General features: G+C 38.6%; 8 protein-coding genes across 11 annotated transcripts; 2 read left to right on the top strand and 6 right to left on the bottom strand.

Moving 5' to 3' along the window:
• Positions 1–5,120: 5,120 nt before the first annotated feature.
• Positions 5,121–14,900, top strand: LOC128357389 (proteasomal ubiquitin receptor ADRM1-like). 2 transcript variants are annotated; one of them, XM_053317729.1, is made up of 10 exons: positions 5,121–5,151; positions 6,903–7,139; positions 7,227–7,343; positions 9,249–9,372; positions 9,484–9,570; positions 9,674–9,770; positions 10,839–11,080; positions 12,632–12,789; positions 13,208–13,310; positions 14,544–14,900. In XM_053317729.1, exons 2-10 carry the CDS (start codon positions 6,930–6,932, stop codon positions 14,645–14,647), a joined length of 1,242 nt encoding a protein of 413 aa, XP_053173704.1. In that variant the 5' UTR covers positions 5,121–5,151; positions 6,903–6,929; the 3' UTR covers positions 14,648–14,900. The 2 variants fall into 2 exon arrangements, with proteins under 2 accessions (XP_053173704.1, XP_053173703.1); XM_053317728.1 differs by having other exon boundaries at positions 5,126–5,151; positions 6,906–7,139.
• A 2,265-nt stretch (positions 14,901–17,165) lies between these two features.
• On the bottom strand, positions 17,166–25,264 carry cables2a (Cdk5 and Abl enzyme substrate 2a). 2 transcript variants are annotated; one of them, XM_053317717.1, is made up of 10 exons: positions 24,690–25,264; positions 23,428–23,520; positions 21,042–21,119; positions 20,767–20,866; positions 19,658–19,826; positions 19,454–19,551; positions 19,021–19,127; positions 18,685–18,889; positions 17,592–17,821; positions 17,166–17,521 (listed from the first exon to the last, which is right to left on the bottom strand). In XM_053317717.1, the coding sequence occupies exons 1-9, from the start codon at positions 25,262–25,264 to the stop codon at positions 17,681–17,683; spliced, it is 1,566 nt and encodes a 521-aa protein (XP_053173692.1). In that variant the 3' UTR covers positions 17,166–17,521; positions 17,592–17,680. The 2 variants fall into 2 exon arrangements, with proteins under 2 accessions (XP_053173692.1, XP_053173693.1); XM_053317718.1 differs by lacking the exon at positions 21,042–21,119.
• Positions 25,265–30,625: 5,361 nt separating this feature from the next.
• On the bottom strand, positions 30,626–35,010 carry xkr7a (XK related 7a). The gene is made up of 3 exons (XM_053317715.1): positions 34,472–35,010; positions 31,814–32,013; positions 30,626–31,581 (listed from the first exon to the last, which is right to left on the bottom strand). Exons 1-3 carry the CDS (start codon positions 35,008–35,010, stop codon positions 30,626–30,628), a joined length of 1,695 nt encoding a protein of 564 aa, XP_053173690.1.
• A 2,380-nt stretch (positions 35,011–37,390) lies between these two features.
• Positions 37,391–48,693, bottom strand: rap1aa (RAP1A, member of RAS oncogene family a). Its single transcript, XM_053317746.1, has 9 exons — positions 48,663–48,693; positions 46,007–46,173; positions 43,882–43,969; positions 43,330–43,398; positions 43,164–43,220; positions 42,929–43,069; positions 40,812–40,955; positions 40,468–40,600; positions 37,391–38,201 (listed from the first exon to the last, which is right to left on the bottom strand). The coding sequence occupies exons 3-8, from the start codon at positions 43,936–43,938 to the stop codon at positions 40,511–40,513; spliced, it is 558 nt and encodes a 185-aa protein (XP_053173721.1). The 5' UTR covers positions 43,939–43,969; positions 46,007–46,173; positions 48,663–48,693; the 3' UTR covers positions 37,391–38,201; positions 40,468–40,510.
• Positions 48,694–62,425: 13,732 nt separating this feature from the next.
• Positions 62,426–78,063, bottom strand: kdm5bb (lysine (K)-specific demethylase 5Bb). 2 transcript variants are annotated; one of them, XM_053317705.1, is made up of 28 exons: positions 77,721–78,063; positions 76,200–76,277; positions 75,541–75,663; positions 75,280–75,450; positions 74,640–74,696; positions 73,429–73,578; positions 73,192–73,285; positions 72,962–73,089; positions 72,280–72,438; positions 71,976–72,095; positions 71,728–71,886; positions 71,374–71,555; positions 71,023–71,185; positions 70,784–70,903; positions 69,906–70,100; positions 69,467–69,648; positions 69,175–69,299; positions 68,866–69,016; positions 68,661–68,775; positions 67,843–68,198; positions 66,823–66,961; positions 66,565–66,744; positions 66,317–66,478; positions 65,208–65,693; positions 65,026–65,110; positions 64,700–64,905; positions 64,351–64,605; positions 62,426–62,660 (listed from the first exon to the last, which is right to left on the bottom strand). In XM_053317705.1, the coding sequence occupies exons 1-28, from the start codon at positions 77,892–77,894 to the stop codon at positions 62,523–62,525; spliced, it is 4,653 nt and encodes a 1,550-aa protein (XP_053173680.1). In that variant the 5' UTR covers positions 77,895–78,063; the 3' UTR covers positions 62,426–62,522. The 2 variants fall into 2 exon arrangements, with proteins under 2 accessions (XP_053173680.1, XP_053173681.1); XM_053317706.1 differs by lacking the exon at positions 74,640–74,696.
• Positions 78,064–81,548: 3,485 nt separating this feature from the next.
• Positions 81,549–86,857, bottom strand: tuba5 (tubulin alpha 5). The gene is made up of 5 exons (XM_053318006.1): positions 86,849–86,857; positions 86,399–86,624; positions 83,987–84,135; positions 82,037–82,717; positions 81,549–81,961 (listed from the first exon to the last, which is right to left on the bottom strand). Exons 1-5 carry the CDS (start codon positions 86,855–86,857, stop codon positions 81,668–81,670), a joined length of 1,359 nt encoding a protein of 452 aa, XP_053173981.1. The 3' UTR covers positions 81,549–81,667.
• Positions 86,858–91,981: 5,124 nt separating this feature from the next.
• On the bottom strand, positions 91,982–102,149 carry LOC128357376 (kelch-like protein 12). Its single transcript, XM_053317714.1, has 12 exons — positions 101,684–102,149; positions 98,935–99,161; positions 98,466–98,619; positions 98,008–98,225; positions 96,805–96,954; positions 96,572–96,686; positions 96,366–96,472; positions 96,080–96,275; positions 95,810–95,968; positions 95,606–95,704; positions 95,324–95,510; positions 91,982–93,020 (listed from the first exon to the last, which is right to left on the bottom strand). Exons 1-12 carry the CDS (start codon positions 101,739–101,741, stop codon positions 92,894–92,896), a joined length of 1,797 nt encoding a protein of 598 aa, XP_053173689.1. The 5' UTR covers positions 101,742–102,149; the 3' UTR covers positions 91,982–92,893.
• A 2,116-nt stretch (positions 102,150–104,265) lies between these two features.
• On the top strand, positions 104,266–115,595 carry LOC128357385 (tyrosine-protein phosphatase non-receptor type 1-like). Its single transcript, XM_053317725.1, has 9 exons — positions 104,266–104,535; positions 105,961–106,051; positions 107,623–107,723; positions 109,175–109,273; positions 109,415–109,552; positions 109,697–109,906; positions 110,111–110,272; positions 110,433–110,593; positions 113,022–115,595. Exons 1-9 carry the CDS (start codon positions 104,479–104,481, stop codon positions 113,329–113,331), a joined length of 1,329 nt encoding a protein of 442 aa, XP_053173700.1. The 5' UTR covers positions 104,266–104,478; the 3' UTR covers positions 113,332–115,595.
• Positions 115,596–121,896: the final 6,301 nt, after the last annotated feature.

Genomic DNA, 121,896 nt, shown 5'->3' with positions numbered 1-121,896 from the left:
ATACAATACATTTTTTTTTTTTTTAGAAAAACATACAATATAAAATACAATAAATACAATATGTGCATATTGAAATACAAAACTTTTTTTTTTTTTTTTTTAGAAAAACAATATAAAATACAATACATTTTTTTTTTTTTTAGAAAAACATACAATATAAAATACAATAGATACAATATGTGCATATTGAAATACAAAACTTTTTTTTTTTTTTTTTTAGAAAAACAATATAAAATACAATACATTTTTTTTTTTTTTAGAAAAACATACAATATAAAATACAATAAATACAATATGTGCATATTGAAATACAAAACTTTTTTTTTTTTTTTTTTAGAAAAACAATATAAAATACAATACATTTTTTTTTTTTTTAGAAAAACATACAATATAAAATACAATAAATACAATATGTGCATATTGAAATACAAAACTTTTTTTTTTTTTTTTTTAGAAAAACATACAATATAAAATACAATACATTTTTTTTTTTTTTAGAAAAACAAACAATATAAAATACAATAAATACAATATGTGCATATTGAAATACAAAACTTTTTTTTTTTTTAGAAAAACATACAAATTAAAAATACAATAAATACAATAATATGTGCATATTGAAATACAAAAATGAATATAAGACTTTTACAGTTGATGATGAAGATGGAGGAAGAAGAAGACTTGGCTCATTTCAGCCAAGGGTGGCGCTGTAGCTGCCGCAGGTTGCCGCGCTCTGAAGGGTTTTTTTGGAGGCACAGCTGTAAGAAGTCGAGGCAGTCTGGAACAAAGATAAAAGATGCTGTTGAAGTGATCCACAGATAACTAAACATTACACTGTCTGTCTGTCAGCTTTCTTTAGGTTTGTTAAATTGTAATATATGATCATGCCAAACTAGTTGATCATGTTTTATTGAGAATTTAGCATTTTTAAGTTGAATTATTTGGTACAATGGTTATATCACGTAGACATTTTTACCATAATCCTCTAATATATTCTCTCAAAATGGACACAAATAAACATCATTGACCCAGCAGCATTAGTGTTGCTGCTCTCATAAAGAAACTGTGTCTCACCTTGGGACAGTGGTGTAGCTGTGTCCTCGCTGAGCTGCATTTTGCCACTTAGTATACCAAAGGTGCTGTTATTAAATCCATGCAGCCAGCGGTACAGCATGGCTCCCAGCTGCCATGCTGTAGTGGGTCCAGCATGGTACTCTCCGTAGACGTACCACTCTGGAGGGGCACATGCCAGGGTACCTGAATACACAGAGAGAGTTTATAATAACATACAGCAACATAATTATATCAGACACTGGCCAATGAGTGAATAAGAAAAGCAAAATCCAGGTACCCGAAAACATATGTTGAGATGTTCTCTGAACATAGCTACTACATGCGAAGTTTGCTATGCGGCATCGTGGGACTGGAGGATCCGTTTCTATGAATATGTTCTCTGACCTAATGTCTCGGTGAAATACACCCTTACAGAACATCTCAATGGATGCCTCCACCAACTGTGTCATGAAGAGCTGAGAGAGAAACAGATGAGCTGGTGAGTGTATGTGTGTGTGTGTGTGTGTGTGTGTGTGTGTGTGTGTGTGTGTGTGTGTGTGTGTGTGTGTGTGTGTGTTATTCTATCATGACCCAGTAATATAAATTACTACAGTGATAAGCCAGTTGTTTACTTTTGAATCCATGTGTCCTCTATATTGAGTGAGGACACTGAAGACATGTCCTCAGTATTATTTCAAGAAATTTGGGATTTAAAAAACATTGTGGACTTTAAAACAGCATGTAGGGGATTTAAATTTACAAAACACATATTTCAGCAGGTAAGTTAATAAAGAAAATAACATTTTAAAGATTATTTTTGTGGCTGGTCAACCATTTTTTACAATCCTGCACACACACAACTTCAGTACCTTAGCCTCCTGCTCCTGAAAAGTGCCTCCTCTGAAATCGAGGTACTCCTTTAATCCCAAGCAAGGAGCTGGTCTCTCAATAACCAAGATAACATCATGTTCTATGTAGTACCAGTCCAAAAGGGTTAGAGAGGCAAACTTCCCAGCACACTCCGGTCCACCTGCAGCTCTCTTCATAATGGCCACTTCTATTGGGATATTAAACATCTGAAAAAACAAAATAAATTCAACTCATTGTTTGTTGTTCACATCCGTGATGAGAGAAGTTCAATATTAAGATGATGTCAGTTTACTTACCTTCATTTGGCTTACTACATGTGCTCCCTGAACGTATTTAATCGTGACCTGTAAGACAAAAGCACAAGTACTTAGATTTACACTCTCTGAAGATGTGGGGAATGATTGATTGTGTGTGCATGAGAGAGGGAACATGTATGTGATACTTACTGGTAAAAAATCCCTTGTTCGGCAGCCATCATATGCAAATCCATAATCATCATTTCTTACGTTTCCGAGCCGCAGGTACTTGGACTCAAAATCAGCTGCACAAAGAAACACAGGTATTGGTCTCTGTAACAAATATGCATTGCTAAAACTACAACTAATGACATTTCTTTAAAGAAGAGCCTACACTGACTGGTCACTGTAACCTTTGACCTTCCTGGGCGTCAATTTGTCTAACTCACTCACCTTTGCTAGTGTTCACAGCGGAGAGTGTTGCTGTCTCCTCTTGTGAAGATGAAGAGCTGCTGGAGCTTTGGTTGCGCTCAGAGCTCTTCTGCCTCTTTCTGGGCTTCTCCTCACCAGCGCTGGACTCCCTCTTCCTCTTTGGGGTCTCGCTGCTGCTGGAACTGGTCTCACTGGTGCTACTGCTGGTGCACCTCTGCCTCTTTCTGGGCATTTCATCATGAGGGCTGGCCTTTCTCTTCCTCAATTCTTGGACATCTGCAGATGCTTTGCTGCTGCAGGCACTGGTGTCACTGGTTTTCAGACTGGTGTCAGTGGAGTTGCAGCTATGCAAACCACTGCCTGACTCAGTGATGCTGGTTTTGTTTTCTAGAAATAAGAAATGTAAGTGTAAATCATCTCATTCTTTATTGCATGTAGGGCTGGAATCAGTACTCAATACTTTTAAGGTATCGAAATAAATCAATAAAAAAAGTAAAGTGCCTTTAATTTACACACACCCACTGGGCAGAAGTTGGTGAATCATAATTTGCTCATCAGTATCTCACTCTTGATTAACTTGATTAACTATTAACTGACTGTATTACAATTATACTGATATAATTTCAACACATATAATATGCAAAAAAGCCCCAGAACCCCCCCCCCCCAAAAAAAAACAAAAACAAAAAAGGGTGAACACTTATTGGACATTTTAAGCAATTAAAATAATTGTTCATTTTCAACATTTGCAGGGACCGAAATGCTGTCACATTTAAATTGTCATCAACTCACAACCCAAAGATAACACATTAGAAAACTAAGATCTTTTAAAGTTTAAAAACAGAGAAAAAAGGAGATTTGAGCCACAACTCAAGGTACAAACTCAAACTAAGTGCACATTTTTCCAGGTAGGTAAATCATGGATTATCCATGAAATGAGTCCTGTGTAATTTAGTGTGGGCTTCGTACTCACTGTGATATTTCTCACGGCTCAGAGGCTCGTGGGAATACTTAGACGCCATCTCGTGGTCGTTGTAGGTTTAAAAAGGATGCTTCAACAAACAAGTGTTTATCTAATGCAGTGATAGCTAGAGCTGGTGAAGATCTAGTGAAGGTTCTCAGTGAAAGTCTCTTGGTTCAGAATGTGAAGACCTGGGTTCAACTGTTACATCACAAAATGGAATGTGTGACATCATGTGGAATCAGTGTGGAATATGACATTATATGACATCATTTAAATCCAATGTGGAGCTGGATAGATAGATAGATAGATAGATAGATAGATAGATAGATAGATAGATAGATAGATAGATAGATAGATAGATAGATAGATAGATAGATAGATAGATAGATAGATAGATAGTGGATAGATAGATTGATAGATAGTGGATAGATAGATGGATAGATAGATAGATAGATAGATAGATAGATAGATAGATAGATAGATAGATAGATAGATAGATAGATAGATAGTGGATAGATAGATAGATAGATAGATAGATAGATAGATAGATAGATAGATAGATACACATTATTATATATGCAAATGTGCAAATTTGGCCTGTGTTTATTTTTAAATAAAAGTCAAAAATCACCATTCAAACATGTATTCATCATATTGTATAAAATGCTCTCATAGACCATGAAATAATGATAGTGAATGTCTGTTTTTCTATACGATTAATCAAACATTTATTAATGACTAGTCGATCATTTGTTCATGTGAATTGATGTAGAGACTAATTGCGAGGCAGAATATGAACAGTAAGGGTTAAAGAGTATATGGTCTAGACCTGCTCTATGTGAAAAGTGCTTTGAAAATGACCTTTCTTGCTAATAAATAAAGATTGATGATGGTTGTTAATTAAAATAGTTTATACTTGGTATGTTAAACATGTTGGTGTGATGAGAGTTAAATATTTTATATTAGTATTGCAGGGTAACTCCCCCCAAAATTGACACAACATTATTCTTTAAAAGTGATTATTGATTGATTGAACTTCATCTTTTCATGTTTCATGTTTGATATTTTGATGTTTTCTGTTGTTTTGTTTTTCTATTTAGTTTCTTTTTCTCTGCATTGCTTCTATTGATTGTGTTTTTCATTTATTCTGTTTGGTTTTATTGTTTTAATTGTCTTTGATTGTGTAAAGTGTCTTTGAGTATTGGTAAAAGTGCTCTATAAATAAAATGTATTATTATTGTTATTATTATTATTCAATTCAATTTAATGAGATACCAGGCTATATACAATAAAAACAATCTCCAAGTACTATATACTTCTGTTCTCTCGAGAAAATTAATAATTATGTCGGTGTTTTGTTTTGTTTTTTAGACATAACTGCATTAAAATTAATTGCAGTTTCTGTCCCTCTCGGTTTCCGTAGCGTCTCTATTTAACAGCAGGTTTTGTCACCTCAACCGAACATGCGCATTAAAGACTTAACAACTGACACACGGCTCGACCAATCACATCGAGGCACAAGCACCAGTCAGCCAATCACTGCCATCATCTGTCAGTGTGTCTGCTCTGCGACTGAACGCCGTACCAAAGAGAAATGTATGTACAATTATTTTTATTTATTTTTATTTATTTTATGTGTGTTCAGGTTGTTAAAGAGGCGGACAGCTGCGCCTTTTATCTGCTGGTATAAAATGTAGAAAGTGTCGCTGTGTTGCGGCCTAAGAGAGCTGACAACAAGCTGCAGAGTCATCTGTGGGGCTGCAGGCTGCAGGCTGCACCAGTATCTGGTTTATTATGGGAGCACTGGGATCAGACTGGTTTCAGGCGTTTTCTTTCTCTAATCAACTCCTGTTTCTTATTCTCTGCTCAATATGATGCTTATCTCAGTCAAAAAGAGCATTATTATATTTTTAGTATAATATTATAAAAATAACTAACATGTTGAAGGTTATAAAAATCAATAAAATATATTTTCAAATAATAATTACTGTTTATAATATACAGAAATTAATATATCAATACATATATAGTCAATATGGTCATAGGCAGAGTGGAGTGACTCAGCAGGAAGAAGAAATCAACCTGCAGCAGTCTGATATCTGATGCCAGGGACCAGAGCTGCTCTCATTTCTCTCTCAGGATCATACTAATATAGAAATAGCACTTTATTCATTAAAAAGGTAAAATAACAATGTTACAGCCACATGACACATATCACAAAATACTAAAACAATGAGTAAAATACTTAATTATACAATAACTAAACAGACTAACATGAATATAATAGAATAAATACAAATATAATAGACATTATTGATATAACCATGTGTAGAATATACTATTTACTGAGTATAATAGTATTATTATTAATATTATTGATAACGCCAGACCCATATATCGGTCAGCTGATATTATCAGCTGAGTTTGACCACAACCATATTGGTATTGGTGAATATGTTGTTCCATATGTGCTGATATATATTTATTATAAGTTAAATAGGCTGCATTTAATGTATATCTGACCCTTTTTCTTAATTGAAGTTTAAATAAACGTACATGGTTTTTTATGCCATTTTGTTATTAAGTTAGTTTTAGTGATTTATAATTATTACATTGCCAGTGTAGTTTACTGTTTCATTTATGTTTATTGTCCAATGGTAAAATATCACAGCTTTATTAAACAAACAGAAGTGGTTTTAAGGGCTCATTGCAACACATAAAGATGTAGGTTTATGTGTATATTCTGTATATATAAAATTATCAGCTGATATATCTATTGGATGTTTTTTACTCCTTAATGTCAGTATCAGCCCCAAAAATCCAGTATCAGTCAGAACCTAGTTGATATGCTATAATATACTATACATTAGTAGGCCTATAAGTCAGGTGGATATAGCTGTGATGAGGTGCAGGATTATCCATGTATGTTAGAATTAGGTGAACAATTCAGCTGCAACTATAGATTCCTTTTATTATTGATTATTCTGTTCAATTCATCATTACATCAGAAATTAGTGGGAAATACCCTTTATAATTTCCCATAGCCCACAACCCAAATAAAGCCAGTTTATTACACAGAACATAAAGAACATAAAAAACTCACTGACCAGACAATGTTTGGCATTTTTAATGAAAGAATGATTACGATGATTATCCTGTTACCAAAATAGTTCAGATATACTTTTTTGTCCCCTCATATAAATTGTTCTTGGGCTCAGTGTTGCTGCATCACAAAACATTTATCTTCCAAACATATAGACATAAATGACATCATTTAGACAAATAAAATCACAATAAAACCACTGCAGCTTTCGGTGTATAACAGGCCTTCCTCCTCTTTGTCCCAGCAGCAGTTACTCCTCCTCATCCTCATCATGGCCTCTGGAGCGTTGTTCCCCAGCATGGTGTCTGGGTCCCGCGGCTCCTCCAGCAAGTATCTGGTGGAGTTTCGTGCCGGTAAGATGACCATGAAGGGCAGCACGGTGACCCCCGACAAGCGTAAAGGTCAGGTCTACATCCAGCAGACCGACGACTCCCTCATCCACTTCTGCTGGAAAGATCGGACCACCGGGAATGTTGATGATGTAGGTGACGCTGTCTACATGTGACACTGTCTGCTCTGTGATTGATTTTGTTTAATCTTAAACCTCTAAATTCATGTCTGGTTTTAGGATCTGATCATCTTCCCTGACGACTGCGAGTTCAAGCGGGTGAACCAGTGCACCACCGGACGCGTCTATGTGCTGAAGTTCAAAGCTGGCTCCAAAAGGCTTTTCTTCTGGATGCAGGTATGCAGCTGATGACCGTCTGCTTCACACACTTAACTGTAATACACTCATAATGGGAAATTTACAAGCGAAAAACCACACAAGCAATGACTTTATTATTTCATTACTACTTTTCCAACATATTTCTGTCATACTGTGATACACAATATTTTTCTTAATGTCAAGAAATCTCATTAAAGGACCAAAGCTAACAATGAATTACACCCGCTGTTAGAGACCAAGAAGTGAGGCAACAAGGAGACAGGAATGTAGATTGGAAATTGATTTTATTTACCAAAAAAACCCAACATAATAACAAAGCCTGTAAAAGAGGTCAACAAAAGATAATTATACTCAAACTAACTAAACCCAAATACGCACCATGACACAGCAGCACGTGGTTCGGTCTGATGAGACTGCTCCTAGATTCCTGGATTTAGAGTCCTCAGCCCTTTGCCCCGCCTTTTGCTTGACCAGGAAGTCCTCCCACAACCATATTAACTCAAAGACAAAGAAAGAAATGATTAATATAACAGAAAATTGTGCAGAACCCAACATTGTTAAAAAGGCTCAAAAACAAGCTGTGTAATGTTAGTTGTTTGGTTGCTTGCAAAGAAAATTAAGCTTTGTAGATAATCAAGTTAAATTTAAGAGTGAGTTGGGTAGATATTACACTGAGTGGTTGTGGCCATCACACCTACGAACAAGTATTGTGTGTGTCTGTGTGTATGTGTGTGTGTGTGGGTGTGTATCTAAATCTCGATAGAAGTAATTTCTCTGTGCTGCAGAGCTCCATTGTTTTCTTAAAACAATAAAACAATAAAAAAAACTCCACAATGAGTCACACCATCATAGCGTTGGTGACATGTTCCTTTATTATAACGAGCACACAAACACACACTGTAGGTTATTTTGAGGCTGCTCCACATTCACTGTCAAGCTTCTGTAAATACTCAGCAGGGCAAAGAACAGTGTGTTAATTCACCACTGAAAATAGTCCCCCAGTAAATGCATTATTTACTCTTGTTTGAGTATCGTTTCTTTGAGTCCAGCTGCTTTAGGATATTACTCAGCCTTTTTTTTTTACAATAGAATTATATATTTGTGAAGGTTTTTAAGGAATTGGATCTTAAGTAGCAACAAATGAGCTGTGAAGTCAGAGATTACTAAGAGACTTTGGTCTTTTCACAGGATTTGTTGAAAATAATCAGTTTGCAAACACACACACACACACACACATCTTTTTTTAAATCCTGATGTTGAGCTTTCTTTGTACCTGACAAAGAGCCAAGATAGTTAAATCAGTGTATTTATAGACCACATTAAAAAACAACAAATGTTCAATTCAATTAAAGTCAATATACTTATTATTTGTCCCTTCCAAGGAGTAATTCTAGGCTAGTGAGAGTGCAAACAGAAGTACACACACATAAAAACTAATCTGAAAACACAAATATGACAATATTAAAAAGAGTTGAAACTCATGAGGATTAATAAAGATGCATTTATCAGTCTGTCTGTGGCTACTCACAATAATGATTTTGAAAGTTAAAGTAGGCATAGAGGATGCGTGCAGGGTCGTTGATCAAAGTGCTTTACAAAGATATGATAATTACAATCAGATAACAGGGTTAGTCATTTTCTAATGTAATGAAATAAAACTTTTACCAGCGTTGTGAGGAAGACATTAGAAAAAAATAGAGAATAACACCAGTTTTATTATTAAACATTTAAAAATTAAACTGTAACTCTTTTGTATTTTCATAACTTTAAATTAACATGCAGAAGGAAGACAGTACAATGCCTCATGTTATCATGGATCAATAAAGTTAAACTACTAAAGAAACATTAAACTATTTATTTTTCATCACAGAAGTCGGTTACTGTGACCTGGAAGTCAAGTTTTCTCTTTTTTTCTGATTTTAGGAGCCTAAGACTGACAAGGACGAGGAGCATTGCCGTAAAGTGAACGAGTACCTCAACAACCCCCCCATGCCCGGCGCTCTGGGCAGCGGCGGCAGTGGAGGACATGATCTGTCTGCTCTGGGAGGTAACACATGCTCACATCCTCAAACCTGGAATACTCTGTCAGTGATCACATTAAAACTGAATTTCAGTGTCATGGTGGGAGTCACATGATGTCATCTGTTTTCATGTAAAGGCGAAGGCGGCCTGCAAAGCCTTCTGGGTAACATGAGCCACAACCAGCTCATGCAGCTCATTGGACCGACTGGACTCGGAGGGATCGGTGTGTAACTTTTTACTTTACATGTTGCACCAGTGTGTCAAAGATTCATTATCCAAAGAGAGGAGCATCCTAATAAATTCTGTGTCATTGTTTTGGATGACAGGTGGTCTCGGAGCGCTGGCTGGTCCAGGTTTAGCCAACCTTTTGGGGAGCAGCAGCAGCAGCAGCAGTGTTCCTGCGGCCAGCAACTCTTCCACCAGGTATCTTAATGCTGCTGGGTGTGTTTGGTGCCATTTTCCTTATTATTTCACATCATGTCAAGAAATATTTGAGGAGCAGCTGTGATAATAAATGACGGTCAGAGACGACTTTTTAAAAACATGATCAGTTTGTCAGAGTGGAAGTGGTGTTTATAGACTCAACATTTTTCACCAGTGTTCAAACTGGGGGGAAACTGATCGTTGACCTTTAGAAATAGCAGATTAAAAAAGTAAGGAAATCTTGGCTGGAGCTTTCAGTCGAGAGCTTTCTTCCAGAGATTAAAGTTCCCCAAAATGCCAGTAAAAGTTGAGTTTGTACTGCTTTTTTAAAAAAAGGTGGAAATCAGATATCAGTTTTCTCATTCACTTTTACATTTAGAGCTGTAGCTAGTGATTGTTTTCATCATCAATTCATCTGATTGTTATTTTCTCAAAACTCTAAATTCCTTGAAGCTCAAGGTGACGTATTCAGACTTTCATTTGTCCGACCGAAAGATGATCTTTAAAAATCACGGAAGACGAAGGCAGAAAAACAATTTCTATCATTTGATTCAATTAATTAATTGGATTTTTGGCTCTTGTTACATCAATAGATCCGAACACAAAGGAGCCATAACTGTGAAACCGGCTGCTGTCATTCACTGTTGTTCTTTATGAACACATCAAGTCCATCCTTCATTTTCTAAGGCTGTCGAAATGCTTTCTAGGTCAGTTTTATCATCTGCCAAAGTAGAAAATTGTCTGGTATGAAGGGAACTGCTACAACAAAAAAACAACAACAACAAAAAAAACACGATGGATTAAGATAAAAAAATATATAAACAAGCAAGTTAATACAAAAAAACATTATCTCAAAAAAAACTAAAACTACAAAGTTGTGAGGCAAACAAAAGTCTGCAAGCACAAATCTGACTTCACAAGCTCACAAATGTAGAAAAATACTGCTGCAGAAGTTTATAAGGAAGGTAAAAGAAAAACTGAATATAACAAGAAAATAAACTTATCACACAGTAGCTTCATATTTGACAGGCTGATGATGTTAAATGGAGCTTCATTCTCTCCTCTCAGCCCCTCCACAGCCGTCACCCCCACCTCCACCTCCGCCACCAGTCGGCTCGGATCCTCCCAGGTGCCCACCACGCCCATCACCCCCTCCGCCACCACAGCGGCCTCCCCGACAGCCACCACACCCTCCACCCCCGCCGTGACGTCTCTGGCGGCGGGGGCGGCCAATCCTACACAGCCCATCCAGCTGAGAGACCTGCAGAGCATCCTGGCGACCATGAACGTGCCGGCCAGCGGACAGGGGGGTAAGCCACCGAAAACTTGCATAATTAAACCTAATTTAAACTAATTATACAGCAAATAATTAGCACTATAAACACCACCGTCTCCTTTAATTCTGACATAATAAATTCAGTTTGTGGCAGAAGCAGAAAGCCCCCTCACTAACACTGCAGTCTGACGCTGTTTTGATTTACTTTTACCAAACTGTTCATCGTTCCTGCTCCCAGAATAATATTTATCGCCCTCACACAGCTCACACATTCACATATAAGACCAGAGGATGCATTTCCTGAAGAGAACATGGTGTGATTGCTTTCTATGAGAGCTATAAATTAAATAACGCCTGAAATATGAAAAGTAGGAAGAGTGGAAAATAAAATATATGAATGTATAATCAGCACCAAATGGCAGAAAGATAAAGTTAGTATCTAGCCGGTGAATAAAGTGCATTAGTGACATAAATACAGTGTTTTATAAATGTTTCTCTGGAGTCTATCTTAAATATTATAATTCATAGGTATAATTAAGGCATAATTAATAGGTATTTTAACCTATTTTCTCATATTTTATGGATTAAAATGATAAAATGATCGATTAGGTGAAATAATAATTAAAAATAATAGTTGGCCTGGTGCTTGTGTGTGAATATTGGCACTATATATGATGACATGACAGTCAAAGAGAAGCATCACCAGTACTGAAAGTGGACATATTAAGTGATGAACACTCTACATTTTTATTCTTTTTTTAGGAGGATTTATTTTATGTGGGAGTTTTAAATGGTGAGCCACGTCTAGAATGATTTTCTGTCATGACAGACTATAAAGTTTCTGACTTAAATTAAAGAGAGAATTGTGTTTTTTCTGACCTCCCTGTGGTTTAATTTCTCATTTCTTTGCTGGAGTGACGTTCAGGCGTACCAGGACCCTGTGACATCACTGTTATTCCACTTTCTACCAGAGAGGGCGATAACACACTGCTGCTCAGCCTAGTGTTGAGTCATTGTTTGAAACAGTTGGTGCTGAAAGATAAAATGAGAGTGGATTTCTTACTCTAGTTCACTAATTACTTATAGCACCTTAGTTTTTTATGTTTTTGTTTATATTTGTCTGTATTTCTTTACTCTTTAAGTTTTTATGTTGTATGTCTCACTGTAGGAAGGCTGCCTGGCGAGCCCTTGTGGGTTTAATTGGCTCCTAGTTAGTTATTGTTTTCTTTTCCTAATCTCTTTTTTTTTCTTTTATGTGCAATAAATTCAAAAATAGATAAATAAATTACATGAGCATTTGGATTCCCAATACATTTAAATGCACCAGTGGGCGCTAACTGCTGAGTCACTTTTGGTTCAGACCGGTTAGTTGAGATGGAATAAAACTCCTGCTCATCATTGAAAGGGCCCAATTTATATGATCTGGATTAAGATTAAGTCCTAGAAAAAAATACACAATCTAATTAAACTGAAGTCAGTGAAAACGAAGCTGTTAATCCTGAGAGAGAAATAAAAAGTAGTGATTTTATATTGAGTAGCTATAATGAGAGTGAACTAACCAGTCGGTGATGTTTGTTACCTGCAGTGGACCTGGCCAGCGTCCTGACCCCTGAGGTCATGGCTCCCATCCTGGCCAACCCCGAGGTGCAGCAGAGGCTGATGCCCTACCTGCCCACTGGAGAGTCGCTGCTTCAGAGCACAGAGGAGCTCCACAACACGCTCAGCTCGCCTCAGTTTCAGCAGGTAGAAAGTTCGCTAGATGCCCTCTGTGGTTTTTTACTTAGTTGTATTTGTTTGTAACTCGATATCATTATAGTATTGAGTATTGAATTCAATATGAAAAAGTTGCTTTTCTGTTACTTGACTTGCTATTTAGCAGTAGTATGAAAATAATGACTGTTTAGTAAAGAAGTATCACTTTAATGTCATGAAACAACTTAAATTAGCCTCTTATTCATTGATTGTGTTGCAAGTTTCAGGCGGTACGTCTTGGCTCTTACTTCCAGCTTGAGACTGAATTTGACATTCAACATTTCTACATCCTCGGGCTCAGAAATGGCTCGAGAGGAGTGTTTTCTCCTTTTGGCAGCACTCTGGTCACCGTGAGACTCATTTTGTTGGTATTTAGCTTCTTGTTCTGGTATTTATTGTGTCTCCGCAGGCTATGAGCATGTTCAGCAGCGCTCTGGCGTCCGGGCAGTTAGGACCTCTAATGAACCAGTTTGGTTTGCCTGCAGAGGCCGTCGACGCTGCTAACAAAGGAGGTCTGTGTTTTTGTCCACTTGATGCAGACGCTCGCTGTATGTCTCACTGCTGGAAAACTCTAATTAGTTTGCAAATGAAAAGACAAGACTGAAACAGTCAGACGCCCAAATGAGCACTGACATGTTTTTCTTGCTGTAGTCATCGTCACTCCTGCTTATGCTATTAGAAAGGGGAAAATCTGACCAAAAAGATATATAAAAGGTGATCTGAAGATAATCTGAAGCTTCAGCCATGTTAATATCTTCTATAGTTGTTTTTAATACAAATTTCCCTCTTCAACAATATTTTCCTGTTCAGCTGTAGTAGTAGGTTTGTAACAAAAAGAGGATTTTTGGCACTAAAAAGATTAATTTTGAAAGCTATCCATTTATTGTGGCTAATTTGAACCGCTGACGCCTCATGTTATGTCATTTTATAAATATTCGCAAAAATGGTGGACTGTAGATTTTGTCCAAAGATGGAAAATAACTCTTCTTTATGACTTTAGTGGAATTAGAGTTGACCCATTGAGGGTTAAAAATAGTGTAATGACAATATAACACTATACCCATTAAATTTGGGTTTAACTGACATGAATGACAGACTTTAGCTGATGTGAGTCCCTATGTGCTACATTTTAAAGTATTGTGTCCAGTCAGACACATCAGTGCTTTCAGAAAAATCTGAGTTTCCTAGCCGCAATTATGATTTGGAAATTGGTGTGAAATTAAAGTACTTAACTGTATAAATTGATGAGATTGAGCTCCTTCTCCAGTCTATTACAGCATTAAAATGCTTACACACTGCATCAGTAATAAGTATTTCAGTATTATTATCATTATTATGTATAATAATCCAACACTGACAGGAGCCATGCAGCTGAGTACAAATACTTTCACTGTTAATACTTGAAGTGCATTTTTCTGATGGTACTTCTGGACTTGTATCAGTACATTTGGATGCAGGACTTTTAGTGAAGTTCATATTCTGACTTTGAGGGTTTACTTTTACTTTGATGTGAGAAACAGAAAGTTCGGAGACACTGAGATTTTTGTCAAAGAATGAAAAAAGATCAATAAATGTAATAAAGTACAAAGAGCGATAACTTGTTAAAAGTTTGACATTTGTGGATTAAAGTATGAAGTATGTCCCAAAGAGACCGAACTACAGTCTGGGATTTGAGCCTTTTGTTTAATTCTGAATGTCTTTTCATCATTTTTTAAACATTTCTGAACATTTTTTCATCTTCACAGACGTTGAGGCTTTTGCTAAAGCCATGGAGACCGAGACAAAGTCCACCCCAGACGGAGAGTCTAAAGAGAAGAAAGACGACGATGAAGACATGAGTTTGGACTAATAACTCTTTCTGGAGGGGGGGGGGGGGTAACTAATTATTATTTAATGTATTTATTTAGCTGCTTCTGCTGTTTTGTAACACATTAAGGATATAGATTATGGGTAACGTAGTAGAAACTGTGACTCCCTCTCAGCTGATAGTGCCGTGTTCATCTTCCATCAGCGTTGAATTAATATTTACTGATAGAACATGTTTGACCTGCATGTCAGCTATAAGCCCGTCCTGTCCTAACACAAGGGAACAGTAAAATAATGACAACTACACTTCTTTGTCTTGTTTCTGTTTATTTACCAGTCAGTATTTTCAGTTTTTTTTTTAATCTTTTCTTTTTTGAACAATCGCTTCACTTTCTGTAGCACTTACCCTGAAGAGAAAACTGCTACATTCACACTGTAAATTATTAATTGCGGACATGAAAAAAAAAAAAAAAAAACTCAAACTGCAACATTTCAGAGTCTGAAAATATATTTCAAAAAAATTCATTTCACAGTATGAAAAAACAAACAAACACCATAACACCATATTTCACACCAAACATTCAGTTCATTTCTATTTGGACGTTTTTCTTGTAACACAGTTTTCATTTCACCACTGCAGACACCAAAATAAACTGAACCACCATCATGTAACGACTGTCCCCCAAAGTGTTGGCGATTATCTCTCCCAGACAAGAACAACCTTGACATTTAAAGATCTCTACAGCAAAGACAGAAATGTCAACACTAAATATCACTTATGATAAGATGTTTAACCATTTCACTCCCGTTGTAGTTTCAGGCACTTTTTTTTATTTTTTAAACATACTCGTACATCCATTGGCATCTAAATTTGAGGATTTACTTTTCAATTCAGTTCTGCATTCAGGTTAATACAGTCTGCTACGTGTAGAAGAAACACTCAAAGGTTTTAAATTCCCCTTTCTTGATTAAAAGCACCACAATCACTTACCTTCCATTGACTTATAATGGAGAAAAAGTGATTTTGCTGATGAAAGCTACAGTAATAACTTTTAAACTTCTCTTTGGGTTTAGATTTTATGAACCATTTGAAGATATGAAAAAGTAAAATTCCTGAGAAATGAAAAAATGTGATGACTAGCCAGACTATTGAGAGGGGAAAAAATCAATTGCAGTTTACAAAACATCCCTGGAACATGATATGAAATATATATTTAAAAAAAAACCATTTACTATAAATAATGAGTCCATAATCCTGTTTTCTTCAACAGCAGTTATTCTGATTAACGGTTTTCAACGTCTGAATACGGAGCTGCTGCAAGAGTCTGAACTGATGTCCCCATTTTCCTTCTCTTCAGTAACACGCTGAATTATTGGAGGACAAACTGTATAAATACCGCCTTAAATATCACATGAACATGAAAAAAATAGAAGGAGATATAACATACTGTTTCATATTTATACTGTTACGATGTCAGACTTTCAAAGCTTACGATGAAGATATGTTAAAAATGCTCAAAAGTCAGGTCATCATTAGATGTTCTGAACTGAGAGGACGTATTAAGATAAATGGATACGGAGCTGCTGCTCAGCCTTGCTGCTAATGTCCCCCCAATGGCCACTCGTGGTATTGCAACGAAATTTGGCTCAAAAAAGCTTTTTCCTATAAAATCGCCACTATAAAGAAGACCTCTGTAAAATTATTGACAGGACACCTCAAACTGCAGATAAGGTCAGCTATTACTCTTTTATAATGAAGGTTTTATATTTGTAAAAATGCCCCAGAGCAGAGTGGGATCTCGTAAGTGGGACCAGAGGGTCGCACAACGCAGAACCAAACCTGGAGGGTAGAACCTTTTTTTTTGGCTCGTGCCAGATGAGTAATTTTCATCGGACGGAATAGGTGCCATCTTTAAGTCTGGTGTGCAGTTCTTATAATTCATCCATGACCTGAACGCTCCTTTTGCAAAGTTTTCCGCTACTTCACGATCAAACGGACGTCAGATTGTCAAGCACGTCTTATCTGTGGTGTCCGTTGCCATGGTTCTTCTACGTCTTTTTACTCACCTACTTTGGATCAGATTTTGTATTGAATGTGTACGGATATCCGTGACAACCAACAGACGTAATTTGACCAACCAGAACAGAGCGGGCTCATCAGGAGGAGGGTCTTAAAGAGACAGGAGCTAAAACGGCCTGTTTGAGACATATGCTTGAACTGAGGAGAGCATGAAGAGAAAAATAAATAAGGAATTATTTCTAGCTGTAAATCAAGCTTATTATTATTATATTTCAGTAGAGCCTCGGAGTAAAAAACAGACCTGTAACTGTGCGTGATATGTTCCCTTTAAAAAGGCTGCTTCCTTTTTCTTTGATGATCCACAATCTACAGTATTAATGTTTCGGTCTGATGGCTAAAAAATGCTTCAATGTCACAGTGGGTTTAAAAGGCATTTACAAAAACCAACAGTATGAATCTTTGTCATTACTGCTCATAATAAATACTATACAGGCTGTATAGTAACAAGAAAGGTGCAGGAGAGGAGTATTTTTTTACACAAACACAAACATCACAGTACATTTCATTTAAATAGGAGGTTAAAGAATACTAGGACGTACCAGTTTAAAATTTTAAAAATGGGGTCACGAGGAACCAAAAATGAAAGCACAATTAACGTGCTTATTGGACATCTCTAACATAGAGCTCATGACTGGATCAACACCAGAAACGCCACACACACGTACAAAGACATTCAGATAGACATATAGACACACACACACATTTTCTAGTCTAAAAACGAGTGTAAACTAATTATTTTTCATTTTACAGTGAGAGACTCAACCTCAGACTGACGGAAAATAAATAGTACAAGAATTGTTTGATTTAAACACCACAGCTTATAAACTGGTCGATCCTCTGCACACACACACACACACACACACACACACACACACACACACACACACACACACACACACACACACACACACACACACACACACACACACACACACACACACACACACTGGCCGATGTTATAAAAACAGAGCCAGCGGACAGTCGGACGACACCAGTCTAACCCTGCTGCACCAGTCTGCGGTAGTGTGGCATGACCTTGCTCTCGGGGAGGTAAAGTCCCATCTCCAAGGCAACCAGCACCGGGAACTCCAGGGGAATCAACTCCCGACTGTTTATACGGAAACGCTCCTCCAGCTTCTGCTCGTCCATGGGTGGTTGGGTGGGGGGTGGTAGAGGGGGGGGGGGGGGTAGAAGGGGGTTTTAAAGGAAAACACGTTATAATGTGGTTTGAATCTTAAAAATGTCAAAAACATGCAGATGATTGTACGAAATGTGTGAAATATTGAATTAATTTTGTTTCAATCATGCAGAATAAAAACAGATGGATGTACTCTCTGTTTTATATTCTGCTGTCACCGATGAGCTTGTTTTTATATATTTTATTATATATATATATATATATATATATATAATTGTGGCCTTTCTTTGCTTTCATACACTACTTATGATCAATATTTAATGGAAATATGGTTAAAACTTAAATGGTTCGAATCTAAAAATGTCATAAATATGCAGATGATTGTATAAAATGTGTGAAATATTGAATTCATTTTGTTTTAATCATGTGGGATGCTTGTTTTTAAATATTTATTATATAATTAATGTATTTATGTTTTATGTTGAATCTTCACATTATTATGGGCTTTCTGTGCTTTCACACCCTTGTAATAAACACTACATATGATCAATATTTAATGGAAACATTGTTAGAAGTTAAATGTCTGGATAAATCTTCGGTTCAGCTGAATTAGAGGAGCTGTCAGTGAGCAGTAATATAACTTTATTCTTCAGTATTAACCAGTTTAAATAATTAAACTTTAATCTTTGCAGGCGTTTAAGGTCCTAACATTGTGAACATATTTCCAAGTGACAATGTTTAGTAAATAAACCTGAGCAGGTTTTTCCACTTTTAAATATGAGGATGGTTACTGTCTCCTTCTGTTTAATGTTTATATTCTCTTTAGAACAGCAAGGTTTGTTTCTGTGGAAACTTTACTCACATCAATAAGTTGTCTGACTTCTGGCTTCCGCAAATCGCTGCTGATCTTTGCAGCCAGCAGCACGCAAGCAGCCGCCACCAGCTTCCTGTTTTGCTTGTTGAGGCGACCCTGCAGCACCAGTTTCTCAAAGTAAACAAACGCCATCGCTATGGTGACTGGCTGGAGACCGCACTCCTCGCTCACGGCCCGCATATCTCTCTTCAGGCTGATAAAGAGGAAGAAAAAGTCATGTTTACTGATCAGTTTTCTGAGAAACAGTGCACTGGGTGACTTAAACACAAACAGTTTGGCCTTCAAAGGCGTCTCAGAAGTTTTCTTAGAAGGAAGTTTCAGCACCTTCTGATCTTGCTCAGTGTCAGTTTGATGTGAGGAAACTTCTCTCTGAAGGTCTCGTTCATGTCCTTCTTCAGGTCGGACGGTTTCACGTACTCAACAACAGTTGTCTGCAGAAACAGAAAAAAACACAAGCATGTCGATACAGAAGAGCCTCATGTGAGCGTGAATTATAGCTTCAATAAAACTTTACAGTTTTTCTTGTAAACAGTGTCAATGAGGTTCATTTAACGCACTAAGAATTACAGTCTTGTGATGTGGTCTAGTAAGAGGCAATAAAATCACGTGAACGGGACATAATGGATGTATTTTACAGTGTTAGAGGGCTGGAGGTTGATTTACAGGCTGCACTAGAACAACTTACTAGTCACATTAAACCATTTCTAAGATGAATAAAGACAGAGAGCTGAGATATGAGATAAGATAAGAAACTCACCACATATGATGCAAATATAAGAACCCTCTTGTGTCTCCCACAGGGCCACTGAGGGTCACTGAGTAGGTTTGGATCGTACTCTGCGACTTCCTCTACACCTAAAAAAACAACAGCAGCAGCAGTGTTAAAAGTGTTTGAGGTCAGTCGGGCTGCAAGTGTGCGTCTGAGGTGTCTGTTAGCCTAAAAAACCTGTGAGAGCCTTACATGGGTCCTGTGGCGCGGCGTTGTTAGGACGAGCAGGGGTGAAGTTCCTCTGCCCGTTGCCACGGAAACGCGACTGAGGGGTCTGAGCCACGCTGTTCTCCGGTGCGCCGCCGCTCTTTTGTCTTACCAAGGCGTTGGTCGGGTAGAGGAACTGAGCGTAGGACACCGTCTGAGGAGGGAAAGAGGAGAACGTCAAAAACTTTCAAAATAAGAAAATGTACAGCACTTAGGCCGCTACTAGCTTTGTTGTTTTAATGACCATCCATATTTATTTTTAGGTCTCTTTATTAAGACCACCAAATACACAGGAAATATGTACACAACATTTTTTTAAGAAACGCACAATTGGCTCCAACAGGCAAAAGTCAGTATTTAGTATGACCTCTTGTGGCAGTAAGCACATCTCAAACTCTTTTGGGGAGACTGTCCTTAAGTTTTCTGAAGTAATCTTCTGGTTTAATATCCCAGGCTTCTTTTATCACTTCCTGGGATTCTTCTTCAGATTTAGGCTGTCTGTTATTTATTTCTCTGTCCATGTGACTCCATACTGCTTCTATAATATTCAGGTCTAGAGGCCAGTCCATGACTGTCAGTGTTTTATCAGCTATATCTCCAAATATGATTTCACTGCATTAGATTTGATTAGTTATTTATTATTTAATACTGCATACACATTTCCTGTATGTTCTTATATTCTAATCAAGAGACTGAGAAATGATTAAATATGGTCATTATAGCATTGCTAAAACAACAAATCTAATGGTGGCCTAAGACTTTAGCACAGTACTGTATCTGAGTGATATGAGTGTTTCTGCTTCATTCAAAAACCTTCAAATTAACTAAATGTAGCTGAACTCCTGGGGCATCCTGTTTAGCAGCGACATTTGCACTCAGCTCATGCACTTTTTATTTTTCTTGCAACCTGTATGGTGCCATTTATTCATTTATTTAGTATTCAAAATTTCTCAACTTTGATGCTGTACTGTCTCATTGTTCTTGTAACAATGACGAATAGAGAACTTTGACTTTTTTTTGACTTGACAGTGATGTGTATGTTTCTGCTTCGTTCACACGTCACAGAGACATGTGTAAATGTCAGAAATACTTACTTTACCGGACGTGGCCAGCTCCACACCTTCCAGACAGGGGAGGTGGTCTGCAGGCACCACAGTAGACAGCCTTTGTCTCTGAGGCTCCAGCTTCGGATCACTGTTCAGAAAGAGTCACATGTATGTCATTGTCACCACATGCTTCACACTCGCTGCCCTTTTCCCTGAGAATGAAACTGATCAAACAAGTAGAGCTTGATGTAACATAAAAGCGGGGCGTGGGGTTGGTGGTGGGGATGAGGATGGGGGTGGGTGGGACGGTGCTGTCTTTGTACCTGAGGTGAGCACTCTGTCCATATGGCAGCACTGAGAAAGTAGCGTATAGCGACCGCTTGGCACAAATCAGCATGATCCTGCAGGACACAGCAAGTACAGGCAGACAAAACAGATGGTGTGTCAGTCTACAAGCAACGAGCACAGTCACTCTCTGCCACTCAGCAGTCACTGTACACACAGCATTCATCAACAGGACTCGAGCTGCGGTCACAGAGACACGTCTATGTTGATCTGCGTCAGTACCGAAGCTCAGCGGCTATCGATGACGATCTACAGCACAGGGGAGTCCAACAGTGGGACGAGCCCCAGTTTGTTCCTCTGGTGTTTTAACTGGTAATCAGATCACTTAGATAAGCAACAGGCTTTCCTAAAAATACATTACTGGAAATCTTTGAATAGCAGAGTTGATTAATAAATACTTCTAGGATACTAAAATACTCCTCTAGACATTAAAATGGAAAAATAACATGTGTGCTGCACAACAAATAAAATTTAAAAAAGAGTTATAAGACTGTATTTACTCTACAAGTAGGTTCAAATGATTGAAATGAACTAACTATTATTTTCATTATTAAATTTTTTTTTAATATAAAATATTAACATTAACATTAGGGCAGCAACTACAAAGCTCAATCTATAAAATGTCAGTAAATAGTCATCATGTGTTTTGTTTTGTTCGACCATCCGTCCACAAGCCAAAAATATTTAATTATTGTCGTGTTTGACACAGAAAAGTATTTAAGTCCCACATGTGAGAAGCTGGAGGCGTCAAATATCTCACCTATTTGCTTTTATAATAGACTAATCAAAATAGTTAATTTGCTGCTCATCGATTACTCTTTAATCAACATATGTCAATATACTTTAACTGATCATATTATTACAGTTTAGTTTATGTTGTACAAATTGAGCATGGAGATACCAACTTGAAAAAAATGGTTAAAAACCTGATAACAGGCAGAATATATTTTTTAAGATGGCTAAAAAAGTCTTTAATTGAAAATATTGGAAATATCCTCAAAACATTGAAATGAAATCTAATATATCTGTTTTGTTCTCGTTTCTTCAGGTTTACAGAAGCTCATCTCTGTGATTTGAATATAATAATATTAGAAACACTAGAGGAACAAACTGAGAGCTGAACTAGTTAAAAAAACAGGGAACAAATAACCACAAAAATCAAGGCTACACATTCTCTATTAAATCTCAACCTTCCTTGTAAAAAATGTGAACAAACCGATTGATCACAGCTCCACAGCCAGCCAACACAACACTGCTTTATTGAAACTATGTAAGAAAACTGCACAAACATCGGGGGGGGGGGGGGGGGGGGGGTATGAGCAGGGACGAGACAGGGGGAGCTTCATCTCCTCACAAAACAACAATAACATACAGTCAGCGGTCTCTGTGGTGACGCTCAGCAGTAAACAGCCTGGTCGGACCTTCAGGGGGAAGACACATGAACCTCTTTACAGCCGACAACATTGCAACACAGACGTCTGCTACTGTGTTAATTAGCTTAGTTATATAATCTAGAGAGCTTTCAACTCAGTCAGTAGCACGCGCTCCCTGTGTGACTGCCTCAAAACAGAAAGAGAAAGTCAGACCTGAAGGGGGGCAGGTTTGGGTTTGGGTTTTTTGGTGGGGGGTTGGGGGCGGGGGTTGCAGCATCATCATGTTTAAGCTCACACATGATACATTAATGATATATGTATGTGAGTATGAATATGAAGGCTGATGTTAGAGAAATGGAGGATAAATGGGGGGAAAAAGGTGGGAAAACGTGATGATATGGTGAGTAAGGACACAAAAATGAAAGTAAAACTACATGCCTTGTTTTTGTCAGTGTCTGCAGACTACATTAAAAAAATAAAACCTTGCAAAAAAAAAAAGTGATTACACTACTCTTTGTTTTCTAACTTTCTAAAACAGGTCAACCAGCTTCACAAACAGACAGTCAACAGTGTGATATTTCAGTACTGTCGAGCTTCAGGAGGAGGTAACCTTACTGTTGAAATAGGGGTGTAGCATTTCCTCACTGTGACTTGCACCTCTTTTGGCTTTTGCCGAGCTTCCAAGGGTGATTAAATTCACTGTGGCAATCACCACTCAGCAGCTGCACCACTGTTATTCCTCTGTGGGCCAAAACTAAGTCGCTATGCCAGAGATAAGCAGCTTATTACAATACTAGCGGGGAGGAGAGTAACACCACTGCTACTGAAGGCCTGTTTCAGAGTCCAACATGAAAAAAGTCTTTGTTTCTTTTTTTTAATATATTTCTCTGGACATGAAACTTGGTGTAGGAAGCCAGGATTCCTTGTAAATTCCTCTACTGTGAAACTCTGTGTAAATGTGTTAATGTGAACACCCCCGTTAGAAACTCACCTACATCCCCTGGTATCATACTGCCTCATACTCTTGATAAAGTGGACTTTCTTTGGCGCTTTGGGTCCAGGGGAGCCGGAGACATTCCTCAACCTCGGAAGAGATGAAGAAAGTTAGACGTGGAGTGACTCTCACATGCTCTGTAATCTGCATTTCTGCTGTGATGTAAACATGCTTACATCACAGGTTTTAACGTCCAAAGCAAGGGGGGGAATGCAAACCTCCTTATCAATAAATCAATCCATCACCATTAAACTGTATTTATATAGCACCTTTCATACAGGTTTGTGTAGTTCAAAGTGCTTTACAGTAGATTAACAAGCTGAAAAAGTGTCAACATAAAGAAAAAGGAATAAAGACAATGAGGACAAAAGCAAAAAGAACAAATTAAAAGACAAAAAACTAAATAAGAAAATTAAAATAAAAAACAAATAAAAATGAGAGTAAGAAAAAGTTAGAATAGTAAAAAACTAGGTTAAAATAGATAAAAAACACAAAAGTAAAAAGTAAAATAAAGTTAAATAGATGAAGTTCAATACAAGCTAGACTAAAACTAGATTTAAAAAGAGATTAAAAAGCCTATAGATATAGAATAACATAACATGAAGTAGAACAAAGACGAAGAAGAAAAAACAGACAAGATAAAGGACTATAAACAATTCTTCAAATCAATCAAAAGCCAGACTCAACAGGAAGTTTTGAGTTTACTTTTTAAAGAATTTCAACAATTAAACAAGAGGGGAAAGATTTAATAGGCATTTTCTTTCCCACATCATATATTTACAAACTAAAACATGAGCTATAACTTATTTTTAGGCAGGTAAGTGACTGATTCATGTCTAAGAAACTAACAACAAGGAGCAGCAGAGCAACCCTACTGTAAACACAGTGTAAATTGTATTTTCTATCTCTATGTATACTTCAAATATCATAATATATTACAGAAAAGGGTTATAACCATACAGTCTATGGTTATAACACGTAAAATGCACATTAAATGCTGAGTACAACTGATAATTAAAGTGAATTCCTCTGTTGATACCTGCAAGTCAAGTCAATGTGTCTTTGTAAAACACATTTAAAACAACCTCAGTTGACCAAAGTGCTGTACAGTTATTAAAATACAATATAATCATCCACAAATATAATAATAGTAAATAAAAACATTAAATGCTGCTTTCGTTTAATGCGGAAGTCCTGTTTAAAGGCCCATGGGGGGGGAGGAAAGGGGGGCAGACACCTACCACCACCACCATGCTCACCTCTGCCGTGAATCCACAGTATTCCCCGTCGGCACCGGGCTCAGTGTTGACGGCGCTGACTTGACCCGGGGGCCGCAGGGTTGCTGTCCGGCGGCGGGCACCGGAGACAGAGGGGTGTCGGGGGGCTGCTGCGTCTCGGCCGCACAGACACCCTCCAAAAATACCTCGTTGGCACCCACAGCAGCACTTGCCCCAGCAGGACCCGGAGACATTACCAAAGAAGGTCGGGTAGGAGTGGGGCTGACTACTCCTGGAAAGCTGGAGGACGAGCCGCTGGAGGCCGCGGAGGGCTCCGTCACCGGGGCGACCGGTGCTTGGCTGTCTGCCGGTGGGGGCTCCACCGCCGCTCCAACGTCTCTCTCCCCGGGTCGCTGCTGCTCCTCGGCGGCTTTTTGGTCGTTGTTTCCATCGTTAAACTGACACTGGGGCCGTCCGTCGAGCGAGATATTATTGAGGAACAACAAAGCCGCCTGCCTCCGCTTAGAGTCCCTCGCTTTCCTCCGGTGCTCCCGGTGTGTCTTGACCGGTTTACTGCTGCTGCCGGTTGACTGTAGACCGCAGAGAGCGGTCGCCATTCTAGTTTGAAATGTGGCCGTTTAACGCATAGGCAACAGTGACCGGTTCTAAGACTGACGCCCCGCCCCTACTGCATCCTGATTGGCTGTGATGCTCATTATGCAACGACTACTCTACACATAGTCGTAGCTGATTGGATTATAGATATGATATGCAAATTTAGTTTAGTTTATTAGTTTACACCAGGGGTGTCAACCATGCGGCACGCGGTCCAAAACCGGCCCGCCGAGGGCTCCAATCCTGTGTTCTTTCCTTCCTCCCTTTCTTCTTTCTGTCCTTCCTTCCATCTGTCTTTCCTCCCTTCCTTCCTTCTGTTCTTCCTTCCTTCCTTCCTCCCTCCCTGCCTTCCTTCCTTCCTCTCTTTCTTCCGTCTGTCCTTCCTTCTGTCTGTCTGTCCTTCCTACCTTTCTTCCCTCCTTCCTTTTGTCTGTCTTACCTTCCTTCCTTTCTTATTTCCTTCCTTCCCTCCATCTTTTTAATGGTTCAGCCCACATGAGATCAAGTTGGGCTGTATGTGGCCCTTGAAAGAAAATGAGTTTGACCCTCCTGGTTTACATGTATACAAATGATACAAATTATACACATAGACAACATGAAATGTGTTGGAGATTATTCAAGGCACTCTCCACTTTGAGAGTTACATTAATCAAAAAATAGAAAACTAAGATTGTTAAAAGGAACATCAAAAGAGAAATTAAGTTTTCATCAAGAGATACAGATACATTACATATATACTGTACATTTACAGCTTTCTTAAAATGTGCAGGTGCTAAATTAAAAAATTGTAATGGCAATGCATTCCATATCACTGAACCTCTGTAGATTATAGCAAATTGTAACAATGAGGAACTTGTTTCTCGTGGTTGATTTGTTGTGTGGGGGATAGTGGGCGGTACCCTGAAAACGCTTCAATTTGATGCCTTTTCTGACAAAAATTTACATTTAGTCACCAGCCACTTCATTAGGTACATGTGCTATCTAATTTAGTACATACATGAACTAATTGAGCCACTCAGTTCATTATTATCCTAAACCTAATCATGAATATTTAAAATAAAATCCTACTAATTCTCACAAAATCAAATTAAGGTCTAACGCTGCTGAATGACACACAAGCAACAAACTGTGTTATCAAAAGCCATTTGATCCACAGAAAACACAAAGGTGAAATAATGCATTGCAGATTGGACTTGTGTTTCCATTAATTTGTCCTCCCTCTGACTAAGTTTCCATCAGTATAATAGGTGACGCTGTTTCTATCTCTTGTGAAAGCGGCTCTTATTTTATATGTTGCCTTGTGAATGAGCTGTTGTCGTTTATTAGAAAAAAGCCAAATAAGCAACCACATCAGCCTCCAGCTCTGCGGCTTTCACATCACAACATTTTTGCTTTTGATAAAAATGGCAGCAGCTTGTATCTCGTCTTATCTATTTAGCATTTGCGAACAAGTCAGAGCAATGTGAAACTGTGATTGTGAGATCAAAGATGAGCTCTCTGGCAACCGACTCGACTGCTCGTTCTCTCATTTCACTACAACAACAGGAGTTAATGGGACAGTTTGCGCTGAATTTTCATTCTGGTTTCACATCCCATTGACTTGCAAACACGAGGCCTGAGTCTATTTCTTTGAGACTGGAGTGTGAAAGCTTTTCCATCTCCTCTGTGAGAGTGATCAATACAATTAACTAAATCCTCCCTTCACAGTTCAGGAGTAACACAATGATAAAAGCATGCCAAGCAGCGCTGTTCATGTTGAAGAATAGGTTCATGTGTTGAGAGGTCACTGACCTCAGTGGATATACAGTTCAGTAGGTATTGGTGGCAAGTTCATTGCTGCTGCTAATCCACTGATCCACGGTTACACAGAGATGGGATTTAGTTTCAATCTAATCAGAGCAATCTGTCAAGATCCCCATCTCCTTATACGTATCTGTTTCTACAGTATCTTTGGTTAGATAAACATACCTGTAGCTATCGATTGTAGTGACCATGAAGCACCGGACTTGATCATTTTCTGACAATTTGGAGCATTATGACATGCAGAGGAGTTTACATTCTACAATTACACACATACATGTTAGATCTTTAAGGCTAATATATTTGATCAATTTATAAATAGATTTTTAGACAAAACTTGATTATGTTTGGATGAAAAACGGAATAAATTGAATGCTTTATGCTGCTATAGGCTTATAGACTGCTGGGGGACTTCCCATGGTGCACTGACTGAGCTCCTCTCTCCTCCTCCCTCCCTTCCTTTCTCTCTATCCATTTACATTCATGTACTATTAATGCCTTTGCTAACTTAAACTTCTTCCCCAGAATTCTCTGTGCTCTCTTGTCTCACCGGTAACCTTACCGGTTTGTAGATGTCAGGTTGACAGATTCCTGTCCTGGACCTAGTATTTTTTCTCTCAACCCCAACCGGGCGAGGCAGATGGCCGCCCACTTAGAGTCCGGTTCTGCTTGAGGTTTGTTCCCATTATATGGGAGTTTTTCCTTGTTACTGTTGCCAAGTGCTTGCTCATTTGGGAATATTGGGTTAACAGAAAGAGTACGGTCTAGACCTGCTCTATGTGTAAAGTGCCTTGAGATGACCTTTGCTGTGATTTGGCGTTACATAAATAAAGATTAATTGATTGATTAATCAAATTATGATGAAAGGAATATGATACTCTCCACCAGAACCAGTAAATCAAAGGTTTGGACATGCCTTCTCATCCTGAATGAGACATCAGGCCATTATGTAGAGATACAATGTACAGGAAATAATATATTATATATAATATGGCCGGTCCACCACTTTGGTCCAGACTGAAGTATCTGAAACTATCTAATGGATTTCCTTTCAATTACTTTAATATATTTATGGTCTCCAGAGGATGACTCCTACTGGTTTTGGTGATCCTTTGAGTTAACCTTTAGTGTCACAATGAGGTTGATATTTTTGGTTTTTAGTGAAAATTCCAGAAATATTGGATGGATTGCCAGGAAATTTGGCAAAGCTACAATCTCCTGTAGAGCCACAAGCAACAAGGAGAAAAACTTCACTTATCCAGATGATTATCTCAACATCTACTAGATGGATTAGTAAAAAGTTATGTCTGTCATTCATATTTCTCAGATGATGAATCCTGCTGACTTTGGAGATCTCCTGACTTTCCCCCAGTGCAACTTTGAGGTTGAAATTTGTAGTTTTTGACTGTTCCATAAAATTTGGTACAGACATTCATGTTACTAAAATATATTTCAATAACTTTTAATCTAGTGCTACCATCAGGTCAAATTTGATTTAACTAACTTCTGCAAAATTAATGTCATCAGCATCAACACAAATTCAACACTCAAATCAAGGTATAAAGTTAATGAATGATACAAAAGCAATAACATTATCTAATAGAACCACTAACATGGCTGGAGAACCTTATTTTTTCTTTATATACTCAGAAAAACTCTCTCTATCTGTCTATCTCTTATGGTCTGTAAGTGTGTGTAAAAAGGCAGCAGCTCAGCACAAGTCAGGTAAACACATTGCTCTTTATTTTAGCAACAACAACATAATGAAATTGTCTTCACCTTCTTGTTAATCTTCTTCTTTTTTTATTTTGCTCTGAACAGCAACAGTCTGGCATGACCAGTTTAAGGCTTTTTGATTCTAGCTTTGTGTTTGAGGTACAGCCCCACCCATCTCCTGCCACGATAAGCTCATATTATGGTACACCGTGTGGTTGTTACTTGATGGACTCAAACCGTTAGCACCATAATCAAAGCCTCTCTTGGCTTTTTTGTTACTGCAACAGGGGTGTTTAAGGTGATCTGTGGGCTCTTAAATTTATTTTTGTGTCATCTGGAGAAAAAAAGAAAAAGGAGCTGACTGGACAGTGTTTACAACAAAACTGTCGTATCTCAGTGACACAATTTCAAATTAATGTAAATGCACATGGCAGGAGTCTTTTTCATCACACACACACACACACACACCCATACACATGCTGGTATGTGAGCTCAAACACACACACACACGCACACACACAGACAGACACACACACACACACACACACACACACACACACGCAAACACACTTACACTCACGGTTCAGAAACTTTCCCTTTTGTGACTATTCTATAGAAAAAAACAACCCTGATAAAAAGAAAGTACCACATGCCTGTACCATCGATAATATCAAAGCTATTCTGTTAGGAGTCTGGAGTCGGCAGCTAATATCTTTTTTTCTTCTTTTTTTTGTGTTTTTTTGTTTACATTTTTCACACAACAAAGTATGGATACAGTACGATTACAGACAGTGCTGTCCCTCTAAAACTTCATCTTCATTGTACAGTTTAATTTACATGAAAATTAGTGTCTAACCTGTTGCCTTCACTGTGTAATGGATGCAGTATGAAAATACATGTCAGTAGAATACATCCTGCAAATGTAAAAGAAATCATAATGAAGCTATAGTTCAGTACATACACATTCTTGAAGAAGGTGTATCCTATTGTAATAAGAGTGATGGCATGGCCCAAAACAACAGATTTGCTTTGTAAACACACACTTATCTCTTTTATTTTCTAGCTTACCTCAAAAAACAAACAAAAAAACAAATATATTACCACAGGAATGTCATATATCCCACTTACAGCATGAAAATGCTCAAAGCCTTGTCACAAATAATCACATTTTCAACTGTTTTTTTTTACATTCAACTCAAATGTTGCTTTTGAACTGTTCCTCAACTTCGAAGCAGCATTTTTAGAGACTCCTTCAACATGAGTGAATACCTACGGAAAGTTTGTGAAGATCAGTACCTGTGTTGTTGTTTTTTATTTTATTGTAGACTGTGTTTAAAAATTACAGTGCGAGTTTCCTGTCTTTAAATGCCTCACCCACTCACTCCTGTACGTCTAGCTGCCATAAATAATCATGCATGTTGAAGGCTTGTCTCTGTTGTTGTGAGATGTGCTGAATGAAGCACCTTCACTGAGGAGGACTTTCTGCCTCTGATTGATAACATACATCTCCACCTCTCTTCCTGCCTGTGCTTCTCTAAGTTCATGTGACAGCGAGCTTTGCTGCTGACTCTTTAACCTTTCTTTGACCACTTCCTGTACCACACCCTGACCTGAGAAATGATACAGAAACCTAAATATGCACCATCATTAGACACCAACACCACAGCACTTTGCCTTTGTACACTCCTTCCTTCTCTTTGCCTGTTTGTCTCCACTGCTTGACAGTACAGAGAGCAAGCAAGTAGGCGTGGAGCTGAAACAGACTGCTCGGTGAGAGTCATCCACCTGCCATTTTTAAGACAGGACATCCACACGGCAGCGAGCTGAGTCTCAGCACCTTCAGCGCATCACACAGTGGTCTCGTACTCCATCACTTCTTTGGGTGTGCCCAGACAGCGGTACTGTATCCTTGGCGTGACCGGAGCAGCACTTTCGAGCACCAGGATGGTTTTACGCAGCCGGCGGTCGATGAAGTGAGCGTCCCAGGCCGGGTACTTCTTCCTGGGCAGGTCTATTCGGATGACGGGCCCCTCTGTCCTGGGTGTGAGGGGTCGCACTGGGGCTTGAGCTCCCCGAGGCGGCCGCACCTGAAACACATCTCCATCTACCCCAGGACCCTGCTCTCTGTCTGACCCTTTAGTTCTCTGGAGGGTCCTGGGGGGGCTGCTCACCAGGTCAGGGGGGAGGCTAGAAGCTGGAGAGGCCAGCGACTCCACAGCCACCTCCTTCTCCACCATATAGCCCCATCCTGAGACCGGGCCATCAGGGTGCAGCAGACAGTAATACACAAACATGAAGAAGGTGCCCAGAGCGTAGCTGCTGGCCACCACGCACACCATGATGACGGCGTAGAAGTCTGAGGTACGGGAGCCGCGGTACAGGTACCAGGCAGTGGTGAGCGCCACATTCTCAACAAACACAGTCAGGCTGTAGATGAGCATCCTGCAACGAGTGCGCCCCTCTCTCACACTGAACCAGCAGAAAACATACACGATGCCCACCATCATGTTATAGATGATCTCCTCCCACTTGGACATACAGAAGTCTGTTTCGCCTTGAATTATCCAAAATGTCATGATGCACCAGTGCGCCACGATGAAGATGCCGAAGTAAAGCTGGAACACTGAGGCGAACAGGGCGAAGGCCAGTGTGCGGGCCCCGATGGTGAACAGGTGCCACAGAATCTGAACTATGACGGCTTTGTAGGTCATGGGCAGCTTATCGTCTCGAGAGTCCCTCAGCACTTTCTGATAGGAGGAGATCATCCAGGCGAGTGATATGAGGGAGGCCGAGGCTGAAAGCCCTGTGAGACGGATCGAGAGAGAGAAGTTAGCCAGGATGGAAATGGCTCTAACTGTCTTCACATTTAGCACAGCGAGATATACAATCCCCTGCTCTGTGGGGGCCTTACTGAGGTGAGCACAAGTGAGTCATCATGCACAGTGTGGGCTGTAGGCGTGTGATTGACGGACATCATGATTCATTTTTGACATGTTGATGATAGCTGTGTTGATTGGTCATTTTGTGGCACTTACCCTGAAGGGGTAGCACCTGACTGGCCTGGATCATGATGGAGAGCTGCAGAACCAGCTGAGGGGCGCTCTTCAGGAAAGACTCAAGCAGACGCAGCATGCTGATATCAGCAGTCTCGAACATCATGCGCCAGTAGTAGTGGCGCCGCTCGGGATCTCCATGCCAGCGACTCTGCACACCCAAGTACAGGGCGTGGACATACCTGAGAATACAAACCGGAAACATACGTCAATGCATTACTGAGAAAAGTGAGATTCGTCTGAATTTTAGGTCTAAATACTGTGCTTCAAAAACTTTTGGACATCAAACATAGACTCTCAGAAGTCACAACTCATTATTCCAAACTCTGGGAGCTGTCAGTAGTTCTTGCCAAAAAGCTGGTTACTCGCTCCTCCGGGATTTAGATTAGACTGAAACTGAACTAAGCAGCTCTGTGGTTTTAATTTTAGTACAGGCATCAGAGGGGGAGAATGTGGAGCTTGTCTGCGATCTCTCTTCAAATAAAATAAGTCAGAAGGCTGCAGAAAAGCAAAATATGAGAGACTCAGGAGAGAAAAGAAATCCAAATAAATGCTCTCAATCCAGTCGTCAGATTGAGGGTTGCGGGGGAAAAAAGAGCTCGCTGTAAATCCCTTGTTAAAGTCCTGAGCTTTGCTGCCATGATGTCCCACCACAGTATCAACTTATTCTAATGATGACCTTCTATAGTCAACACATATCATCTGTAAACATACATGTGTGCACTGTGCAAACATATTCCTCCACTAATGTGTTTTTCTTATGATAGTAGGTGACATAGAATCTGTTTGGACAAATATACAATGTGTAAATCATTTCCTTTATCACCACGCAGCACTTAACTGTACATGTTTGAAAAAGACTGGTGGTTGCCACGGAGGACTGAAGCTATAAATGTCTCAGTAATTGCCTCGGGGAGAAGGGTCAGAAGAGCCCTGTGTCAACAAGCCCAGTGAACCACAAGTGAATTTGTGTAACCCTTTTTTTTTGTGTTGTGCTTCCTGCTACACACAGTGTGCCTTGGGACGTAACACACAGAGAAAATAGAGCATACGTGTAGTAATGAGGGTCAAAGACCCAGCCGCACAGCAGGACACACACACACACATACACACACAGACACACACCCAGATTCATCCTGCACACTCTCTCTGTCTGTAACACAACTCGTATCACATCTCGCCTGTGCTGACATTTAATTCTGGTTGCTGGCCCAAATTGATCCCGGTTCACCTGACTAACCGTGTATCAGTGACGGATCATTCCTGAGTTAACAGCTGAGGGTAAAACACACAGCGGTAATCCTCTTAATGTGCAGACACGCTGGTCTGAGAGCAGCAGCGATGAACGGAGCACACACACACACACACACGCACGCACACACACACAGCTTTAATGGCATTACCGGTAATTCTGTGCCGCCACAACGTTTTAATGTGCTCTCAAACACACACACTTTCTCCCTCTCTCTTTCTTTCTCTCTCTCTCTCTCACACACACACACACACATTGAAGTCTCCAGGAGGAAGTAGGGAATCAATATATATGGCCCACTGGGCTGTCTAAAGCGGCAGGAAGAGGGAGAGACCACAAAGATAGAAACACACAAAGATTATGCAGGCTCACAGATGAAATAAACAATTGATTTGCATCTGATTTTTAACATACAAATACATAAATTCTGCTTCTGTTTACCTCCCATCATCTCAATAAAACATGACATGTCTTTGGATAATCATCACGTTTGTTCTAGCCCTCCTCCTCCCACCACTCCTCAGCTGAATGCCTCCTCTTGGCTGGCAGCAGTTCAAGCCTGTCAAAACCGATCAGGGCACTCTGAGCCTGAGCACTGCCTCACCATCACTGACTGAGTAGCTGACCTACAGACCTACTACCATCCATGTGAGAGTAATGCCAAAGTGTACACCGGTTTGTTTTTAGTCTCACGGCGTGCCTGGTAATTAAACATGTTTGTGCTCAGCTGATAGAAACACTTGGGGGAGATTTGAGAAGAGGGATTTTTTACAGATATAAGAGCAGGAGCCTGGAGCATTGAACTGAGAACTGAACTGAAAATATACTAAACAGTGACAGTGAGGGAGAGCAGACTTCACATATCACTGCAAATAGGAAGCAACTCTCTTGACATTTATGAGTATTCATTTTCTTCAGCAGTCTGCCTCCTTCTCGCCCAAACCCCCAAAAGACAAAGGATTTTATTTTTTATTTTTCTATATATATAAGGCGATTGATGTGGATGAGTTGATGATTTTCCCGGGAGATGATTGACCTAAAAGCGCGTCAGGGGGGTGGTGGTGGTGGTGGTGGTGTAGTGAGGGGTAGTGGAGGGGGGTGGGTGGGTGGGTGGAGTCTAATAATTCTCTTTGCAAGCCGAGAAGAGAAACGTCAAACAATACAATAAGACATTCTGGCATTTTGGGAACAGTCCTCTCTGAATGATTTCATAAGCGTTTTTGGCTACAAGGGGAGTGATGCTGGGCTTTTGGGAGGATGCATGTGCACACACACACGCGCCCACACGCACACGCACACACACACACACAAAGGCAGAGATATCTGAATGTGTAGTCCCCCCCCCCTCCCCTCACATCACGTTTTTGAGTGTCCACACTTACACTTACCTCCAGACCTGTGCCAGTTGAAATATGTGAATGATGCTCTGGAAGAGCCACATGAACACTCTGCAGCAGCCCCGGGCTCCTCCCCCGGTGCCCGGCCTGGGCAGCACCCCGGCCCCGGCAGCACGGCCAGCGCCCCGCTCGTCGCTGTCCTTGGTGCTGAAGTCTGTCTCCTCCGGTCCCGACGCTGCAACCACGGCGGCTGCAGCAGCTGTGCCGCTCTCGGCCGCGTCCGAGAAATCGTAGGCGAACCATCGGAAGCTGAGCACCTGAACCACCACGGACGGGACTATCACAAAGACCAGAGTCAGCGCAAAGCACCAGTATTGGCTCCTTAGGTAGTAGTCCGCGGCCAGCCACAGGTCTGAGGCCCCGTCCGAGAAGAAGACCAAAAGGGCGCAGAGTGTCCAGCAGCAGTCCGGGAGGGAGTAGCGCTGCTCGGCGGGACGGCGCTGGGGAGGGCCCGGGTCCGACCTGGCAGGACACTCGGGTGGGATTTCGTTTCGTAGGGAGACGGGTGCACCATCAGATTTCGCGGCCATGTTTGTTGTAGGGAAGAGAGTGAGTAAGAGATGGGAAAATGATGGAAAGGGGGAGGGGGAGGGGGGGTCGCGTAGCCTGTCGGTCTGTATGCATGCGTGTGGGAGAGAGAGAGAGAGAGAGATAGAGAGAGAGGGAGAGAGAGAGGGAGAGAGAGAGAGAGGGAGAGAGGGAGGGGAAAGGAGGCGTGGAAGAGGGCCAGGGTAGGTGAGGGAGATGGGAGTCACCGCTGCTCATCCATCAGCGGTGATCGTATATAAACATGAATTTAGTAGAGATGAAATAAAAGCTGCATGTATGATCTGGTCCGGTTAGATAGAAGAAGATTTAAGGGGAGGGGGGGGGGGGGGGGGGGGGGGGGGGGGCGTGAATCTGGATCACATCTGGAACATGAAGTTTTATCCCTGTTCACTGTTCACATAGGCCCTTTAAGAAATAAAGAATCAGAAATCCTCTTCCTTGTAGACATGATATAAATAAACATACTCCATTACTGGTCAAATCTGCACAATATCATTTACTTAGGCTGAATACTTAATAACAGTAAAAGTCCTGCATGGAAATCCTACCTAAATATTTAAAGTAGTAGTAGAGTAGCAGTAAAAGTACATAAGTATTATGAATGGTGTAGTATGTATTATAGTATATACAGTCAGCTAGTTTAGTCCAGTGGTTCCCAACCTAGGGGTCAGGTGGCTCAGGCCCCTCCAAAGGGTCATCAGATAAATGTGAGGGGTCGTGAGATAATTAATTGGAGAGGAAAGAATAAAAAACAAAGTTCTGATATACAAAATCTATTTTCAGATTAGGTTTTTCTCTAATCTTTGATTTTTGGTGAAATATTGCATCATTTTGAACATTGTGAGAACATGTGAGAAGTTTAGAGGGAAAAATCACTATTTAGTGGAGCTGTTAACAACTCATAGACATCTGAAATGTGAGCCTGACTACATACTGCTTTTCATCTTTAACAAAATGTTGTATTTTAACTTATATTATCCATTGTGTCAAATCTTTATCTGAATAGTAACTAAAGCTGTCAAATAAATGTAAATGGAATAGAAAGTTTAATATTTCACTCTGAAACGTAGTGGAGTGAAAGTATAAAGCAGCATCGAATTCAAAACTACACTTGAGTACTTGAGTAAATCTACTAGTTACTTTCCACCACTTAAAATTACATCACTTCATTTTTTTAACGATATATCAAATATATGAAAACCTTCTAATTGCAGCTAGTTGAGATGCTGCCATTTTATGCCATTTTTTTAATTTTATTTATCTGTTGGTTTCCAACCTAGGGGTCAGACGCCCTTAAAAAAGGTCACAAGATGAATCTGAGGGTTCCTGAGCTGATTAAAGGGAGAGGAGAGAGTTCAGTTTCATTAAATATTAGATAGACTCAATCAATTATTTAAATGCAGCTTTTAAACTTTTGGTGAAACCACAAACTCACATCTGAAACAACACAAAAGTCACAAGTCAAAAGATGAATGAACCACTATTTTAATATTTAATGCTTTGAATTTTTTTCTAAATGAAAAACCTTAAAGGAGAAGTTCACAGTTTTTCTAAATCTGTTTTAAAACAACTTTCCCCCCAAATCAGGTGTACATAGGAACATTGAAACTCCTCCTTTTCATACGGGCCATTAGAAGCTTTCTTCATAATGCATTTATAACATAAGTGATGGAGGACAAAACCCACAGTCCTCCTTCTGTGCACATTCTTTCATTTTAACTTTATCTAAAGCTAATGAGAAACCTCAACTGTCCAAATGCATACCTAATAACTTCCTCCTTAATGTGGAGTCAAACTATCAAATAACATAAAATGGAAATACTCAAAGCACTTTATGACATCTGAAGTTCTGGAGAAACATTTACTTAGTGAAATGCTTAAAAATTCAATAAATGTACTTCCATGTTATTTCCATTAATGCTTACATCATGTTTAAAAGGCACACGATCCTATCAGAAGCCTCTTTCCCTTCGCTAACGTGTGTAGATATTATCATAGCTGAATGTTCTGGTGTATCTCTTTTTATAATCAGGAAGTTATATTCATAGTTATGTGTGATGACACTGAGGCCTTTGTGTCTCACCGTCACTCTGAGGCGCAGCAGCTGACTGAACCCTTTCCGCCTCCACTTCCTCGAGTCATCATCTGATCGGTTTCTATTCCGCTTTCGGCCTCGTTTTCTTCACTTCACTTCACAAACTGTGTCAACCTTTGACTTTCTTTTCACTCCAGGAAACATTTAGAGCTGCTTATAAAACACTAAACTCAACTTCAGTTACCTGCTGAGGAGAAACATTTCATCATTATTTAAAAAAACAATAAATAAAAAAAACACACAAAAAAACCCCACACCAAAAATAATGAAAATGTACTAAAATTTAATCATTCATAAAAGCTGGAAAATCATCTGTGACAGGGTAACACAAGAAGCAATATTAGAGTTGGTTTAGTACAATATATTTTCAGCCTCAAGACACAAATCAGAACGCACCATATTCCCCCCATCAGTCTATAAAATACTAATTTCCTTAGCTTTATTATGCAAAAAATGGAAGTAGAATATATTATGGGAAATATGGAAGGCTTGCGCAGCTCTCAATATAAAACAAAGTCACTTAGGAAAGATGTTATCTCGTCAATACACATCCTTTTTTTTGTAAGTAGGAGCGAGTAACTTATGGACAATGATGCATCTTCGTTGACACTGTTAGTGCAGAGATGTAAGAGAAAGGCCAACATTTTCACATGGTTTTCATTTGCAAACGTATCGTCACAATATGCCAAAAGATTGATGTTATTTTTTTTTAAGTAATAATAAAAAACATGTTTAAGCTCCCGTACAGTATTATGGATTTAAACCCATGGCCTCTTCTTTAAACATTGATATTGATCCAAAAGACACCTTGGAGAAGAAGAAGAAAAAAAAAAAAAAAAAAAAAAAAAAGCTGTCATCAGGCTGACGATATAAGGAAAAAATTAAAATAAAGGTGGATTTCTTTGCCATTTAAAAAAAAGCACAGAAGAGTATTTTGAGTTATGTGCCGTCTCCTGCCATTTTGCGAGTGGTGAAGTATCTCCGTCAGCCTTTTTTTTTTTCCTTTTCTCAAAATGTTCTGGAGAGGACTGGGAATGCTGGCACGATCCGCTGGGAACAGTTAATCATTACAAGTTTCTGCAGACGAGAGAGAGAGAGAAAAAAAATCATGTCAGTGCATCTTGTTAAAAAAAAAAAAAAAGCTGTCGAGCTGTTTGCAGAAGAAAACAGGAGTCCTCGCTTTAGAGATTCAACTTGCTTTAAGGAGAGTTAATTAAAATGAGAGCGGATTTTCAAATTGACTCCACGGTGGAGAGAAGAAAACAAATTGTGGACATTGTGTCAGTTTCAATATGATGACCGAGTGCTGTGTGTACAACATCTTTACATTAAATCTCTGTGGAGCAAATTATCTAGAGACTGACCTGAGGACAGTCTCCCAGCTGTTGTTGCTACAACTAGGTGGCAACAAAAAACCAAACAACCTGTATTGCAGAACCAATTTAAAGTCTTTAGAGCGGCTCTTCATATTAGAGCATAATTACCAGTCCTGCATGTCCTTGACTAAGTGTAGAGAGGGTCGTTATTTATTCTAGGCTACTTTCTTTAAAATCTATTGTTTCTTTTAATTACATTTTTTATTTGCATTTCTTGTGTATAGATACATCTGTGCTGTCTTATAAATCAACATTGTCAGTCATCTGTAAAGCAAACCCAACCCTTTATGAAAGCTGCTATAAAAATAAAAGTTTAATTGACTGAACACACGCGGTGAACTTTACCCACACATTACCCATAATTCATGTTTCCCCAGTACAGTGTTTGGCAGTACTCTTGCCTTTTAGGACCAGCAATAATCAGATATATAAAAGATGTTTGTGGATTCAGCCTGAATACTATTTGTGTCTAATAACTATGAAATTACAGCAGAACATCCATCATCACTCAACATCAAAAAGTTTCTTCTCGAAAAGAAACTAAAAAGAGTTTTAGTAGTGATTTTAAGTTATATGTTTCTATATGTTCCCTTAAAATTAAAGGTTTGTTCTGTCTTTATTATGAACAGTGCAACATGTTTCTAGATATTTTAATTGTTTCCCCTGCTGTCAGTACTCCACACTTTTTTTTTTTACATAATATATTCCATCTACTTATTTGTTCGTGGTTTAGAATAAAGAGACAAAAGCAAACAAAGCTCCACTGACTCATCGTGTATTTGAGTGAGTAGCAGCAGCAGCGTGATGCTTCGTTAATCGATTGTGTCCCAGCGAGCTCTGATGAACTCTCCACATGGTTTCAGTCTTAACGGGCATCGTGGCACTAACCGGAAACATCGACATGAGAGTTTCCACGCTTTGACTACTTGCAAATCCTGCAGGTGTGAGTGTAGAGATCGACACATCCTCTTCTCACAGTCGATACACACGACATGAGAAGCTCTGTGAGGCTTTTCATGTGAGTGAGTGAGTGAGTGAGTTCATCAGAGCGTTTCTTAAAGGGACCATAACCATGTTTCTGATCATCTTTAAACTTTAAATACAAATCTGTTGCTGTCATGTTTTCAGATTTTTAAAAAGATTGATTTGAGATTCAATAATCCTTCACATGATATTCACCGTGATGGATTATGTCTCAGTCATGCTTGAAGTCTCTGGAGGATGTTTTTATTTTCACATCAAAGTGAGACGAGTGTAAGCCGGTGATTTACATTCACATACAAGAACACTTCAGCGTAAGTGTAAGTGGTAATTATAAGTTATGTTTATGAGCGCGGTGCATTAATTGTAGTAAAATGGGCCAAAACATTTAAAAAAAAAAGGTATATTTGAAGTACAGTTACAATGTTCTCACAGCAGATGGAGCCAGAACATTCATTAAAAAGCTTCAAATACTTGATATTATTTACATAAAACCTGCATAAAATGTAAAAGTAAAGCCCTAAAATGTATTCCCTCATATTTAGATTTCAGTCATTTGGGTGTGACTGAACACCGGTTTCAGTTTCCCCCTAAAGAAATATAACGTTTTTAACCTTTTATCATCACATCTTTAAAAGAATGGTACAACTGAATGGCACCACGAGGCAAAAAAAGAGAGCAGAGAGCTTAAATGTATTCAACTCCACCACACAGACTTGTCTTCTAAACATGCAGAAATGCTTCATGAGTCATCACAAAGCTTTCAGCTCTACTTACTGTGTGTCATTTGTCATTTTATTCTTGCTATTACAACACACTAACCAAACCTTAAACCCTCGCTGCTTACTGTCAAAAACAATGAAATTACTTTTAACAATTATCGCCTCTAAATGCTAAGTGACAATCCAGAGCTCAGTGAGCAGCGGGGGAGGAGGTGGAGGTGCTGGAGCTCTTGCACATGTCTGTTTGGTTTGACACCCACTCACCTGGCCTGGAGCTGCTGTGGGAGGGCTTTTTTTGTCGGTTTTTTTAGAGCAGTGTGCAACTCGACTTCTTTTTTGTCTTCTTCTTTTCCATCGGCGTTTTTCTGTTGATCTGTCGCACCAGATCATAGAAAATCTACAACGAGAGAGAGTTTCGATTGGTCTCAACAGCGTAATATTCATCAGCGGTGAAAAGGCGACGTCTTAAGTCACCTCGTCGTGAAATGGGGAGGGAGAGAATATTTAAAAAAGGGAATAAGAAAGACTGCTGAAGCTCTCGATGTAAAAATAAGGTCACTCAGGAAAAACTTTCACGTGGTCTCATCTCTTGTAGGGTTTGAACTCACCTCATTAACATTGATCTTTGATTTAGCTGAAGTCTCTAAAAAGGCACAGTTGTTCCACTGACGGGCCAGATTCTGACCCTGCTCCTTCCCAACCACACGCTCGTCCTCCAGGTCACACTTGTTGCCCACCAGGATCATGGGAACCTGATTGATTCACAATGACAGAAAAAAAAACACTCAAATCTTTATTTTCTACAACATTTATATTCGTACATCTAAACATAAATGAATAAACTGTGTGTAACTTGTGTTTTTAATCATTCAATCCTGGTTAAAGTAACCAAGACACAAAGACCAATGGTGAAACCTGCTATGAATAAATAACGCAAACACTCAGCATGCTGTTTATCCCTCTATATCTAAATCAAGAGATGAAGAAACCTAGACTGAAAGTGGCGGATAGCATCTAACAGCAGCTCTGACATTTCCACCCTGTCATAAAGTTCCTGCCCCCCCTCCGATCTGCCCTCTCTCTCCCACTGAGCGCGCTCTAACGAGGCAGCAGCGAGCCTGCGAGGTCACACACACACACACACACACACACACACACACACACACACACACACACACACACACACAGAGTGAGAGAGAGAGACTGAAAGGTTATCACTATAGAGAAAGTCTCTGCAGAGGGAGGAGACTCTTCATAGTGTTACAGGGCCGGGTGATATGAAGAGAATGAACCATTTTAATACTGAGAAGTCAAATATAATCAACTATTTAAATATTTCCTCTGTCCAATTAAAACTATACATCTCCAAATATTTTGACAGATATCTCAGTTACAGTGAAGGATCAAGAGTCCCTTTGTGAGTTGAGGGATTTCTCCTCCTGTTTTAAGATAAATAAACCACTTAAAGAACAGAATGGAGTTTTTTTTTATTTTTCTTATCGTTAACAAATCTCATGTGTAGAGCCAAAACAAAAAGTAACTCATCCTACTTAAGGGTGATACGGAAGAAAATTAACCATTTTGATACTGATACATAATATCAATAACAGTATAATATCAATATCAACTAACGGTGTCTCTGTCCAAAGAAAACCATTTAGTGAAGGATCAAGTGTGTCCCTTTGTGAGTTGAGGACTTTCTCCTCCTGTTTTAAGATTAATAAACGATTAAAAAAGAACAATTTGGATTCATTTTTATTCATAAAGAATTGTTTTTTGCAAGATAGCAAAAATTATGTGATAATTTTTTTTAGTGATCTTAAATGTTTTTTTTTAATATATTTTTCTTATTAACAAATCTCGTGTGCAAAGTCAAACCAAAGATGAACTCGCCCTATTTGTAAGTATGCGTGTATCCAAAGCCTGAAATATCTTGTATATATTTATCTCTGTAACATAGACCTCCATTGTCCCTGCTCAAAAACACAAAGACACTTGTGCTGCTGGGTCTTTGTGGTGACCACCAGCTTCTCCCTCAAACAGGAAGTCTTGTGCAATTATATTTTTGCCTTTTTTCATTTGTGAATAAAAATATTTGGTTGAAAATGAAAATTGTCCAGAGTGTTCAGATAAAAGGAAGCTGCTTCACTAAAAAGGGACTCACTTGAACTTGAAGCTTGAAGCTCATTGATCTATTAAAAACACATCAATGAGCCACACCGCTGCACCGGGTCACATGTTCATTCACCCCAAAGACAATAGTTACTGTAGCTTGTTTAGAAAGGGCCTCAAAAGTCTAATAATCATCAATAATCATATTTGTGCAACAAATCACAAGCTTTTGACCTCTTGGTGTGGCTCATTGTCGTGTTTTTAATCATTTTTGGACGATTGTGGAGGTCTACAGCGTAAAGCAACAAGACATATCAGCCTGAGGATACACACAATACAATAATTCAGTTTATTGATGGTTGGCTGTATACATGAGATTTATTGACGATAAGAAAAATGTAGAAATTGCCAGTTTTATCCTTTAATTCCTCACAGTTTATAATTACTCTTCACATTGAAATGATATTTAAAAAGACCTTACTGATATGTATGACTGTATCAAAACAAAAACAAAACACCACCACTTCATTACTTGCTTATAATTACAGTAAGTAGTGGTGAATGAGGAGAAAAACAGTCAATTTAAACCAATAACTGGAAGTATCACACTTACGTCCTCGGTGTCCTTTACTCGCAGGATCTGTTCCCGGAGGTCCTGTAGGTCATTAAATGTTGACTGTGCTGTAATGGAGTACACCAGGGCAAAGCCTTGACCATTCTTCATGTACAGGTCCCTCATAGCTGTGAACTGTTCCTATAGAGCGAGAACACACGACAGAGAGAAACCATCAGCGACCTGTTTTCATCCGTCTTACACGTCTGCGTCTTACTTGTCCGACTTGACTTACTGTTCCAGCCGTGTCCAAGATTTCAAGCATACATTGCTGCCCGTCGACCTCGACTTGCTGTCGGAGGAAAAATAAACATTTTTAAACGGATTAAACAAACAATCACTGAGTTTCTCCTAAAAAAATAAGTTCAGGACGTGTTTTTTATTTTTTATTCTGAGATTACCTTTCTGTAGGAGTCTTCTATTGTGGGGTCGTACTTCTCCACAAAAATGCCTTGCACAAATTGGACTGTCTGAAATGGACAAATGAAGGAAGGAAAAACATCAAGACAGGAATCATAACTAATCAAAAACTGCACTTATCAGTAACCAAAGACAGGAAGACTAAAGCACACCATGCTGCACTATTCCCAACATAAAAATAACTGAATACTTGAATATCATGATCATCATTAACATTCAGCTCTGGCTAAAGTCGTTTTAATTGCTCAAAAAGGATAATATATGGGTCAGTGACAAATAAGGTTTGGCAAGATGAGTAATTCAAAAATGTCTTAAAAAATCGTTTTAAAAGCAGCGTCAGGTTGATTCAAATGTACATTTTGTATTTATGTTGGTTTCATGTCATTTGAACCATTTTTACAAAACCCTAATTTAGTAAAATACTTCATAATCACACCAATAGCTCACTTCACTTTACTATAAATCTGGGATAAACACGTGGACTCAGTTGTGAGGCCTTCACTGCACCTCGTATGGCAGCGGCTATCACTCACCAGTGCAGATTTTCCCACGCCTCCTGATCCCAGCACCACTAGCTTGTACTCGCGCATGGTGGGTAACTTCACTCGACAGCACAAAGGTCTGAGAGAGAGAGAGAGAGAGAGACCAAGAGATCATTTTATAGTTATTATAATTAGATTTTCTTGCTCATACCCCACCAAGCGTATGTTTTTATTTCCCTTTCCTTCATGTTTTTATGGTCTTTTCAACTTTTATTCTTGTGAAGAACTTTGGGAATTTCATTTCTGTCAAGTATTACAGCAATATTCCCTTTGAATTGAGGTCTTAATAGTCTTAATCTCTCCAACATTGGTTTCAAGCTGTTTTTAACATCAACAACTCACTGAAATTCAGTTAATTTCTCTACAGAACTGAAACCTTTCACTGAACTGATCGGTGTGAACGCCCCGTCAATCCAGTGTGAATAACAGTGAAACTGTCATCATCATATTAAAACGTGATTCCTCTGCCAAAAAAAAGAGCTGTTTCCCACCCACTACCAGGGGACTTCAGCTGTCATGATGATCCGGGCGTTGCCTCTAAAAAATATATAAAAAAATTAAAAGACGGATTTGAAGAAACTGAATGTTGGATCCTGACCTCAAAGAGTTTCACCTGGTGGAGGTTTTTCTGACAGTGTGTCTATAATAAAAATAAAAAAAACCCAAAAGACCCACTGCGAGGCCAAAAACTGCAAGTCGGCAGGTTCCAGTGCCACAAATAACTTAATCTCATTATGATATGGAGGAGAAAGGCCACGAAGGATGACCCACCATCATCTCCATCAGCCTGACACAGTTTTAGTACGTGGCCTAGAAAAAACACACACACTAGCAGCAGTCAGGAGAAGAGTCACAGGCGAGAAGAAAGGAGCCTTTTATTTAAATCAGTGTGACTTTAACCTGAATTTAAAATGTAAAACAATAGTTAATGAATCATTTAAGCAGCCGATGAAACACACTGAATGCTTGTCTTCACTGTGCTTTTGTGTCCGGTCGTTAAAATGTGAGGCTGCTGGTAAAATCACAACCTCACACTGATAGTACAACATGTCATTGTTGTGGGTGAAACTTACTGACCTCCCTTATTTGCTGTGTACTTTTACAATAGTAACAGGAGATGTGACTCAATGGAGCTGAGAAAATGAGAACTGTTTAATCTTGAGGCTGCACTTTGGATATTAAATTAAATTTTAAAAAGGTGGGGGAAAAAAAGAGAAAAAAAGAATCTGGGGCAGCCAGTAATGAAACATCATAAACATGTATAGCGGCACGTGTGGCGGAAAGCTTTAAGAAAAAAAGAAGAAGAAGAAAAAAAGGAGCAATGTTTTAAACTCTATTTTAAAATGCAAATGTAATATTCATTTGATGTATAAATGTCAAAGAGAGGTTGATGCGCAGTAAATTCTCATTTGAGAACCTCTTTGAATCCACTAATCACACTTAGGTCTGTGGGACCTTTGTCGTACGCTGAGACAAACAATACAAAAACCACTCTGTCACACTCAACCGGCATTTGCAATTCTAACTACGACGTATGAAGCACCACCAGAAACCCACAGCGAGAGACAGGCACACGAGGCCCTCTACAAAGGGCCATTGTAATGACCCTCCTCTACTCAAGTACACCATACAAACAGAAAATAGAGATCAGAGGGTGCATGCATGGACGCTACACTGAAATCATTACCAGGGTGAGGAGGAGGGTGGGTGAAGGGGCTGCACCTAAAGGATGATGTAAACATGTAGCCGATGCTTTTGTCAGCCTAGAAATGTGCATGTTGTAACTGTGTTTAAAACCTCATTTTAAACGTGGGTGTCAGAAAACTTTCCTAAAAGCCCCAACATCAGATAACAAACCTAAGCCTTCCTCTGATAAGATATGAGCCTGGACTGGCATATTTTCAAGTATCAGCTGCCACTCGAGCTGGCAACCTTCACCGATCCTACTCCTGAAGGTTTTGCTAGCTATGCTGACCGAGCAGGAGCGTCTCGTTGTTGTTGTTGAGGGGCTGAAATATTAAAATCGTGTTATAAAATAAAAAACCTCACTGACTTCAAACAAAAAAAAACAACAAACAAAAAACACATTCATGCTGTTAAAAGCGGGTTAACTTACTGTGTACACGGCTGCTGCAGATGTCAACTCCCTCTACATCTGGGGACAGGGGGGGACGAGGGGGGCAGATCCTCAGGTACACTGACGTCAGTGGGCGGGTGCTGAGGGTCGGTTGTGGGAGCCAGAAGAGCTGGACTACACCAAACTGTTCAGATAGGAAGCTGACCCTAAATTATAAAAACATTGTAGTGTTTACATTAAAAATCAGCTCTGGTTTACATGAAAGTGAAATATTTTATTTGAACCTCAGCGCTTTGCTTCTCTATTTGACACAAGAGGAACCGATGTGAAGGAAAGGTTAAAGTCATCTGCATAAGTTTTAGCTCTGCTGTGCTGTGAGTGAGACCAACACAGCGAGGTGATGAATGCTTTTAATGCTTTTTGACTTTTCTGTTGCCAATTAATGTGCTGAGTACGCCTACTTCATGATGTCAGGAGGTGAGTGGTCACATGTTGCATAACAAAAAAACTGCTGCTGCTAAAATATGTTGATCTAAAACATTAAATCAGAAAAATAGTACAGTGGAGGAGACTAAATACATTTGTTAAAGTACTGTACTTTGTACTTTGAGTACAGTTTTGAAATATTACAATACTTGAGTATTTCCATTTGATGCTACTTTACGCTTCTACTCCACTACAAATATTTGACAGCTTTAGTTACTTTTCAGATGAAGATTTGACACAATGGATAATATAACAAGCGTAATATACAAAATATTGTCATTGTGAATTAACTTAACATCTTGTGTAGTCGGGCTCACATTTCAGATGTCTGTGAGTTGTTAACAGCTCCACCAAATAGTGATTTTTCCCTCTGAACTTCTCACATGGTTTCATTTCAATAAATGTTTAAATGATCCAGCATTTCAACAAAAATCAAAGATTAGAGAAAAAGTCCAAAAACTGAAAACAGATTTGTGTATCAGAACTTTGTTTTTCTTCTTTCCTCTCCCATTAATCATCTCAGGACCCCTCACATTTATCTGCTGACCCTTTGGAGGGGCCTGACCCCTAGGTTGGGAACCACTGGACTAAACTAGCTAACTGTATATAAAGTAGTGTAAACTAGCTCCACCTCCAGGAGCTACAACAATAACATGCTGCTTTAACACTGATGCTTCACTATTAATAATCTAATGATGTCATATATATTAATATATCAGTCAGAGGGACCAAACCACTACTTTTATTATACTTTATCTACATTTTACTGGCGATACTTGTGTACTTTTACTAAAGTAGGAGTTTTCATGCAGGACTTTTACTTGTAATTGAGTATTTTCACATTGCTGATTTGATACTTTTACCTAATTAAAGCATGTGAATACTTCTTCCACCACTGGTTAGATGTTTTCAGCCTATTCTGATAAACTGTGCTACAAAAAACGACTCCTCGGTTCATAAATACAGAAAGTCGTAAATACATTTTAAACGAGCAGAAGAGCTGAACCATACCACCAGCTGACACCATTTTATAAAACTTTTTTTTTTTTAAGTTTACCTTTTAAAAGTACGACTTCGTAAGGTAAACAAGTTAGTGCTCAAGTTGGTATTTGACAGCTAAATAAAATGTAAATGAACTTATTTACGTGCCAACTTGCAGCGTAGTTGATTTGGAGAGGAAGGGTGTGGCTATTAGTTTCCCAATGCAACACACAGACTACCACCGTGAAACATACACACAGTTAAAAGTCTCTACAGTTAAAAGTGGGGTCGACAGAAATTAAAAAGCGGCTTTAATGTTAAGTTTAGAGGTAACATAACTTTGGTGAAAAGTAGTTTAATCACGATAGAGTAACTATGACAACCTAAATGTAGCTAACACGCAGCTAGCAGTGACTTCACTCACGGCGCAAACAGCGGGTTAAAACTCACCAAATAGAAACAGAAACTAAGTTGATCTTGCAGTTTTGACGCTATTTTATTATTACCTGATATACATCAAAAGTCACACATTAATGTTAACACTTATTATCAGGTTTTTAAAGTGTGAAGCTAACACCGCTGTGAGTTAGCTACACACAGCGCTAAAAGAAGTGTGTAATTTGCCCTTTTTTTGTATGTTTAAATTTTGCTTTTTAACTATGAACCGGATTCGCGTTTAATATGTGAAGAAACTACTATTAAATTAGAGGCGGGTAAGACTCAGTCGGAGATTGAATCACTTGAAGTACAGCCCGTGTTTGTATCGACAGCTTTAGTTAGTAGCTAGCCGCTGTTAGCTTCTCACTCCAGTGTTACGGCGAAGTTGGTTACCTCCTCGATATGTGTTCCCCCAGCTCTATTACCCCCAAACTACTCATCTTCTAATGTGTTTAACCTTATCCCAAGCTTACTTATCCAAAATCAGATAACCGTAATCATAATCTAAACTCCAACCTGCTATGAGAAACACAATCTTCACAGGAGGGGGAACATTATTCGAGGGGGAGGACTAACTTCGCCATAACACCGGTCGTCTAGCGTCTGAGCTAAAAAAGCTACTTTTAACTTCACAATTATTATCCCAAGCCAGAAGTCATTTTTTAAGTCTTCATCGGGTACACACACACATATTAACGGACTAATCGCTAAACTAATAAGGTCAAATCCTGAATGATTAGGTATGACACTGATTTAAACAACAAAAAGTAAAGCTTGTCAGGACACTCACCGTGCTCCGCTGTGTGTGCGCTAAATCACACTGAGTGAATGTACGGAAGGGACGGGGCAGCGGCGGCTTCTGATTGGACCGCGGTCAGCCAATCACAGCCGTCCAGGTGAAGGTACAATTTAAACCTCTTAAATTCAAACACACGTTTATATCCTCTTTTTTCTTAAAGGAAGTTTCACAAATGTTAAAATCTGAGTGAAAACAATCAACTGGAGCCCAAATTAACATTGAGACATGTTTTTCTTGCTGTAATAATTCCTGCTGTTCATATTGACCATTAGAAGATCCTTTCATAATGAATTTAAAATGAAAGTAATAGGGATTAATATCCACAAGACTCCCTCTGTGCAAAAACAATGATTTAAATATTTATCTGAAGCTAATATGAAGCTTCAACTGCCCCAAATAGTCAACTTAAGCTGATATCTTTCAACATTGCGGTGTGTAGGTGTAAGAGCCATGTTAAAAATTAATAAGATACACTCACCGGCTACTTCATTAGGTAAACCTGTGCAACCTAATGCTATCCAGTATACCTGGTACCTGGGTTGTGGTGGTGTACTGGATTGCGTTATCTTGAAAAGTGTTCCTAATATTTTGTCCCCCTGAAGTATGTTAATCGAGTGGACACAATATTAGGACCACTGATGAATATAATGCACCCTAGCAAACTACCACCACCCACTACGACTTCAATAAACATGAAGTAGAATTATCACCTTTCTGACAATGTCAACAAAAACTAAAAATGTATAAGCTTCATAAAAGTAGAATTTATAGCAGAGCTGTTGTATTGAATAGCATTAAACTGCACAGGTGTTCTTAATGAAGTGACCGTTGAGTGTGTATTTAGTGATTTAGTGCTCATGTTGATATTGTAGTGGGTAAAATGTAGAAATGCTTCTGTAGTTAGGCTACTAATTATGTCTTAGCCAAGAGTTTTTTGACCACAGAGCCAAGTTGAACACAGAGTGAATCTTATAACTTTATTTGTTCTAAATAAACCTTTTACCAAAGATTCATTTCACACAAAGCTTATTGTCAGTTCTCAGACTTTAACATTATTTGTCATGTGGATTACTGACAGAGAGAAGAAAGTCTTTATAGTGTTAAAGTGCTTCTTTTTGTTACTATACTTCCACTGCAGCTCAACAGGGAAACACAAAGAGGGAATTTGATGTTAAAAAGACTGCAAATGTAGCAGATATCCTCTTGATATGACTAACTCAGACTGCTGAAGCCTTATATAAGCTTTACATCTACTTTTACATGACTGTGTGGACACACTGTGGATTTCAGCCTCTATCACTTCGGATAGTAAGACAAGGAGGAATATTTAGAGTGAGGAAAAACCTCTTTCAGTGTTCATATGGGCACCTGACTGATGTTTTAAGAGAGAAAAATTTTGAACCTTTAAAGTGTTTCCACTACTCAGCTCTGTTGTTTACAAGTTGTCTTCAGGAACATTTTATTTATTTATTTATTTATTCAACAGGAACAATGCTCATTAATCCAAAGATGAAAGAACTGTAAATGAGCCAGAGCCTAGCAGGATCATTTCCATCTGGCCAAATGTTGAAGTAAAAATCATAATAAAATGAATGAATCTCGTAAAATTCTTGGTACACAACATAGATCATATGCACAGACGGTAAACAAATAGTACACACCCACCAGTCAAACAAAAAATACAAATGATGCAGTCTGGCAGTCTGAGGGCTTGCTCTTTGTGTTATAAAAGTCTGAACTGGAGGAGAAGCAGTATTATTTTTAAACAATACAAAGATTAACATATTTTACTTACATTTCTCAGCTCAGGAGTTTATATTTATTTAAAAATCTGACAGCTGTGGAAGCTGGTCCAGAGCTTTGAGAGCACTTTTATACACAATTCCAAGTAGATTTAGTGTATATTAGTTAGCCTGTGCTCAGCTTATTAGACAATATGTGAAATGTGAAATGAATTTTAGCATTCCCCCCCCCCCCCCGCCCCAACCCACAACTTCTCTGTTTTACTGATTTACATATGTGCAGTATGTTTTATGTGCAATACTGACCACTGAATGTGTGTAACCAAGAGTTACATTACCATAAGCATGAGCATCTATGAATGCTCAATGTGTATCTAAGGTGTATAAATGAATATATTCAACAGTGTTTTTTATTCATCTGTCTTGTCTAGCTCTATTTGTAGCGCATCTTGTTTTTTAGCACCTTTGAGGAAGTTGCACCTTCAATCTTGTTGACAATGAAAGTCTGTTATGTCCTGTTTGTCTTGTCAATGCAGGGCTTGTTAAGTGAGCAGTTTTACAGTTTCAATTTGCCACTTTTCAGAGTAGACCAAGAAAGTAATTGTTTGTATTTACAGACGGTAATGATACAATCTGGAAGGATGATATCTTTCATATTTATTAAATTTCACACATATTCAAATTTACATAGCCTTAAAGACTCTGAAATTACTGACAAAGGTTTTATCTTATCAGCTATTAGTAATGTCACTGCATTGAAAAAAGGACCAGTGGAGGGGAGACCTAATGCAAACTGCAGTATATATTAACTGTATGTTTCTTTTTTAATTGGTTTATATTCATAGCTGAGCATCTCACAACATCTCAGAACACATCCGATGCTCAAAAACTTGGAGACAAAAATAAGAAATAAGAAGAAAATAGACGGCAGAGACTTTTTTCAGATTGTGAAAAATAGCACAGCTGCACTGAGATCTGATGTTTGGCAGGTGATTTTTGAGGTGACGTTTGAAGTTGAATCCAAAAAACAAGTGCTTTGATGCACCCCAAGTGACTTAAAGAGTCTCATGTTTGTGCTCGTTGGGATTTTAGATTTGCGATGAGCTCTGTCTATATAACATAACCACATTGTATTCAACATCTATATGGTCATCTTCTCAACTCAGGCTGTTGTTTTTGTTTGTTTTTTGGTGTCTGGCATAGATGTGTGTGGTTTAAAGCATGAATCTGAGTCAGCTCTGTTCCTGTTTCATTGTATTTTTAGATCAAAATCCTGTGATGTTATTCCCTGGTTGCTGGATGGATGATTAAAAGCACGTGTGTAACATGTGTGATGCAGCCGTTTGGTGTAGACTCACTCCTAAACCCAAATACATCTACCTGCCATATGTACAGTGCCCTCGTAACTACTAATCTGATAAGTAAGTGCATATTTAACTTTTCGATCACATGGTGCTGCCGAGCAGACTGCGTGCCTGCCAGCAGTCAGTGGACACAGAGGTGATAATGTAGCTGCACCCACGTCGCTCTCCAGCTGTGGTCAGTGTGTTGGAGGCTGCACGTCACATCTGAATCATATCACATCTGTCCTGCCAGTGTTTTGGTAATTAGAGTGTTAATCAATAAAATGCTGCAGGAGAGTTTAGTCACCTTCATATCACCTTCGGAGGTTGTTAGTACTGAACTGAACACACACACTGACTAATCATAATAATAATGAAATCTATTATTTAAAGGTCAGGTTCACAGTTTTTCATCAGGTGCCCATATGATCACTGTAATCCTTCTTTCCTTTCCTTCTTTCCTCCTTCCCTCCCTCCTTCTCTCCTTCCTTCCTCCCCATTACCTTCCTCCCTTCCTTCTTTCCTCTGTCTTTCTCTCCTTCCTTCCTCCTTTCCTCTTTTCCTTTCTCCCTCCCTCCCTCCTTCCTTCTTTCCTCCCTCCTTCCTCCCTTCATCCGTCCTTCATTCCTTTCCTTCCTTCCTTCTTTCCTTCCCTCCCTTCCTTCCTCTCTCCTTTCCTTTCCTTTCCTTTCCTTTCCTTCCCTCCTTCCTTCCTTCTTCCTCCCTTCCTCCTTCCTTTCCTTCCTTCTTCTTCCCTTCCTTCCTCCCTACCTTCTTTCCTTCCTCCCTCCTTTCATTCCTTCTTCCTCCCTTCCTTCCTTGACTAGAGGACAACAGGAGGGTTAAAAGATCCCCTTCAAAGGTGCTCTCAATACACAGCAAATGATGAGGGACAAAATCCAAAGTCCTCGTTTTGTGCAAAAGTACATTTAAAAGTTAAAACTGAATATAATATGAGGAGAAAAGTGAGATATCCTTCACAGTTAAAACCTTTTTAGTAAAATAAATTCCTTCTTTGTGACTCGACTGTGTTTTCCTGTTCAGCTGCAATGGAAAGGATCATAAAAAGAGGGAATTTAACAGTAAAAACACTGTAACTTTAAAAGATGTCAGCTTGATTTGATTCATTTGGATGGCTGAAGCTTAATTTTAGCTTCAAAATAAACTTTTAAATACATTTTTGCACAGCAGAAGGCTTGTGGATTTTGTCCCCCATCACTTAAAGTTATCATTATTATTATTGTTATTATTATTAGTCATATTTCTCTTATCACTCTGGGTCTCCCTCTCCCCTCTCCTCCTCTTTCCTGGACAAGACCCCATTATATCATAACCCGACTGCTAGGCCATGACAAATATAGTAATGGACACAACGGATGGTGATAAATTATTAAAGTATTTATTATAGTAAAGGAGGAAATAACTAAAAGATATGCAGTGTGTGGGCCAGTACCATGATGTAGGTGTGAATGTGTGAACAATGAGGTGTAAGGTGTTGTGGAGAGAAAAACTAAAGTCAAACAAAAAGCAAAAATGATTGGAATGAGTCCAGGTGAGAGAAAGAGCCTGAACAACGCTGGGAGTTGGTCTTCTATCCTATGGGAGCGTTACACCCAGGTGCTCCAAACCTGGTTCCCTGCCGCACCCACATTCTCCCGGATACCTTTATGGACACAAAAGCACATAACAATAACTCATAACCACACTAGCAGCATCAATGCATTTAAGGTAGGTTGAGTACAGTGGAAGGGTTGGGGCATCACACTGTCTACGTCTAATCAATCAAGGTAGATGACCGCCCAGCTAGAGCCCGGTTCTGTCTGAGGTTTCTTCTCATAAAGGTAAAGTTTTCCGCCAGGTGTTTGGACGGATGTTGAGTCTCTGTAATTAAAGAGTCTAGACCTGCTCTGAGTGAGAAATACCCTCACATAACCTCTGTTGTGTTTTAGTGCTGTTTAAATAAACTTGACTATAACATCAAAAGTGTATTATAAAGAGATCTTCTAATGATTAACTTTAAATAGCACTTTAGTATTAACAGGGGAAATGAAACTTTAATAAAGGGGAAATCCAGCCATTTTTCACATAGAGATCAGTTTACATGTCGTGTACAGTTTGACTCTCTTATTCACTCATTCACCAATATAATAGATGCTAAATAGTTAACCCTTTACATACTGCTCATATTCTGACTCATAATTAGCATCTACACCAATTCATAGTCATAAATTACCCTTCAGTCATTAATTAATGTGATTAATCTTATGGAAAGACATTTACAATCACTGTTTGATGAATACACCAACATGTTTGAATGCTGATTTTTACATATATTAAAATGTGTATCAGCTGCACAAATATTTTAAAAAATTATGCATTTTATTTCCATTTCTATTTTGTGGTTCACATTAGGAAAAATCCAGCAAAAAGTCTAATGTGTATAGGGCGTTTTAACAGCTCTCAAATGTAAAAATGGGTCAACTGTAATCCTAAATAGTATGTAAGGGTTAATTCAGTAGTGAGCAGTAAATCAAGATTACATACGCTAACTCATCGTCCTCATTTTGTCTCCTCGCCATCAGCTGTAGAGTCACGTGATGGTAGTTTTTACATCTTTAAAATGTGGAGCATTGCATTTTGAGATTATCAGCAGGAAGTAGTGTACATGCCATGACTCTTCTCTTTTATTCCATTGTGTCCTCCATTTGAGGGCAGTATGTAGTGGATATATTTAAACACTCAAATAAAATGGTGGAGGATGAATGTAATGCTCTGTATATTAAATAGTGAGTGATGACATGTGTAACCTCCCTCTAACCCTGCTGGTGTCATGGTTATTTTGAGTTTAACCTGCTGGGAGTTTGGAGGCTGAACTACGAGGACAATTAGCAGGCGCAGAGTTGAGCTGCATTATGGGAATTGTAGGATCCTGCTTTTTATTTATTTTAAAGCTCGACACAGATTATCTCGGCCTCTAGTGCTTCACTTTCTTTTTTTACTAAATCTCTGGAGAACTCCTTTAAGGTCTTTAAGGACACTTTTTAAAGCACACACACATCTGTTTAAGGCACAGTGAGCACAGTCTGCACTTCATGTTTGCTCCTGAGACACATTTATTTGTATATCATAGCTATTACATTTACATTACTGGTTGTATCTAAATGTTTGCCTCAGTTAATCCTCCACTTTATATTTCCATGCTTCCTCGTTGTGTGTCTGCTTCCTGTGACTCCCTGCATGACAAACAAACACACAGCTGGTCACAGCCCAGTGACTGAATGGATTAGATGAGTTTCTCTGAGCGCATATCTTCCTCATTACGCTGGCTAAATATGGATATCCAGTTCATGACAGACCAGAGGCTGTGCACCGTCATGACTTATGACTGCAAATATAATTTGATGGGCTGTGAGCTGAGGTCAGTGTCGCCATGTTGGTCAAACAAAACAAAAACAAAAAAAAGGTCCCTGCTTTTATTCAAACAAACAAATTAAAGAGTTATTACCACAGCTGTATTCATAAGTTATAGATATGGAAGTTATAAGTGACAGGCGTATGAGTAGATTGTGAGGAAAGTAAACAGGATTATATAAAGAGTTTCGCTTGTGTTCTCCAAACAGACTGACCGCAGATTACTTTAAAAACACACTTCCTTATTTTAGTCTGAAACTTCAGAGCAGCACCGGTGATTCAGCTTTAGGACAATATTTGTAAAATAAATGACACGTCAACAGAAATGATAAACAGTTAATCAGGAGGAGAGTAAACAAGACTTCAGCTGTAAAATAAAAAGGTTTTAATATCCTTACAGCTGGTGTTACTTCCTGCTCCAAGAATAAACCAATTCATTCAACTCAAAATCAAATATATTTTAAGATAAGATGTTTGTTTTAATTATTAATTCATCAACAGCAGCAGCAGCAGCAGTATGTAATGACAATAATCCATCATCTCATTGTGTTGTATACTGAAAACTAAAGGAGCAAATCTTAACCAATTTATATTCATTTTTCAGTATTCTCATTAAAGATACAACGATAATGATTGATTGCATTATTAATTAATCTGTCTTTTAATCTTTCTCCATTAAATGTAAAATAATGAAGCCAGAAAATATTCACATTTAAGAAAGTGAGATAAAATGAGTCCAAATAATGAATCTATTATCAAAATAGTTGTCAATTCATCTAATAGTTCAATGAATCAACTAATCGTTGCAGGACTTTTTAAAATTCTTCAAGTTAAGAAGTATCTGCCAACAAAATAATCCTGAGTCCTTTTTATTCAGGATTTCATTACTACGAAGCTACAGGAGCAACCTGATGCACCACATGGTTTGTCACACAGAGCCGTGATCCTGTGAATCCAGGAAAAGAAAAGTCTCCATCTTCACTTCTAGTTTTGCTTTGGTATGTTACTCTGTGTAGATGGTTTCAGCTTTTGAATCCACTGAGATATTCAGTTTACTATATAGTAAGAAACCTGACATGCTGGATGGTACTTTCCATCTTTCTATCTCATCAAATATGATATTACATACATAAAAATAAAACATTCTACAAGTTGAACAAACCACAGCAGAATTCATTATTGGTTATTTTTATTATTTAAAGTTTGTAGGCTACCAAAACCAACAAAGTGGATCACATCAGTCCCACTCTCAAATCTTTACTCTGGCTTCCTGTAAATATCTTTTACCCCGAAATGTGATGACTTAAGTCGCCCAAAGTGCACAAAAATGAAAATAAAAAATAAAATGTTATACTTTTGTATAGCTAGGTGTTACTGGGTCAAATTTGACCCGTATTTATTAAAATGTGTTTTAGTTAAATGAATAGTTAATAGTTTTAATAAGATAGTAGTTATGAGGATTTCTTTTTATGATGATTATACAATAAAGCCCACAGCTCCATAAAGTTTCAGTTTCAATAAAATACATTTAAATAATTATTGTTATGTTATATTTTGGGACATGATATTATGTGATAGTATAAAACCTAAAACATCTCTGCTCTCTGAAACATGAATCAAAGTTTAATTCCTCATTTATTGATCAGTCAGATTGACTATTGATGCTTTCTGAACAGATCTGTGGTTCAACATTTAGTATAGACCATACATTCAGGAGGAGACTCTTAGACCGGGTTATATGAACAGGAAGTAAAGGTTTAACATACTGCTGTTGATTTATAAAGTGTGAAGTTAATCCAGAAGTCTCTTTCTCTCCAAAGAGTCAAAACTAAACATGGAGACGTTGAGTTTTTATGCTCCACATATCTAAACAACAAACCCTCAGAAAACTGCAACTCTCACTCAATCTCTTTTAAATGAAGACTGAAGACTTTTCTGTTTTCTGCTGCTTTTTTAAATTAAATCTAATTAGAGGCTTATAATTATTATCTTAAACTGCACCATAACTTTTACTCTCCTGTTTTACTCTATTTCAGCTTGTTTAACACTTTTTAATTGCATTTAAAAGTCTTTTTATTTTGCCTGGTGTTGCTTTTACATTCTGCCTCCATGTCTTTTATGTTTTATGTGAAGCACTTTGAAATAACTTGTAAATAAACGTAGCCTTGGACTGAATTAAACCTTTGGTATTTTGCAGCTCATTTCCAGTGCGTGCCACTTGTACTGTTTATGTGTCTGCTTTTGTTTTCTGTCCATTTTCCATTTTTGGGCCAATTGTAACATCTGTTTCATGTCTGTTTGTCCTGGAGGAGCCATCTCTCCTTTGTTGAGGTTTATTCTAGTTTTTCCCCCCGTTAAAGGTTGTTGGTTTTTTTGGTGTTTGAGTGTCATCAAACTTACTTAAAATGTCATCCATGCTCTGTTTTCTGTTTGTCTGCATAGTTTTGTGTTATGTTGTAACCTCTGATAGACTCTGATAGGCTACCATGAAATACACATTCACTATTGATTCATATCTTCCTAACTTTCTTCTATAAATCCTCCTAAATCACATTTCCCTTTTAATTGAGTTCATTTTTTAATTCCTGTGTGTCCTCATCACTTCTTATTTTCTATCTTGAACTTGAGGAAATTCATATATTTTTGTCCCTTTCTACTTCAGCATTACTTTCCTTTATAATTTCTATATGACACATTTAACTGTATTTAATGTGTGACAGTATTATTATTACTATTATGTTATTATGTCTCAGCTGTCATGACCTTCCTCCATGTTTGTTCCTCCTCTTCCTCTCTTTCTTGCCGGGTTTTGGCTCCCCCTTCAGTTAGAAGTAGATTAAAAGCTGATTGTCTTAAAGGGAAATTACAAAATAAATCATTGACACATCTCAGTTCTATTAAGTTTCATTCATTCTGCAACAAAGACATACAGAAGGTGGATATTACTCATGAAATGCATGGTGGATGGTGAATATGTTGAAGGTTGTGACTGTTGAGAGCAGATACAGAGTACCACTGATCGGCCTTTGTCTGTCCAGTCATTAAACTACTCTGTGGTTTTGGCAGCAGATTCCAGTAAAGGAATTTAATTTGTCTTCACATCAGGAGCTGTTTCATTATCCGAGCACCATTTCCTGCTGTTAGAGGAGGAAATTTCAACCAGACTCCAGATAGAAGTCCAGCAGAAATGTGTGAAATATATATATGTATAGTGAATATAACAGAATACTACAGTATATGGTGTTTTCTTCTTTTGGTTTTGCAACACATGTTTTCTTTATTCATTTCTAACAGTTTTATTTCAGTTATTATGAAAAAACATCTGAATAGTCACAACTCTGATCTTAAGCAATCACCATCACATCGTCAGTGCTTATGTTGGAGGCCACACAGGCAGTTGGCGGGGGTGCCAAATAAAGGAGGGGGGGGGGGGGGGGCACCAAATGAGTGTGACATGTTTTTCTTTTGGCTTTTTGCTTTTTTTTTCTTACCAACAGGCTCATGTTTATAAAGCTTGTTCTCCCTTCTTGTACAGTATGTGCTTATTATGGCTGAGCTCTTTTAAAGCAGTTTAAATTTTAATATTTCATTTGTACTGTATGTCCTTTTAATAATTTTTAATGCAAATATAATAAATAAAAGGTTGGGTTCCTGATTATTTAATAATGTGATTGCTCTGTGAATACAACCAGAATCTGAGGCAGAGTAGACAGGATGCTCTCTGAAAGAACAGCTCAAACTTGATTTAGATGATTTCAATGAAACACTTTGGCACTTCTTTTTTAGTGTGAATTCATTTTTCAAGTTCTTGGATTTGACAAACTATTGTTGCCGTTTTTGGGGGGCCTCAAATCTAAAATCTCATCTAGGGTACCAACATAGTCAGAGCCGGCCCTAGTTTGATGACTATCTTGATCAAAAAGGACAACCATCATCTGTTTTAAGTTTTTACAACTGTTGAGTATATGTGATCTGTACATTTGAACAAACAATGATAAAAAAAGATCATGGTATTTATCTCAATCCTCAATGCGCCAAACAAAACCCCACCATAATATGTGTTTATTCTGATAGATTATTATTACTGTAATGTAGCTTACCACATCAGAGAGGTAATATTTCTACACTTAAATCCTATTTTTATGTCATTTTTTCAGTTTTTTAAAAATTGAATTATATTTATTTTATTAAATCAATGTTATGCACTTTGAACTGCCTCGTTGTTGCTATGGAAACAGTGAATCATTCAAACCGTTTTACTCTGCAGGTCTTCAGAGAGGCCGTCACTGCTGCTTGATGATGACCTGAAGGTGCCATAGATGCTTTATAGTCACACAGCCTCGAGCCTCTGACACATATAAGCCCTAATTTCACTTCTTCTTCTTCTGTCTGATTTCCTCCAGGATCTATAATTGACTTATATTACTTATATTTATTCAGAATCAGATGACTTTATTGATCCCAAGGATTACAATTCATTTGCAGCTTGTCTACAATCACACAAACAACATCTAATATGTTACATGTCAAAAACAAACAGCGGCAACATAAAGATAACTAGGTAAAAGAAATAGCCATAAGATAAATAAATAGACATTTGTTACAACTCTCATCATGTAAAAAGGCACTGTCATTAAAACATTTAGAATATATTTATACAAATATTTATATTCATATTAATTGAAAATCTGACACATAATAATTCATGTTTTTTAATATCTCTCATGTCTTAACATTTTGTATCCAATTTATTATATGAAATGAGTGTTTGACATGTTTATTTTTATAGTATCGTTCATATGAATGTATTTATTTCACCTGTGATGAGAATATCTTGACACATATGAACGTGAGTATATGTTAATGATGTCCCTGGTCATTATGTGATATATATATACTACATATTTTATACAGTCCAGTTTTTGTTCTTCAGACTCTGTTTCAGCACATTACATTTGAAATAAATTAATAGATGCTGCTTTAAAGTATAGAGTATAGAGAGCATAGAGAGCACAGTGTGAGAGTGTTAGCCCCTTTAACACACACTGTCCACAGATTAGAGGTTTCAAAGTAATTGGACACTCGCCTCCTGTGTCTGTTGGGCAGCTGTGTGTCATTTGAGCTGGCGGGCGGCTCAGAGCTGATTGTTGGTTGAGAGTTGTCATTAAGGCCGAGGTGGAGTAAAGAAGTGACCGTGTGAGTGAAGGAGATAATAATGAGGGTGGAAGAAAGAAAACATCCATCAGAGGGACATTGGGTTTATTCTTAAAAAAGCAGGTGCAAGCAGAAAATGAGCGATGAGTTTAAGACTGCAGAGCGAGTCAAGGATGCTCTTCAGGATGATCACGACTCTCATTTATCGTCTCAGGCTGATGGATCTCCTCCTGAACCTGCTGCCGGTCCTTTCCTCTCTGTCTTTATCTCACTGTTTTAAGAGCAGTTTATTATCTGGATCGTCTGCTCTGGTCTTAAAAAGAAGTCTTTAAGGTTTAGCTGCTAAAAATATATTGATTTAAAACAAAAATCTTAAACTGAGGTTAGAAAGAAAATAAAACACCAATATTTTAAAGTTTGTGACCTCTAGTAAACTGTAGACTGTAGCTCCCAATACAGATGTAGTTTAATGTGACATCAATAAGTTTGTGAGCTCCACAGTCAGAAATTTTAATTATTTATTATAATATTACTTATTCAATTTAAATTAATACACTGCTCTCAGGTGTACAAATGTATGTAAGGGTTGAATATTTAAAAAAAAAAAGAAGAGAGAAAATAACTCCCCTCCTGAGCAAAATCTTAAAGGTCTGACTTCAGATGTAAACTCCTTTGTAATCATCAATATCTTCCTTACTAACTTTTTATGTTTTTTCAGTAACTGTAACAGATTACAGTTACATTTATTTTGTAATTATATTAAATTAACGCCATTACATGTAACTCAGGGGTGTCAAACATAAGGCCCGTGGGCCAGAACCGGGCCGCCAAGGTGTCCAATCTGGCCCACTAGATGAATTGCAGAAAAGTAATTTTAGTTTTTCTGCTGATCTGATCTCTTCATTATAGTAAAATTATGCTATATACATTTGGTTTTTAAGTCATTATACAATGACCAGACCTGAGGTAGAATAGGGCTTTATGTGGCCCTTGAGCTAAAATGAGTTTGACCCCCCTGATGTAACTAGTTACTCCCTTTAACACTGTTGACGGTCCGGTCTGGAAGTCGTGTGTCACCATAAGTAACTTCACCTGACCCATTACTCACAATCTGAGTGAACTGAGATAAAACATGAGGTGAAGATAATTGTTATAAATATGAATTAGATAAGAGAGAAAAGAGATAAACATGCTGCCTCTGAGTTAACGAGGACACCTAGTGGTTTTCTTTCTGCATTGAAAGGACGACACTTCTCCATAGAACAAAAGGGCTTTTTTTTATTCCACAATATAAACTTGTAACATCTTCAGCTAAACCCCCACACACCCCCTTCCCCCACCCACCCAAAAAAAGTCTTTCCTGCAGTATCCTATGCCGGGTTACACAATGAGAGCAGAGTCTTGTTCCTTCGTCCTGCTACATCCCGACTCCGTCCGTCCGTCCCTCTCCGTTGCTTTCTTTCTGTACATCACACCATCAGCTAAAAGCACCAACACAACTCAGCGGCGATCATCAAAGCCATTAAAAGTCAATTCAGACAAAAAAATTATTGCTCAGATAAATAAACCTATTCTACAAAAAATAAAATAAAATAGAAATAAAATTGGGAATAATTATATTAAGATGCATGTACTAAACACTGGATTCAAGGAAAAAAAAATGTAATAGTCTTTTTTTTCTCTTTTCTTTTTTGTGGTGATAAAGGGGGGATAAAACCTCGACCCCTTAGCTCTGGTTTAACATGCAAGGAGGTTCCAGAGAAGATAATATTAACCCTTGATTAAACCGTCTCTACTGTTGTAAGACCCCCCTCCCCCCTTTGTGACGGGGGTCTCATGCAGCACGCTTCACATCCTCCGTTTTATTTATTTTAGTTTTTATGTTTTTTTTATCATCATTTAGACAACCACAAACATCTCATTAAGAAGAAAGAAATATATATAATATATATATATGTAAAAATACAAAAAAATAACTAAACATTATAGTTCTGGACAACGAGTCAAAGAGGAGATAGCACCGTTGTTACAAAAGGGTCGGACAGACGGGACTGGAGGGGGGGGGGGTCGGAGTGGGGCAGTAGGTGGGGGGGGGGGGGTTAGGAGGGGTTGGGGGGGCTGGGTGATACAGGATCAGTGACTGGTGGCTTGTAATAACGGACTGACGAGCGGCAGCCATCCTTCAGAAAAACGTCCCTCCTTCATTTTCTCACGCGCCCGTCGTTCAGTGTACACCTGACGCAAATGTAGTCCTCCTTCTCCGCCATCTCTGGCGTGACGCCGACGCAGACCTGGTGGAACCACTGGTTACAGCTGCCGTCGCACTGGACCCAGTCCACCTGCAGGAGAGGCACACGGAGGGGGGGAGGGGTTCAAAATTAAGATATTGTCTTAATGTCGATCCACATACTTTACTTTTATTGTAACATATCTTTATTTTTGTATCTGTTTTTATCTTTTTGTATTTTTATGTTACATATGTGTGAATTTGGTCGTTTACTTTATTATTTAATGTTAATAATAATAATGAATTCTTCCATGTTTTCCTCTTAAAATGTAGTTTTCTGGGGTCAGTTTGACTCCACGTGGCGGGTCTGGGTGTAGAGAGGCACTGTAACACCTCATGAGCAGATCCAAATGGTACTAGGTATGGTAGTTTTTAATAGTTTTCAGCAGTATTCAGGATAAAAATCTGCTAAGTGTTTTTTGGTTTGTAATGTGATAGAAAATATGAATTCAAGATAAGAAAGAGAGTTTTCAGTGAATTAGAGCTCAGCCGCATTGCTCTTGGAATGAAAACAAAGGTTTTGCCCACTGATATCGAAACACTTATCTCTTCCTGTCTTTGTTCATATTTCTCTGTTTGCTGCTATGACTCATAAATAATGACGTGTGCTTTTATATGTCCAGAAAGCCACAAAGCTTGATTGGGTAAACTTTTGTAAACGCCTCTGACACATCTTTCTCTCCTCTAATCCTCAAGCTTCATGATTCAATAATTAAAATGTAATGCTGACGATGTTTCAGCTTCGTTTTGCTCGTGTTACAAGCTGTTTGAAAAATGTTTACCAGTCAGGGAGGGTCTAAATAGGATCCAGTATTTTTAATTCTCAACTTCTACCAGATAATAAAAATCAGGTTCTCAACCTCTTCTGCAAAGATTTTGACAATTAAATGAATCTGTTGGAATATCCCTTTAAATGTGTGTAAATTCATTATTAAACATTATGATACTGAGAAAAAGAACCAACCTAATATTTAATCATCAAGTGAATCTAGTAATTTAGTAAAATGTCATTTTCACTGGACTAATACATATTGATGTAATTATATAAAGAGCTAAAACAATTAACTGACAAGTGGATCAGCTGAAGATTAATCTGCAACTATTTTGGGAATCAATCAGTCTTTTGTGTCACATTTGTGGCAAAAATGATAAACTATTACCCTTTAAAATTGGGATGATTTAACGCTTCTCTTTCATTTTAATAATCAGAAACTGAAGATAGAGATTTTAGATTTTGCGGAACAAATAAAATGACATTTTTCACTATTTCCTGACATTTTATAGACCAAAGAAGTAATAAAGAAAACCATTAGATTAATCAATAAACCAAAGAGCTGATGCAGCCCTGGCTCATATAAATGAATTATATATTATATTTGGTGAAATTTCAATAAGGAGGATTTTTTTTTATCCTCTACTGGCGAGAGGATCCTGATCTAATCTGTCACGTCTGGTTTCCCACGCTGTCAGAGTCCCTTTAACTCATCACACCTGTCAATCATCTTTCTGCTCTTTAAACATCTGTGATCCTGTAAATCTGTCCTTATGAAACTCAACTCATCCCCTTAATGAAGACGTTTTATGTTGATAAAGTCCAACCACCACAGTCTTCCTCCGCTGCCTGAACACCTGATAGTGACTCTTAATTTAAATAATGTCTCCCTGAAGTGGAAAGCAAACCCTCCGCTGCAGAGAAAAAGGTAACGAGGCTCCGCTGTTAACCTGACAGACGTTATTCTCACCTCGTCGCCCTCTGGGAGCTGACACCTCTCCGCTGGACACACGGCCATCTCCTCATCAGAGTCGTCGGACTGGGAGAAATCAGAGCGCAGAGAGGACGAGGTGGAGGCCGGCCTCTTTTTATTGATCTTCTGTCTTTTGTGAGAGTGCTTTTTGTCCTTTCCTCTGTGCTCTACATCTGGACTTTCCCTCTCCAGATGCCGCTTCACTTTCTTTTCTGAGCCAGTCGTAGTTTCCCTCACGCTATTGACATCGTCCTGAAAATGAAAAAAAAAAAAAACCCATTTAAACAGATATTCAGTTTTTAACACTTTTTTTTCAGGCTGTTCACTTGGCGGTGAGATTTTGTACCTGGTTCAGTTGCAGATTTTTTCCCTGAGAGTTAAACTGCACGTGGTTGTCACAGTCTGAATCGTCCTGCGATGGCGACATACATCCGTTTGTGTGCTGGCTGGTGGCTCTGTCCAATAAAACGTGGTAGAGACTCTGGACCTCAGGAAGAGACACCTGCAGCAGGAGCCCCTCCACCATCAGCTCCTCCAGCTCCTGACTCAGACCTGAAACACAGAGAACACAAACGGACCACTTAACAAGACTCCAGTTTTCATCTCGGACCATTAAAGATAAATGAAACACAGCATGGGAGTGATTTTTCTTTGCAGTAACACGACACTCACCCTGCAGCGGTATGCATCTCTGCTCGGTGTAGAAGACAGTCTGAGCATGGCTTGTCCTATTCCACTCTGGAGTCAAACAAGGAGCCTAAATCCAAAACAGAAAAATCACAAACTTCACATTTATAGACTTTTTTTCATTCTACTGTTAATAAAAAATGTGTTTATAGGAGATGATGAGTGACCTGAGTGTTATTTTGATTTTCGTTGCTGCCTGACGCCCAGCGGGTGAGAGTCGGAGGAGTTCCCGGTCGCTCTTCCAGTTCTGGTAGATTGAAAGAATGTGAGATCTCTTGAGCTCGATGCTGCCAGTCAACCGTCCTTTCCACCAGATAGTCCAATGCGTCGCCCTCCGGCAGGCGCACGCCTATGTGCCGCAGAGACGCTAGCAGAGGGAGGACTTTGTTCAAGGGGGGCTTTTCTGATCTCTGGCACTGCGGGCAGAGCCACGGCTGTGTTTCGCAGGAGTCCAAAGGGTCTCGGACGCACACGCTGTGGAATGCATCCCTGCAGAGTTCACACTGCAGCATCGCACCCATGGGCGCCTTCTGACAGACGCACACCTTCAGGTCCATGCAGTCCGCTGTGGGAAGGAGCTTTGACTCATTTGCTGCCCTGAGATTAGAGAAAGCCTCCATCTCCCTCATCCGAAGCTCCTCCAGAGTTGCCATCTGGTGAAGAGAATAAAGACGGAGTGAGAACGTTTCCCCGACGGTGAGAGCTCATTTATTCCATCGACTGCAGCTCCTTTTATGTCTACAGAGTCTAAATGTGATCTTATTATAATAAATCCAGCTTTCTTCACCTTTGTTATATGTTACATGATTTTGGTGTATTGTTGTGTTTCAGGGTATGTGGGTGTGCTGGGCCGATAGAGTTTGTTTTTCTTTTGGTATACTTTTACTTTAGTTTGAGATACGTATGCATACTATTGAGATTCAAGAGTTATAAGCTTGTATTCTTTTGATGTTTGCTCAATTTTTTAAAATGTATAATTCGTTCATTCAATTCTTAACAAATATTTGGTCACAAAAAATAAATAAATGCAGTTCTATACAGAGGCTGCATCATGGCTCAGGGTTCACATGTTTTACCTGCCTGACAGCAACCTGACGGACATTTTTAACATTTTAAATCTATTTTCTTGAGCTTGATGTGAGTATTATTGGCCTCTGAGTGCTGCTAAAACATAGGTGGCCCTCTGTGCCTGTGTAGACAAACATGAAGGACTGAAGCTGCTGCTCTGTTAACATGCTGCTTTCAGGCTGTGCAAACGATGTGTTCAAACACTTACTGCAGAGTTAGAATCCTTGGTCTCTGAAAGCGCCTTTTCCACGTCTGTGAGAGTGTTGAGCCTTGGTGTTTTCTTTTTGTTGGTTTTGGGTGATTCTTTCCCTTTCTTGGCCCTCCTCTTTGGAGAACCCATATTTCCAACCTCACATCTTGGACACAGGACCTGTGTTGAACAAAATAACAATGAGGTTGACAGCTGATATCTTTATGGGTTTAATATTCATTTAAATTGATTTTGGGGATTTTCACCTCCAGCAGGCTGAGGGTCGAGTCTTTCTGAAGGAACGTTGCAACTGTAGATTCTTTCCATTCTTGCACTTCAACCATTAAAGACTCCAACCTGTCTAAAGGCTCCAGGTGGACCTGAATGGCTTGTCCTCGTAGAACCATGTCAGACAGACTGTCCACCAACAGTATGCAGCCACTGGCCTGAAAAAGAGCGAGTTATGTCAGTGTTTTAAGTCAAACCACATCAACCCATGGCAGAAATATCAAGAGTGTACTAACCTGAAGCTCCTCTGCTTCCTGAAGCCACTCTCTGGCTTTTCTGATGGTGTCTTTCAGGAGGAGACAGTTTGGGAGGTAAGCAGGGATGCCGGATGCTTTCTCGGCAGCAGCACTGAGGGTCTCGATGGAGTGTGGTGGTCTGGTGGGAAGTAAAACATAATGACATGATAGACTGTTGGTTATAAAGCTTGACCCAAACCTCCATCACCTCCAGGTTAAGTACTAAATGTCATGACATTTTCTACAGACATCCCCACAGGACGCTTTCAAAAAATATCTTTCCAACAGACATTTTTAAAAAACGTTGAAAATATCCTGTGCACACATTTTTTATTATTAGGTACCTTAAATCTTTCAGTTATTGACAGAAAACCAACACTTTTTTACATGGAGTACAATCTTTAGAACATAAAAACTGTCAAACGTCTCGGGCAAAACACTTGAAAATATGATTTCAAAGCTGATTTTAAAGCTGTGAAGCTCAAAAATTCAAAAGCTGCGATAAACTAAGCATGGTGAAGGAACAAAACACTTTTAGAAAATGTAGAAATTTAAGCCCCAACTTTTAAATTAGTTAATTTGATAATGGAGAGAAGAAATGCACATTCCTGACAGCCATGCCATTAAAAGCCTTGGAGAAGCAACTTGTGACAGTTAATACTGAACAGCACTGAGTACCAATGGAATGAGGGCAGAAATCAACATGATGCTCACTTTTTGTTGATCTTGTTGAATATTCTAGCAGCAGCATTAGCTGGAATTAAAATGAAGCAAAATCAGGAGCACTGACGTAATATTACATTATTCAGCTACAATCAGTGCAAAGACGTGGACAGAAAGTTACAGCTAAGACTGACAAAATAACATTAAGAAATGATTTGCATATGTTTTTTTGGATTAAAGCTAGTGTTAACAGAGCATGAAAACCTATCAAAGTTTTCTTGTTTGACGTTTTCAATGTTTTTCCACCTTGCAGCTTAGACGCTAACTCCACGACGGATGAGTCAATGCTGCCCTCACCTGGCTTTCAGCAGACTGCTCGCCTTGTCCTCCCAGTGCTCGGACACGGTGAGCAGCTCCTGAAGGCGTGCCATGGCTTTCTCCACAGACGGATGAGCGGCCAGGCCGACTCCCTGGTCGATGAGCCTCCTCATGGTCTCCAGAGTCAGGGTGGAGGGCTGGGCGCTGGCCTGCTGCACCCCTTCCAGCCAGCGTGCTTGTTCCAGCCTCACTCTGAGGCGAGGCAGCTCCGGCAGCTCCACGTCAAAGTCGAAGCTGACGTCTAACAGGCCCTGGATCTCGCTGACGCTGGGAACTTCATCTGCCAGGACCTTCTCACTGTGCTGCTGGAAGTCTTCGATGCGATTCAAGAGCTCCTACAAAACAAAACATGTAATTGCATTCAGAATTAATCTTTTGACATAACTGATTTCTGACTTCATTATACGAGTTTCCCTGACTGTTAATCTAAGAAGAGGAACAGTCCTCATCCTTGATGCCTTTCCTCTCATAAAAGTGAACCACTTTCATTAAAGCAGAACATAAATCCTCCATTTATGAAGATTGTCTATCAGTCACATGTTCACACACTGTTCTGCCCGACTCTTTGAAGCAGCAATGATTTCTTCTGATAGCATTTTTACGACTGTTTGAGCTCCTCATCGTCTGTTATCTTGAAAATAAAACAATGTAACGCCACCTTTTCAAATGTAATGTCACAAATAAAATACATTACACTTACATTATATCCCACAGTAAAATGATGTAGTTGTCTTTGTGTGTTTTGTCTAAATGTTTAACATGAATTTCATCTGATACATTTCTCCACGTCAGCGTACCTTCAGCAGCGGGGCTTGAGGAAGACTGCAGGGAAGGTTATACAGCTGCCGCACAAATGAACTCAGCTCCTCTACCGTCAGCTGGCTCCGTGATTTCACAGTACCACAACGATACCTGGCGGAAGACGTCCAGTGGATGACATAATTAACCTCGGTATTATGTGAATACAAATAAACCTGCTGTAGTAAAGTGTATGGATGTTACCTGGTCTGCCTCTTGCCATTCAGTAGCTGCTGAGCCACCAACGAGCATTTGTCTGCATCTTGTGTGACCATACGTAACCGACGCAGCAGGTCGTTTTCAGGGAACCGCATTGATTCTGATTCGGAAAGAAGGGAGCGAAAGACGGGCAGGCCTGAGGGAGAGGACACCTTGTTAATCACAGTTTGGTACATAAAACAACATTCACAGATTAAATAACCTAATTCATTTCTGAATAACCACTGGCTTTTTTTTGTGACTGTGATCATTATTAACATTTGCTTTGTTTTCTTATTTGTTGTTGCTGTTTACCTTTCTTCTTTTCCAGCTTAGCCTCCAGAGTCTCTGACACACGGGAGGCCCAGCTGTCATACAGTTCAGCTCGCTCCTTCACAGCGCTCACCATGGGTAACAGGTCGTCCAGTGTGAATCTGTAACTGCAGAAGGAAAAAGAGTGTTGAATTTACACTGAATAGATACACAAATCTACTTCAAAACATGCAGATTTTATATGATAAAAAACATTCAACACATTCTTACATCTCACAGACACCCTGCGGTCGCTCATCTCTGTTAACTGTCATTCAGCTCCAGTGGGACTTACTTCAGTGTGTAGTTGGTGATGGGGCAGGAGCAGAGATCGGCGATGTGGTGCAGACACACCAGCATTCCTGGGCTGCAGGGACAGGTGACGGCAGACAGGTAGCAGGTGGTCCTGCACTTGACACACTGCCGCTCGTCGTCTTGGAGATCGTCATATTTCGCCTCCTGGCTACGCAGCATTCCCTGAAGATGTGAGACAACAAAAGGTGTTGAGAGGCAGTTAAGTGTGATGTGGTGAGTGTGTTTGCTCGAGTGAACAGGGTATATGTTTACGCTGTGTTTAACTTGTTATTGTTGTAAAGAAAGCTGTGAACATTTTACAAACTACCTACAATTCTTACAAGAAAAGAATCTGCACACTGAGGAATGTAATTCTGACAAAACGTTCATAACATGTGCAGTAAAATGGTTTATGAACATCATAACATGAAGCATCCTACCATTTTCTTCACTTTGTCTCTGAGCTGCTTCTCTTCTCGGATCATGATGACCATGTCTCTGTGGACAGATGACGCCAGGACCACATCGAGCGTGTCTGCCTTGGAAGCCATGTTGCACACCATCTCATCATGGGAGAACACATTGTACCGGTGCAGCATTCGATAGTGATCAACACACTGCCTGCCGAGAGGCATCTGGTGTAATAGAAAAGAAATTAGTTATAAGAACAGTTATGTAATGTTGAATCAACATGATCTATGTTTAATAAACTGATATTACCCCCCCCCACACCCCTAATAGCTGTGTCCTTAATAAAGTTTGAATTGATTTATTGAAATTAGAAAACAAACTGTGCCAGTTCTCTATTTTTCTTCTCATTCTTCATTAATTTGTCTGGTTGCAAAACATTTCATGGAAATGAATCATTCAGACTCTTAGGTTAAATACATATGAACTAAGAGGGTTTGTCTGCCAAACAGAGGGGAGATTTGGGATAATTGCTGCTAAAGAAGGACTCTGACTCTCTGTTTCTAAACTGCGAAGTGTTGAAGCCATTTTTATGCGATCAATGAATTGTATATAAAAAGGAAAGTGAAAACAGCCTCAATGAACGCTGGAGAAGAGTTGTGCAACTTGTTTCCATCTTGATGTTTTAAAACAGTAATAACTCATATCAGTATGCGTTTGCTGCTCAGCCATCACTCAGACTAGCTGTTGTTTTTATGTGTAATAATTTAAAATAATTTACTATTAAAAAAAGAAGACTATTGAATACTAGTTCCCTTCTTATGAAATGATGCATGAAACAGATTTTTCATTTATTTTACAAAGAACTTCAATGTGCTGCTAGGGCTTACAGTAGTAAAATGATGCATACCCAATCAACCGTGCAGAAGTTAACCGCCTCAGCGAAGTTGAAGCCCTGATTGAAGCCGCTGTGGTAGGCTCTCGGAAACGTGATGACAAACTCACCAGCACACTGGTTTGTTCTGTAAATCTGAAAGACAAGTGAGACAAAAAAGATGATTTATTTTTGTGTTAAAGAAAGCTGCTTGTTGCTGTGGATGAGACGTGGAGAGGACCAGTGCAGGTGAGAACAGCCATATGAACACATACTGGGACTCCGTGGTCCATCAGGGTGTTGGGGTTCATGATGGTGACCAGCTGGTGCAGCAGGTCAGGCTGAGACTCAAACAGCTCCGGGGCCAGTTTCTTCATCACCTCCTCCAGCTGCTCTGCGGCAAAACCAGGAGCTCCATACCAGGTTTTTGGTTCCCCCCTTGAAATAATAAGACAAACAAGTCAGTATAAGTGTTTAGAAGTAAGTGTTTAGTTCACTCAAGCCAAAAAATGAGGAAATCCCCCCCCCCCCCCCCCCCAAAAAAAAATCTAGACCAGATTTTGGCAGCAGAAGCCACTGCAAAATCTAGAAAAGTTTCAGTATGAGCAGATGTTTTTCTCAAGTACCAGTGGAGGTAGTTGATGGAGTAACTCCAGTGATCCTCGATGTGCCAGCAGAAGGAGGAGAAGCACATGCCAACATAAAGCCACGGCAGCGTCATCCCACAGATGTCAGCTGTCACATGAGTCAGGACAGAAGGGTTCATCATTGCCAGGTTGTTGAGGTTCCAGCCACACTTGAGGTATTTCTGCAAGTGACACAACATATTCAGATCAGTACATACACAGTGCATACCATTGAATTATACATTAGACTGATGCTACTAAATACACTGACACATTTTCATTCCACAGACAGAGCTATACGGTTTTAAATGATTATTTCAGGGGAATATTTTCAGTGTTTTGTCATCAGTTTACCTCATCGGCCGGGGAAACTTTAAATCTTCCATTAGGAATGGGGAATCCGCTCCCAAACTCCTTTGAGGCAATATCTGCTCCATATTCTACAGTAACATCCTCCTCGATGGCTCCCACCAGGCGCCAGAACTCTTTCTCCACCAGCTCTGTAGGTACCATCTGCAAAATACATGAAAGGGACGTTATGTTTTAAAATCATCAAAGAAAGAGAGGCCGACAAACCTACTTTGAAACCGTTTTGTACTTACATGAACTGGCATGTTGAAGTAATCAGATTTGAATGCATCAGCCATTTGCCCAAATGCACGCAGGGAATAATCTCTGTAGGCCTGCTCAAAGCCGAACGCCTCATGAGGTTTGCTACATTCCTACAAGGAAGATTTAGAAAAATGGCTGAATAAACATGTCAAATGTATTTTACAGCTGTTTGATGGCTTTCATAAACATTTAATAAACATAAACTATCTTTTTATGAGTAGACACACTTATTGTTTTTATAATTTGCAGCGCTCATTAATCTAGAGTCACTCAGACATCGCAGTTAATCTTCACCTGAGCCAAACACTTGGGGCACCTCCAGTCTCCTTTGGGGACGTCGTGTAGAGGAGGGATCAGGCAGAAGGTGTGGTAGCTGTCGTCACAGCCGTCACACAGCAACAGACGGTCTTCATCTCCCCCGCTGCCACACATCAGACAAATAACCAGATCCACCTGGGGAACACAGAAGAAGTGGATTGTGATGAATCGGTTTCAAAGCCATGACTACTGACAGAAGTTATCTCAAGACTTGACTAAATAGAAAGTCACATAAATTGTCTGTAAAACACTCAGAGAGCCTCTTCAGACAGGAACCTGTTACCAAATAACACCAAATTTATTTTGAAAATTAAAAGTGAAATGTACTCCTTGAAATGCAGATGATTTTCTGGGTTATGTGACAGTTCAATAATGTTTAAAACTACATTTTCCATCATTTCTGCCACTTTTTACATCCTCCTGTCAATGAATTCATTTGTTCTGAATCTTTTTTTTTAAATCTTTTATGCTATTATATGTTAATAATAATGTAAAGTTTAATTTAGTTTCATTTGTTTTGTGTTGTTTGTGCACACTTCTGTTCCTCAGTAAGACAATAAACCACATTAACAGAAGCTAATGGCAATCCTTTAAACAACAAACTTCATATAAACAAAGGACAAAGGATATTTTACAGCTTAGCTTTTAAAAGACTTACTGGACTCGGAGGAACTGGAGGAGGGAGGTATTTCTTGTACCGTTGGTTTGGCTTGGTTTTGTCAGGTTCGATTATTGGTTCCTTAATTTCAACAGGTTCCTGTTTGACTGGAATGGGAATCTCTTTTTCTGCAGGACAACAGTAAACATTACTAACACTGTCTGCACACATAGCCATTAACTTTTGATGTGAGCTGTTATTGGAACTATGTTTTTTCACTGGAGGCTTACCTGGCTCTGGCTTGGCAACAAAAGAGCCCATCCTTCGCCTCAGGTTTGGCTTGCTGTCGCCTGGCTCACCTGGTTCAGTCTTCACACAGATGTTCTGCAGAAAAAGTGAGAAATGAAGTGACGTAACATATATAACTATTAAAACTGTAATATGAGTGCAGCAACATGTTAATAAATGTAAAGAATCATCACTACTGCTGGTTTTATCTCTCTGAGGCTGTCTTCAACCACACCCACCTCACACTTCATGCGCTTGGCTCTGCGAGCTCCGGGGTAGCTCTCGGGCATCAGGATGGGCTGCCTCTGGTCCTGCAGCTTCTGCTCCTTGGGGTCAGGGCTGTCCATGCTTTCTGCCCTCTCCGCTGGCTGGACCGGCTTCTGAACATACTGAAGGAAAAAGTATGCCGTTTAAAGTTAAAAACTCTAGTTTTCATAATAGTTCATGGCCAAGTTCTTAGTGTGTGTGTGAGATAGAGTGTGTGTGTGGCATTAACTGCACTAACACCTGCCGATGCATATTTATCTTGTACATCTATGATTGTGTTGCGATAGTATTATCATTTTATGTAAAGCACACTGAGTTACTCTGTGTATGGAATTTGTTTCATAAATTAAGTTTGACTCCACTAAGATATGAATGGAATGAAGCTATAATATGAATATGCAAATTACACGCAGGTATATATTTAAACCAGGAAGTGTGAGCTTACCATGGCTTTCACTCTACAGGAATCTATGTCACTATTACATCAGTCTACTGGTGGTAATAACATAAATAAGCTAATCCTACTATGTGTGACAATTACTGGGAAGATACAACAGCCAACATCATTTGGTTTAAATTTAGTTTCAACTAAAAACATCCTGAGAAAAAAAAAAGAAAAAAGAGGCCATAAGAAGGATGTGGTTAGTTGTCACACCGCACAGGGAGCACAGAAACTAAGAAGGAACATGCCAAATAAGGAGGAGGACACATTTGAGCTGAGGCAGCAGTGTACAGGTAATGAATGTCAGACTGTTGGGAGCTGCAGTTTAATTAATTATAGTAGCACAGTAGCACTAGAGAAGGACTGACGAGAATAGAAATCCTGCTACTATATATATATTATTAAGAATAAAAATGAGAATAGAACTGATAAATAACAATCATCTTATTGCTGCCATTTTTTTTTTTTTTTTACATTTGAGTCAAAATAAATGTAAATTGTTAAACTATCTTGTAGAGCTGAGGATGACTTCTTAATTGAGATCCATTAGCTGTAAAAAACAGCTGTCATTTAATCACTGAAAAAACACTGATCTGAGAAGGGTTAATCCCCAATGATGTGTCTGCAAAGATGATAAAAATAAGCTAAAAGAAACAACACGGTAAACTGTCCAGCCATACATAAACATGCATTGGGTTAATTAGGAGGCCTAGTGGCTTCTAAACCATGACACAAACATACCTTTTCAAATTCAGGATCAGCCTCCAAACGCATCAGTTTGGAAGCTGCCTCTGGTGCCTGAGGCAAGAGAGAGCTTGGGTAATTAAACGATTTAGAGTGACCTCTCCAAGAGGTCACACAGTACCAATCCAATGATCTTGAATAAGCTCTCTTGCAAGATGTTATGTAATATTAGGGAGCAAATGCAGATACTTTACATCACAGGGCACCAGATGATAAATTCATAGCCAATATATTAGTCAGACAACAGAGTTAAGGGCTCCACAAAAACAGAAATAATAGTGCAGCCCCCCCCCCCCCCCCCCCCCCCCCCCACGCCCCCTTAAAAAGAATTCTAAATAAAATATAACAAACATAGTTACAAGTTGCCTGTTCAACACAAATCATGCACATCCTAATAATGCATTTATTTATATTTATTTAAATGGTGCTGATGTGACCCATATTCCCTTCAAATCTAATAGGACTAGCGGCTTCTTGTTCGAAATGAAATTTGTAACTAAGAAAACATTAAATATTTGGTGGTATAGATTTGCATTATTAGGTCTTTGTTTACAGATGAGCCATTCGCTGCTGTTTGTACGACAGCTTCTTTTTGGGAACACAATATGCAGATACACCGATGCAGTGTTCAACTCACCAGGAGGTTTGTTCCACTCTGAAAGAGATTGTAGGGATAGAGGATTTTCTCATAATGCCCTCGCAGGTGTGAGCCGACAGCTTTGCCAGGGGCGAAGCCCATCTGATGTGCAATCTTGGTCCATCGCCTGCCCTGACAGACAATGTCGAATCCACCCTCATCTGCTACCAGCTGCAATGATAGTAAACGGCTTTAATGGTACTGTTGGATTGTATTTTAAAATAAATATATAAATGTTGTGTAATGACACCAATCATCAACCTTATTTAGCCTATATAAATCCAAAATCTTCCTCTCCACATGAGGAATCTTCAGGGCACATCCCTGCAAATCCCAAAATTTGGCAATCTGGTCCAAGAAGTTGAGCTTGACTCTGGTCTGTGCCTGGGAAAACATATAAGCAATGACATCAGTCGGCTACAAATAAATTCAATTAAAGCAAACCAACCAAGACGAGGAATTCAAGGCATTTAAGGAAAACAAAGAAATGTACTGGGAAACATAAAACCCAAAAATAACCTGAAAAGGCTGATATTCATCCAAGAAAATGTGGTGAAGTGTCATATTGCATTTTAAATGCACCATGATAAAATATAAAAATAATACCAAATGCACTTTATGCATCTTTGTTTTAGTTTGGCTTTATCTCCAATCTAAATTTGCAGTTCATCCTTTGTTACATAACATTCTTACAGGCATTAATAACATTGTGCTTTATTACATAATTGTTATTATTGATGCACAAACCTAGTAATTAAATTAATGAAGTGAAGACGGACAACTGACAAATGTACGATTTATCTGGCGCACAAACACACACACACACACACACGCACGCACAAACACACACACACACACACACACAGAGATATGCAGGTATTGTCAAATATTTATTGGTATATCCGAGTATCAAAGCTCACCTCCAGCTCATTGAGCCTCTGGATCCGAGGAACAAAGTGAAGTCTGTCAACATCGCATGCAAATGGAGGCTGCCAACCCTGAACAGCAACAAAAATAAACGTAACAGCACATGAAGGTCATCATAGCTTACAGCAGGGGTAGTTACAGAGTGGACAGATTTTTAGGATTGACAAGTCATATTGCTATCTAATTTTATTTTCCGAGATAATCCCCCCTTGTGACAAGGTTTGTTTTTTTTGAAGATTTGACCCAATTTTTGGATTAAAAAAAAAAAATCTTCACCCAAATTACTTGATGAAGCTTAGATGAAGCAGACGAACAAAGCAAAATCTCCACTATTGCAAAACAGAAAATCAAGTTTGACAAAAAAACAAGGCCTGCTGATATTAATGAACATACTGATCTTTTTTTTCTCTCCAGTTTTATAACTCACAAGAAACAATCAACACAGGGCCTAGCATGTGTGTGGAGGACATAAAGGGCCCCTCATCATAAAAAAACAAGGAGAGAGACCCAAGTTCTTGGTTCAAGTCAGTAGCCAACATCCCCCACTGGCACACAAAATGGCCAGATGGAAGACTCACTCACCAGCCCAGCTTACCACAAAGCCAACATGGAGGACAACACCCTACAACACAAGCTCATGCATGAACAGAGGTTCCTCTTCAAAGACACTAAAATGATATTAACGTGTAACAATGTTGTGTAATAAGAGAAAAACTTCCAAAAAACTCTTTCAAGCAACAATGGTGGTCTTTGTAATGGAAAATAACCTCATGTACTTCTTGTGTAACCATGGGATCTTCATTTCTTTTCTTCTCTTTTAAAAAAAAATCCAGCATAAAAAGGAGAGTATTAGTTAGGATTTGACACAGAAATTAGCTATGCACACTCAAACTCAGGGTATTTATTAGAAAGTGGCAGCTAAGATGATGGATCACACACACTGACCCAACTGCATCATGATGCTCTTCCAACAAATATATCCACCAATTCACATTAACTGCATGGCTTTACAGCAACCAAAATATACAAGTGCAATATAATAACATGCACATACTCATGTCTATATCATCTCTATCATCTTCTACGTAGCCTTACAGCTTCCGCATTAGCCAACTAACAAGCCAACGCGGTGTGCTGAATTATGACAGGTAGCAGTCGGCTAGCTGTTAGCATTGAGCTAGCTGAGCGGCTCAATGACCGGACCACACCGAGGCTTTGTTGACACACGGGCTGGACGACAACAAACATCCACTTTGACACATTTATATCACTCCTAACGTGCTCGAAATAGTGTTAAAAAAAGATGTTTTTAATTTTTTTTACAACGTATATACACCCCCGTTAAAAAATGTGAGCTGAGTGAGCCAGTAGCAGCACAAAGAATGAACATAGCTGTTGTGTATCCGCCATGTTGAACAGTCCCTTTAAATACCCCGAGACGCTCAACGGCTAACTGCCTCAACGGTCAACTAACTGAGCATCCTCGTCGGTTAATCAGCCGGTGGCTCACTCACCGGAGGTGGCCGCACTTTGCAGATGCCCGTTTTCTCGGCGATCGGACGGATCTTATTGATGAAAGCATAGGGATCTTCAAATTCTTCCCAGCTGGGCTCGAAGACCGGGCACTCCGGGGGAGGCTTGAACTCGTCCGGCCGAGGCTCGCTCATCGTTTTCGGACAGGACAGCATAGGACAGGACGCTGCTTTGTTTTAGTTTTTAAATGTGTCCTCCGTGTTTCGGCTTTCCGAGAGTGTTTATTTAAAAAAAAATCCCGTTTGTTCACCGTCAGACTCGGTCGACATCAACACGAGAGGAGGCAGCTTTACACACACACTCACACACACGCATACATACACACACACAGTCACACATTCACACACATACACACATCCACGCACAGTGAGGGGAATGTTCCACGGCAGTGAGCACGTCCGCTCAAAAAACTAGACACCACACACTTCTTATTAATGCGTGTGTTGAGTTTAGTCACAGGCTGCCGGTGACACGATCACTTATATGGTATAATATGAAGAGTTATTTTCTCAGTTTGCTCAACACAAGAGTTTCATGCTGTCTAATGCCGAAAAATAAGTGTGATTGGTCTATAGAAAGGAGACGTGCACAGAGGCACGGTCAGGTGCAATTCACTGTCACTGCAACACTGTGCAAGTAAATACCAAAATATCGATTAAAAATGTTATTAAAACAGTGTCTTTAAACATTTCAGGAGTCCTAATGAATTTTATGTGTATGTGTGTGTGATATTGTAGTCTGTCATAGGCTACTTTTGGGGACAAATTGGGAACTTAAGACCAATTAATTGAGGATGGGTTGTCCGATTGGGGAGGGGAGGAGGGTGGGGGGCAGGAAGTGGTGATGGTTAGGGTTTGGGTAAGTCTACACAGGAAATGAATATATGTCAATGTAATGTCCCCAAATGCCTGTGTGTGTCTGTGTGTATGTGTGTGTGTAGCTAGTGAAGAATACATGATTAAAATATAAACCTGGGAGAAAGTAGACATCACTGCAGTACATAATTCATATTTTTTTATACCTTTATTGGATGTTATTAAATAAAGATGAATGTTTATTAAGAAAAAAAATCAAGTTTATGACTTCTTGAGTAATTGTGATTAATTTAGAAAGTGTTTAGCTTAATGTCCCATTGAAATGATGACAGGTTGATGCATTTGATTTGTTATTCAGTGAGATTAGTTGGTTAGTTTGTTGTGTATTTGTGAATTAGAGCCTGACCTATATATCGGTCAGCTGATATTATCGGGCAATATCGGCTTGTCATAGATATATTGGTATCGTCTTATATATTGCCTGATATGTGCCGATATTTTTTAAAAATCCCAAAAACATTCAGTTTACTGTCATGTAAGACTAAGTGAAACAGAAAATATTCAAATTTAAGAAGCTGGAATCACAGAATTTGGGCATTGGACAATTATTGATTATCAAAATAGTTGGCAATTAATTTCACAGTTGGCAACTAATCAGTTAATTGACTTATTGTTGCAGTTCTACAATCTGGGACTTGATTTAGCCCATTTATTGTCAAATTAAGGATGATAATGGGGGATTTCCTGGTGTCCCCAGTGTGCAGCCTTTGGTTTTACTTGTGTGATGCTACATCTAACATTTCATAGACATACATTATACCTGAAACTGATCATTGATTACATTATTTATTAATTGATTGGTTGTTTGGTCAATACAAAAATCCAGAAAAGCAAAAGAGTTTATTATAGAAGACTGAAGGAACCAGAAAATATTCATGTTTAAGAAGCTGGAACATGCCAATTTTAAGGTTTTCTTTTCTTTTAAAACGACCTGAGATGATTAATCTATTATCAAAATAATTGGTGATTAATTTTCTGTTAACTGACTCATCATTGCAGCTTTAAAATACATCACACTTATTATTAGGTTATTGTCAGAGAGTAGGCTTTATGGGATGAGTTTGGCTGGGATTGTGATGTACTTCCTGATCCTAAACCTCAATATTTAAACATTTAATTACCATCCTTACTTCATTTTAAATAGTTCATGGTTAATAAACAAACTACACCAGCATTTTCATATGAAGTTAGGAAGCTGGCTATCATAATAAAGCCTGCTCAATAATTTACAGCCTATAATCTTTGAAAATAGGCCTTCACCAGGCAGTGTAACGATCTTTAACGGGGTTTTTTTTGTAGAGCGATAACTACTTGTGTTTATCTGTGAATAAAACCACAGATTATATTTTGCATAATGCAGTACAGTAACAGTAAAATGAAACCTGTAGCACAATGTGGGTCTTTGTGGACTATCTTATGTTTACACTTATCGCGGATGAATACGTGTTCAGGTGACACCTTTCACGGTCGCCGGGACTCCTTGTTTAAATAGGCAGCGTGGGCAGCTGCTCGTAAAGGTTTTATAACTGAAGGCTGCTGATTAATCAGGAGCACCTGTCACCTGTGTCCGTGCACAACACTTCACATCCAACACTGGTTCATTTATTTTACTTACTTCAGATCATAATTCATCCACTGAGTGTAATATATATTTATCTAACAAGTTAATGATGCAAATCCATCAGTGAGTAATTTAATGACTTATCTCAAACAAATTAACATTACATGAAAAAAGTGATTATATCTATCCATCCATCCATCCATCTATAATTATTGGGCCTTCCATAATTATGACAGTCATTGTCATTATATCAAAATGGAAAAAAGCTAAAAGCATCTATCTATCCATCTATCTGTCTATCTATCTATCTATCTATCTATCTATCTGCACTAGCTGTACTTTCTGTATCCTCGCTTTCACTATAGTTAGTTAGTATAGTATAGTTCTCTAGAACTGACCAAACCAGTTTTTGGCATTTCATGAGTATTCAACAGCTACTGAGTTTGTTGACTTGACAGGAAATCAGACTCAGACTTACTCTCATTTATTTGAGGTGATAGAACAATAAAAATATTTAATGCTGCATGGGTTTTTATTTTTTGGAGCATAGGCCTATATCTCGACGTCCTGATAAGAAGAGCAAAGGTGCTACTGACAACGTTAACAATGGCTGTCTGTTCAAGTGCAGCCATGACAATGAGCCAGCATACAGACTCTGAAACTGAAAGCAGCTACGAATGTGCAATAAAGATATCATCCAGATATGATTTAAAATATGTAGAAATACCCAGTTTTGAATATCTTTTTTCCCCACAACAAAAAACGTTCAATTATCTAGTTAAAAATTCTTAAAATGACCTTTACTCCTTCTCCCTCATTGAAACAAACCCAACATAATTTATGAATATTTTAAGTTTAACTGCTGGACCAAAGACGTTTCCTCCTCCACTAAAATCTACATCCTCAGTGTTTGTGCACTGGAGGCTTCAAGTTTCTACATCACATTATATAACGCTGAACCAGAATTGGCTCCAAATTAGTTGTCACAAATCATGGTTGCAGATACACACCTTAAACTGAAACTTTCTGTGACCACAGAGAAGCTTTCCACTTTCAACAGATGAATGTGAAAACAGCCCTCTAGTGTCTGCACAGTGAAGCTAAAAAAAGACAAAACAACAAGCCTTCGAGTGGAAGGGGACTTTGATTTTATTATTTACACCTGTGACACTTCCTTCCGTGACATGTCAAACATGTTTACCCTTGAAAAAGATTGAATTTTACCTAGTTATTTATGATTAGTATACTTGCATGTTTGTCTTGAGGTAACTTTTTGGGCTTGTAGGACACAGAATATTCCAAAACAAGCTTTATTTCACAGATTCAAATACAACTGGATATGACACCTGGTACAAAATGATCATTATCTCTGACGTGAGATGATGATAATGATTTAAAAAAAACATTTCAAAAAGAAACTTTGGTTAAGAAGAAGATACAAAGTACAGCTATGAAATCATTACTGACTCAGTACAGGTGGCCTCAGAAGATTTCAGTATTCTTCGTCCTCGTTGTCAGAATCGAAGGGCATGTCACCCAGCTCCTCGTAGTCCTTTTCGAGACTGGCCAGGTCCTCTCTGGCCTCGGCAAACTCTCCCTCCTCCATGCCTTCACCCACGTACCAGTGGACGAAGGCACGTTTAGCGTACATGAGGTCAAACTTGTGATCGAGACGGGACCAGGCCTCAGCGATGGCGGTGGTGTTGCTCAGCATGCACACGGCCCTCTGCACTTTGGCAAGGTCTCCACCGGGAACTGCAGTCGGACGCTGATAATTGATGCCCACCTGTTGAGACAAAGACAACGATCAGAAAGATAAAGCAGCTCAAATTTCACCTCTTACCCTCATAATGTCACTCACCTTGAAGCCAGTTGGGCACCAGTCCACAAACTGAATGGAGCGTCTCGTCTTTATGCTCGCGATGGCAGCATTGACATCCTTTGGGACGACGTCCCCTCGGTACAGCATGCAGCAGGCCATGTACTTGCCGTGACGAGGATCACATTTGACCATCTGATTGGTCGGTTCAAAGCAGGCGCTCGTGATCTCAGCCACGGTCAGCTGCTCGTGGTAAGCCTTCTCAGCGGAGATGATGGGCGAGTAGGTCACCAGAGGGAAGTGGATACGTGGGAACGGGACCAGGTTGGTCTGGAACTCTGTCAGATCAACATTGAGAGCGCCATCGAAACGAAGGGAGGCGGTAATCGAGGAGACAATCTGACCAATCAATCTGTTGAGGTTGATGTAGCCAGGACTCTCGATATCCATGTTACGGCGACATATGTCATAGATGGCCTCGTTGTCCACCATGAAGGCACAGTCGGAGTGCTCTAAGGTGGTGTGGGTGGTCAGGATGGCGTTGTAGGGCTCCACCACAGCGGTGGACACATGTGGAGCTGGGTAAACGGCAAACTCCAACTTGGATTTCTTGCCGTAGTCGACAGAGAGACGCTCCATCAGCAGGGAGGTGAAGCCAGAGCCAGTTCCTCCTCCGAAACTGTGGAAGACGAGGAAACCCTGCAGGCCTGTGCACTGGTCCGTCTGGTGAGGGGGACAGAAGGACAAGTTGGTCTCCAGTGAGTGTAAAAAATTAATTTAGAAAACAATATTAGACAAAAAAGCTTTCAACTACATTTGATGGTCTTCATCAGTGGACAGTTTGCTCAGTTGTAATCATGTGACCTACAATGGAGGCAGGGTGTTGTATAACCTCTGTCTTTCTTTAACGATGGTCTTTATCAGTGATGATGATGCTAGCTGAACAATGGTTGGACATGATGAAGATTGTGGGATGTGGCTGAAAACTCTGGAAAGAGACAGTAAGTGGACCTTGTGGCAGAAGTTAAGAACGAACCTTCATACTCATGTTTTCCACACTTTGAGTTTCACTATGAATGAAAAGTGTGGGACAAATAGAATATATCCACTACTATTATTATCATTGTCATTATTACATGTTTGTGAACATCAATCACAGGGTTAAAGTGGTTCAAAAAGCCACAGTGAACAGTGATGGAAGAAGTATTGACATATTTAAAATAAGCAATACAGTATGAATACAATATAATACTGTATTAGAAATATAGTATATACTCCATTATAAGTAAAAGTCGTGCATTCAAAATCTTTGACTTATATAGAGGTTCTGATGTTTTGGTTGTAAAATTTACTAAAGGTATCAAAAGTAAAAGTACTCGTTATGCGAAATGTTTATTATATATACAGATGTGCAGAGCATCCAAAAAACATTTTTTGTAATTTTTCATGTCTTACAACATTAAATCAATCAAAGCAGAAAAAAATACCCTTAAATATCAAAGTGAAAAGAGATCACTGCAAAGCCATCTAAATCATTGTATATAAAGTAGTGTAAACCAGCTCCACCTCCAGCAGCTACAACAGTAACATGCTGCTCTAACACTGATGCTTCACTATTAATAATCTAATGATGTCATATATAATAATATATCAGTCGGAGGGATGACATTAGTAGTTTTACTTAGAGTAAAAAAGTCTGAATCCTTAATTTAGAGCATAAAATAAATGTGGTCTGCTGACGTAAGAGATGTGAGTTTGTAAAATTAGACTGTGATTATTGTAAAAGCATCATTATTCCTACAAATAATCTAGATTAGGAAAAATATCATAATAGAAATAATAACGGGTATGTTTTTTCTTTTTGTTGTTTGAGTGGTTATTTCTGTAAAGGGCACGCTGACCTTTGTTCATACAAAAAACCCATTAATGAATCAGGAAAATTCACTGTAATCTGCAGTAATTTGCCCATCAGCTTTTACCATCATTACTGACCATTTTGCGGACGCGCTCCATGACTGCATCGATGATTTCTTTTCCCACAGTATAATGGCCACGGGCGTAGTTGTTGGCTGCATCCTCCTTTCCAGAGATCATCTGCTCCGGGTGGAAGAGCTCTTTGTACTTTCCAACCCTCACTTCATCTGAGGAGAAAGATTTGATCCAGGACATTTATATAAACCACAACTTCACTTAAATAGATAAACCAGATTGCTGCTAAATGTGAATGTTTTCCACTAAAAGCAGACAAGTGTGCAGTTTGTCATCGTAACTGTCACATCATCTCTAAGCTTTTAAAAATTCTTGACTAACTTTATTTTTCAGTCAGTCAAGATCTGAACATATCCAAAGATACCATACAATCATATTAGGCTGGCTTTATGAGAGTTCTTTATAAAATGATGGATATTATTTCTAGATCAATATTTTCCATTTACTGATATGGTGAAGCTATAAAAAAAACAGGGTCTTGAATTTTAATGTTTCACTCCAAATGTGACGACGTACGGAAACAGATAAAATGTTATCAGACAAGTCAAAACTATAACTGAATAATATATAATACAAGACTCACATATTCTCATTATCATAACAACATTAAGAAAATGGAACATGTTGCTGGGGAAAAACAGGAAATACATAAATTATTGAATGTGTTTCCCCCCCAAAAATAGGAAAAACAAACAAAAAAAGTGAACTAGTGTAAGATAAAAAAAGGGTAAAATAAATTGAATTAAATGGAAAATATAAAGCTTCATATTTCTTTTTACACCCCATTTCCATTCTTGGTAACTATTTAAATTTAAACCAGTGTACAGTACCATTATTTCCAGTTTAGCAGTACAGTATGTACAGATATATACACACACAGACTCAAGGGAACAAGAGAATAAGGAAGTAACAATATGGGAACCAATGAATAATTTATATTGCTGTTATTTTTAAATAACAGGTACCTATTCATTCAACATTGCACCTTTATTATATTTTAATAGCTTTTCTGGTGTATGCATGTATAGTGTCTGCTTGATCTTTATGCATATTTGACTCGGTGACTCAGTCGTCATCTGCTACTCGCTGCTATTGTGCTGATGGATGTAACCCGTATCATTAGATGATGCTCGCTCGCTCTCTCTCTTTTATTTTCCCATATCAGTCTGTGCTTTTTGGTTCCTGTTTAAATGTGTACTTGTGATTTGTATCCTTTTATCATTTCTCTTCAAAAAGGAGTCACTAAAAACCTAGTAATAATAGTAATAAAATAAACCAGTTGGACGTTCATGATGATTACATACTGCACAGTAACAGGATTTAAAATCAGTGGTACATTAAATAGAAACTCAGCTGTACTTTAGGGCTACATCTAATGATTAGTTGCATTATATTTCATTATTTTCATTCATGATTTTTCAGTTATTTTCTCAATCAATTAGTGGTTTCATCGATTAAAAAAAAAAAAAGAAAAAGTGAAACATGTTGATCTCTGTTTCCAAAAGCCTAAAACGCAACCTAAAATCTCATGTTTGAACCCGACTGACAGTCCACAACCCAAAAAACCAAGAAAATATTCACATTCAAGAAGCTGGAACACCAGAATTTTAGTGTTTTGTCTTAAAACCGAAACAATTAATCAATTATCAAAATAGTTGCCAATTAATTTTCTGTTGATGGACTAACTGATTGATCAACTAATTGTTGCAGCTCCACTGTAACTGTAGAAACTTCATCATAAAGTGAGTACTTACTATACTCCGTAATGGCCACACTAGACTCCATAAAAACAAATTTTCTCCCAAATATTTTTTGCTCAGTAGGTCGCACAAATCCTCGTAATATTAGACTAACCTATTACTTAAAAAAGCATCTAAAGTATAAATTATTTTTTATAACTCTTATAACCAAAGATTATTCCCTTGCACTTACAGAACATGTGTGTATTGAACTGTGAAAACAAGTCATCATACACTGTGAATAAGGAATAAGGCTGTACTCCTATAGCATTACCCAATTGTTTGACATATAGTATTGTAATATAGTATCATATATTCTTGACTTGACTACTAATCTGACTGTGTTTGTGAAAGAGGAACACTTACAAACTAACTGACAAAGTTGAACAAAAAAAAATCTTTGAAGTTTGAATCTTCTTAAGCATAAATTTAAAGGTCATATTGGAAACTAAAATCCATCCTATATTCCACTTCAGTAAATGTGAATAAAAGGTAAAAGGAGTCAGCGCTGGTCTTGTTGCCTGGATACTCGTGTTCGCCTCTGCAGTAACCTGCATGACCCGTGTGGATGGAGATGCACTCACACATGAGGTCACACACAATATGATGATGGGAGCTGTAATAAAAGATAAAAACGGATGTAAGGAGGGTCAAAAATAAACATGTGGCTGCTCACCAACCACTGTGGGCTCCAGGTCGACGTATAAGGCTCGGGGAACATGACGCCCAGAGCTCCCAGTGTTGAAGAAAGTGTTGAACGGGTCTTCACGAGAGTTCGGTCCCGTAGGATTGTCCAGGAAGACCCCGTCAGGACCGACGCCGTGCTCGAGACAGAAGAGCTCCCAGCAGGCGTTACCTGTCTGCACACCTGCCTGACCCACATGGATGGAGATACACTCTCTCTGCACAGAGCAACAGTACAGATGGAAGTTAAGTTAAAGATGTCTGTCAGAGTTCATTACAGTAACAGCATCGAGTATCATAGTAAGAATAACAGTTTTTATTCAACATTTTTAATACCCCAAAACTCCCTGGGCCATAAGAACTCTAAACAAACAACAATCCTGTACCATACTCTTGACCGCTGCTTTTATTTATTCTATTGAATTCTATTTAAGTGCAATACCCTCCACATGATGCTATCATAGCTGCATCTCATATGTTTTATAGCCTACTATGTCATCTTTTTTAGCTGTGTGTGTGTCATGTTTTTATCTGGTTGTCATGGTTTTATTTAAAGCACAAATGGATTAGCAGCTGTAATCTCATTATATGTAAAATATAATATTCAATGATTTACAACCACTTGTTTGAGATGTAAACCTCCAAATGATGAACAAGTTGCTTCTTTAAAATATGGTTTTGTTAGAAATATATATATTTCCAATCCATACATCATATCCACTTACTTCTCTGATCTTTAAAGATCTGACATCTACAATTTGAAACCACTGTTGAAGTAAATGTCATGGATGTGTATTTCAAGCATAAAGAGCACATAGCTATGTAAGCAGACAAAGGCCAGAAGGATTTAATGTTTCAATATATATTAATAAATATGTTTTAATATTTATTGTTGAAATGTTAATACCACTGAATTCATAGCATTGGGATATTTTACTTTGAAAAACATCTATGACATTCGTGTAGTTTGAACTTCAAGTTTCAAGTTAAAAAACTTGATTTGAAGTTTTAGTTTTTAAGGTTAAAAATGAAATGTCCTTTATTATACTCAAATATTATGACTCAATGTATATGCATAAATGTCAAGTCAGGTCATTAAAATCAAGTTGCTCAAATTGAATTGGTGAAATTCATACACCAAGATGATAAATGCAAACATGAATCTGAATGAAATATATCAAATTTCTGTCCTATCAGATTTCATTTTGTCAGTCAAATGATGTTACGAGCACATCATGTCAAAGAAGATACATTTATTAACCAAGTTAAAGCGTTAACTGAATGTTTAAAGTATGAGATGTAGAAATCAGTGGTGTTTGTGATGCCTGAGTGGAGAGAGTGTGTGTGAGTGTTGTAAGAATGCATGAAAGCAGCAAGTGCAGAACAAAACCAATATAACCAAATCAAAAGGACCATCGGAGGGGAAGAGGAGAGAGAGCTGGAGCAGAGTCTCAGAGAGAAAAAGAGAGCTGTGCTGCATCCAGGCGAAAGGTAAACAGGGAACGCCCTCAGGTGTTTGATCGCCTGGAGCGAGCCGACAGAGAGATGAACCACAGAGCAAACACGAGATGACACCAAGGCCATCACATGATCCAAGAAAGAAGTTCAACATGACACACTTATATTTTTTCATCTAAATGTGTGAACTTGGAAACAAACATGTCAAAATTTGAAATTTGCACCACTTGAAATTTAAAGAGTTTAATTGATACTATATAAATTCAGACAGATGGTTTTAAAGTAAACTACTGCCTTGCTGGGCCTATACATTCAGTGGTAGTTACATTTCCAACATAAGTATTTAGTAGTGATGAAATCTCATGATTATGTTGATCTGTGTGATTCGATAGTAAAATAAAACATGGGCCTTTCTTTGCTTCCATACACAGCAGCTCGGCTCGGTTAATTGTTTGTTGTATTCATGCGCTCCTTTTCCAGTTGTTTAGTGTAAATAATGTCAAAGCAGTGCAGGCTTCACGCCAACACTCAACTGTTGCATTTTTCCGAGTATTTGCAGCAGTCATGTTTCAACATGCTTAGAATTTCTGCTTTTGTTTCCCAGGAGGAAGAACTTCCCCCAAGATGATTTTCTGCTGTTGAGTGACATTTGTGAGACATGATTGGACTAAAGTTTGGAATATGAATACTGAAGTAATAAAACTTTCTAGCTTCTTATAATAAATCAAGCTGACAGGTTAATTATGTTCAGGTCCATTCAGGCTGGAGGTAAAACTTCCAGCTCCTCTTGTTGGTTACTCACCATAAACAGCTTGTCAATTATTATTACTCAACATTCACGAGACTATTAACACACTACATGCAAGAAGTAACATGAAGACATCATTCGAAAGACATACATGTTAACATAAACAGCTGCATCTTTCAAGCTTGCAATATTGGATATGATAATGTTTTACTGCAAAGCATTTCAATGCAAAAATCATATAACCAAGTGTATGAGTTCATTTTGAGCGTAAAATTTCATAATGTCTCAGCTCACTTTACAGCTAATGATTTTCTTACCATGTTGCTCCAGATGATAGAAGTCGTTGGTTTTTTGGAGAAACAGTGAGTTGTTGGTCCGCAGACAGACAGTGCAGCTCCGGACAGACAGACGTGTAATGCCTCTGCAGTGTCCTGGGACGGGTAACGTGTCTCCAGACGCTCTTTATACCTGCAGACGGACTCAGTGGGCTGTATGTTAATGACTGAGGAGGGTGTAAAGTGCACCACGGAGAGGAGAGGGGAGGGATGATGACTTTTTTTACTCCCACGTGAAACTACCCCTCCTTCAAAGTGTTTGTTTTAGACACGTTCTTCTTGTTTTTACTGACACAATTTTGACAGAAAACTTGACAAATTTCAGATTTTGTCCGACTGATTATCAATCAACATCTTACAGTGGTGCCATGAGTAACTTAGTAGGAAAATTGCAACATGAGTCCTGTTTTATTTCGTCCTCTAACACACGATGGTGATTCATCATTTTTTTCATCAAATGACAAAACCATGAAATATTCTGGCGTGCAGGTGTTTCAAACTGGGAACGGTTGTTTGACATGTTTAACTTTTCTAACTTTGTCTCAAAGTAATGGATTATATTATTAGTATCTATTCTGATTGCTCCAATATTATACAGAAGGCCTATATGTTTTTAATTTAGTACAAAGTATAATTTGAGGCACTTTACATACTTGAAGTATTTTTCCATTTAATGTTGCAACTTATTTCTACTTCACCACCTTTCAGAGGCACATTATTATTATTATTTTTTAAATTTGAATTGGTTTTCTTTATTTTCTTCATCACATTTTTTTTATTTGTTTATGCAGCATTTACAGAAATTTGTGGTTTGTCTTAATATAATTCAGTCACTTAAGTAAAAGCAAAAAAAACTAAATTACTACCAATAATAACTACTCAAGTCCTGCATTTAAAAAAAAATCAATCAATAAAAGTACAACAGCGTAATTGGTAAATGTACTTGAAGTGTATTAAAAGTCAAAGTACTCAGTGAGAATGATTTCTTTATATTTAAGTATATTATGCTGATGCATTGAATGTTGCAGGTGATATAAATGAAGCTAATTTAAAATGTATTTGCTGTAGTTTAGGATGAAAAACTACTGAAGAAAATAATTTGTAGTTTAATAAAAAATATTTTAAAGTTTAAAACAGATAAACAGTAAAAAAGGTTTTTCTCCTAATTCAACAGAGTTTTATTTTCCTAACGTGCCTTTAATTGTTTAAAATTGTACGTGAAAGTACAAGCGATGGTAAAACTTGTATATTTAGAAACGTTTTATGATTTGGTGAAAATCCAAACTTATCTGGCTCTCGGTCTGAATGGATCATTTATCAAAACACTCACACTGACAGATGTAATTATCCTTCATTGTTAGACGTACTCTCTTACTGGTTGGAGAGAGAAAATCATTTCTCAGGAAACAGAGGTGTGACAGTGAGATTGCCCAATCCAAAAGACTTTTCTTTCATCAAAACATATTTGGTGATTTCCAAGCTTTCCTGTATGGTGAGTTTTTCTGCCAACATATTAAGTCTGGTGAGCATCAGTTAATATTTTAATTGAAACACTTTGGATTGTTTTCAGCAGTTTCTAAGAGTTTTTTCCAGTCATAAGATCAGTCATCGGTTTTCTTCAGAAATGTTGACATAAGTCGACTCCTTGAAAATCTATTAAGTAGACAAGTAGAGAGCGTTGAGAGTGAAGAACTTCCTTTTTTTAATATTTTATCTAAATATCAACACAGCCGTCACCTCCCGAGAGGTTTGGAGAGTGATATCAACAGTCTGGTGGTGTGAAGACATCTGAATTTAGTCTTTCAGTGAATCCTCATGTTTAAAACGGAGGCGTTAAAGCCCCCCCATCAGTCAAAGACCCTGTTTTTGCTTCTTGTTATTTTAGTGGGATGTTTGAGCTTTAACAGTGCAGAATGATGTTTATGCAAAGTTTGATGATAAACGGCTGTTTTCACATTGGTCTGCTGAAGAGGAAACTTTCTCTGTGTGTTTAAAGTTCCTCTCCAGATATATTTTAACCCTTTCATACTGCTCATATTAAGGCATTTCACAGAATTACCTCATAATCAATATCTCTAGACACACCTCATCAATATATTTCTAATTTTGTTTATTATGGGTCACATTAAGATAAGTAATCAAATATCTGGCTAAAGGGTTTTCTTCTTTAAAATGTAAAAAAAAGGTCAAATTAGACCCTGAACAGTATGTAAGGGTTAAAATGTAAAATGTTTGAAGAATAATTTGTCGGAGATATTTTTTACACACGCGTACAAAAAAGACTTATGACATCTCCTTCTTTATCATTAAAAAAAAAAAATCTATAATCAATACATTTGTTTATATTCTTGGTGTTTCTGCACTGGAGGCTTCAAATGTCTACATCACAGTTGTGTAGATTGAATATTGGACCAGAATTGGCTCAAAACTCAGAGACACACTCCTTAAACTCACATTAAAGGTGAGCACAGAGAAACGTTCCCTCTTCAGCAGATGAATATAAAACTGGTTTCTAGTGTCCGACCATGCACGGTGATACAACTTAAGTAACAAGAAGTGAAACATGCTTTTTTAGTGAGGGCGTATATCTGATCACGATTTTATGACATCACAACTAATTTGGAGTCAATCATGGTCCAAAGTTCAATTTCTGTGAGTGTGATGTGTTAACAGGAAGCCTGCAGTAATAGTAGACATCTTGTAACTGGAGGTTAAACTACTAAAAAAAAGTAGTTGCATATTCATAGTTGCATGAATAAAACATTTACAGTTACGATTAAATATTCTAAGCATGAGGATTTTTATGTCCTCGATCATTTCTGAAGGAGATCTTTTAGAAGTGCAGAGATGATATTAATAAATCTGCTGTCAGTTTGGTGAATGTGAGACATGGAACTGCTTCAAGTGGCTCGCACGGTTCGTCACATTCGCTCGGTGGATGTGAACGATGAGTTTTCTTCATCAGCAGAGATAACGATGACTCAGCAGTGGACTTGTGAGACGATGCAGCACCACAGAGAAAAAGTGTCAGTTCTTTAGTGTGTTTTATTCACTTCTCAGGCAACAGTGACGGCAGGACTGTTTGTGTCCTTCATGTACATGTCAAAACTTAAAAGCTGAGGAAAAATAAAATAAAATAAAATAAAAATCACATGCACCTCATATTTATTACTTAGTGATTCTTCAATTTTGCCACATAGAGGGACAAAATAATCAGACGTACAGTTCAGTCATGTTCTAAAACAATATTAATCTCTAAATATATAATCTGAGAGCAACAATAAGTAAATAAACCTTTTCGTAATAAAGTGATTTGAATGTAAATGCACTGTTGACAGGAAGAATTACAAAAAAGGGGCTGAATTACTGACCCATTAATGACCTCGCAAATGCAACATGAGTACACTCGATAACAAGCTAACGCAACAACCATCAAAAGTCAAACGTGAGGCAACATGAATGTTCACTGTTCGATGTAGGCCAAAGTCATAAGGCATATAGCAGCAACTGGAGTCTCAATCTTCTCCATCTTCTTCTTGTTTTTCTTGTGATGAGTAGAAATATATTGCACTTTGAAGACAAACTGAAAAAATAATCTCACAGGTAACGACAGCAACAAGGACCACCGAAGAGAAAGAGAGAGAGAGAGAGAGAGAGAGAATCATGCAAGTGTTGATGGGCTGCATGGGGAGAAGAAGTCGACCGCGGCGAAGCTGAATCTCTGTTGCACAGTCCAAATGGTGACGTGTTAACCATCCAGCGGAGGCGGCGGCGGCCCAAACTGCTGCATTCAACAGGTTGTTTTAGGAGACTTCCTTATTTGCATACAGGCGAACAAACAAACATCTCCATTTGTCGCTCTGTTAAGTTGCATTCTTTCCACAAAGTCTAGCTGCCTGTCCTCCTTGCTGCTTTTTTCTCTTGTGGTTCTCGTTCTTGGAAACGATCATTTTTCTCGTAGGACGCAGACGCCCGCGTCACACCGCTGCGTCGCCATGGAGGTAACGACCTCCCACGAGTCGATTACGGGATCGTAACATTCAATACTGCTGAGGAGAGAGTTCCCATCATATCTAGAAAGAGATATGAGACAAAACAGAGAGGAACTGAGAGTTTTAACCACAACATAAAAAAAGACACCGCACCTCGCTGTAACGTGGAGCTGAATGTAATACTTAAAAAAAAAAAGGCAGAACAAGTTATTACAGCGGGACGTGCCTGCTGCAGCATGTTCAATCAAAACCTAATTCAGATGTTGAAAGCATTGTGGTCAAGTTTCACGATACAGCTGTCTTTTGTGTGTTTGCACTGCAGAGACATGAAGAACATCTCAATTACTACATCTGAACTGCAAGTAACAAGAAAAGAAAAGAAAAGAAAAAAAGGAAGATAAATAGGTAAATTAACATAATCAAACAGATACATTACTTGGGATGGTGTTATAATTCACTTGTAGATTATCATTTAAGTCTTAATTTATCCCACTATAAGTAAAAGGTCTGTGTTTGACAGATTTGTGTTTAAGTGGAGATGCTTTACTAAAACCTTTTAATTATTCCATTACATCTGGAAACTTGTAATGTCGGTTTTGATAAACATTAAAAGCATTTTTTCAGTTATTAACAGATTCCGAATGAAAAGCGCTTTTTTAATATCATCATTTATATCAAGATCTAAAAAGAAAAGGTTATTCAAAAGAACTAATAAGGATTGAAATTAGGTTAGGCTGTGTTGCTGTTGGTGTGTTTCTTTGTGAGAAATACGCTTGCATGTATTTGAATGGCCACACTGCATTGCGTTACAGTATAAATTGGACAGGTAAAACCTTTCGCCGGACGACCCTGCGTTCATTAAGCTGGACCGGCTCTCAAACAAACGAGCAGCATTAATGTTAATCTGCCCGAGGGGACGTGTATGCAGGTGTTACGTTTGTAGCCTTTGAAGTATTTTATTTGGTCCAACTCTTAAAATCCTATAAAATCCTTTAAACACCAGCTTATATTAAATCTATGTCCGCCTCCATTTACAAGACAATTATGGAGTTAAGGATGCTGTAATCTTTCTTCTTCTCTTTAATATCCATAAAGAGATTTTTCTGTATTGAAGCTACTTTAAGAAATGAGGAACAAAGTCTAAAAAACTAAATTTTGAGGTTTCAGTGGTTTTGAGTTACAATAAATAAACTGTCTACTGTAATTACAGTCATTTCAGCCTGAAGTTCCCTTTTTGTGTTTCCCTGAATGGTGTTTGCTGAGTCGTGGGATACGTCCTGTTAGTTTGAATGATTGATGTGGATAACTCAGACTACCGAGGGTCCACATTAGCTTTGGATTAACCTTAAAAAGGATTTTTATAGAAAACTAAAACCATGGATTACCGTGAAGCTCTAAGAGGGTATCGCTTCATGACCGGTGTGAAGAAGAAGAGCGATTGCATTAAAAAGAACGAAAAGAGCCAGTTCAAATGATGTGTTGTATGAACTTGTTGGTAATCGAACGTGTTTATAGTTGCTCCAGTGGCCGCATCTGAAGCCAAAATATTTCCTCTGCCATCCTGCTTGTGTGACGTCAATTGGAGCCGAGGTCTGCACAGTAGAGTCGGGCTGTGAGACGATGGCCCACTCACGACCCATCTGCTAACATGGAGGGGGGTGGGATTTATGAACTGCAGCCAGCCACCAGGGGGCGACTGAGACGTTTTGGCTTCACTTTTGGGGAGCTGTAATGATGTCCATATTTATTTACAGACATGGTTTAAAAACAGGGATCCTGGAAGGTGTTTATAGTGTTGCACGTGAAGGATGACAGAGATAGATGTGTCAAGACGAAAAAAAAAAAAGAGGCTTGAGATAGAAGATTAACCTCTGCAAACTTTCTCATCTCTGCATAAAGTGAAGTGGGTGTGGATGTTTGATTGTCAGTTTCGGAAAGTTGCTGCCCCCGCCTCTAATCCGATATTGGAAAGCAGCGCTGACAGAGTAAACACCAGCCGTCAGTCTCGGAGTATTCTACTAGTAGAAAGTTGAACCCATCCTTTAAAAAGGCACATTGTGTAAGATTTTCCTAAAAAACTACCTATAGACTTTTAATCCATCTCAATCCTCAGTATCTGCAAAGACCCTGCCCACTGCCTGTATTTTCTTATTATGCTGTGTTGCTGGGTGTCAACCTTTGAGCAGTGGGTGTGTAGCCCCCCCCCGGCAATAACAGCCTCCTGGGAAGGGTGAGAGGGTGGGAAATAACAATACAGCCACCTCTTCGTAGCAAGCACTTCTTTTGTCATTGAGTTGGGGAGGAGTGGCAAGCTTTGAATGTTTTGTTTAAACTGTCTTTACCGCTGTCACAGAAAGGAGGGACATTAAGACACTCTTTCTTACCCAGCGATGGCGTAGAGACGTCCTCTGAGAACCGTTGCTCCTACGTAACATCGAGGAGTAGTCATACTGGCTACAGTGGTCCAATAGTCTGTTCTGATGTTGTAGACCTCAACAGAATCAAGGTGCGAAACACCATCAAAGCCTCCTACTACGTAGATGTGGTCGTTGAGTAAAGCCACACCAGCCCCTAAAACAGTAGAAAGGTTTCAGGTGAACAGAACCACACACTGTTAGCTGTAATAACCCCAACTTCATTTGGTTTTCCTAACCTGGAGAACCTACCTGACCGCTTGGTGGCCATGGGTGTGACACTTGTCCAGTGGCCTGTGTGAGGGTCATACCGCTCCACTGAGTTCAGTATGTTCAGTCCGTCGTATCCACCTGTGAGGAAACATCAAAGAAATGACATGTTGACTGTGTTTTCTAAATGTGACCTCAAGTGTTAAAGCTAAAGAAGATTGAGAGGTTTGGATTACGTGTCTGTACCTAAACAGTATATAAGTCCACTGGCCACCACCAGCCCCGCCCCTTCTCTTGCTGTCTGCATGTCTCCCAGCATGCTCCACTGGTCGATGTTTGGGTCATATCGCTCCATGCTGGTATGGCGCCGGCTGCCGTCGAAACCACCGGCAACATAAATCATGTCTGTCGAGAGTGAATACAGAACAAAATGTAAACTTTACTGAGAGAGAGGAAACGATTCTCAGTGAAAAAACAGTAAAGGTGTGAGTCATCTGGCAGAGAAACCCCCCTCACCTCCGAGTGTTGTGGCCCCAGCGAGACCACGACGCACATTCATGGTGGCGACGGTGTACCAGACACCGTCCTCGTCCGCCGTGTAGTCCAGGCACTCCACGGAGCTGAGCCTCGACCGACCGTCGTAGCCTCCGATCACATAAACTCGATCGTGAAGCGACACCGTGGCAACGTAACGCCGTTTCCGTGCAATGTTCTGTAAAAAAACCATCAGTCCTACATTAGTCAAATCTGCTGGGATTAAGAAAAACACAACACAAAACTCTTTGATGTCTTAAACACTTACAGGAAGAAAGCTCCATTCTTGTGTTTTCGGATCATATTTCTCAACTATGTCTATTGGTGATTGTTGGCTTCCGAACCCTCCTATGACCAGCAGGACTTCTTTGGCACCTGAAAAAAAAAAGAAGAACAAATTATCTTTATTACCCAAAACAGTGTGAATTACAAAGTATGTTAATAAATATAGTTGTTAAAAGACAGGATTCTCACCTAATCTGGCTTGTGTGCGTGGGCCTTGCATTTCACTCCTCAGCTCCGGTCTTAAGTGGAATTTCTTGGCCTCGTCAACAAGGTCTCGACATGGCAGGCTACACCGAATGAGGGGCTAAAACGTGTCAAAACTTGCTTAATTACCAAGGTGGCTATGACGAACGCTTCAGTAGATAATTTTTCATTGGAAGCTTAAGAGTGTTATTACAGAAGGACCTGTTGTCTTGCCTCACCTCAGCATCAATGACATCTGTAATGTAGCGGGGGGTCAGCAGCGGCATCCGAACAAACTCGAGCATGTCTGGCAAATAGGGCTCTCTCTCTTTTCGATTGTGTTTGACCCAGTTCAACACTGCTTCAAATACCGGCTCCTCCGAGTCCACCTGCATACAGACAGCACAGAAGAACAATTAGACAGTTAATCCACTTAATTAAACAATTAGCTGATAACTGCAATTAAAAAAGGCTCCAAAATATTAATTACTGATGGAAACTCTCAATTTTCAACTTTTAATTATTACTTTGCAATTATTTTTGTAACTATCAGCCATCACCGAACTGAACATTGTGTCTTGAACTGTATCGAGAATCATTTTATTACAACCTAACTCAATGTGCAATACTGCTTTCAAGCTGCTTTTAAATGCTTTTTTACATATATTTGGGATGATTTTTTATATTACGGCATGGCACAGCAAATTTAATTGTAATTCTTGTGCAATGACAATAAAGTCTATCCTATTCTATTCTACTCTAACTACAAAGAGACGTCGAGCAACAGAAAAGTCCGCTAAAGAAAAAGCAAGCCACAAAATTTACACCCACGAATTCCTCACACGAGAAAGACGACACCAGAAAAAACAGTTTTACTTAAGGCAAATTATCCGTGTCTGTGATTTACATGTGTAGTCTAGTTTTATTTTACAAACACAACAAAAATGACAGGAAGAATCTTTTGAGTGAATTGATGATCTATAAATCATCATGTGATAATAACTGTGTTTTCACAACGCAAGGCATGTGGTTGAGAACAGGAATTTCCTGGGCACAAAGACTTAAATCAGTTTTTCTTCTCTGCAATTTCATTGTCAGCCCCCTCCACAGTCGTGAGCGGTACTGGGGGGGCCCGCTCACTGAGATTACAGCAGGTTACTACTTGCTTTTCTCTTTCATTATTCAGGGGTTTGAAAGACAATATGAAAGCTGTGAAAGTCAAGCATAGTTCACACTGTGCACATCAAGCCATTTTTCATCTGTAGTTATAAAGATGTACTGAAGAGCAGATATGTCATTAATATAACAGGTTGGTTTCAAGTGTTTCAAATAAGAAATGTAATTATCCGTAGCATTCAGCAACAACACATCAAGCAGCCTTCATAGTGCGTGTGATGGTAACACCGAAAAGCTCAGTACCTCAAGTCATCCAGTGCTCTTACCTGGATTTCATCACATTTTATAAGCTTTTCGACTTCTGTCTGGCTGAGCAGCATGAACTCCTCATGCTGGACCACCTCGGAGAAATGTTTCTGGGAAAAGAGTTCTGCAGCCTGCATCAGGTCAAGGCAATTGTGAGTTTCAGCAAAGTCTCGAATACCCAGACAGTTGGTGGGATCAAGCTGACTCTCCAAAAAGTCACAGCATGCTCTTTTTACCCCTGAGGAAAAACAAAAATACATTTATATATACACACACACACACACGCACACGCACACACACACACACACACACACACACACACACACACACACACACACACAATCATTCAAATTCTGGCAAATCCCGATAGACTCCCCAGTAACTCATCAAAGCGGCGCCTTGCTGTGTGTGTACTCACAGCGATATTGGCTGGCTTAAGCACACAAATTTCAATTTTAGGTACAGCCGGCACTCCTACCTTTGAGCTGAAGCAAGCACGCTGCAGGGAGCAGTTCTTGTACATTCTCCACTGTAACTAACACAGTCTCGGTATAGACAAAATCCAACAGGATCTCCATAGTCGATGCTGTGAGCCCCTGGATGTCGACGAAAGATTTTCCCTTTTCTGCAAGCTGCAGAGGCACAAAAACAGAAATTATCAAGTGTAAATATGAGCAACATATAATTAAGGGATGTCTTATAAGCATTAAGTATTATCTTGTTGCAATTCTCATAATCATGTAGCATGAAACTCAACTATGTGAATTTTAGTCAAATCAAAAATTTCTCTTAAGAGGCCAAAAAAAGCAGATAATAAGCATCATATCAGGTATATAACTGGGGCATCTTAGATATCCCTAATTATCTTAATTCAACATGTAGCTCCACAGAACTCATCTTGTTTCTTTAGCACTAGGATCTCAGTAAATAAACATTTTCAGAGTTACCTCGCTGGTGAACATGGCACAAAAGTAGTCGCTGCAGGCAGCCAAGACGATCCGGTGAGCTGGAAAATCTGTGTTCTCCACCCTCAATGTGATATCGCAGAGTGTGTTGCTCTTGCGTAGTGAGTTCATCGCGTTAAGGATGGATTTGGCATGAGAGTTGGTCATGATGTCTTTGGGAGCCATGCTGCCTTGAGAATCTCTCAAGGATCTCAAACTGCTCCAGGAATCTAAAAAAAAAAAAGAAGACATGATTGTTAGAAGATGATAATCAGTATTTTTTTTTTTTTTTACACACTTTCCATACAAGTCATGCAGCACTTACTGGAAGTGTGAGTGTTTGTGTATTTACTGTGTGTGTGTGCACAGCATGGGCGTGTAATGTGTGAAAGACACAGCCGATGATTTGATCTACAGCTGCAACTATATAATTAATTCCAACAATTTTGATCATCAGCTAATCATTAGGAGTCATTTCTTAAGAAAACAAATTCTCTGAAATAATAGATAGTTAATAGTAAATAATAGTTAGCTGCAGCCCTAATCTGATGTTTTGTTTTATTAGTACAACTTTAGGGTATTTTTAATAATACGTTTTTTATTTTTTTCCATCACATAGTCAGAGATGTGTTTCTATGTGATGTTAGGTGTGGCTGTCTGTGCAGGTGTAGCTGCTGTAAACCGAGCAATTTCCTGTCAATGATCAATAACGTATCTATCTAAGGTTTATCACCAAGTAGATTTCTGCATAAAATCTGCCTTGGTGATGAAGTGCATAACATTTTAAGATAGAAACTATTTAAGTGAGACGAGCTACCACAGGTTTACATTTTACATTAAGAATACAATGAAATGTACAATATTGAACAGGAATGTGCAAATGTTCATAGTGTAAACGGTATATAAAGAGTGCAAGTTAAGTCAACGTAAGGCGCCAAATCAATGTGAAAATATAAGATTATGAGATTTTACGTTAACATAAAGAAATGTAGATTCAGATTCACTTCAATGGTCATTCTTATGTATTTGCATACATAAAAACGAGATAATGTTTTCGCTTAAAATCAAATCAAAAGAATAAATAAAAGGAGGATGCAAGGCAAGACATTGTGAGATTTTCTAAAATAAGTATTATAAATAAATAAGGTAAGAATCAAATAACAATAAAGTGACTTCTCTAAAGTGCAAGTGCTTCACTTCAGTCATTTCAGTGAAGTAACAGACTGAAACTGATTTTTTACGCATACACAATTATGTTTTTCACTGCTGATACTTGAATCTGTAAACCTTTGCATGCTGGCCATATTACATTAAAAATATAATAATATCATTAAAATGATCTGATCATCTTCAGAACATATACAGAAACGTGGTTACTAAACACTTGTGACAGAGATAAGTGATGGAGACCATGATATTTTACAGTTTAAGAATAAACTTAATTGTTATAAAATGCCTTCACTGGAAATTTAATATGCATATATTAAACATGAATTAGGAACATTGATTAAATATACAGAAAATGCAGCCTATATATCTTTAACAAAAAAATAAATAAAAAATAAAAACCGGCACATATCAGCAGACAGCATAAACACTGATACCGATGTATCTGTGTAAATGTACACAAGTATCAGCTTGGTGTAGTTACAGTATTACAGCAAAAGTAGTGGTTTGGTCCCTCTGACTGATATATTATTATATATGACATCATTAGATTATTAATACTGAAGTGTCAGTGAGTAAGCAGCATTGCTGATACTTGAATCTGTAAACTTGACACCTGAATGCAGGTCTTGTACTTCTGATGGGGGACTTTCCAATAAAGACTAAGTAAGATATATTCTACGTGACAGGCGCTGATATAGGTTTCAATATTAAGTATATAAAGATTGCAATTAGTACTACAACTAATAATAATAATAATAACAACACAAGTTAAATCAACATAAGGTGCAAAAACAATGTACATATGTAAGATTAATAGATTTTATGTTAATATAAGCAAATTTAACAGGTCGAAAAAGTGTGTCTCTTCAGCTATACACAATTATCTTTTCACTGTTGATACTTGAGGCTGTAAACTTGACAACTGACTGAAGGTCTTGTACCTCTGATGAGGTGTTCTTGCATTATTTGCTGTTGTGGTGCCTAACATATTGCAATAAAATCTATAGTATGTAAGATATATTCCAAGTGAGAGGCGCTGATATAGGTTTACATTTTAAATTGAGGATAATGAAATTAAATGTACAACATATTGAACCAGAATGTGCAAATGTTTATAGTGTAAGGAGTAAATTAAGAGTGCAATAACAATCTTTCTTCAGCATGCACAATTATCTTTTCACTGTTGACACTTGAGGCTGTACATTTGACCCTTGAATGCAGGTCTTGTAAAAAATATTGATACAAAATATTGAACCACAATGTGCAAATGTTCATAGTGTAAAGAGTATATAAAGAGTGAAACTACCACTACCACTACTACTACTACTACTAATAATAATAATAATACAAGTTGAGTCAATGTAAGGCGCTAAAACAATATACAAATGTAAGATTAATATAACCAAATTTAACAGACTGAAACTGCATTTTTCAGCATGCACAATTATATTTTCACTGCTGACACTTGAGGCTGTAAACTTGACACTTGAATGCAGGTTTGTACCTCTGATTGGAGAGGGGGGGGGGGGGGGTATTTTTGCATTATGTTTGCATTGTGAAGCAGCTTTAAAGCTTAACTTACCGTTAAAAGATCTGAACACTTTTTCCACCACTGGGAGGCAGTAACTATAGCTACACATCAGCTAGCAGCCAACGACAGCTGTGCGCTATAAAAAACGCCAACGCTAGACAACAAACTCAGAAAAATAACAAGACACATAAAGTGAGCGACAACACAGGAAGCGACACACACACACAGGAACTTATCAAGAATTTTTACATAATACCTGTGTCGCTGTGTGGTAAAGCTGAGTCAAAACGTCTGGCTAAGTTGCTCTGCTAGCTTAAAAAAAAAACAAAAAAGAAAAACCCCAGAGTGTCTTGTCCCAGCTCTGGAGAAAGAAAACTAACAGCTAATCCATGACGACCTCTACCAGATCATAGAGGACATCTATGTCTAGGCTCTCAAATGAATGTCATATTATTCCCTTTTTCCCTGTTTTGATAAAGGCAGCTGTAATATCTCGTTGACTATAAACTGCAGCAGGTCACAGAGAGACTCCACAGATTGCACGTAAACACACCGTTACGTCAGGGTACGTGCGCGCTCCCGCCGGCCGGACGTAGAAACAACATAGCTTCCGCGCGTTCATGTTTATTTATTTATTTTTGCACAGGGGCGGATGTTGTAGTGGTTTTTAGGGCCCCAGGCTTCATTTTCACCCCTTTTTTCTTCAGATGGATTTGTTGGTATTGGCAGTCAGTGGTGGGAATGTTACTTTGCAGATTACTAGTTGCTTAATTTAGAATGTAAAAAGTCATTCAACTATTTCAATTACTTAATCAAAGTAATGTAACTCATTGCATTTAATTACTTTTTGATTATTTTTCTGTGTGTACCCATTAAGCACCAAAATCTAAATTCAGGTGTTTTTCATGGATACTGACATGATGTATCTTATAAAGCAAGATTTATCTCTCATTTGAAAATGTATTCATTAGTTCATGTAGATTTTGGAATATAAAATAAAGATATTTTTATGAAAAATATCAAAAGTCTGGCATGTGGTTAATTGCTGCTGTGACACCACTTAAGCCCACGTTATGGTTTATTTACAAAATACAAAAAAATATTGTTTTCAAAGAATTAAAAACAGCAATATATGTATTCAGTAACATGTTAAATGTTGAAAAATGAGGGGGGAAAACCCTCCTGAGTGTAATCTTAAAGGTCTGACTTCAGATGTAACCCCCTTTGTAATCATCCACATTTTCATCATTTAGTCACTTTAGTGCGTGCATAGATTGATCTGAAGCGCCTGCCTCATGGGAATAAGATTACTGCAAAAAAAATGTCTTAAAATAGTGAAAGAGAGGTATTATGAGCACAATGTACTTATATTTGCTTAAACCACACAGCATATTTTCTCTACTTGTTGTCTCTCCCAACCCAAAATGTATCTACTGAGCTGAAATCACATGTGTATGAAATATATATGAGTTCAATCTATTAAAATGAGTGTTGACAGGACACATTGAACTGCAAACAAGGTAATCACAATGTAAAGTCAAGCAGGAACTAACAGGGGGGGCCAGTAGGGAAAACACCACTCTGCATATTCAGTGGGTTGCACAATGGAAGTAGACCCAGAATACTGCAAACTTTCCCTTAAGAGTAAAAGAGAGGTATTGTGAGCACTATATACCGTCCATGCCTGTTTTAAATGTATACCTCCAGCAGCTACAACAGTAACATGCTGCTTACACACTGATGCTTCAGTATTAAAAACATAATGTTGCATCCAGTTATCTTTATACATCCAAATGAGTCATTTTTATTGGACTGAAAAGTTTTAATCTGGTATCACGCTCTTATAATACATCCATGAAGGGCACCCACTCCATATGTTGATATAAAAGGCTTATTTTAAGGTAGCAAAAACACAACTATTCTTATTTTTTAAGTGTGCACTAATTAAAACATATTTTATTCAATTTCTGCTAAGTTTCTTCCACTAGATGCCACTAAAATCTACACACTGCACCTTTAAGTTTCTTAAAAAGGTCCCCAAGTGTATTGAATTTTTTAAAAGGAGGTGCTGATTTTTTTAAAGCATATAATATCAGCCACACACACACACACACACACACACAAAAACACATCATGCTTCTGCTCAGGTATTTGACAGCAATGGTTGACTTGCTTTGTTATCTGTTCAATAAAGCATTTTTTGAAAAAAGGAAAGAGGGGGGAAGAAGAAAAAAAAAGAAAAGATGCCTTCCGCGCGTCCTCGCTGGTGCACTCATGGATGTATCTACCTCTACAAGCCGCTGCAAGGATGACACAGTGACTCCTTCAGACAGAAAGTGACACATCTCGGTTGGACAAGAGCCTTTAAATTCATTTTCACACTCAAACGGTCTGCAGTGGATTATTAGCTCTTTCAAAATAAAACACATTTTTTTGCTGTGTTTTTTTTTTTGTAGCTACTCAAGGACGGCAGCTTGGGGTTACACACACAGACACACACACACACACATATACACACACACATATACACACAGCACGGAGGAGGAGCCTGCAGCGTGTTTCCGCTCAAAAAGCAACCAGGCCGAGAGAGAGAGAGAGAGAGCTAGAGAGAGAGAGAGAGAGAGAGAGAGAGAGGCTACACTGTATTCTATGCTGCCCTGCTGACAATTACTCAACTGTGGCGGAACTGTTGTCAGCTTTTTTTGTGGGACACTTTACTTGTACAAAAATATATATCTGTCAAATCACTGTGGAGCTGCGGTTGTCCACACGGGGAGTAAGATAAGAAAATACTAATAAAAGACAGAAAGAAAGAAGAGGAAGGAGTGGCAGCTGGACTGTCCGCAATGGAAGCCGAGTTTCGGGAAATCGATGAAAATGGGAGTTGGAGCGCCATTTATCAGGTAGGAGCTCTTCGTAAAAAAAAAAGAAGAAGCAAAGGTTGTGAAGGGCTGATAGTGTGTTTTAGGTCAATTGAGCTGAGAGATAGTTAATGCACGAGATGAAAAAAAAGAAAGTGCATCGTTTGTTTTTTTTTTGTTTTTTCTGCTGTAGTGATCAGCCTCTTGTTAGTTGAAGTCTGTGTTTTCCGCCTGCTCCGATCAATCCGATGATTGATTGATGGGTTTGTCTGGTTGTCTGAAGCCTGCAGCTCATCCATCACATTACACCCGATACATAAATATAAACTGTGCTTAAAATCAGTGGTGGAAAGTAACTATAGGTACGTTTACTGAAGTGCTGTGGTTAAGTGTAATTTTGAGGTGCTTGTACTTTATACTTCCATGTTTCACTCTCTACTCCACTTCCATTTATCTGACAGTGTTAGTTACTTTAGCTGAGGATTTGACACAATGGATAATATAACAAGCTTTTAAAATACAGCACATTGTTAAAGATGAAGCCTTTGTTGATTACTTCAGATGTCTATGAGTTGTTAACAGCTCCACCAAATAGTGATTTTTCCTTCTAAACTCCTCACATGCTTTCATTTCAATAAATGTTCATATGATCCAATATTTCATCAAAAATCAAAGATTAGAGAAAAAGTAAAAACACTGAAGACAGATTTGTGTATCAGAACTTTGTTTTTTCTTCTTTCCTCTCCCATTAATCATCTCATGACCCCTCACATTTATCTGCTGACCCTTTGGAGGGGGCCAAGCCTTAGTTTGAGCATCACTGGACTAAACTAGCTAACTGTATACAAAGTAGAGCTAACACTGATGCTTCACTATTAATTATCTAATGATGTTATATATAATAATATATCAGTCAGAGGGACCAAACCACTACTTTAACTACATCAAACTGCTAATACTTGTATACTTTTACTTAAGTAGGATTTTCTTGCAGGACTTTAACTTGTAATGTAGTATTTTTACATTGCCGTGTTAATACTTTTATTTAAATAACAGGTCTGACCACCGCTGACTGTAAGTGTAGCTTGTTTTTGACTGTGCAACTTTCAGTCACTCTGAATTAACTTCATTTTATCAGCTCGTCCGGTTTCTAGCACAAAACGGCCATTAATTACAGACCAGTATGTGCTATATGAAGTGTTATACACCCACTACACACACACACACACACATGAAGAGTGCACTTCATGACTGATGTGTCATACGCAGCAGTACATATGTATTTATATACATTAAGAGAACTTGACAGAGTGGGGATGTAGGAAGGAACACCCTTTCAGTATTGTTCATACAGCTTTAAAGCACATGACGGCCACACACACACACACAGCATGCATGCAGGGTATATGTTACATCAGACTTTTAATGTGATGTTAATATAATGTTATTCTATGTTTATTGTTACAGGACATTCGTCAGCAGTCGTGTGAACTCCCTTGCAAGATTGCCAAATCACTCGAAAATAAAACTCGGAATCGTTACAGGGATGTTAGCCCATGTAAGTGACCTATTATTATTATTATTATTATTATTAGTAGTAGTAGTAGTAGTAGTAGTAGTAGTAGTAGTATTAGTAGAAGTATTAGCAGCAACTGTTTTGTTAATCAGTTATTCATTTCAGTAATTTTTCCATTAAAATGTCTGAATTTCACCGCTCCCAACTTCTGGAATGTGGCTATTTGATGCATTAGTATGTTATGTATGATAAGAAACCGAATATGTTTGGATATTTTGACTTTTGGTTGGATACAACAGTACATCTGAAGGTGTGATTTGGCATTTTTCAGTTTTTGTGGGTATTTTAAACACCAAACAATGAATTGATAATGAAAATAATTGCAGCCCTACTTGAAAACTGGTCTTAAACTTTTTTTAATATATATCCACTCCTTTAACTTGATGACATTTAAAATGTTGAGTAGAGGACAGTTTAGGACTCCACCTACACTGTCTGGTCAGACGTGAGAGTAATCTCCTATTTATGTTCCAACATCAGCCAGTGGTGACTTATTCTTCACAGACACAACATAGCAACAACGCGCTCGCTAAGCCCATCTATGAATGTCACACAAACAAGCCCACTTACTGCCTGTTTGACCTTAGGTGCAAGAAACTCAGCGGCCATTTGAAGAAAAACACCATGTTAAAAAGGCTTACACAATAGGCAGGGCGTTGCGTCACTGTGGACGGACTGACGTAATAAAACACGTTGCTTTCAATTTGGTATCTGTGACCCTCTTTCCAGAGAAACAGGCATTACTGTGTGTTTACTTAGGGAGTTGATATGGCGACAGCAAATTAATACACATGTTTAGTCTTGTTTTTGAAATAGTCAATCAGAGGAGAGCAGGCTGGCAAAATGTAATCTTTTTAAAGCCATTTTTTATAGACTTCTGTTGTGCTTTCTATGAATTTCCTGTTTTTAATTTGTTTTACTTTGTTTAATTCTTTCAAGCACTTTGTAAACTGCTTAAAAAAGGCAATTTATAGATAAGTTTTGAGCTATTTCAGTATATCTTGATTTCAGTGTTATTCAGTAATCTGCTCGTACACACAGCACTGAAATACAGTGAGATGAAAGAATAACTGTTTGGCAAATGTTATAATTTGGTATTTCAAATGAATAATCATTTAATTAAATGTTTTTCCGTGATGTTACAGTTCAACAGCTGAACTGTGTGGTTTCCTCTTTTTCACATTGAATAAGCAAATGCAAATTTTGCAAACCAGGCTGCAAATACTTACCGTATATGTCATCAAGGGTGTTTCTTATCCACTTTTAACAAGATGTAAAAAATCAGTAACCTGAAACTTGTTCATGCCGTTTACTTTTTAACTGATATGTTCTTTTTTTTTTATCTTTACTGGATATCATCAGAGAGGTTGACATTATCCATTTCAGCCTTACAGACTAAAAGCTCACACCTGTGTCTTGTGTATTGTATTTGTCATTATCTTCTCAGCAGCTGTGTTGGTCTAGAGTTGCAGCTATCGTCCCTGGAGGTCATGAGATAAGAAACACATTTTCATAATGATTTTTTTTCTTCTTCTTCTTCTTCTTCTTCTCAGTTGACCACAGCAGAATATGTCTGCAGCTGGGTGGGAACGACTACATTAATGCCAGCCTAATAACAGTAGAGGAGGCACAGAGGAACTATATCCTTACTCAGGTGAGCATAGAGCCCCACAGTGCTGTACACGCTTCATTTCATTGGTTCTAGTAATTTGATATTGGACTATTTAAAGATCCACTCCAGACATGTTTGAAGGTGAGTCTGCTGTACTGAAAAAATATGTCAGAAAAAAGTTCAAAAACCTCCTTAAAAGTCCTTTTCTCTGTCTTCTCCCACATCAAATAATCCAAAATAAGTAAATATTGTTAATACTGTTAAGTCTCTCACAGTGTATTAGCACTGGAGGCTTCAGGTTTCCAGATTACACATGTGAGAAAGTTTCCTATTGGACCACGATTGGCTCCGAAATAGTTGTGATATCACAAATCAGGCTTGCAGGTACAGGTCGTAAACTGAGATTTAAGGTAAGCACTTAGAAACTTTCCACTTTGAGAAGAAGAATGTGAAAACAGCCGGCTTGTGTCAAACTCTGCACGTACATCATCCTGAACAGTGAAGATCAAACAATCCAACCCAAGTAACAAGAAGTGAGAAACAGTTTTCACTCAGGGGCAGCTTGTATTTTGAGATATAAGAGTTGTGGCATTAGTGGGGGGGTAAGTTCAACTTCAGGGGAAGGGGAGGCCCAGTGAACCCCCCAAAAAAGCTGTTTCCTACATTTCATTTATATTTATTTATATTAATCTAGAAAATAACATTGTTGTCCTGTAATGTATGATATTAAAAAAGAAATGGGATATTCTCTATACAGTAGATTGCTGCATTGTTAAAGCACACACCCTTAAAGTCATGTTTAGTTTCCATGACATAGACCTGATACTACTAAGAGTACTGTGTGTGTACTCCTTGATTTGTGTGCAATTCTAGTTTCTTTTTAGGAGGATATCAGAGGACTTCATTTTTAACCAAAAAACATGCAAAAAAGGTGGGAGTGCTTTTTTTAAGCCCTGACCTCAGTCTTCCTCTCAGGCTGCACACAACTCCGGCAGCCTCTAAAGAGATGCGAAACCCAGAGCGAAACCTGCAGAAAATAATCCTTAGCTGCTCATAAAGCTTCTTTTTTTTCCTTTCTGTGAGCACAAAGTAATAATCAAAGGCAATTCCTCTCTTTTCTCCTCCTGAACCTGGCAGCTGGATATCAAGAGGAATCAGATTAGAGAGATTTTAGTGAGTGAATGAAACAGAAACTATAAAAATGGGGGGGTACAAAGATAAGATTTTTAAAAAGTTCCCCCAATTCATAGTGGAAATTTAATTTGCACCCTTGGTTTTACAGTGTGTATCACACACCAAGACTACTAAGTGAAGAGGAAGAGCAAACACACGCCCACAGACACTTTAGTACAATGTGTAGACTGAAGATATAATTCACTCTTCTCTTTTAAAGAATAGCCTGATAAACCATATCAAATGTCTTTGCCGAGATCTTTAAATAGGTGTGCTGCTCTTCAGTCACACTAAGAATAAACTCCATTGTTGTATTTCAGGGACCCCTTCCAAGTACGTGTGGTCACTTCTGGGAGATGGTGTGGGAGCAGAGGACTCACGGTGTGGTGATGCTGAACCGAGTCATAGAGAAAGGATCCGTAAGTGTCGCTTTCTGACACTTTTACAGTGGAGCGTGTTAATGTGTGACAGTTTCAGTTCATCTTGTGAGCCGCAATATTCTCACCGCTCTTTCTGTTTCTGCTGTACAGTAAGTAACGCGAGTCTATGTCTGCTTTTAGGTTAAATGTGCCCAGTATTGGCCGCAGAAAGAGGAGAAAGATGCTGTCTTTGAAGATACCAATTTCAAGCTTACCTTCGTTTCAGAAGACATCAAATCTTATTACACAGTCCGTCAGCTGGAGTTGGAAAATCTGTCTGTAAGTTTTCTCTTTGTAGAGGTTATTTAAGTCAAATTTGGAATCACTGGAAAGGGGCAACATCAGTAATATTCAAAGCTTGTGGGTCCTGGTTTGTTCCTTGATGTCTGTATTTGGGGTTTTTTCTGTCATCTTTCCATGTAGACACAAGAGACTCGAGAGATTTTACATTTTCACTACACCACCTGGCCTGACTTTGGGGTACCAGAGTCCCCTGCCTCCTTCCTGAATTTCCTGATCAAGGTGCGAGAGTCAGGTTGTCTCAATTCAGACCAGGGACCAGTGGTGGTGCACTGCAGCGCTGGCATCGGACGCTCTGGGACCTTCTGTCTTGTGGACACTTGCCTCTTATTGGTTTGTACATAGTTCTGCTGTTGAGAAATCTTGAGAAATTAACAGACTTCCTCTCTTTTACCATTTTTATTTATCGGTTATTGCCTCATGCTTGTCGTGAGCGCGTTTAGTAGTAGAATGGCACTAAATCCATGAATCATTGTTACGCCCAGTGGTAATAAAGCAGTGATGACTCAATCAATATATTTTTGCTGTTGTTTGCAGATGTCCATGCGTAAGGACCCGTCTTCAGTTCGCATTCGTGACGTTCTGCTGGAGATGAGACGCTATCGTATGGGCTTGATTCAGACAGCAGATCAGCTTCGCTTCTCCTACCTTGCCGTAATTGAAGGTGCCAAATACATCAAGGGAGATACCTCTCTGCAGGCAAGTTCCTCTTCTCCAATCTGCTCTTTGCTCCTAACGATCAAAGTTCACTCAGTACTCATTCAGATTAAAACGCCACATAAGCATAATTTGTTATATATGCTAGAAGAAATAACATGTATGTTACAAATACTCAAAGGGAATTTGTTTTCTTCTCAAGGAGTCGTGGAAAGAGCTCTCAAACGAGGAGGACGATCCACCGGAGTTCACCCCTCCGCCTCCTCTCCCTCCTCCTAGAGACCCTCCAAATGGCAGAGTTGAGCCATCGTTTTTCCCAGAAAGTGATGAGATCATCCCACAGATGGCCGTCCGCAGTCTTGGGTAATCATTTAAATCATATTTATCGCAGCCATTTTCAGAGCAGTCGTTTGTCCTCTCACCTCAAGGTATCTGGATGATAATATGTTCTATGGATACCTACAAGTCTCCCCTCCGGTCTCTAAACAGTCTAGATACAGTATAAATTGGGTATGACTGGAATGTGGAGACTCATGTTGATATAAAATGGCCTTTTGTGACCTTTTAGGATCATCACAGCCTCATGAAACATTACAACCATACACTACAGACCTCAGGCTTTCAGAGGATGTAGAGCTTTCCTATATTTACAATAAGGATTTTAGCAATTTCCAGAACAGAAGTGCTTGCCATTCAATTGCATAAAAATACTTACAGAAATCTCCAAATGTCAAAAGTTTTTGATTCCAAATCAAACCATGAATTTTTCTGTGGCACTCTTTAAGATCTTGGTGTTTTAATGTGGTGTTCTGTAGGGATTTCTGATGAGTTTTATCAATTCTCAAGTGGTCAAAAATGGACACCTAACAAAACACACAATGTTTATTACAGATTTAATACTAGATACATTTGATTCACAGCGCTTTGCTGCATCTCAATGATTCTTTAGGTTCACATAAACCACTTCTATGTGGCTTATACTGTTGATCTGCTATCTACCCCTAAAGATCCCCCTTTGGCTTTTACCCCATAAAAATGGGTCTATGGTAGGGAGGGCCAGGAGTGTTAAATAATTGTGTGTCTGTCTTTAAGTTATCATGGTTCATTTAAATTATCAATACATTTTAGGACAGGACAGGGTTGCACCAGTTATTGTTAATCCATTATGTATGTGTACAATCCCCCCAAAGTTCATAGTAACTGCTACTTAGTTTCAAAAGAGTAATTAACTAAATCAAGTCGCAATATTAAAACTTGAGAAATGTCTTAATTAGCAAAGACTTTAGCTATTTGATCTTTGAAACATCATCCAATTAAAAGCAATCAACAACTTACCTCTAACAGTAACAGTTTTATTAAATACATGACAACATTAAATATAGACATTACTGTTTTATTAACATAAACACACATGGAGAAAATCTGTGTGTTTCGGAAGAATGGGGAGACATGTTGTCATGCTAACCTAGCTGACGTTATTAGATCAGTATAATGTTTTATAATTTGAGGTGTATTGTTTGTTTTTGTGAAAGGAAAATGAAAATATTTGATATGATATAAATTTACAGCATTTTATTAAGTTTCAGGTCAAACACGTTATCTTTTCTAAACGGGTCATATATTAGTAAAGTAATGTTAGCTTTTGTCGGGTGGTTTAGTTAGCTGCACATAGTAACAACTAATATCTAAGTAAAGGCCAGTTAATGTGGTGCTTTCTGTTTTTAATTTAATAATTTGTTAAACTCCACTCAGTAAACACGTAAAGGTGCAAGGAACAACTTTACAGCCATGCTAGCAGGCATGCTAACAGCCATGCTAGCAGCCTTGTACTAATGCAGTGATGCTTTGAGCTAAACGCTAACATCAGCATGTTAACAATGAAGCGTGCTGATGTTAGCAGGTATTATGTTTAACATGTTCATCATCTTAGTTTAGAGTTAAGGTGTGCAAGCTTTGTGAATTAGTGCTCAACACAAAGTGAGACTAAGTGAGGTCATAAGTTTTGCCAGAAAGTAAAGTATTGGACAAATTGTAGTTTGGACCTGATGACACTATAATTCAAGTCAGAGGATCATCAAATCATCCTGAGGGGGAAAGTAATGTGTACCAACTTGCATGACAATCCATTCACATAAAACAATCCTCTTGATGGCGCTAGAGCAGTTGTGTCAAACATACAGTACACTGGCCCACCAATAAGCACACTGGGCATATTCCAAGACGACAATGCCAGGATTCATCAGGCTCAAATTGTGAAAGAGTGGTTCAGGGAATATGAGACTTCATTTTCACACATGGATTGGCCACCACAGAGTCCAGACCTTAACCCCATTGAGAATCTTTGCACAGTGGTTCGACTCTTCCATCATCAATACAAGATCTTGGTGAAAAATTAATGCAACACTGGACGGAAATAAATCTTGTGACATTGCAGAAGCTTATCGAAACAATGCCACAGCGAATGTGTGTCGTAATCAAAGCTAAAGGAGGTCCAACGAAATATTAGAGTGTGACCTTTTTTTTTTGGTGGCGACTTTTTTTTTTTTGGCCAGGCAGTGTATATTTGACTTGCAGTGTTATTCAGATTTGAAAGACAAATTTGCCTGCAATGGTTTTACTGGTCTGGCCAGATCAAATTTGGCCGTATGTGGTCCTCAAACTAAAATGAGTTTGACACCCCTGCACTAGAGGAATAGTCATAGGATAGCTAAAACCAGTATGTTAATCCTCCATTGAACATTTATTTTTTAGACATAGATGTTGACACATTCTCGTCTCTTTCCTCTTTCAGGTCCTCTCAAGAGCCCAATCTGCGAAAGAGACCCATTGCTGTCCCGCAGCCTCCTTCTGACAGTGATGATCAGCTCGACGGTCACCTGGGAATACAAGATTGTACCTCCAAAGCTCCAACCAAATCCCAGCAGCAGCACGAGACCGAGGAGCACGAGTCGCCTGAGTCACCCGAGTTGCCTGAGGCAGCGGAGCAGCCAAAGGAAAACTCTCCTGTGCCGGGGACCTGGTCCCCTCTACTAGCCAACGTGTGCCTGGGCACTGCACTGGCTCTCAGTGCTTACGTCTGTTATCGAGCCTATTTCCACTGATGTCTGTCCTTCCTGCTCCTTTTTTTGTTCCTCCCTTTCTCTCCACTGTTGTTGCAAAGTGGACTAGGCTGGCCAATCAGCCTGCTTTGACTCTGGGTTTACTCTGCGAGTGAGTGGATTAATTGGACTTCAGCAGATTCAGGTTCACTCGTTTAATTTTACAAATGCAGTGCAAAAGGGTTGGCTGCTTGGGGAAAAAAAAACAAAACAGGTTGCCAATCCTTATTACCCACCCAAACGTTCTTTCAACATGTCATTATGGATGCTCAGGGCCTCAGTTTTTCAGGTGTCACATCCCAAATATATGTGCCGACTTAAACACAGACTGAATATGTATCGCAGTCCGTAGAGGAAAAGGGTTTGTTGCAGCTCCCCTGTTCTGTGAACCAGGATGAATGGCCTGTCAGCCCATTTTACATGCATCTCCTCTTTAATTTACCAAATGACACGTGTGTGTGTGTGTGTGTGTGTGTGTCTGTGTGTGTGTGTGTGTGTGTCTGTGTCTGTGTGTCTGTGTGTGTGTGTGTGTGTCTGTGTGTGTGTGTTGTTCCATTTCATCCTTTCACTAATATGTCCTCTCAGATTTCACCTTATCTTTCTTTTGCTTACAGAAATGGGTCAGAAATCATAGAGCCAGATCTTTTTTGACCAGCCTGTCTGAAAATATGCCAGTAAGAGGGAGCGTATATACCTATTTCTGTTCCCTTGTTATGGGTCAATATTAAACCCAGCAGTTAAGGTGAAGTGTGTGTGTGTGTGTGTATATGTGTGTGAATGTAAGAGGGAAGCAACCTTGTGCCCACTAGATAAGAGATGCATCGGTCCTGCAGGAGTTATGCTGGTTGCGTACATACAGTCTGTGTGTGTGTCATTGTGTATGTGTGTATGTACATTTGTGTGAGTGGTAGTAATTTGAGCTTTCTACTGATGCTTGAGTTAAATCTACTCTTGTGAGAAATATTAATATAACATTTACAGTACGTCAAATGTGAGATGTAGACTGGGTTGCCTCCTGTTATTTGATCTCCACTGTAATTTCTCATGCTGGTAGTTTGACAGTAACACATGAAAAAAAGTGACTTTAAAGACAAAATGTTGCAGGGACAAAGTGAGACATCTCATTTGTCTGGCATTTTTAAATTGGGCAAAATCTTGAAATCTAAAGACTTGAAACTTTGTAAGTAGGGCTGCGAGTAGCGATTATTTTCTCGATTCATTGTTTCATTTATAAAAATGTCAGAAAATTGTGGGAAAAAAGCCTGTTTTCATTTCTTAGAGATGTCTTCAAATGTCACATTTTGTCAGATCAACAGTCAAAAATATAGCCAAAGATATTTACTTTAAGCTAAAATCCTCACATTTGACAAGCTGATGTTTGGCATGTTTCCTTTAAAAAAAAAAAAAAAAAAAAATCCAGGTCACTTAGTCTTCTGTCAACTAATCATTTCATCGTTACTGTTCAGGAGAGCAACTTTTTGAGTCGCGGTGGATGAAAATAATGTGGAAGCTTTTCATGCAAAGAGAATGTGTATTCCTGTATAACCCGAGCGCAGCTGATACACGCTGTAAAGTAACTTTTGTGAATGTGTGTTGAGTCAGCGGAGTCCACCAGAATGCCAGCTTCATGAACCGAGACACAAAGTAGCTAACACCCAACTGTTTTTGCCAGCAATACAAAATATTAACAGCGTGTCATCGCTCTTTTAACGGTATGAAACTCTCAACGTTTTTTTTTTTTTTTTTTTTTTTTTTTTTTAACAAACCAAAAAAACCAAACACCAGCACAGGTATGAAAACAATACACTGTAGTGATGATCTGTTGTATCATGGCATGGCTCTGAGCTGGCAATGTTGTTTTTTGTATGATTATGTTGAAAGTTGTTTTTTTAGCATGCTCCATTTGTGAATCAAAAGGTTTGTCCTAAGAAGAGATTAGTTAAGCTGCTAGCATTCAGTTTACCTTTGTGACTCAACAAAGTTCAGTACTTGAGTCCGACAGCTGTACCTTTCTTTAGAATGTATAAAAGTCCCAAACATGGACACACCCTTACTATATATATTTTTTTCAAATCAGGTTTCAGTGTGCTGAGTTTTTTTTTGTTGTTGTTGTTTTGCTTTAGAGAGGGATTAAATCTCAGCACCTGTGCAGCCATTGCACCAGGTTTTTCTGTTTTTCTATACTCATGCTGAGCTCGAAAACATGTATTTTTTTATTTACGTTTGTTTTTTTCCTTTTTAAATAAAAAAAAAAAAAGTACTGCCAATTTGTTCTGGTTTTTACAACTGATTTATATTCTCAGTCTTAACTTCTGAACAATGACTGTGGTAATAATAAAACATCACACATCACTGTTTTTTCGTGTTATTGTCAATAGGTCAATATTAGAAATTAAACAGGCAGATTTAACACTACTAACATTCAGCACAGTAAAGGATCAGACAATCACTTTCTTATTAGCTCCTTTTATACAGAACACACAGTACATATAGTTCAGTTTATAAATACTTAACCACCAAGCCACAAGTCAGCTGCAAACATTTCAGTGTGATTATCTGTGACTGAATATGTAGATGTTGACCTTTGAACATTTTGCGCAAGAGAATTTTAAAAGCAGTTTAATGTTAAACTTTTCAAAGCAGCTTTTCCACATACGTTGTTTCTGTTCATCACCACATTATGAGTTAGTAAATGCACAGGTTTTTTGTAATTAAAGATATGTAAATGAATGGGTCTTTAAAATTAAACTGAATTATAGCCAGAAACAGCTTGCCTCAAAAACATAAGCCTAATTTCTGTAGAAAAGAGAACTTCATTTTTGCTTCACATAAGGTGAAGAAATGCATTGAAGAGCTCTGCTAGCAGCTAAGTGGAGCTAAACACATGCACAATAGTTTTAAAAGCATACGCTCGCATCAATATAGCAACATGCTCACAATGACAAACCTAGCATACAGATGTTTAGCATTGATAATGTACTTAGTTAAATGTGCCCGGAATGCTAACATGAGCTAATTAGCTTTTCTTTTTCTTAAAAAAAAAAAAAAAAAAGGTCATAAACCGAAGCTTTAGGCAAATAGAACATTTTGGCCTGAATATGGATGAGATAAAAGGTTAAGTAATTAAAGTTTTTACAATCTTGCTCTCAGGACATGACTGTTTGTATCAGATCTAATAGAACAAAGTCAAAAATGTGAACGTGGTGGCAGGGAAGTAAAAGTCAGGAAGTCACCAGTCTTATATCTATTGTCTGAGAATGTCTGCACACAATTTGGTGCCAATCCATCAAGAAGAGGTTGATATATTTATGGATGAAAAGTTTGACCTGCTGGTGAAACTGTGGATCTCAAACGTTTTCACATCAAGGACCATTGAACTGACCACGGACCCCCATTTAATAAGAATTTTGCTTTTAGAGGTTTATTATAGAAAGTGTATGAAGCCCTTGTCCAACATAGTCATACATTGTGTCATTATCATAACCAATGGATGAAATGATAGTGAAAATAATACATTTATTTCCCTTATTACAGTAAGGACTCTACTTAACAATCACTGCGCTGGAGAGATGTCAAAGGCTCTGTCCTGGGTTACCGTCCAGGCATTTATACTCTGTAGAGTAGTGTCTGGCGCCCTCTACCTTTCAGGACAGTCCCTTTGTAGACAGGAAGTAGGAAAAGAAAGCACATGTGGACTGCAGGAGGTCAGAGTTCAGCTGAACCAGAGCACAGGGAGTCCATCTGCAGCTGTCCTGATGGTGTGCCAAAGAAATCAATGCCTGTAAGTTGAAATCTATCAAAAAAGCAGTTCAATAATTAATGTAATTTTGTGTGAAAATTGAACTGAAAAAGTATGCTTGAGATTTTTTTGACATTCATGGTCCCCAAAGGATGAATCCTGATGTCCTCAGTGACTCTGGCTCCACCATGAGCTTGATGTTTCGGGGTTTAGATTGAAATATCTGGACATCTGAAAGGGTGTCAATATAAAGAAAAAGGTATATACCGCAATATCTGGGATAGACCAATATTGACCAGTAATATCAGCTGACTGATGTATCGGTCAGGCTCTCTTATCAAAGCATAAGATTTATTACAGAGCTGACTGTGTTCGTGCACTCCTACTCATCTAATTATGCTTTATTCTGTCCTTTCAGTTTCACTCTTATTCTCCATTTTTGTTGAGTCTACAATGAATATTTGGAGTGAAGTCTATATCCTGACTCATGTTTTTTATAAATGGACTTTCCTTAGCTGTCTACTTGTGGTTGTTACACCACAAAGAGGAAAGTACAGAATCACTGAAGTCATCAGACTTTATTGTAACTTGAACATGTAAACCAAATGTCACAGCAGTCCATCTAAATCATGTCAAGCTCATGGTGGCGCTCAAGGATAAGCAAAACATCAAATAGTTATAATAATGATAATAATAATAATGGTAATAATAATAATAATAATAATAATAATAATAATAATAATAATGCATTTTATTTAAAGGTGCCTTTCAAAGCACTCAAGGACACCTTACAAGGCACATATAACACAACAACAGTACATCAAACAATATAAATCAGGTAGTGCAAAGATATAGATAAGTTATAATAGATACACTGATCAGCCAAAACATTGACAGGAGAAGTGAATAACAGAAATTATCTCATTGCAGTAGCAAATGTCAAAAGGGTGGTGGTGGTGATATAAAAGGCAGCTTGTGAATAGTCGGTTCTTGAAAGCAGGAAAAATGTTAAAGGGAGAGTGAAAGGATCTGAGCTAATTTGGGACTTTGACAGCTTGGGCCAAATTGTGATGGCAGGATGACAGCATCTCCAACATAGCAGGTCATGTTGGGTCTTCCTGATAAGCAGTGGTCAGTATGACCCTGTGACAAACCTTGGGTCCGGGCATTCATGTACCACCAAAATATTTTTGCAGATCAAGTGCACCCCTCCATGGCAGCAGTATTACTATGAAGGGATGTTTGTATCTTTTGGAGTCTATGATGAGTCAGAGGTGTTTTGGTGGCATGAAGGGAGCTCACACAATATTAGGCAGCTGGTTTTAATCTTATGACTGATCGGTGTATTTCAGTCTGGATCAAAGTGTTGGACTCACTGACCCGGGTGAAATCCCCAGAGCCACACAGCTAGTATGGCTAAAAAAAGGAAGAAAGGGAAGATAACTTAATTTAAAGAGAACAAAAAATGATGTTAAGCAAAATAAATTTGGACATAAAATAAGAGACCAGAAATACAGTTACAATGCAGTTACGACGGTTCAAATTCAATAAAGAGAGATTAATGTCCAAGAGGCAAATCAGTCAAACTCACAACAGAGCAGCAGAGTTTTAAATGCAGGTTTGAAAAGGGGGGACTAAAGTTTGGGAAACATTTAAGATCATCAGGAAGTCAGAAGCAGCTATAAGGAGCTTCACCCTTGTTTTGGACTCAAGGCCCAAACAGCTGACTGCTTCCTAAACAGCTAAAAGACCCACCAGGTTTATATTCTTTGAGTTATCTTGAGATTATGGTACTGAAATATATCAATCAATAAATCAATCAATCAATCAATCAATCTTTATTTATATAGCATCCAAATCACAACAAAAGTCATCTGAAGGCACTTTTCACATAGAGCAGGTCTAGACCGTACTCTTTAATTTAATTTAGACCCAACATTCCCAAATGAGCAAGCACTTGGTGACGGAGGCAAGAAAAAACCCTGCTTTTAACGGGAAGAACGCTCAAGCAGAACTGGACTGAAAGTGGGCAGCCATCCCAGTTGGGATTGGGGGGGAGTGAGAGAAGAAGAAGAGGGACAAAGGAGAAAGAAAGAGAATAGGGAGAGGAGAGAAAGAGAGAGAGAGAGAGAGAGAGAGAGAGAGAGAGAGAGAGAGAGAGAGAGAGAGAGAGAGAAACATTATCTCTGGAGATCTTCCAGTTAGATTGTGTCTTCTGGACTCTTATCATGTGCTGTATAGAGTTACAGAAAATAACCTCAACATTATGAGAACTCTGCTTTTGGCAAAGTGAAGTTTTTTAAATGCACCACAAGGAGGCTCTGTGGGACCGTAAAACTGGCTGATTCCTGGCTGCGTCTCTCACTGATGTCTCTCTTGACTTTTTATTGCAGTCCACTCTGTCCTGGTTTCTGTATCATACCTGAGTCTGCTCATCAATTATCTTTTATTTATAGTAAAGTGGAGTCAGGAATACTCCTCTCCTGGCAGAACACACACTGCCTGTTAGTTTTTAGGGGGAAACTGATGTTGCATACCACAAATATTAGTCTGAGTTTGCTTGCTTCTGTCAGTAACAAAATCATTTGTCATGATTACCTTCTAAAATTGGTTCTGACCGCTCTTACCACAATAATTAAGGGCTTAAAATTTATTTGTTTCTCAAGAACTGTTCGTCAAAACACACCCACTTCCTTTTAAAGCACACAAAACTTTAAGTTTGGTGTCTAAACTGCTTCACTAAACTAGAAGCCAAGAATGAGTTGAGGTTGAGTTGACATACATTTTAATATAACGGCCACAACAATGATACAGAGTGTACACTGAGTAAAGAACAACATGTAAAGAGATACATTCACTGCTTGAGTAAACCCCACCGAACTGGTGGAGTGCAGATGATTTGGCAACAGTCTTGGCTAGAACTTCCTGTTGTGGAAATAAGAGGCAGGCACCGTGCTGTAGAGGAATGTAACTTAAACAGAGTGAGTAATGGCACTCCTTACCACTGCTGACGTCAAGAAGCAAGACGAAGCATGTAGCACTCATCTGCTTAGGAAAACTACAATCAAATAGCCGGCCAGGGACCGGAAGTCACCTTAAAGTCACAGTTGTTCCTTTTGAAACTGGAGTCTGATATGCCAGTTTTCATGACTCATTATCTTTGTGCTGAAGCTTGTTATCATTTTGTTACTTTACTTACAATACATTAAAGGTAATTTAGACAGTGTGTCATATCTATAGATGTCATCTACTAGGCCTACACATTTTTGTGATTTTGTTGATCAGATCCATTTCTAAACTTGTCAAAAGTCAAAAGTGCATTGTGTGAAACCGCAGTGTGTCCTTACTCAGCCTAATTGTGAGCAGTGCTGACTCCACAGTCACAATCGACCAAAAAGGATATCTGCCCTGCCCTGCTGACTCTTCCAGCATGTGTCCCCAGTTTAGTTATTAACCTGGAACTTCCCAATAGCTGGCCAGCTGTGAGGGGGGTGGGGGGTGGGGGGCGAGGGGCCGATCTTTGACTGTAAGTCTCTTTTCTACCCTGCAGATCGTTTCGCAGGGAGCCGTGGAGTAGGGATCAGGAAATTCCTGAATGCGAGGAGAGTCAGGTCTTTCCAAGTGTGACTCTGCAAAGCCTGAGTCACTACACGCATACACGCACAAACACACACACACACACACACACATGCTGTACAATGGACGCTGAATACAAGGAAGTGTGAGTGCACTGTCAGGTATACCATGTCTCTTCATGCCCATATCATTTCAAAACTTAACAAAGCCAAGGGAGTGAGCTGTCAGTATCGACCTGTGTACATCCAGTATATTCAAGTATTGCACTTAAGTACATACTTAATACTTGAGTATTGCCATTTTATGCTACTTTATACTTCAACTTCACTACATTTTACACTAAATTAATTAAATTTATACTTTTACTCCATTACATTCATCTGACTGTTATAGATTCATGTTTTGCATTTTAAAAAAAAGAATAAATACAATGTTAGCCCTTAAATTCCTCTCATAGTATCCCTTCATAATAACTCTCTAAACTAAGTTTCTGAGCCACAAATCTGTTTTTTATTCTTAATCAGTCATTCATAAATGGGTGCTTAATCCTTAATGAAGCTTCCAGAGAGCAGAGTCTATTCTTTAGTTGTTTATGGAGAGAAACAATGTTCACAGTCACACTCTTATGGTCCCATGTTAAATAAAACAGGACAACATAACAGCCCTCATGATTTCAATGACTGAATGTGAAGAATGGACTTTTGTAAGTGGTGATTTATTATTATTATTTTTTTTTTGAAGACAAATACGGGTCACATTTCCATTTTTGTATATTTTGGGTCACTTTAGGAAGAGTCATAAAATGACAGGCTAAAAGAGCCGTGTTTTAGATGGTGTTACGTCTTTTTATTACTCACAAATGTAAAAATGGGTCATATTTGAGCCGAGCAGTAAGGGTTAAATGAATAGTTGAATGTTTTGAGAACTAATTTGCTTTCTTGCCTAGATTTAGATGTGAAGATTGATTGCACTCTTCCTTTTGTGTGGTAAATATGAAGCCACAGCCACAAACTGGTTAGCATAGCAGTGGTCCTTTTGTATGGATTTTTAAAAAAAAAAGAAAAGATATGAGATGTTAATTAGTGAGCTTTTGAGGCGCTGAAAGGTGGATTTAGTAACTTTTGGCTGGCTGCTTATCCCTGTGTCTCGTCTTTAAGACAAGCTAACAAGCTGCTGTCTGTAGCTTCATATTTAACAGTCAGATAGATATGAAAGTGATTCCCAACTTATCTGGCTTGTGACTCTTCACAAAA

Source organism: Scomber japonicus, chromosome 4 (genome assembly GCF_027409825.1).
Source record: "Scomber japonicus isolate fScoJap1 chromosome 4, fScoJap1.pri, whole genome shotgun sequence".
NCBI lineage: Eukaryota > Metazoa > Chordata > Actinopteri > Scombriformes > Scombridae > Scomber > Scomber japonicus.
The sequence above is the reverse complement of the archived record's forward strand: the minus strand, read 5'-3'. Positions and strand labels throughout refer to the sequence as shown.

Coding starts and splice junctions, on each gene's coding strand:
- LOC128357389 (XM_053317729.1), top strand. CDS start 6,930: ATGGCCTCTGGAGCGTTGTTCCCCAGCATGGTGTCTGGGTCCCGCGGC. Junction 7,140..7,226: donor CCACCGGGAATGTTGATGAT/GTAGGTGACGCT, acceptor GTCTGGTTTTAG/GATCTGATCATCTTCCCTGA. Junction 12,790..13,207: donor GCTCGCCTCAGTTTCAGCAG/GTAGAAAGTTCG, acceptor GTGTCTCCGCAG/GCTATGAGCATGTTCAGCAG.
- tuba5 (XM_053318006.1), bottom strand. Junction 84,136..86,398: donor CCTGGAGCCCACAGTGGTTG/GTGAGCAGCCAC, acceptor CTTTCTCCTCAG/ATGAAGTGAGGGTTGGAAAG. Junction 81,962..82,036: donor GGTGCCCAACTGGCTTCAAG/GTGAGTGACATT, acceptor TTGTCTCAACAG/GTGGGCATCAATTATCAGCG.
- kdm5bb (XM_053317705.1), bottom strand. CDS start 77,894: ATGCTGTCCTGTCCGAAAACGATGAGCGAGCCTCGGCCGGACGAGTTC. Junction 66,962..67,842: donor AGCAGTCTGCTGAAAGCCAG/GTGAGGGCAGCA, acceptor ACTTCCCACCAG/ACCACCACACTCCATCGAGA. Junction 64,606..64,699: donor AAAATCTGCAACTGAACCAG/GTACAAAATCTC, acceptor TTTCATTTTCAG/GACGATGTCAATAGCGTGAG.
- xkr7a (XM_053317715.1), bottom strand. CDS start 35,010: ATGGCCGCGAAATCTGATGGTGCACCCGTCTCCCTACGAAACGAAATC. Junction 32,014..34,471: donor CAACTGGCACAGGTCTGGAG/GTAAGTGTAAGT, acceptor TTGTATTCTCAG/GTATGTCCACGCCCTGTACT. Junction 31,582..31,813: donor TCAGGTGCTACCCCTTCAGG/GTAAGTGCCACA, acceptor TCCGTCTCACAG/GGCTTTCAGCCTCGGCCTCC.
- LOC128357385 (XM_053317725.1), top strand. CDS start 104,479: ATGGAAGCCGAGTTTCGGGAAATCGATGAAAATGGGAGTTGGAGCGCC. Junction 104,536..105,960: donor GTTGGAGCGCCATTTATCAG/GTAGGAGCTCTT, acceptor TTATTGTTACAG/GACATTCGTCAGCAGTCGTG. Junction 107,724..109,174: donor GGAACTATATCCTTACTCAG/GTGAGCATAGAG, acceptor GTTGTATTTCAG/GGACCCCTTCCAAGTACGTG.
- LOC128357376 (XM_053317714.1), bottom strand. CDS start 101,741: ATGTGTAGCTATAGTTACTGCCTCCCAGTGGTGGAAAAAGTGTTCAGA. Junction 96,955..98,007: donor TAAAATGTGATGAAATCCAG/GTAAGAGCACTG, acceptor GTCTGTATGCAG/GTGGACTCGGAGGAGCCGGT. Junction 96,687..96,804: donor CAGATGTCATTGATGCTGAG/GTGAGGCAAGAC, acceptor GACACGTTTTAG/CCCCTCATTCGGTGTAGCCT.
- rap1aa (XM_053317746.1), bottom strand. CDS start 43,938: ATGCGCGAGTACAAGCTAGTGGTGCTGGGATCAGGAGGCGTGGGAAAA. Junction 43,070..43,163: donor TCTTGGACACGGCTGGAACA/GTAAGTCAAGTC, acceptor CTCGCTCTATAG/GAACAGTTCACAGCTATGAG. Junction 40,956..42,928: donor GAGTAAAGGACACCGAGGAC/GTAAGTGTGATA, acceptor TGAATCAATCAG/GTTCCCATGATCCTGGTGGG.
- cables2a (XM_053317717.1), bottom strand. CDS start 25,264: ATGGCGACCGCTCTCTGCGGTCTACAGTCAACCGGCAGCAGCAGTAAA. Junction 23,521..24,689: donor ACTGTGGATTCACGGCAGAG/GTGAGCATGGTG, acceptor ATCTCTTCCGAG/GTTGAGGAATGTCTCCGGCT. Junction 19,827..20,766: donor AGCTGGCCACGTCCGGTAAA/GTAAGTATTTCT, acceptor TTCCCTCCTCAG/ACGGTGTCCTACGCTCAGTT.